This window comes from Andrographis paniculata, unplaced genomic scaffold (genome assembly GCF_009805555.1).
Source record: "Andrographis paniculata isolate CXL003 unplaced genomic scaffold, ASM980555v1 Contig78END, whole genome shotgun sequence".
In the NCBI taxonomy this organism is placed as follows: domain Eukaryota; kingdom Viridiplantae; phylum Streptophyta; class Magnoliopsida; order Lamiales; family Acanthaceae; genus Andrographis; species Andrographis paniculata.
Window position 1 is genome coordinate 851,511 of NW_026137615.1, and position 144,179 is coordinate 995,689.

The 144,179-nt window shown below is 32.6% G+C and overlaps 8 protein-coding genes and 1 long non-coding RNA gene across 16 annotated transcripts; 1 reads left to right on the forward strand and 8 right to left on the reverse strand.

Moving 5' to 3' along the window:
- Positions 1–35,022: 35,022 nt before the first annotated feature.
- On the reverse strand, positions 35,023–43,992 carry LOC127239790 (uncharacterized). The gene is made up of 13 exons (XM_051258109.1): positions 43,833–43,992; positions 43,455–43,581; positions 40,591–40,652; positions 40,384–40,471; positions 40,219–40,280; positions 40,002–40,098; positions 39,440–39,850; positions 38,286–38,777; positions 37,939–38,205; positions 36,789–36,872; positions 36,400–36,490; positions 36,273–36,315; positions 35,023–35,618 (listed from the first exon to the last, which is right to left on the reverse strand). The coding sequence occupies exons 2-13, from the start codon at positions 43,551–43,553 to the stop codon at positions 35,477–35,479; spliced, it is 1,938 nt and encodes a 645-aa protein (XP_051114066.1). The 5' UTR covers positions 43,554–43,581; positions 43,833–43,992; the 3' UTR covers positions 35,023–35,476.
- A 12,976-nt stretch (positions 43,993–56,968) lies between these two features.
- LOC127239935 (protein PXR1-like) lies at positions 56,969–60,212 on the reverse strand. Its single transcript, XM_051258323.1, has 10 exons — positions 60,177–60,212; positions 59,838–59,899; positions 59,597–59,671; positions 59,280–59,381; positions 59,091–59,215; positions 58,966–58,996; positions 58,790–58,822; positions 58,155–58,253; positions 57,951–58,030; positions 56,969–57,283 (listed from the first exon to the last, which is right to left on the reverse strand). The coding sequence occupies exons 5-10, from the start codon at positions 59,150–59,152 to the stop codon at positions 57,250–57,252; spliced, it is 339 nt and encodes a 112-aa protein (XP_051114280.1). The 5' UTR covers positions 59,153–59,215; positions 59,280–59,381; positions 59,597–59,671; positions 59,838–59,899; positions 60,177–60,212; the 3' UTR covers positions 56,969–57,249.
- Positions 60,213–71,647: 11,435 nt separating this feature from the next.
- LOC127239956 (uncharacterized) lies at positions 71,648–72,122 on the reverse strand. The gene is made up of 3 exons (XR_007836265.1): positions 72,106–72,122; positions 71,940–71,998; positions 71,648–71,806 (listed from the first exon to the last, which is right to left on the reverse strand). It is a non-coding gene; the product is annotated as an uncharacterized LOC127239956 (long non-coding RNA).
- An 888-nt stretch (positions 72,123–73,010) lies between these two features.
- LOC127239953 (uncharacterized) lies at positions 73,011–77,053 on the reverse strand. 3 transcript variants are annotated; one of them, XM_051258349.1, is made up of 12 exons: positions 76,667–76,723; positions 76,197–76,514; positions 75,873–76,110; positions 75,531–75,772; positions 75,214–75,420; positions 75,041–75,130; positions 74,833–74,931; positions 74,427–74,723; positions 74,270–74,332; positions 74,075–74,159; positions 73,467–73,606; positions 73,011–73,376 (listed from the first exon to the last, which is right to left on the reverse strand). In XM_051258349.1, the coding sequence occupies exons 1-12, from the start codon at positions 76,715–76,717 to the stop codon at positions 73,359–73,361; spliced, it is 1,848 nt and encodes a 615-aa protein (XP_051114306.1). In that variant the 5' UTR covers positions 76,718–76,723; the 3' UTR covers positions 73,011–73,358. The 3 variants fall into 3 exon arrangements, with proteins under 3 accessions (XP_051114306.1, XP_051114305.1, XP_051114307.1); XM_051258348.1 differs by having other exon boundaries at positions 73,013–73,376; positions 74,427–74,735; XM_051258350.1 differs by lacking the exon at positions 76,667–76,723 and adding an exon at positions 76,814–77,053 and having other exon boundaries at positions 73,014–73,376; positions 74,427–74,735.
- LOC127239560 (uncharacterized) lies at positions 76,991–77,854 on the reverse strand. Its single transcript, XM_051257765.1, has 2 exons — positions 77,798–77,854; positions 76,991–77,698 (listed from the first exon to the last, which is right to left on the reverse strand). The coding sequence occupies exon 2, from the start codon at positions 77,528–77,530 to the stop codon at positions 76,991–76,993; it is 540 nt and encodes a 179-aa protein (XP_051113722.1). The 5' UTR covers positions 77,531–77,698; positions 77,798–77,854.
- A 9-nt stretch (positions 77,855–77,863) lies between these two features.
- Positions 77,864–78,867, reverse strand: LOC127239954 (uncharacterized). Its single transcript, XM_051258351.1, has 2 exons — positions 78,591–78,867; positions 77,864–78,501 (listed from the first exon to the last, which is right to left on the reverse strand). The coding sequence occupies exons 1-2, from the start codon at positions 78,839–78,841 to the stop codon at positions 77,928–77,930; spliced, it is 825 nt and encodes a 274-aa protein (XP_051114308.1). The 5' UTR covers positions 78,842–78,867; the 3' UTR covers positions 77,864–77,927.
- On the reverse strand, positions 78,841–83,035 carry LOC127239561 (uncharacterized). Its single transcript, XM_051257766.1, has 5 exons — positions 83,021–83,035; positions 82,001–82,625; positions 81,823–81,911; positions 78,909–80,599; positions 78,841–78,844 (listed from the first exon to the last, which is right to left on the reverse strand). Exons 4-5 carry the CDS (start codon positions 80,597–80,599, stop codon positions 78,841–78,843), a joined length of 1,695 nt encoding a protein of 564 aa, XP_051113723.1. The 5' UTR covers positions 81,823–81,911; positions 82,001–82,625; positions 83,021–83,035.
- Positions 83,036–94,012: 10,977 nt separating this feature from the next.
- LOC127239562 (uncharacterized) lies at positions 94,013–96,562 on the forward strand. The gene is made up of 6 exons (XM_051257767.1): positions 94,013–94,043; positions 95,167–95,342; positions 95,419–95,844; positions 95,924–96,049; positions 96,124–96,197; positions 96,295–96,562. The coding sequence occupies exons 1-6, from the start codon at positions 94,013–94,015 to the stop codon at positions 96,560–96,562; spliced, it is 1,101 nt and encodes a 366-aa protein (XP_051113724.1).
- A 22,034-nt stretch (positions 96,563–118,596) lies between these two features.
- On the reverse strand, positions 118,597–124,733 carry LOC127239969 (DEAD-box ATP-dependent RNA helicase 28-like). Of its 6 annotated transcripts, none has more exons than XM_051258371.1 (18): positions 124,304–124,731; positions 124,061–124,186; positions 123,878–123,946; positions 123,472–123,578; positions 123,315–123,396; positions 122,921–122,972; positions 122,808–122,833; positions 122,189–122,337; positions 122,003–122,095; positions 120,798–120,900; positions 120,650–120,712; positions 120,311–120,372; positions 120,039–120,144; positions 119,486–119,610; positions 119,358–119,388; positions 119,182–119,214; positions 118,930–119,028; positions 118,597–118,811 (listed from the first exon to the last, which is right to left on the reverse strand). In XM_051258371.1, the coding sequence occupies exons 1-18, from the start codon at positions 124,565–124,567 to the stop codon at positions 118,755–118,757; spliced, it is 1,647 nt and encodes a 548-aa protein (XP_051114328.1). In that variant the 5' UTR covers positions 124,568–124,731; the 3' UTR covers positions 118,597–118,754. The 6 variants fall into 6 exon arrangements, 5 of the variants coding, with proteins under 5 accessions (XP_051114328.1, XP_051114327.1, XP_051114325.1 ...); XM_051258370.1 differs by having other exon boundaries at positions 122,921–122,981; XM_051258368.1 differs by having other exon boundaries at positions 122,808–122,972.
- Positions 124,734–144,179: the final 19,446 nt, after the last annotated feature.

The following is a 144,179-nucleotide window of genomic DNA, read 5'->3' on the forward strand; positions in this document are numbered from 1 at the left end:
TAATAAATGATCAATTAATGTGATAAGAGTAGTTTGTGAAAGTAAGATCATGAATTTGAACTCTTTTACATGTTGTTTCCATAGAAAATATATACATAATTTGCATAATGTGACTTATCCAATTGAGTGGATCTCATATACATTTAAAGAGTAGAAAATATGAATATTTACATTATTGTTGGGTTCAAGAATAAGTTTCGTAGACAAGCCTAAGGGAGTAGCAGCCCATTGTTTAAGGATAGGGCCCAAGGCGAACAAGTCTAGGCAGAAATAGGCTTTGTAGGCCTGTTTGGGTTGCGGAAAAATCCGCTAACTTGCGAAAAAATGGATGATTGCAGTAGCTGTGGATTTATATGTCAAATATTCAATGAGCTAGGAGTTTCAGCTGTTACAAGGTAGGTGAATGATCACTTAATTAAAGATTGGGGTAATAGGCAGTTGTGAGAGAAGCAAACCATTATGAGATAGGAAATTTCGGCCGCTACCAAAAGCTTAGGATTATGATCTTTAAATGCAAGAAGTGGCCTTAAATGAAGAGGTTCAAAACTGTTACGAAGGTTATGTATGTTATGATGATGGAAAAGAGTTTCTACTTCAAAACAAAGCTATAAAAGGGGAGGATTAGTAATGAAGAAAGGGTCCCCGACCAACACAACTTTTCTAACTTTTATCTTTATTTTTTTCAGCATTTTACATTAAAGTATTTTATCTTTTTCACATATTTGTTTATTTTCTTTACTGTTTTCTTTTTTATTCTTCTTGTACTTTCTTTTTGAGTTCAATGAAACTTCATTTTTAAGTTTTTTTCCCTTTCCTTCCTATCGACGGATTTTCCGCTAAGTCACATTTCCGCAGATACAAAATATTACCTAGGGGCTTTCTAGAGTGCACTAAGGAAACCTTGGTCATTATCTGACTGTTTTCATCAAACCGTTGTAAGACGTGGAATATAGAGATTTTTGCATACAATAAATCGGCACGCCTGGTGGGATCATGATTATGTCGTATCTCATATTTCGTTAATGCAATTGTGGAATCGTCAATTGCCACCCATCATGCCGCCAAGAGTCAGCACTGCCAAAAGTGAAGGTCATGATATCATACTTTATGACAATAATCCCATCACTGGAAATACAATCCACTTGGCGGAAATAAGGGTCACCCGACGGTCTTGTCCATGTCCACTAGTAGTATTCAAAAGCAGATCATGGAGGAAGTACAATCATTTCTTCACGATTCTGTCCTTTTACTATTCAAGTATTTGGTGGATGTGATTCAACCGACTATCCAAAACGAAATGGTCTGGTTGAGAGATGAGGACTCTAGAAAGGGTAAAACACCATTGAATGAAACAACCAATGTTGCCTCGTCTGATTAGCCGCCACAGGTAACAAATTCATCTCCTCCCCAGTTTTAATATGGACATATCTCTATCATTCATTGGGATGAAGCCGCAGCAGGCACATCGGCAAGTGTGTTGCCTTTAGAAGAAGTTGGAATTTTCACTGGCTTCACCCATTAGCCCAACCAATCCGCTTGGGAGGCAGGATGGCCGGTTGAGCCAGCGGCGGAGTACTACAACCCAGGAAAAAATGTTCCACGTTGTTTCCATTCAGGCCATGAAGAAACTGAAATTCATGGAATCAACCGCCCTATATGCTTAGAACTTGCTAATTTACTCAGCGGTTGGAGAGCGGAAAACTGTGGAAAACATGGTGACCACGGCAGCTCCATACGCATCCATATGGAGGACAGACATTCCAGGTTTTCCACCTGTGTAGGAGGAACGCTTAGTTGCAGATTTATCTTACCGGATTGCACCGAATCCGGTGGCAAGAAGGAGTGCAACGGAATCCACCAGATCCAGAGGCCTTAGAGAAAGCAATACGCAGAGTTTATGGTGATCCGTTGCTGATGTCAGGTAGGCCACAGTACCAACGGATATTTCTACACTGAGTTGTTAAAGAACATCAATTTCCAAGACACGTCCGGATTCCGAAGTTTACCCTATTTTAAAGGTAGGATTCCAGATCCACTATTGAGCATGTGAGCTGATTCACGGCTCAGTGCGGTGGAGAATATGGTAACAATTACTTGTTCAAATTGCAATTTTTCTCATTTTCATTGACAAGAGCAATGTTCAGTTTGTAATTTTTTTGTGTCCTAACTTGGTTCACAATTGGGCGGAGCTAGAGCCTGCATTCCATAAGCGGTTCTACATTCCGCTACCCAAGGTGAGAATAAGAGACTTGACTGTGCTTACAACATAAGCGGATTAGTCAATCGAACAGTTTCTTGAGCGATTCCAACAAGTGGAGAGTAGATGCGAGGTCCGCATCCCTAAAAATTATATGGTAAATATTGTCATTTGTAATATGCATCCAACCCTCTGGGAGAAGCTAGCTTTACAAGAGTATCAAGATCTAACACAGTTGAAGTCCAAGGCAGTGAAGGAAGAATGAATTCTCAAGGATGTATAGCCTATCAGTAGTAAAAAATACCATGAAGGTGCCCATTGTATACAGGTTCAAGAAGATTCAGATTAGAGGATGACATAGAAAAAATTTTCCTTGTAAAGATCGTACAAGGGAAGTCATATATTTTTCTATCCCTACGGTAATCGAGGCAGAAGGAGACTAATCTGTGGCAATAGTACTTATTCGATATAAAAAGAAATGAACAAATCTTTGAATACTTATAGTGAGACAATCAGATCAGGCTGAAGGAATGGAAAAAGTTTATGCCAGATAAGGAATTGGAGGACAAGACATTTTGCAAGTGGCATGATATTTATGGCCATTAAGTTAGAGAATCCATAGTTTTCCGTAATGTAGTACATTGGGCTCTTAAAGAAGGGCAAATCAAGTTGGCGGATAAACCATATATGAAAGTTGATATTGATCTATTCACAGCTTCTGTTAACATAGTGGGTGTGTGTCTAGACCAATTGCATCCAAATAGGTCTAAACTATGGAAAAAGAGGCAAAAATCATATAAGCACAGTGTCTTCGAGAGGCTTGGGCACGATGTTGGCTCGTTGAGTAGAAATTTTACACAGAATAGAAGGATTTTCATTTGGGATAGACTTTCACCACATAACACATTGGCGGAAGTCAAATTTTATAAAAATGGACGAATTTGGAAAATCACTTATGTGGATCAAGTGGTGATTAATGCGCAACCCACTAGGCACCCAGAGTAACCCCATACAGATGGTAGATGGGTGTTAAATCAAGGAGAAATTGGTAGAAACCCTTTACAAAATTATATGAATGGTAAATGCAATGCCCGCGTCAGGCATAATGGACAGTTGTTTGACAGAAAAAACCTGTGGATCCCGGTGGAAGTCACAGTAAACCACATCAGCAAGAGTTACAAAATCACGGGTAGGTCTGGCAAGAATGGCAGCCCAGACGTATTTTGGAAGAAGGCATCATGTATGGTGAACTCGGAGAACACTTGGCAGAATACTCCTCTAGCAGCAACTTCCCCTAGGATCAATCGGATGATCCATTAAAAGATGCACTATTGGATGAGGATGACGAATCTAAGGCCAACTTCATGGTTTTCATAACTGATGAAGATTTTGAAAGGGCAGTAAAATATAACAAGGATTTCACCATTAACATGATAGAAATTCTGCTAAATGAGTTCATTTCACCTTCGCGCAGTCACAATTTCCATTGAAGACGTCATGGTGGATGATTCTAGCCCGATTTTTTGGGCTGAAAATGTGAAGGAACCAAAAACTTTAAGCAGGAGGACATGGTTTTCAAGAAACTAATTGAGGAATCTACCCGGTATTTGAAGCCGCTTTTCCTCACTATCATTTTGGATGGAAGGACATAAGAAACATTTTAGTGGATAACGGGGCTTCTGACAATATTAGGACATTAGAAACACTAAGGAAGATTGGAAAGACTAAAAATAATTTCATCCCAACAGCCATAGGGACGTCAAATTTCACGGGTAATACCTATAGAGCCACCGAGATTGTGATATCGGATGTCCTTGTCGGGAGCATGAAAGATCGGATGGCATTTTTCATAATCGAAGGGAAACTAACTTATTCTATCATCCTGGGACATGATTGGATACACACTTCCCAATGTGTGCCTTCACTCTTCACTAGAAAGTAATATTCTAGAATAAAGATAATGTGGAAGAGGTGGAATCAGAAGTTGATCCGCTTATGAAGGTGCATGCGTTGGAGGCTATCCATTATTCTCTAAATATGTTCCTTCTATCCATGATGGAGCAAGATTCTGAAAGATGGGAGAAGTGTAATCTTGTCGAAGGATTCATGGTTTGTAGAAAGGCCGATCCACGATCAGACTTTACAGAAGAATCTGATGATTGACGACCATAAGTTCACCAGAGGTGGGATGACCAATTGAGGAAGCTTTCCTACCAGAAAGAGGAACAAGTGGCAGAATCCGCTGGGGAGAAAATAATACTTGAAGAAACAACATCTTCCAAAAACAATCCTGATGATGAAAAATCGTTTCCATCAATTCGAAAGATGTTTCCGCCGTTCAAGGCTCAGGACTTGTTGAAGGATTCAATTTAGGGGCTGAAGAGGAGCCTCAGATGACTAAGATCAAAACCTTGTAGGCCCAGGAGCATAGAAAACAACTAATTGCATTGATTCAGGAGTTTCGGGACTACTTCACATTGAAGTATCACGAGATGCCTAGACGTAATTGGGGTTTCGTGGAACATCGATTGCGCACTAAATTTTCTTACCACCCCAAAAGTAGTCTTGATGATGGTTCAGCCCAACCTTGTTTCCCAGAATCAAGAATGAAGTGGAGAAGCTCCTGAAGGCCAAATTTATTTGCACTTGCAGGTATTTGAAGTGGATATCAAAGTTTGTACCGGTCATTAAGAAAAATAGAAAACTCAAGGGTGTGTATACATTTTGGAAAATTAAATCTAGCTACACATAAAGATGAATATGTGATGCGGGTAGAAAATATGTTGGTTGCTGCTACAACAGGATACCAAACTTTGTCATTTTTAGATGGGTATTATGGGTATAAAATTTCATTGTCCAGGAGCCATTGGCATCTTTGAATGAATTGTGATGCCTTTTGGACTAAAAATGCTAGTGCAACTCACCAACGGGCACTGAATGCCATTTTTTATGACCTGATTAGAAGTTTCATGGAAGTCTACATAGATGAACTTATGGTTATATCCAGGTCTTTTGAGCAGCATTTGGTGGATCTGTGTAAATCCTTCCTACAGATGCGACATCATAAGTTGAAAATGTATACAACCAAATGTGCATTTGGTGTTCAAGAAAACAATTTTCTTGTGTTCCTTGTTCATCATAAAGGAATTGAAGTGGATGCAAACAAAGCTATATCCAGATGCTAAGTCCACCCAAGAACATCAATGAGTTACAAAGCCTCATGGAGAGGATTAATTTCCTCCAATAGGTTTATCGCTAATGTCGTTGGGAAAATGAAGGTATTTTCGGTGTTATTAAGAGAAAATAAAGAAAAATTTGAACATAGAGAATTACAATAGAAATATTTGGATCAAATTAAGGAAGTGCTGACATCCCCACCAGTGTTGATGCCTCTTTTTCTAGAAAAGGAGCTGAAGTTATACAATGTTGTCACCGAAAATACCATCGGATGTTGTTGGCTCAAGATGATGCAAGGGGTAGGAAAGATCAATGTATTATTTGAGTAAACTCTGAATGAGGCAGAATTCAGATATTTTACATCAAGAAGCTATGGTTATCACTGTAATATGCATGTACCAAATTGGAGTATTATCTTATACTGGTAGAAAAGTTCTTTGCAAACTGGAACTGGTAAGACATTTTCTAAGTAGGCCTGTCTTTTGAGGGCGATTGGTGAAATGGACTATGGCATTTTTATCCTTCAGTTTAACGTATGAGCCTTTCCGACCTAGCTGACGGTAATGGATGTTTTGGCAGAACACCCGAGAATGGTTTATTCAATTAAGATTCCATCAACCTACATTTGATTGAAACTGTGGTAGGTGCTATTTAAAAAAATTTAATGCAGGAGGATCCCCTGGTGCTGAAGTACTCATCATCAGTCCTGAAGGATAGGACTAATAGATTTCTTCACAGTTGCCATCAGGATACACCAATAATTAGAAGAAGCATGAAGCTTTGCTAATGACACTGCGGTTTTTGGTTTCAAATGGAGCAAATAATGCAAGAGCTTCTGGAAGAAGTAAAAGTGTTGCTGAGGTAGTTCAACGAGGTAGCATTTCAAAAAATCCCCAAGGAACCAAATTTGAATGAAAATTACTTGGTGTAGGAAGCTTTTGGGTACTTGTATAAGCACCATGTGTATGCATTAGGGATAAATCCAGTGGACTAGCGGAAAGAGTACCTAAAGAGACTGAAAGTTCCAAACACCACGGTTTCCAAGAAATTGAAGGAGCAACTACTTAGATACATTGTATTAGACGAGGAGCTTTTCCGCAAAAGTCCAAATGGAACCCTTGCATGATGTCTAGAGCCTGCAGAGGCAAATAAGGTGATGACAGAAGTACATGATGACATTGGGGAGCTCATAAAAAAGGGAAATCTCTATGAACTGTGTGAAATATACCTGTAGCTGCGAGATATGCAAGTTCCATGGACTAATCCAACGGATTCCAATGGAAAAGTTGCATTTTATTGTAAAGCCATGACCTTTTGAGCTTGTATTTTGGATATAATTAGAAAGATCTACCCGTCATCATAAAAGAGTGATTCATTCATCTTGGTATCCACATATTATTTCACTAAATAGGCAAAAGTAGCGTCATTAATCCAGTTCCACCAGAATCACAAAATCAAGTTTGTGAAGAACAATTTGATTCATCGGTTTGGGATTTTATAGACTATTAATACTGATCAATGAACCATTGTTACTAGAGGATGGGTTAAGGCCTTTGCTATCCAATATGGGATTAAGGTTCTACATTCCACACCTTATTATCCATAGGCCAATCGACATAGAGAAGCCACAAATAAAGTGTTGATTGCTATGGTAAAGAAATCATTAGAATAAAATCCAAGAGCGTGGTATGAGACCTTGGAGGAGGTATAATGGGCTTACTATAATTCAAAGTCAGCAGTGATTGGAAGAACCATTTTCCGGTTAATCTATGGCCATGATGTAATTCTGTACATAGAGATCAAAATGCTATCGTTGCGGGTATTCAGGCAGAACCAACTCTCAATAGAGGAAAATGATGTTGACTTATTGCAAGAGTTGGATTCTTTGCCTGAAGAAAGACTTTAAGTTTTAGAGCATGTATAATTGAAGAAGAAGCTAACTGAGAAGGAATTCAACAAACACCTTCGGCTCATGTCTTTTTAAGAAGATGATTTGGTGCTGAAGATTATTTTGCCAAAATATGCAAAGGATGCAAGACTTTAGAAATGGTCACCCAATTTTGAGGGGTCATATGTAATTTTGGCCAAGTTCTCTAATGGTGCATACAAAATAATGGAACCTAAAGGGAAGGAGTTTGACATTGCGATTAATGGAAAATATTTGAAGAAATTTTACCTTACCGTGTGGGAAGACACAAATTAAAAAGGCAGGCATCATATTCAAATTAGTCAAAACAAAAGGCATCAATGCACAAAATAAAACATTAAATAGGCCGAAAGTCAGTTGAAAAGTTCTATCATTCAGTTGCGGATGGTGGATCTTGAGGGGAAGTTTCGGCAACTGCTGCTTCAAGAGCTTTCATGGATGGATTACTAGTATCGATGGATGATGCAATTGGAGCAGGGGAAGATGTAGCTATTTGTTTGATCTCTACAGCAGAATGATCAACTGGCTTAGCATGGGGGACCTCCGGAAGGGTGGATTACAACTCATTCAGGATTGAGGCAATGAAGTTGGTAGATGCAACTTCCGGGTTTGTGGACCGATCTGCTCGCCGGGAGGGAGGGGATCGATTGTGTCAGTAGTTTGGAGTGACATTCATATAGCATTAAGTTTATCCCAAGCTTTTTGTAGTTGTTCTAGTCCTCGAGCAGCTTTGTGTAGGTTATTCTCAAATAGAATTTTCTTCTGACTCAGTTTAGTGAATAGTGGATCTAGTTTCCTTACCCTGCAAACAAATCCACATGGCAATTGCTCCGGTTAGCCAGGCTTTGATCCAATTGAGTGACATGGACATGGATCTCTTTCAGCCGTTGTTGTATTTTTTCTACTTTAGCACGGAGAAACTCCTGGTCACTTCTGATTTCTCCTCAGCAAACTTCTGGCGTTCTGTGGTGAAAACAAAAACAGGCATGCTATTCTTCTGCTCCAAGGAGGATAATATGTCCATTTTTTATTATCTTCTCGAAGAGTATGAAGGAGCTTGGATTTGTCTGCCATGTCACTGACCCGATCGACTAAGCTTTCTAGAATTTAGAGGCATTCCGAGTTGTTGACCTTGTGCTTCTAGACCATATAGAGGAATGACACTTGAATGAATTCAAAGGTCTGCGGGCTAGATGGTAGGCCAGCAAAATAGGTGTCTAGTGGATTCTCAGGGCCGAATAGGAGTTGCAGAGAATCAACATCAGACGAAGGAGCAAAAATAGTGGAAAATAACTTATCTATATCCGCTAATAGAACTTAAATAGAAGAGCATGAAAGGGGCTCACAACTATGTGCATCAAACGATAAATACGCAAGCTGATTACAAGTATTTATGGACTAATAAAGGATATGGTGAGAAAAAAACCCAGATATAAGCCTTCTTGCATTGAATAAGAAGATTAAGTGAGAAGTCTGTATGAACATGAATCTATATAAATCTACCGCACAAGAAAGTATGCAGTCAAGCTTATCGAAGGCAATACCAATTAGCAGTTTACAAGATTGTATGTCTATTGTGCTACAGTTCATAAGTACAATGAGGGCAGAAAATATTGATTGTGGTAGCAACCCACCGGTGTTAAGAATGATGTATTATTTCTTGGCGGGTTTGAGATATGATTTTTTGGATGGCTACAAGGGAATCATAGGGTTAGATTGTTGTTTTTTAAAGGGTATCTACAAGGGTCAACTTTTTACAGCCACTGGGAGGGACCCTAAAGCAAATATTTATCCAATTGCATTTGTTTTTCTTGATATTAAGAAGTTTAAGACATGAGACTGGTTTCTTGAGCGGCTTATAAGGAATTTGGACGGTCGGAGAGATGAAGAATGGGTTTTTATTTTAGATAGATAGAAAGGACTAGTTGAGGTTATAGGGTTCACACGGTTACACCCCAAAGGCTGAGATTAGGTTTTTTATTTGGTATACGTATAGTAATTCTAAGGCAAAGTTCAAGAGATTGGAATTTAGGAAAACTATTTACAAAAATCAGCCTCCACCTACAATATGAAGGAGCACAGAAAGGTTTTAAGAGAAGTACGAAAGTATGATTCGCTAAATGAGATGGGGGAAACGGCATATGAATTGTTAAATGAAGTGTCACAACACCGTTGGTCGTGAGCTTTCATCTCTACCTATACAAAAAGTGATGTCTTTATCAACATGTGTGACCCCTTTAACCTTTACTTTCTAAAAGCCAGAGACTTGTTGATTATTGAAATGCTTCAGTGGATTCGACGAAATTTGATGGTAAAGATTCAAATGAAGCGGGAAGAAATTGAGAAATTTTCTGATGCAGTTTGCTCGAGTGTTATTAATAAAATCGAGAAGAAACACATTTCAAGCCGCAAATATTTTGCATTTTAGGGAGGAGGCAACAAGTTTGAGGTAATACATTTTCTAAAAAATCATGTTGTGCAACATGATATTTAAGCTGCACTTATGGGATGTTTCAAGTGTGTGGCTATCCTTTTTGTCACGCAATATCAAACTCAATGTCAATAATTACGTTGATGAGTGCTTTAAGACGGAGGCATATAGATGTCTCTACAGTCACATCATCAATCATGTTCTTGGAATGCATGAATTCAAGGAATCTTCTCTCTATCCAGCTGCTCCTACCATGGTCAAAATATGCAGTAGACTAAAGAAAACAAGAAGATATAATGGAAATTATGAGATAGATCAAGAAAAAAGATCACGAAAAGGTTTGACTTCTACATATTCTAAAATATCTTCAACAGGGTCACAACAAACAACATTGCAAAAATGTTGTATTTCCTCCATCGGTATGACAATTTACTTGCATGTGCTATCATTCCCTAATTGATTGTCTTTTAGGATAATAAATATTATAGTGCTGCCAAGGAAACAAGCCTACTTCAAACCCTATTAGGTTAGGGAGAAAAAATCATGTCGTGGGTGAAGGTCTATCCCACCTGAGCTAGGTGTGTCATTTTAGCCTTAAAAATCCATAAAATGTATTGTTTTAGAATCTTTCAAATTGTGCATGTTGTGTGCAACTAATAAGTTGCAATAGAAGAGATGATGTTGTTAAGGGAATAAAACACTCAAGTATGAATTTACTCTGTATTACCTCATTTTTTGATATAATGTGTGATTTTTTTCAATTGAAAAATAACAATCAATTATCAAGGACCTTACAATGCTGAAAAGGCCCTATTGTCGAAGAAGAAGGAAAAAAATCAAATGGCTCCTATGGACGCCCATCGTTAGTCTCGGTGCTATAGATGGCACGATTCTCCTCTACACGACGGATTAGCTTTAAATATATAGAGTTTGCAACTACATTCAACATGATGAAATGAGCCTATAAATTATTTTGAGATCATATATTTATGCCAGACCTTGGTTGTGTCCTGGTTTTGGTTTGTTTTAATGTTTTTTGGTATTGATTATATTATTTTTAATTTTTTATAATTACTTATGACCCACTTGTGATTTCAAAAGTTCGCACTGTTCTTCTTTATGATTTAAAAGTTACATGAGACTCCATTTTGTTTTCAAAATATCACACAAAATCTCTTTCTCAAGAGATTTTTTGCAATATTTTCAAAAATATAAGAGACTCTCATGCAAATTTTAAAAAATTCTATGCGATATTTTCTAAAACGAGATAGAGCCTTTTGCAATTTCTAAATAAATGGGGAGTATGATGTCGACTTTCTAAACCATGGGTGAATTATAATGAAAAATTTTCCTTTTTTTCCTAGTTTTGATTTTTTAAATATTTGCTAGAGTGGGTGATTATCCTTTCTCTAGAACTATAACATTGGCTTACCAATATTTCAATAGCATAAAGTAAAATATAATGCATTCAATCCTTGTTGCACTTGAAGATGAAGAATTGCTAATTCATGATTTATAAAATCTTAAAAATGTACAATGATTACAAAAAACATGAAAAAGGAAAAGCTTGTTCACATAGCAAATACCAGCCTTAGTTGATATCTTATTTGCTAAAAAAGGCTCCAATTTTAAATAAGAACTCAATAGATTAATATAAAACCATCAAGAAGATTGAGTAAAACAAAGGCAACCATACATTGCCAAACTGGGGACTGTAACAAGTAGATACGATTTCCACACATGTAATACACTGAACCAACTAAGGAAAATCCAAACTAGATTTGTTATAGCTTATCCGCCATAATCTCTAGTATATAATCTCTTGCAAATTACATAGTTCAAAATTACAAATGCATATCAGACAACATTTGAGATATTCTACATTATATATTTTACAATTGCAGTTATAAGTACTCCAACCAACACCATTTGCACACACTTCAACCATTAATGTAGTTTCTTCAAGTCTTAAATATTTTCTTTGTTTGCAATCTTCAACTCTTTTTTCATCATAATATTTTTTTTCCTTCGACTTATTACTGCACGATACTACACGATGATATTTACATAAGGTGATCAACATGTCATAGTGAAGCAAAATTGGAATTGACAAAAAAAAAAAAAACAAACTTATGGGTGTCATTAAAATAAGATAAAATTTGGTTATGCCCTCATGAAAAATAGATAAAATAAGGTATTGAATAGGGAGGGGCATAGCTATCAAAAAAACACCAAAAATATGTTCATAATACACAATCATGACGTAGATAGGAATGAGTTTATTGCTCAATATCTAACTAATTGTTTATCCTATGCTAATTAGTTCTCAATGGTGTCGGTGGTGTGCTCGCTAGATAATAAAGTTCTCCGTCACTCTGGTTCATGTTGATTCGGATGTTCGATCGCCGAAATTCTTCCTCCAGTAAACTCGCAGCCTTAAATAACCTCTAACATGTGCCTCTTACTTCCGGAGAACCGCCGCTCCTTGGTTGCCAGAGTTTATGGCCTTTCGCCATCTTTTATCGCCGTAAACCAGCCGGTGATGGCCTCTGATGTAATGTTTTATGGTGCGGGTGATGTTGTGGACCCCGAAAACCCCCAGGTGGATCCCACTATTGAAAACCGTTGTTGTTCCTCTGCCAGCGGCCATCCCCATGATATATCGCTGCCACTTCCATTCCCGGAAGTCTGGTCGAAATTTCATTGAAGCGATGCCACCAATAAACTCCTAGTGCCTGAAAACTTTAGGTTGAAGCTGCCCAACCTGCTCAGCCACCATCCTATTGCCGCCGGTAGAGAGTCAGGCCGAATGAGCCTTTTTCCGTCGCCGGCTAGGCATCCGGCGCCGTCTGCCACCAGTCACCGTCTAGCAGCTGCGGCCGTGGCCCCGATGGGACGTCAGACCGGGGCCCCACCCTCTCTTACAGGTATTTGGGGTGGGAGATCGTTTTCCAACGTTGTCACAAGTGTTTCGTCGGATCCTTGATCAAACGTTAATGGTTCCTTTTCGTTTATGGAAGGACCTCGACCAACTTCCATAAAGACGTGGTATAATTTCGAGAATGGCCCCTGTCTTTGGTTTACTGCGACTGAGACGTCGAGGTATGTGATGGTTTATCTTGCTTGGAAGTATATTTTGATCGGGAGGTTTCCGTTAGGCTATTCTAGTTGGAAAGATGTTATTGATGCATTTTCTAGCTTTGGTTTATTGTGGCAGCATGATGTTTTCAGATAATGTCGTCGTCATCTTGTTCTTCGATTCATGGATAGCCGTGATTTTACTCGTTTGTGGCTCTATGGTCTGTTGATGGTGCGGGGGGCACCGATGCGTGTCTTTAAGTGGAGACCAGGATTTAAGACCACGGGTTATCCTCCACATGTCCCGGTATGGTTTACATTTCCCCAGTTGCCTCTGATATGTACTATAGGGATATGTTATTTGCAGTTTTTTCGAAGGTAGGAAAGCCTTTGATAGTTGATCCGCAGACAGCTCGGGGGGGATAGATGCTTGCATGCCAGAGTTTGTATTGATCTTAATTTATCAGAGCCTTTGGTAGATCGATTTTGTATTGATATGAGGGAGTCCATTATTGAGTAGAGGGTGATTTATGATAGGCTTCCCTGATATTGCATGTCTTGTTGTATTTTTGGCCATGTTGCTACTGATTGTCGCCGGTCAAAAACTTCTCGGGTAGCGATGGAGGCTACAAGGGGTCCTCGGCCGGCGGATGTTGAGCCTCCTATTAAGGAACGGGAGGTTAGGCCTTCTATTGAGGAGTGGGATGTTGAGACGGCTCCTAAATACCGTCGACGTAGACATAGGAGATGTGCCAGATGCAGATAGGGTCAGACTGTAGTTGATAGGGTTCTTTCATCAAGTATTCACATCTCAGCCCTAGTTTTTACATAGGTTGCTCATGATATTGCATTTGAGAGAGTTCTTTCATCTGGGATCCGAGTTACAGCATTGGGGCCTAGATCGGCAGTTTCTGATATTGCAGAGGATAGGGTTCTGGCATCAGGTGTGAGAGTTTCTGCATCGGTTGATCCGGGGTCTGTTGATGAGAGATGGATCTCCTACGGTATTCATGTGACAACCGAAATTCCTTCAGAGATTCTATAGGAGCCGGTGTCTAGTTCCCCGAGGAGACTACCAATTAGTGTGGAGGAGAGAGATATCTTCGTTCTTTCGGAGCTTGTTTCGGAGCATGAGCTATTTGTTTCAGAAGAGCCGCCTCCTTGAGTTGATAGAGGTAAGGCGGTTTTAGTTGAGGATATTCCAGAGTCTTCCCATCGCTCTCTTGAGGTAGGGATATCAGTCTTTCGATGGTGGATTCGAGATTACATAAGTCAAATTATGATTTCTTTGATAGTGAGGACTCGGAGGATTCACTATTGCTTCAGGATGATACTCCCCCTTCCTTGGTTGATACATCAGTGTTTCCCCTTGGGGAAATATAAGTATTTCATCAGAGGTTTCTTCCTTGCGTAGATCGTTGTCAGAGCCACCCCCCTCAGTTGGTAGTTTACCGGAGATATTGTCTACTGAGGATATGGAGTGTGCCCTTAACAGGGCTATTGAGGATCCTCCGGATATTGTTGCTAATTTTTCCTTATGGGAGACTGCTTTAAGACCACGACCTTCTATTGAACCTCATCGAGTCACTTGCAATCTCTATCGATTGCAGGAACGAGTAGCTATCAACCTTTCTCTTGTTCCTAGATGACAGATTTCACAGTATTAATATAGAATGTGCGGGGTATTGGGTATCCCCGTGCACTGAGAAAGGTTCATTGGTTGTTTCGTGAGCATTGTGCTCAGATTCTTGTTTTATTGGAGCCGATGGTGGAGGCAGAGCCGGACAATTTCAGCCAACACTTTGGCTTTGATCGGATGGTTGGCAATGGTGTCAACACTATATGGATTTTCACAGAGAGCTCCTTTTAGGCGCAGGTGATAGCGGATGGCGATTAGATTAGTTGTGTCGATTGTTTCTCTTAACAGGGGTATATGGTCATTACACGACGTTGAGAGGTTTGGAGCTTTTTTAGGGAGACCGTGACCTTAATCGATGGCGGAGGTCAGGACAACACCTCTTGACCTCAATCCTTGGTTGGTTGGTGGCGACTTTAATGCCATCGCGGATATTTTAGAAAGGCGGGGGCCAGGACAGTCTAGGCTGCGATTGATTCAGGATTTTGCTGAGGCAATTACGGATGCCAGCCTTGTGGATGCCGGATTTGAGAGCCAGCTGCACACATGGACTAATGGACATGTGTGGAAGCGCCTCGATAGATTTTTGCATAATGCATCGTGGGAGTAGTCTGCGGATTCGACTAGGGTTCGTCACATTCCGCGATTGCATTCGGATCATGCACCACTTCTTGTGTGTATTTCTCATGAACGTCATAGGGTTTTATCAGCGTTTCGATTCCAGAATATGTAGACTAAACATCATGCCTTCTTGAGTTTTCTGAGACAGTGTTGGAATGCTCCGATTGAGGTTTTGGGATTGTCGCGGCCAACGGGGCTTATGATTTTGAGGCTGAAGCTTGGACGCCTCAAACAGGCATTGAAGTGGTGGAATAAACACGTATTTGGGAACATGTTTCATATGTTGGAGGCGGCCGAGCAGAGTGCCGAGGAGTGTGAGGCTAATTATGATCACAATCCGTCGAAAGCTAACTTGCTTCACCGACAGAAGAGTGCGGCTGAGTTGACATATGCGATAGGAGTGGATGAGGTATTTTGGAAGCAGAGAGTTGTGTGTCGTTGGGTATTTGAGGGGAACGCAACTCTCAGTTCTTCCATTCGATGGTGAGGGAGCGACGTCGACGAGCTTTGATTTTCTTTATGCGTAATGGTGAGCGCACACTTACAAAGCATTCAGAGATCAAGGCGTCGGCATTCTCATACTTTTCTTTGATGTTTGAAGAGCCCGATGAAACGGATACTTCGGGCATGGATGACCTTGCTGATCCGCCGCCACAAGTTCCGTCGGAAGAGAATTTGAGGCTTTTGGAGTTGCCAACATTAGCATAGGTGAAGGAGGTTGTTTTATCGATTGATCCAGAAAGTGTGGCTGGTCCGGATGGTTTTTCAATGGCGTTCTATCGACATTGTTGGGATATTGTTGGCCCAGATGTCCATGCGGCGGTGTTGAATTTCTTTTCGTGGACTTCTCTCCCGAAATTTCATAAGGCGAGATGATTGTCTTGACCCTGAAGAAGGAGGAGCTGGTATCGTGGGCGGATTATAGGCCAATCTGTACCATCTCGGTCGGCTCAAACAGGAATATTACCGCCACATCGAACTAAGGGATAGGTTTTACCGAGTTGGTCCGCCTAGAACGATGCTAAGGCTTATATTATATAAATATAAAATCCAGCATCCAAAATAAATATCTTTTCCTTTTTATATGTGCATTAAAATAAAATACATGTCAATATTTCTACTCGCAGTTAAAATAATTAGATCATTATAAATAAAGAAATAATAAAAAAATTAATTAATTAAGTGCTCTCAACCCCGCATGAATCCCATGATGATGCATATGGTGAGTCTTTCTCACCGAGATTACCTACAAAATATAGAATTAACATAAACAAATTGCTGAGTAAGTAGAAAAAATTACACAAGTAAATACAATTTAAATCATACACATTTATAAATTTGGTGTTACCTGTGTCATGATTACCTCTTTATTTCTCTGTTATATTTATTCCGCTTATAAATAAGAGGAACCATTGAAAGAAAAACTTCATCATACAACAAGTAAGATTTGATTCCACATATATATATTTGTGATATTGAGAATTGCATAAATGCTTTTCTTATTTTTTCAACGTAAATGTTCTATTATTTAATATTCACAGTGAATAAAGACACCCATCAACAATTGGCATTAACCAAAATGCCCATAAATATCATTAACAACATGAGACAAGACAAAACATTCATCGGGAATGCCTCTCAAACAATAATATTAAAAGTCTGATGCAATCAGATAGACATTCAACCCCAACATCAAAGGCATAACTAACAATGAACAAATAATAGAAGTATGTCAATCAATCATATGGATAGCCGACATGTATCGCCATTAACCACAGAACTATCCAAAACTCGTGTTAACGAATATAGACCTATCCAAATATCTATCCCCTGCGTAGTAGTGGGATTCGTGCACCCCAGTAATCACCCAAAGGGAACCCGAAAACTTTATTCCTCCTCGCGGGCCCATTCGGAATCACATTTCTAACAATGATCCTGAACTACCAGTAGACCCCACTAGTGATCAATCTAATGAGTGGGCCGCAACCTGCACGATAATGATTAGATAGGACTATAAATAACCAAATCCAATCCCCGAAGGACTCTGCAACACAAGTCAATCGATTGTCCGACTAAATACTGTTATTGCATAGTGTAACGGTACATCAATATACGTACGTATGATGGTGCCCTTGCCTAGCACTACCGTACACCGCAAATGACATTAGAATCTAAATAGTCCACACATAGCAATCATACTATATATATATAAGATATGAGATCCACGAAATAAAAGCAATGACAAACCAAGTGGATCACATCACTATCAAGCTCCCAAGAAAAAGGTATAATGCGTTCGTATTTGATATTAAATCATGATGATACAATTATTAAGCCATCGAAATTATATTTCAAATAGAACAATTAAGTTGTGATTAAGTCTACATTATTTGCATATAATTACTTATATGTTTCGATAGGCAGATCAAGGTAACGAGCTCGACTAATATGAGACTATTGGTACATTATAGTGATTGGCAGCTAACTACTTTTAGAAGCAAAATACATGTTCTATTCTTTTTCGAGTTAGATTAATGGTTTCATTATCATGAGATATCAATTATAAATTTCTCAATACATCCATTTTTATGAAATTCAAATAAAATCAGATCAAGTTATAATCTTGCAAACATAGTTTGTTAACATATAAAAAGAGCTACCTTGTTATTCAAATGAACTGTTAGTTTGCTCAAATGATAAATTTTTAAACTTATACATTAGCTTCCAAACTTTTTCTTGTATTAGAATATTCTATCATAATCATAAAACTCTTATACCTAATATCATTTTGAACGATAAATTTTAAAATAAAAATATTTAAAGTTATGAATAAGCAAACAGGTTTAAGATACTGCCGAAATAACTTAAATTCGGATTAAGGTGAAATTTTTGAAATATAAAATTGGAGTTATATCTAACATAAGAACTTAAGAATTATAAATTTGGAGTTATATCTAACATAAGAACTTAAGAATTATCGGGATTTAATAATTAAATATTTAATTATCAATTTTCAAAGAATTTTTGTCAAGTATCTTATTTGTAAAATAAATAATTTAAATCGTATTTAAAAATACAATTAAATTATACTTACCTCTAAAATAAATTAACAAAACTAAAATTGAAATCGAATCTTTGTTTCTTCTTTCCTTCCTTCTTCTTTCTTTTCTTCCTCCACGGTTTTCGTCCTTCTGCTTCTTTCTTTTAATTTCCTTATGTGCATTCGTTTATAATTATCATTATCATTCGTTTAATATATATATATATATATATTATAATTATCATCATTATCATCAATATTATTATTATATATTATAATTTAATATTTATCCAACTAAATATATAATAATATAATTATAAATAATAATATATATAAATACTATTAAATATTTATCCTTTATTAATATTTATCTATTAAATAAAATTCATAAATTATATTTAAGATACATAATAATAATATTTTTTCTTTGATATTAATTAATTATTCTCATTAAAATTTTTGAAACACTTATTTGATATATATATATATGCTGATATACGGGATATAACGATCAGTCTATGTAACGTAAGTAATAAAATTTTTACGAAGTTCCTTATGGTTCGATTGGAGTCTCTTTTTCTGCAGCTCTTGTCCCTGCACCAAAGCAGGTTTGTTAAAGGTCGTGCGATAGTCGATAATATCCTTATGGCATCAGAGATGGTGAGTGATTTAAATATTAGGGGACTTTGTATAATGTTTTGCTGAATTTATACTTAAATAAGGCATATGATTGGGTTATTAGAGGTCTTTTAGGCATGCACTTATCCGATTTGGATTTTCGGAGAGATTCGTAGAGCTAGTGATGGGATGCATTGAATCCGTTTGGTATTCGGTGTTGATTAATGAAGATTTGGGGAGATTCTTTAAGTCTTTGCGTGGGGTTCGACAAGGAGATCCGTTTTCACCGACCTTATTTGTTTTGGCGGTGGACTTACTATCGGAGGGGCTTGAGCGTTTATTTGGAAGACACCCGGATCTTTACTATCGATGCCGTGGGGAGTTTCACTTGTCACATTTGGCATATGCGGATGACATGTTGATATTCGCTAATGCCGGGAGCCCAAGGATAAACTCTTTGACGGTGTTTTTGGATGATAATGCGAGGATTACTGGATAAAAGGTGAACCGTCAAAAGATTCATGTGGTTTTTAGCCTCCGGTGCCCGAAGGAGGTGCGCGGTCGGATTCGGGAGGCCACGGCTTTTCGGATGGCCGAGCTCCCGATTACATACCTTGGTCCATCACTCTATGTTGGTAATCAGAGGAATGTTCTATATGAGGGGCTTCTCGGCAAGCTCCAGAGGTACTTAGGGAGATGGGATCAAGTTGTTCTTTCACACGGAGGTTGCCTGCAATTGACCTGGAGTACTTTATAGTCCCTTCCCCTATACTTGTTACAGATTCTTCGACCCCCGCAAGCAGTTCTTCATTCGGTGGAGCAGTTGATGGCGACGTTCTTTTGGGGCTCGTATCATGGTCATTGGCGGCATCATTGGATTTCTTGGGCAGAGCCCGCGAGACTGGTGGAGGAAGGGGGATTAGGCGTTAGGAGATTATCGGATATGGTAGAGCTTTCCTCATACAAGCTTTGGTAAAGGCTTAGGGATGGCACTTTTTTTATGGACTTGTGCAATGAAGCACAAGTACTTTCGCACCACATTCACGGGGAATGCCCCATGTCGGAGCTATGATAGTCCCGTGTGCAAGAGATTGTATGGAGTCCGTGAAGAGGTGCAGTCTCGGTTTTATTGGAGTTTAGGTCTGGGTGATTTCTTCTTTTGGTACGATGTTTGGTGTGGGGAGCAGCCCCTATCGACCTATTGTGATAGTTGACCACCGGCTTGTCTTGTTCGGGATATGCGGAGGGTTAGCTCCTAGGATTTAGATCGATTGTGAGCATGCCTCCTAGAGCCCATTGTTCGTCGGATTTTGAAGATCCTTGTGGATCATCAGTCGGCGGATCGGATGACTTGGAGACCTTCGACATCCGGGTTGTTCACTACTTCTTCGGTTTGGGATCTTTGTAGAGATGTAGGGGTTCAGAGTTGGCTTTCGGAGACTTTATGGTCACGAATCCTTACTTCTACCATGTCAGTCTTCTTATGGAGTTTATTTCGCTGTCGCATCCTGGTAGATGAGATACTTCGACATTATGGTGTTTATATCGTATCAAGATGCCAATGTTGTCGAGCTGAGGAGACAATCATACATTTATTTTCGGAATCGGAGGAGGCTAGGAGAGTATGGAATCATTTTACGGAGCTCTTTCAGGTTACTTTACCGGATATGCGGATGCCACACCTTATGCTATTTTCTTGGCGGCTTTATTCGACTCACTAGAGGAGCATCCGGGCCTTTATCCCCTTGTTGATTATGTGGTTTATGTGGAACGCCCGGAACGACGTAAAACACCGAGGTATTTCTTTTTCGCCGGATAGCATTATTTGGCGCATACATTCTCACTTGCATGTTTTACAGAGTGTCGGTATTCTTAACGGAGATATTGGGATGGTGATCTACATATTGCCGCGAGTCTTGGACTTCGGTATCCTCCACCAACTCCTCAACCACCATCACTTGTGTAGTAGGAGACTCTATCTCCGGGTTGGTTCAAGTTGAATGCATATGGTGCTTCGCTTGGAAACCCAGGCCGGCGAGAGCCGCAAACGTCATTCGAGACACCTTTGGAGCGATAGTGGTAGCATATCAATCGCCGATCCCACACGCGAAAAATACTTTTGCGGAGTTGGAAGCGATATGAAGAGATGTGGACTTAGCGGTGGAGCGCGGCCTTCCTCCCTTATGGATTGAGACTGACTCGATGTGCAGTATAGCGTTGGTTTCTTCTTTATCAAGGGATTGGACCCTACATGCGTGCCTTAGTTGATTGCAGTTGCAACTACGTGATGTCACTTGGCAGATCTTCCATATCTACCGAGAGGGAAACCGGGTGGTGGATGCACTGGCGAGTGCAGCTTGTTCCCTTTGGGGGGATCGAACTTTGGAGTCGGAGGACATTCTTACGCGGATTCGAGGTCTTTTACGAGCAGATGTCGAGGGTCGACCGAGCTTTCGTTTTCATCGATAGATACATTTGGTTTCCCTCACTTAGGCATATTTGATGACATTTTGACTTGGTAGAGTAGTACTTAGTATCCGATGTGGTTAGTACTTAGTAGTTCCGCTTATATTCTTGTTAGTCTTGATAGTTCTAACATTTGCTTACTTTGACCATACTTAGGCTTTTCGCTGATTGATTAATTGTATTGACTATGTTGATTGTACTTGGAAAACTATGTACGATTTAATCTCCATTTGAGATACATAGGCAATCCATTTTTTAATTTAGTTGTTGCTATACAATTTTTTTTTTTTTTAAAATGTATATTAAGTTCAAATCAATTTTTTATATAAAATAATTATCAAATCAATTTATTAAAAATGTATCAAATTTTGAAACTATGAAATAAAATACTAAAAATTTTTATTTAAAAAATGAATTTAAATTTAATATTTTATTAAAAATAATAACTAACATCTAAGTACATATTATTTTGATAATAATTGTATAGTATTATTTAATTTAATTTTTGTTTATATAATATTTAGAGATTTTCCTAGATCCGTTATAATGGGTTGAGTCCATCGGATTGGCCCGTCACACATTATTTTTTTAGGAGGATTGAGTTATGATTTTTTAAGCCCGTTAAAATGCGGGCCTAAACGGGCCAACCCACATAGGCCGTGGGTTGAGAGTGGATTAGCCCACAGTGGGGCGGGTTAGCCTGCGGGCAGTAAATATAATAATTAAACTCATCCGTATCAACTAAATATTTTTATTATTATTATTTTGTACTGTCACATTAACAAATTATAATAAAAGTAACAAATATTAATATCAAAATATATTTTAATTTTATATAAATTACAAATATACCATTATAAATACAATTAATTTATAAATAACTTACAAATAGAAAAAAATATCAAAATTATCTTGTACATTTTATTTAGTAAATAATATATTATTATTTTTAATCTACTGAAAAAAGGATATATTTTCAGTTAAGATAATAAAATTAGCTTAAATAAATTAATCAATATTATCTACACGTTTTTTTTATTTTCTAACTATGTTATCAATGTCACTCTTATTTATTTCGATTTTTCATCATTTGTTTTGTTTGTCTTCCATTTTATTATTTTATAATATTTTTTAGGCAAAACAGCAAAAAAATCCCATGTGGTTTCCGAAAATTGTTGAAAACCCCCCGTGGTTCTAAAACTCCAAAAAACCTACTTGTGGTTTCCAAAATGTTGCAAAAAGTCAGTGATATATTTCTGTATAAAATTACTAAAATACCCTAATGACTACTTTTTACCTTCTTCCTCGTTCTTCTTCTTCTTTATTCTTCTTCTTTCTTATTCTTCCTCATTCATTCTTCTTTTTTATTCTTCTTTCTTCTTCTTCTTCCTCCTTCTTCTTCTTCCTTGTTCTTCTTCTTTCTTACCAAATCCAGAATTACTTTCTTCTGTTTTTATCAAACCCAGAAATCTAAATATTCAATTTGACATCAAAATTTGAAATCAATCTAAGAAGAAAAAAGAACTTGCTGCTCGTTGCAACCGTGTACGAAAGAATTAGGGAGAAAAAATAAAAAAGAAAGAAAATTGGAGAAAAATAGATAGAGAAAAAAAAAATTGGAGAAAAAAAGAAACCTGATGCCTTCATTCTCATCTTCTTCTTTCCCTTCTTTCTTTATTCTCTTTCTTTTCTTCCTTCCTTCTTCTCTGCTCCAGCCGGCTCCGCCTGTCATCTTCTTTCTCTTCTTATTTTTTTCCAATTCTTCATTCTTCAAAGAACAATTGGAGATGAAGAAGAAAAAAAAAATTGGGGGAAAAAGAAGAAAAGAAAGAAGCGGGTAGAACTACTATGGCGTGAAAAAGAATTGGAGAAGAAAAAGAGAAAAATTGAAGAAAAATAAGAAACGAAAGAAGTGGAACTGTTATGGCTTGAAAAGGAATTGGAGAAGAAGAAGAAAAAATTGAGGAAAAAGATGTGTGAAGAAGAATTTGGGAAAGAAAAGAAGATGGAAGAAAGAAGTTGGAGAGAAGAGAAGAAGAAAGAACAGAAGAGAGAGAAATACAGGGCATAACGGTTTGATAAGGTGAAAATTTAACGTAGTCAATGTGATTTAAAGGGAGAGGCGAGTGTGCAATGTTTTACAAACCACGAGTAGGTTTTTTGGAGTTTTAGGACCACAGGGGGATTTTCAGCAGATTCGGTAAACCAGGAGGGAATTTTTTGCTGTTTTGCCATTTTTTAGCTATTTTTAAATATTAATTACAAAAATATTTATAATATTAATATTTTTAAAAAGTCCCTGGGCTAGCACGCTTAGTTCGCTACCCGACGGTGGATTGAGTTGGGTTGATGAAATTTTGATCCGCTCCGCTGCGGATTGGTCCGGAAACAACCCGCTTATTTACGGGTTATAGTGAATTGTGGGCCAATCCACTCAGCTAACTCTGACAGGTCTAATTTTTCCTAAATAAATAAAGATATATATATATATATATTAAAACTACGAAAATGATTAAATTTAAATTTAAATTCTTGCACTAATCATCCAAATTTATGATATATTTATATATAAAAAATGAAATCAATTGAAAATCTGGGTTTATCTGTTTGGATGATTTTTATTTAATTTCTAACTTCATAAATTTTCTTTAAAAAATACTAAATTAAATACTTATTTTTTTTATATTAAACTAATTATCAATTTTAATTAAAAGTATCTATCGATTCATATTTATACTTTATCAAACAATTAATTAAATTCAAAATTTTAAGATTTAAATCAAAAATCAAAATAAAAACCTCAATCAAACTCACCCAAATTATACAACTAAAATTAATAGATGCTTATTATGAATTTATCATAAAATGAAATCTCTATCAAGTACTTCATGATATTTTAAATAACCAGAGCATCGCATCACTTGTAATATCCATTGTAGTCATACCTTCACCCTATTACTTTTATTATTTTACAAAATTCATTTTAATTTATTATATATATATATATTATATTACTTTTGTTCGGATTTAAAAGTTACATTTACTTTGTGCATGCTGATCTTTAAATATTCATTCTTATATAAAACCAAAGTACAAATTAAGAGAAAATGACAAAATACTTCAATAAGTATCTTATAATACCAATATAATGACATTTGCAAAAAAAAATTATACTAATATAAAAATATTTTTAATGTCTAGTACAATCACGCAAAAGGTAAATGTAATCCTCAGAGGCGTACGAAGGGAATATAATATATAAATAAAATTCATTATAAATATTTTATATAATTCCAAGATATTAATATAAATTGTGATAATGATATACTACTTCCGTCCGCCTCTAAGTATATCATTTACTTTTTGCTTGTAGATATTTGAATATTAATTATCCTATTAAAACATAGTAAAAATTGAGGGAAAATGACAAAAATATATTTCTATTAATGTCGTATAATACTATTATAATGATATTTGTGCAAACAATTATACAAATATAACAATATTTTTAATGTTAAGTATAATGACGTAAAAAGTAAATGAGACCCTTAGAACCGGACGAAAGGAGTATAATTCCTATAATAATTTTAAATTATTAAATTATACAAAATTTTGAGATTAGTGGCATTTAAAAAGTAGATTATTAACTTGGATTGATGTATTACCTTTTTTTTTTTTTTTTTTTTTTCATTTACGATAGTTTTGTTTAAAAACTAGTTGAAAAAAATTATATGTTTGTTCATTAGTCATTTCCTTGGAATTGTATATAAAAATATCTAATCGCAAATATCCTAGTTGTTTCTGAACACTATCTCCTTAAAATCAAATGAAACTAAATTATTGAAAAGTATATAAATATATATATATATATATATAATATTTTGAAATAAATTTAAATTGTATTATATAGATAAATTATTTATAAATTTTTAATTTTTAAATTTTTAAAAAATTGAAATTATAGTTAATTAATTAATTTGTTTTTTAAGAGGTAATGAGTCTTTATCAAAGTAATAAATGTATAATAATTATATTTTTTATTATAATAAAAACTGAAAAGATAATCACAAAAGTAACTGAGTAGGTGAGTTGTAACATATGTTTTTAGATAGATTAAATTGTGATTTCCATCAAATAAATTTAAGGTTTGTTTGATTATTATTTGAATAAATTTTTAGATAATATTTTCATTTAATATTTTTTGAAAAAAAAAAAAAATTTGTTTGATTTTTATGTGAATAGACTTTTAAATAATATTTTAATTTAATATTTTTTGAGAAAAAATAAGATTTGTTTGATTTTTATTTGAATAAATATTTAAATATATTTTAATTTAATATTTTTATTAAAAATTATAGAAATTAAATAGGATTTATTCGTATTTGTAATAATCCAAACACACCTTCAAATATCGAATTTGATGTGTTTTATGATTATAAAAATTGAATAATATAATACAAAAATTATTGGACGAATAGAAGAAATGTTCTAGAACTTTACTTGACGAAAGGTTGCGTCGGTGGACTCGCAAGCAGTTGCGGAGACCAAGGGTAATGATGTCATTTCAAACCTAAATTAACTTCCGTGAAAGTCGGCACTAAATTGCGCCGTAATTCGTGCTAAAATACGCTGATTTGTTGCCGTAGTTCAAGTATAAAATTGATGACAAATCGCCACAATGCCCTATACTGATGAAAATGAAACAAAATAAATAAAGGAATTAGTTGTATGCATTAGATACAATCGTAATGAATAATTAATTATCTAGCTAAAAGACTGAATAAAAAATCAAATTAATGATTCTATCGTTTATTTTAAACAATTTTATTATTCAATTAATAAATTGATTATATGCATTAAATCTCAATATCCAATCTTTCTTTATTTTATTAGCGATTATGGTACCACATCCCTAATCAAGTAAGTAATTTAAGTACGACCATAGATTAATTTCTCTAATAAAAAATGACACGAGAAAAAATTAATTCAAATATTCAATTAATTACAAAAAGATTAAATTATTAGATTATACCATTTTTAGACTAAACTTATTAACATGTTGTTACGGAAATTCTCAGGAAATCAAGAAGAGCAAACAAGGATGCAAGAATACAAGAATTTAATAACCCGGTTCGATCACAATGATTTACGTCTAGGGGCACTGTCAAGCCAGAAATTTTACTATAGAGTACACAAGCACATATTAAAGTGAGAATACATTGATATTTACAGCCTAAGCCTGTATCAATAATATCCAAATCATATCCCTAAATTTTTGGATAAAATCATGCTTCATATCCCAACAAATTTCCATTTGAAGACTGATTGTATCTTCCACTTCTCAACATAAACTTTATCGGCAACGACACCTCCAAGCCTCTTTTTTCACTCATTGAGGCCAATTGAGGTTGAACGCAACCTCATTTCATCTAAGGTCACCACCTTAAATTGTTCATAAATCGGCTCACTACTCTTACTGCACATGTTTTTCACCTCTCAAATGTATCAAAAGCATCATATTCACGTTTAAGGAAGTATAATCATACCTCCCTTGCAACGTTGTCAATGAACGCGATATAGTATTTTGAACCTCCAAGGGACGATGCAAGAGCTGGTCCCCACAGGTCCGTATGAACCATTTCTCTGCTTCCCAAAGATACAATCCTCGCATACTCCAATATCGACGAACTTGAGACCTAACAGTCTTCCCTTTGAAACAAGCTCCCTCATCCCTTTCTCGCTCATGTGTCCGAGACGAGAATGTCATAAGTTTGCCTCATTATTTATAGCCACGGAACCAATTCCGTCTCTCATGATGTTTGTCATGTAAAGAGTGCCACCTTTTCTCCCTTGAGCCACCATAATGGATCCCTTGGTTCTTTGAACGATTAAGTTTAAAAAACTATTGAGTAACTTGCCTCATCCAATTGTCCCACGGAAATCAGATTCCGTTTTAGGCCCATGACATGCCTTATGTCATTTAGTCTTCACTAGCCTCCATTTGGTATTCTAATTCGAACCATCCCTTTACCTACAATTTTCCATGGCTCATCATCTGCAAGCTAGACAATACCAAAATTACCTGCAGTATAGGATTTCATGATTCCCGAATCACTGCATTACTGGAATGACGCTCTTGAGTCCAAGATCCGTGACTCCATTGGACTGCTGACGCTCAGAATCAACGCATCAGATATCTCTTCCGCTGCGTTTGCCGAACCCTGATCCTTCTCCGGCGCCCTGCACTGTCGTTTCAAGTGCCCGTTGCAGTTCCAACATAACACCTGACTTGCATCTTCCTTGTCCTTGTTCTTCAGCTTCAACTTTCACCATTCTTGATCTTCACCATTTCCCTTTGCCTCAGATCTACCTCTATTTTCGGCACTAAAGGCAAATCCAAATCCAAACTCACTCGAGACATTCTCCGAAAGGGTTAGTCGAACCACACTCATCGTCTTCATGTCGATCTTCTTATATTCGGCTTCATCCATGTCTTTGGGTTTCTCCTTCAACGTCGTCTCTAGATCTTTACCATAAATGTAATCTTCTATCTGCATCTTCCAAAAACTAAAGTTCATTCCATCAAAAACCTCGATAGCACGACGATTACCCATTTTGACTCCCACAAACAAACCTAAGGTTCACTTGATATGAGAGCACATCAGATATTTCATCCGTTGCGTTTGCCAAAACCCTTATCCTTCACTGGCCACCTTGCACCGCCTATCACAAAGGGACCCGCTACTCGACTTACCACAACTATCGGGACCGACCCAACACTGCCAAGAGACTTTCGACATAAGGCACCTCCGCAGGTTATAAAGGATTTTCAAAACCACAACCAATATCCGATGCTTCCCAATCCACCCTACCAACGAACCAAGCTCTGATACCACTTGTTGCAGAAATTCCAAGAAATCAAGATTAGACGAACAAAGAACAAAAGGACACAAGAATTTGGTAACCCAGTTCGATCATAATGATCTACGTCTGGGGGCGCTGCCAAGCTAGGTTTACTATAGAGTACACAAGCACATGTTAAAGTGAGAATACATTGATATTTATAGCCTAAGTCTATGCCAATAATATCCAAATCATATCTAAATCATATCCAAATCATTTCCATATATTTTAGGATATAATCAGGCTTCATATCTCAATACCCATTTACCACTTTATCAAACAAATGCACAATTACGGATGCAAGTGTTAGATTAGCACACAATTGCTAAACCAATTTGAAATCCGATCGGGATAAAAGATTAAATAAAACAACTGTAGATATGAATCACTGGAATTACATAAATACTAATTTAATAAACAAAATGCAATTCAAATTAAAATATAATCTCATAAATCTAAATCCGAAATCTATATCAAACCTTAGACTAGAACAAAGGAAACTAGTTGTTCATGCTTGAAAATAAATAAAACAATAAATAATAATGATTTTTCAGTGGTTATTTCTCTCCTAACGTCTCGCCCAATCTTCCAAGATATGAATTTGAGTGCAAGTTGTGATGCCCCATCCAATGGCTTGATCCCCCTTATATAGACGAGCAATTATTCAATTAACTCCGTAATTGCTCCGTTCCATCTTCATGCCCAAAACTCACTCAAATTTTTGACCCAAAAATTTGGCAATGGTGCACAGCAGTCCATGAATCACTCCAACCTGCCACAAATCATGACTACCAAAATTAGTAGAAACTATCCAATATATGTATATGAATTAACAAATCACTCATGTCGCATCGTAAAATGATTATTCTATAGGCTTGCATATTGATCATATCTTTTAATTCTTTGAAATCTAATGCAAAAAATCAAAGGGTCTTTAAAATATAGTTGTAACAGGGCTTTAGGTTAGGGTAGAAAATATGACATTATTCGGGTAAATACGGGTAAATAAGTCAAGAAGAAAATATTTCAAGCTCAATTAGTATAGAGAGTCCATGTATAGCAAGGAACATAACTATACGTAAAACTTTTCATTCCTTCATTTATTCCTTCAATCCACTAACATACTCATAAATTTATTCATGCAAACTACGTAGGAAAACTGTTCGCCAAGATAATCCATAGTACACCCAACTCAATCGACAAGTTAAACATCAAAATGCCCATTCTTGCTACAATGCAATAAAAATTCGTGCCAATATTTGTATTATTTTTATTTTTGGCTATTTCTCAATTCTTTTCTTTTTTTCGTTTACATTTTCTCTCATAAGTAATAAACAATAATAAATAGATGCAATTTCTCATTCCATTGGAATCTTTAAGATGACATGAGCTCGAAATATTTTCCTTTGACTATAAGTTCAAATAAATTTTTGGCTATAGAAAGAAAGGTCATAGCTTAATATTCGGCTTATTTAACAATAAAATTGGACATTCAAGCTCAAAGAGGCTCACTAAGTGATAAATTTTAGGTAGAGAATATATTAGGTCAAGTGGTTTACCCTAATGCCTTTATCATATTAATCGCATAGACTCATAGGAAATCAAATTTGGCATGCATTGCTATGCAATTTCTCGAAAATCAAGTCTAGAGAGAAAATTACACACTCCACTCTAGGTACTTGCATGTTCAAATAAAGTTAGGTTCAAATGTTTTTCGACCTCCTCCTTCACTTTCGGCAACAATTCTAGGTTAAAATACCTAGAGGCTGTTTATGCGGCCGAAATAAAGCTTTAGTAGGTAATCGATGCTCCACTAAGCTCCTTGATAGCCTTGGAATCTCATGGTAATCCCATGCGAAACAATCCTTGAATTCTCGGATCAAAGCAATAATTTGCTCATTCTTTTCGACATCCAGCAAGGTACTGACCCGTATCATCTGAGGAACTGTCTCGTCTCCCAGGTTGACCTCCTCCAATGGATCCTAGGCTTCGAAAGGCGGAGCAGCTCTTTGAATTGGTGAGTGGATATCCTCTTCATCTTGATCACAAATCGGCGGCTGGAAAGATGTCCCCGCCTGCTCGTCAAGAGGCTGAGCGGCATGAGTTCCAACCTATATAAATGGACAACCGGACCTGTCTGCTCTTGCCTCTAAATCCTGTAAGATCAGGATGTCAGACATGATAAATACCTGAATTATTAGGCCGTACGTCAGCCTCGACTTTGATTTCGAACCTTTTCATGGTTAGGTTACATTCTTTCTACATTCCAGCGTCCTTTAGCATCATGGACATCGGATATACATTGAAAAAAATAATAAACGGCCTCTACGGAGTGCACCTCCATGGCTGGGTCAGTCTCGGCCTCCACCGCCTTGACTTGATCCCCGTTCCAAAATTTAATTTTTTGGTGCAGAGTCGAAGGGATGCATTGGGTGGTGTGAATCCAATCCCTCCTGAGAATGGCCGAATACGTTAGTTTCCATTCGATGATGAAGAAAGCCACATGATCCGTCCTTGTTCCGACCGTCACCTTGACCACTAAAACGCTTGTTGCCGTATGTGTGTTTCTAGTGAAGTCGGTCATCCGCATGGTTGTCGGTATGAGATTGTTCCTGTTTTTTCCAATCTTCCTTAAGGTAGACAAGGTCATGACATTGACGGGCGCCCCTCAATTGACTAGAACTTTGTTGACCGTCCACCCATCGAGATGAACGGTGAGGAATAGGGATTTCAAATGACGCTTATCCTCATCCATTAAATTTTGGAAGGGCACTGGTTCTGGTCTTTCTTTTTGGATGTCGGAATTTTGGTCCACAAACATAACGAACTAGCTCCTTCCAATAGAACATCTCCCTGGAGATAGTCGGGCTGGGTTGGAGGAGCTTTGAATTCTCGAGATAACACACCTATTGTATTAACCTTGAGGTCATCCTCATAGTGCGAAGGTCGTTCAAGGTCTTGGTCAGAAGCTATGATATCCAAGGTAGCCTTCGACGCTTCATTGCAATCAAGGGCATCGATCATCGACTCAATGGGGTACTCAACCCTTGTGAAATCTCTTTTCGGTCTCCACTCCTTTCGGGCCTCAAGCTAGTGACGAAGGTCCTTCCCGACCAAGCTTCGGTCTTCTGGCGACATCTCCTTCAGAGTTCTGGAGCTGCTGCCCCTCAGCCTGACCTTCATGGTCATCAACCTCTTGCCCCCCAGCCTGGTACTCCTGGGAAAGGCGAGCGGCCAAGCGCTGTCGCTGTATTCTCCTCTTTTGAGTCCTAGTAGGAGGCCGCGTTGCCTGCTCCTTCCAGTTCCTTGTCCAGCTTCCATCGTCGAGCTCTTTTCTAGGAAGACAGGTGTGATGGGGTGTAATCACCACCTGATCTACGGAGGTTACTCGCCACACCTCGCCTCCCTTGTTGAAGCTTACTTCCACGACTGCATTCGTGGGGAAAAATCTGTTCCACACCGAACTCCTCATCAGAGGTTTGATCGATCTTCCAAGTCTCTTAAGCCCTGGTTTTTTAAGCCCTGTTCCTTTACCATCTGCGCCAAACCCCAAATTTGTCTTTCTGGACCTGGCTGGATGCACTCCAACAATGTTTATCAGCGAGGGGAACGGCTCTGTGTCTACCTTAATGTCAGGTTTTTCGGCCAGCTTAAGGCGGCCTTCTTTGATGGCTTTCTGGACTGCATTTCGGAAGGAAATGCAATTCCCGATCTGATACCCATATATTCCATGCCATTTACAAAATGATTTTCCATTCAGCTCCTCTTCGGTCAGCATTTTGTGACCTTCTTTGAGGCGGAACTGGTTGTCTTTTAGCAAGTAGTAAAAAATCTGCTCTATTTTTGCTATGTCAAACGATTAAGATACCTTCAGATTCACCTCTTTCCGTCGGGGCGGCTTACGAGTCGGGCATGTCTATACCTTCCCCTGCAAAATTTCAGCCAAGAAGATCTCTTTCTACTCCTCATCGACCTCGGTAGCCCTTCTTGGGCAAAGACGCAATAATTTCCACTCCAGAACTTCTGATTTCAGGCCGTTTGAGCTTCTTTCAAGGGTTGTTCGGCCTTCACAGATTTGGACATCGGCTGCTGAAAGTCGTGACACTTCTGGAGAATCATCGTGTCACACAGCTGGTGCATTATGTTATTTATTGCCACATTCACCACCTGGTCCTTTGGTACACGAACTTGGCATCTAGTTTATGTGCTCCCAAATTGTTCTAAGAACTGCTCGACCAACTCCTTGCTTCGCCGATCGCCATACATCCTATTAATCACATCTTCGATTACTTGTGGATTTATGATGGGATGTGGCAGCAGCCCCATCTCTGCCTACCCCCCAAGCTATTTGGAAGCTGTCTGAACGGACGGCGGATTGTGTAATGCGGGCTGCAGGAAGGCTTGATGAGTAGGTCCCCGTTGTGGGAAACGAACTCGGGGGCCTTCCGTAGGTTCTCGAAGGACTGAAACATGTTGCAATGGTGTATTTTCGAGGGCTGGTTGGGCAGGATATTCATAGGTTTGTTGCCGCCTGAAACCAGCAGCAAATCGACCTTCCTCAGCCGCTTCCTAAAATATTTTATATAAAAATTAAATTATGTTAAGCTAATAATTAGGAGGCGGGTATGTTGACAAATTCGGAACCGTTCATCATAATAGATGAAAATTGGATGTTTTAGCTTGAAAAAGTGATAAGATCATCTTTTTTAGTTTAAAATTTATTGGATTTTGTGAATTTGTGAAGTCTGCATATATTTAATGTTGAAGTATGTCAAACAATATGCTTAATGTTTCATTATAAAACATTTTCTCATGTTGAGTTCTTTAAGCTCATAAAATATAGTGTTGTACAACATAATATTTTATATTGGTAAAATTGAAAGAGATGTTAATTTATTTTATTTAATAATAATTTTGATATTGTAATTTAAATATGATTGCTAATATAGTTTTATCATATTCTTAACACATCATACGAGATTTTAATAATTTTGTTAATATCTAAATGTTGAAAAATTATAAAAATAATTAGATTAACAAAATTATATAAATTATTATCTAAATTTGATTAAAAAGTCATAACCCAAACCAATCAATTGAATCCAGGGCATCAATCCAATATGTCGCATAAGGACATAACGTATTTACTTTGGTTTTGTAAATTACATGTGAATCTATGAAATTTGCATAAATTCAATGTTGAAATAGGTCAACCATTATATTGGATATTTTATTATAATATATTTTTCTATAAGGTGTTGAGTTCTATATTTAAACATTTGAGTTCTTTTGAATTATGTTGAAAGATTCTGAATTTTATTTTTTTTAATAAATGCTGCATCAAAAGAAAAAATTGCATGTTATAAAATTGGGAGTTCTTTTTTTAACGATGGAGCGAGGAAGGAGAATGAATAATTAAAATAGTTATATAAATTAGGATAATTGAAAAATTACTATTAATGCCGAATTTTATTTTCAAAATATAATCCAAGCGCTAATATAATAATTAACTTATTTTGGTGTTCATTACTAACTAATTTTCGACATCAACAATTAGTAATTTAATATTGTCTTAATGAAGAATATTTTATACTATAATAATTCATGGAAGTAAACATCACATTAATTTATTTATTTATGTTGTGATTAAGAGGATGTATGATAAACAATTTTTTCAAGAGTTTTAAGCTTTTAGCTATTTGACAGGTAATATCAACATTTTATAATAGCTTTTTTATTTTGATTTTTCTTATTTAGCCTTAAAATTAATTAATTATTTCACATATATTAATATATTTTTATTACACTATTTATTTATTATTTGAATATATTTTCTTCTAATAACTTATAAATTTATTTTTATAAATTTAAAATAACTCTTTTTAATATATCAATTATTTTATTTATAAAATATTTAAATTTTAAAAATAAAGATAAAATATAAATATTAATATTATTAATTCATTTATATATGTTTTATCACATATTTTTTTTTATTAAAAATAATATATTTATTTAAAATTATAAGTTTAATGAATATATTTTTATTAGATAAAAAATAATCAAATAAAAATACATATACTAACGATTTTTATTCTTTTATATCTATACTGTTTATAATGGAAAAAAATATTCTACAATAAAATTACATCAATATTTTACAAAACATTTGAAAATTAATAAAAATAAATATTTTAATAAATATGTCCTAATTTTTTAATAATTGATAATAAAATCCTAAAAAAATCTACCCAACGAAAAAAAAAATTCAACTAAATATTTTTAAAATAAAAAAAATATGATACCCTTAATTATCATTTTACGTATAAACAGTTAATACGAAACTACTATTTTACCAAAACCTTAGCACGAACACCTAAAATATTCAGCAGCTGATCAAAGCTGATCAAATCAAATAATAGTTATCAGTTAATTACCGGCCACCCCATAATATGAACTAAAGTAAACAAGATAAGACAAAACAAATTATTATTACTCCCTCCGTCCCATTAAAAGGTTACTATTTTCCATTTTCGTCCGTCCCAAAACAAGGTTACCATTTCCAAATTTAGTAATTGTACTATCTACTTAACATAATAAATACCCTTTCAACTTACAAAATATTACATAAATGTCATTACTTTTATATTACACCATACTAATAGGGATATTTTTATCTTTTTTACTGCAATCCAATATAATACTATTATTCAAAAATCTACGTGCAAAAATCAAACGTCACCCTTCCAACGGGGCGGAGGGAGTATAATAATTTGAATCTCTCTCTCTCTCTCTCTCAAATGTGTCTCAGGCAACTAACTGACTGCTGAATTACAGTTAGAGGAGGAACCAATTACCATCACCATTACCATTACCAAACACGCAAGGGAATGAAAGAAAGTAAGAAGGAAGCACTTATAGTAGTAAATTTAGTTTAACAAACACATTACCAAATTTTATTCAAAACTTGCAGTGCGGACAAAAAGAATTAGCAAAATATTGATTGATATCCTTATCAACTATATTATATCAACTTGGACCGGAGAAACAACACTCACTACTACTACTACACCAACATCACAATTAATAGAAGCCTAGAAAAAAGCATATTAATGACTATGATATATATATGATACATAAAAGTTGGAAACCCAATCAACTCAAACATACAAACCTTCATCATTCGCTTTCGCATTCCGGCCGGCCAGCTTCTCCGTAAAAATGAATTTTCACCCATCTGGTTCTGATTGCACCAGACTCCACTCTCTACCACTCTCCTGTGCTGCAGTAACAATTACGGTATCATCTACAAAATAAAAGGAAGAAAAAAAAGCAACAGGTAAGTGCTTTGCTCGTTGCTTATGCTCTTCGGTTTCTTGGCTTTAGCCAAACGGGTTTCCGGTGGCAGAAGTGAAGCTGCTGGAAGTGGAGGGGGCTGGATGGAATCCGCTTAGTTGGGCATTTGGGTTTTGAGGGGTGAACATCGACTGATCAGCCATGCTGAAGCCATATGATCCTTGTGGCCTACAAAAGTTCCAAAATTTCAATTGAGTTTGAGTTATTTGTTGATGCCAAAATTACCCATAACTTTCTTGTGGTTTCAAAACTCAGCGTAAATTTTTTATTTACTTTAAAAATTGCATAACGTCCCCTTATACTTTAAAAAGGATTGCATGAAACTCAGCGTAAATTCCCACTTTACTTTAAAAAATTGAATGACACCCCCTTATATTTTCAATAATATTGCATGAAACCCCCCGCCATGCAAAATATTCAGATAGAAAATCATCTTTCATCATACAAGAGTGTTTTCATAGTGGTGGGGTTCCATGCAACGTTTTTTAAAATATAAGTGGGTGTCATACAATTTTTAAAGTACAAGGAGATTGCATGGCACTACCTTAAACTTTCAAAAATATTGCATGAAATCTCCCGTCATGTTAAACATACAGATAGGAAATTATCTCTCATCATACAAGAGAATTTTCATAGTGGTGGAGTTTCATTCAACGATTTTTAAAGTAAAAGTGAGTGTCATACAATTTTTAAAGTACAAAAAGATTTTACGTAAATACCACGCGAGAATTATGAGCAATTTTACCTTTGTTTATTAATATTGTACCCAAGTATATTGAGATTGTGAGACTGGACTTGATCTAAAGGCTATATATTTATTACCTTGGAGTTACCCCGTGGGCCATTTCTTGTCCCATGAATGGACCTGGTTAGACGTAAACACAAGTCATAATATTATACCATAGCAACATTCCAACAAACAAAAACTTATAGTAATATGATCTCATACTCTGTTGAACTGCAGCTGGATATGATGGCATTTGAGCAGATGCGGTTGCAGGTCTTGGCATCACGCCTTGTAACGGTACCATCAAAGGAAACTGCATTGTACAAAAAAAGGCAATTTAACACGAAACCAGCCAAAGACTGCGTATAATGATGCTCAGATTTGCTGCAGTACTGTAAATCCAAATTGCCAAACAAAAAAGAGGTTTTTTCTAATAGTTCTGAACATCCCATCAATAAAGAATCACGAAAAGATAACTCCACTGTGATATATAAAGGAAAAAACATTTCTGCAAGAGCAATAGAATTAACTAGATGGAAACAACCAGCAAAAAATTAAGAAAAGACAACGCAATCAAGAGTGATGAAATTCTCCTAGAGAAAAGAGCATACCGCAGATTGTTGGACTGAAGAAGGTGCATGCCCAACATCAAAAGGGTTCATGGATCTTGGTACTGGCTGGGAACTAGGTATAGGCTGTAAAATGAAGACAATTATTGTTTGGAAATTAATGAAGTTTCTAACTAGGTTAAAAATGCATAGTCCCATCCCTAAAATAGAACTATTTAAGTTTCTAATAATAAACTATACCCAAGGGATGATACCAGATAAAGCTATTCCAGTAAAAGTGAAGGACAAGCTATTAAAATTGAGGCACAAATTCACCACCTTTACCTGCCCTGCTGCAGCAGGTACTATTTCATTATTTAGTACACCCTCCGTTCCATTTTAGTTGGCACTTTTTCTATTTTTGTTTGTCCATACCAATTTACGTCTTTCTAGTTTAGGTATAACTTACTAAATCAAAACATATTTAACAAATATAAATCAACTTAATTGACTACATAACATATAACATCACTCAAAAGCCCTTTATTTTTTACTACATTTAAAACTCACTTCTTATAAAAAAAAAATAGTTCATGTTAATTATAAATAAATAATCATATTTTTTTATTTACTTGTATTATAGAAAATTTTATTCTTTGCAAAATGATATCCATATTGCATATATTTTTTTAATTGCGATATAATTTTTAAAATATTTAAATACATATTTTATCTTTTTTAATTATATATGTTAAATTTATTTTAAAACTACCAATATTATTAATTATATAAAAAATAATAAAATAATATTATAACTCATTATTATTAACTAATTAAACATTATTATCTTTTATATCATGTCACTAATTAAAGAGTTTAATTCAACCATGACAGAGGGAGTATATTTTACTTTAATTTGTGAATGTCGATGTGCTTATGCATTCAGTAAAAGGGATTAAACTAACATTTATTTGCTTGAAGCAACAACAGGCATCATACTCCAATGATTGTCAGCAAATTATGATGCTTATTTATCCATGTTTTCAGTATTGCCCTAGGTAGCCACTCCATATATTTATCACATTCAAGTTATGTGACAAAATGCTATGTCAAAATAAAAAATAAAAAAATATTTTTTCACTGTAAAACATGCTAATGCAAAAGAAAATCATGGAGACAAAAGAAGGAAAAAGATTAAAGTATTTTCAAATACCATTGATATGTCCTGACGCATTGGATACCAAGCAACGTAAGGAGAACCAGAATACCAGCCAGGAACAGGTTGACGGTATGGGTAATTCATTGTAAATAAATCCTCTGGAAGTGCCTTCCTCCCACCAGATTTTGCATCTGAGGAAGATTCTGTTGAAACTCCAATCGAGGTTCCCATGGAAAAAGTGTTTTCAGTTTGACCCACTTTTGCAACAGAAGATGTATCAACTTGGGGTCTGTGGGCATTTGGTGCATGCGTATTCCATGCCTAATAATTTCAGGTAAGAGATTCGTTACTTGCTATAGATACGAAACATTGAATAGAGGAGATGATACTCTTATACATACCGTGCTAGTCAAGGATCCACCAATAATTGGAGTAACAACTTGTTGAGGAGACAAAGCAGACCACGGTCCAGTGGTAGTAGGAGCATTAGTATTTTGCAGCGTATATCCCTCAGTATGTAATATTTGTTGTGGAGGTTGACCAGAGGATACCATTGCAGCACCACCAGGAGGAGCCCCTGACGATGAAGAATTACTTCCAAGGGCAGCATGGCCAGGAGTGTGCGTTGTAATTGACAACTCAGAAAGTACAGATTCCACAGAGTTCGAGGCTGCAGCATATGCTTTGACCTGAGGCGCTGAATCAAAATTTGCCCAGTCATTACCACTAGATGCCGTCTGTTGCACAGATGAAGTAGCAACAGGCACTTGCTTGTTCACAGGAGCTGTTATCGGGGGTTCTGGAACTGAATCAAAATCAATAAAAGAAGCTTCAACTTTGATCTCAGCAGGGTTCACATCAGATGATGCCATGCTACTTGAGGATGCAGTTCTCTGCAAAGGAATGTGCAAACAATCATGTACCTCAGAGATTAGTAGTTAAGTCTAGAAAAAATAGGCAAAGGGAATTCTATATATGCTATACAAAGACAGATAGTATCAATACCTATCCAACTTGAGAAAGTTAAAAGTAAAATGCGACATAAAAAAGAAAGTTATAATAATGCAACAACACTTGTAACAGGAAGGAACAACACAGCAACAAAACGATGTTCTGCACGTTTCGTCCTACAAATCCGGCTAGTTTGGTTTGCTCAGAAAAATGCAAAATAATATGAATAAAAATAAATACTCCCTCCATCCCAAACAAGGTGCAACATTTCCTTTTGGCACGGATTTTTAGGTGGGGAGTATTAAGTAGGATTATTTAAAAATTAGGTGATGTGATGGAGAGAGAAATATATATTTTATTTTTTTATTTGGATGATGTGAGGGAATAAAGTGTAAGGTAGAGATTAAGTATAATTAATTATTTTTTATTTTGGAAATGTTGCAGGGTATTTGGGACGGAGGGAGTATTAAATAAAACCAATCACTTTATTAGCCTTCTAAGTAATATGAAAATAGTTATAATTCACTGGACTGCACATTATGATATAAGTTTTTTAAAAAATAATAATAATAAATCCATAATAGAGTAGAGAAAAAAATTTTACTTGTGTGTGGGACCCATCAGTTGACTTGCCTCCAACAGCAGGCTTTGGAGGTTCAATCACTCGAAGGGGAGATACATTCTCTCCTAAGATATCTCTTACAGGACGAACCACTGGAGGGCTTTGACTATCAGGAGATCCACCTTCAAATTTCGAACCACCATCAGAACTTCTGCCTTCTGATCGCCTCCCATTTCCAAACCTGTCCTCCCGTCTCCAGTCATTAACAACTTCAGTACGGTTAGGACTTCTGTAAGTACTGTTTTGACGATTTTCTTCATCATATCCAGGACTTCTTCCACCAGGACTGGGCCTATCACTGTGGCGACGCTCAAAGGAATCATTATGAGGGCTTCGTAAACCCCCTTGGTAGGTGTCTGTCCTCCTATTGCTATTGAAATCTTCAGTTTCAGCCTGCAAAAGGCAAGTGAAAAACTAAGATAAACCAAAGTGCTCTGCAAGAAAGGCACAGTTGTTTTGAATGTCATAAGTTTACTGTATATTTTCCTCCAGTGTATTCTATTAAAACTGTATTAAGTTTAATTAAAAGGAACCCCATGCATACCATCTTCATCTTTAATGGTTTTTCCATGTTCCTCTCCCCAGTATATCGTCTATCCACATAGACATGCCTGATGAAGTCACGTAGTCTCTCAACATTGCTGAGAGAGCAAATACATAACATGCACATGTGAGAACGCAAGAGTATATGCATTACAAAATAAATGAAAAACATAACATTGAGAAAAAATAATAAGGTAAAATGACAAATTTTCACATACCTTCCATCAGGTAGAGAATTACGTTGAGGATCCCATTCCTTTAGATAAATTTCTCGGGCACTCTTATCAATAGGAAACAATGTATAGATGAGTATCTTTATTAAAAGATGCTTGTATGGACGAGAAATTTGAAAACAGTGTTCAAATCAAATAAATGAGACATACCGCATTCCCGCCTCCCTGAAGGGCGCTGACTTCTTGTGGAGTAAATTTAGCCATAGATACAGACTTAACTCTGTGTGTGAACTCACGACTGCCACAAAAAGAGAACATTCCATGTAAAGGGAAATTACAAAGCTACAGCATTTGAGAATCCTTCTGGAAGATTGTTAGAAAACAAAAGACAAAAAACTCGAACTAATCATTACTTACTGTATTCCACCACAGGTTGTGCAGACAAAAGTCGAGAAATTCGTGCAAACGTATTGAGGTCCCTAATGGAACAAAGGCAACAATAAACATCCCAATCAATTAGAAATTTAAAAGATATACTAATAAGCTTTAAAAGAGCAATCTAGAACATATAACAGCTTATGTTGAAATCGTATATTATTAACTTGTTTGGTGCAAAATTAAAGAACAATTTTCTGTTCTACAGACACTTCAAGTACTAAGTTTCCTAATTTCTATATATACCTGAACTACATTAAGATTGTGATCCATTGTCTTACAAGAAACTCATTCAATAAGCTGTAGCTGAACATTCTCACGGATCATTTAATTACACTGTCATTCACTGACTCCCAAGTACCCAGACCTCATTTTCAAGCATTGCTTCACATGTATATGTACCACCAAGCTCATGGTAATGGGGTGGGGGTAGCGTTGACTGCTCAGCACAGCACCATGTGGAGATAATATATAATAAAAACCATATTAGTTCGCCACAATCATGAGTTTTAAGCATACATGAGCTGAGACTGATAGCTTATCCCACCAAACATTGTGTGGCGCTTCACTGCCCAGACTTTCCAATCTATTATGACATGTTTTATCCATATAATCAAGTTACTTAACTATGGCAGGCTAAAAAATATGAAAGCTTCTTGAGAAACAAACCCAGTGCTCTCTTTCACCATCTTCAGCAATCTCATCTTATAGGCATCCCAAAAACTAACACCTCTGAGTAAGTAGCCAACTCAAAACAGTCTACAGCCAATTATTATCATGTTATTGGGGACCACTAATAGGCAAAATTACTTAAGGCCCACAGTACCAATCACATCTAGAAATCAAACAGCAGTTGAACTAACAGCACGGATTTGAACAGTCATTGTTCATTGTGCACAGCTCCCAGGCAAATGCGGGCCATACCAAAGTTCCATCTCAAGGCAATGAATAAGCATATCCTCACTATTTGCAAATTTAAAAAAGTAAAATATTTTCAAGGATTACACAATTCAGCAGTTGGAATGGAAGTTTCTCCGTCTGGTCGATCAGCTTCTTGTAGACTGAACTTGATTCTCTTTAGGCTCCGAGTTCTTTTTGGGTGGGATAGTTAACATTATCATTTTCAACTAATATATTTCCAAAAAGAAATAGGTAACAGATCACTACAACATTAAAATCAAGATCATAATAAAAACTTTTTTTTTGTTTTTTGGGGAGTTGGGTGCTGGGGAAAGGGGAGAGAGAGAGAGATTTGTCCATAAGGTAAAGAAAAGAAGTGAAAGAGCATTATCTAAATAATGGTGTCGCAGGTGCTCCAGACAAATTTCCTAATTCTGCTTACTTGACGACGAGCACCGCAAAATAAAATTACATCTGGCGCACACTTTATGGTGCTATATTGACATTATGGCATGCAACCACACATGCCATAGACAACTATGGTTAAAGTCTCAATACGGTTGTTTGTCCTATCTCCATTAGAGATAAAAAGCTAAGAGTTTAAATGATATATCTATATTCTAAAGAGCAATCCAAACAACTGAAATATGACCCCTCTTAAAAGTAACACATAAATTTCTCAACATCAACCAAAAAGAGCATCCATTCATTACCATTAATGAGAAGATACAGAGAAGGCAGCACTTGTATCTCATCTTATATTTCAAATTATCTTATTTTATTATATTTATGTATAGTTTCTTCCCAAGACAAAGTATAATATTCAACCACATGGATACATAGTAAATTAAGATATAATTCTCATCATAATTATTGAAGCATATTAACTGGATAATCAAATGTCCGATCATATCAAGCTCCATGCTACACAATGCACACAAAGCTGGAAAGTCACGGTTCTTCATTAAGAGGCTGACTCTTGATTCCAATAATCTCATGCTCTACTAGTTTCAGAGCGTCTGGGTTTATCATAGCGGGGAAAATTGCTAGTTTTCAAGGATCGATGTCACTATGAGAAATCACTGTGCTTTATTCCAGTCCTTTGACAGTTTAAGCGAAATTAATCAGCATAGTACATCACCAAAGTAAAATCTTTTTGTAACACTTTTTCAAGAAACATACATTTAAAATCAAGGTTCTTCTATAATACAAAAAATATGTCATTTCAAGGAATATAAAGTATCAACAATACCATACAATTTTCTTTAATTTTGTTTTAATTAAACAGCTTATGGGATACTTTTCAATTACACTATCAAGAATATATTTTAATTTTTGAATGGTGAATGCTCGCTAGCTTCCTAATGTAAATTTCGAGCAGTACAGTATGTGAGGTCAAGTCTAAAGTGAGACAGTATCAGCTCAAGTACATGTAGTAGGATTAAAGAAAATAAGTAACATAATATATGAAACATACTAAACAAGACATAGTAAATCACACAAGCAGGTTCATGGAGTGATTTAAATCCTGAGATTCATCGGGCTTGCTGATATAAAGATTCAAAACTGATCTTGATTGCAACCATTCAGACAGATGTTGAAATTCCCAAAAGGAGCAGCAGACACAAATCATCATGCAAATCAAAATCAGCCCAGCCTAACAATGCACCATGCGTTGCTTTCCTTCAGAAGGTAACTCAAAAGTAACCCCGTACTTGGGAGCTATGATCAAAACCTCGGGCGACTCAAGGAACACGTAGAATTTTTCGAAACAAATAATCTCAGATTTCGGCAAACCAGTAGAACATCAAAATGAAGACAATTCATAAAGGTTATGTTGCCCTAAAGTGACCGTGGCATTCAGATATGATTCGAGATATGAAAAGTGAAAGGGCATGGCATCAAACGGAGACGATCCTCGAACACAAGTAAAATCAGATACTTACCAAACTGTTGCAGTTAATACACCGTCGATTCTCTGGAAGCTTAAGAAGATTCCGTATAACTCTCTCATTCTTTTCATCCTCCTTCATCCGATTCGCCATCACTTCACAACTTTCTCTTCACAATTCACTGCGCCGATCAAACGAACGATCAGGCCCAACGACAGGTCTCACCAAAACACATACCGCGAAAAAAGAAATCAGAGAGATCAAGAACTTGGACGGAATCAGATCTGGTAAACAAGTCACCAAAGCTGACTTGCCTTTATAGCAACCAAAAGACAAGACTTGAGCACCACAAACTTGAAGAATAGCACGCTATTTGACCGCCTTTCTAGAATCAAAAGCTCAATTCAACTGAGTAACAAATCGAAATCTCACCTGATAGGCGAAGTAGAGTATGATTGATGAAAAACCGATCCTACTTGGGGATGACAGATCTATGATTATCCCCGCACAGCTCAACTCTTGGAGAGACTGCATAAAGAAAAAAAAGGAGGACAGCCACTTTTTGCTGTTGAAATCGTACGGAATAGAAATGAGTGAAACGACGACGTAGCGTGAGAATAATCTCCTTGTTTTCATTTTTTGCTTTTCCGTATATATAAAACGGGAAATGACATTGCGGGTTACGAAAATATAGAGAAAAGAGAGGGGATTATAGTACAAATAAGGATGTATTGTTTTGGAATTTTAATTTTAAAATGTTATTTTAATAGTAATTCAAATATTGAATAATTGGAATTAAATTTTTGTGTTTTATTTTGAATTTAAAATTAATTAATTTTTAAAATCAATTTATTTTTCACTATTCATTTATTGTTCAATTTTTATTTATTCTTTTTATTCATTTCATTCGTAAGTTAATTTTGAATTGAAAATAACTTTATTTTTCTTTCTTTCCTTTTATTTTCTTTTTTCAGACATCAAGAGCAAGATTTCATCACTTCAAAAAAAAATTTTTAAAAAAAAATCAGTCTATTTTGAAGAATAAAATCATGTGTTCAATAAGTCATTTCAAAATTTAGTTATTACTTTCAAAATTTTGTAGTATCACTTTTGATTTGTGCGGAACAAGAAAAAAATGTACAGAAGGTAGATCAAGAACTCGACCATATAAGTACAGAAACTTGATTTAGATCATCTTCAACCCACAAGTTCATTTTTACATGGTATACAATATATTTTTTTATTTTCTAGGGTTTTTTTAAGTAATTTATGTGTAAGCATACTTTTTATTTCTACAAAATCAAATAATCTTCTTTATATTCTATTCTATATATTATTTTATAAAATTTTTCAAATTTACAAAATAACATCAAGTATTTGATATAAATATTAATTATAAAATTAAAATATTAATACAAAAATAAATTCTTTAATAAATAATACTCTCTCCGTCCAACATACCATGTCCATGTTGTCATTTTTATCCGTCCCACATATCATGTCACTTTTTTTTTTGGTAAATGATTACACACTTTAATCTTATTTTAAACTTTTTAATTTTTTTTAAAAATTTTAATTAAACTAATTAGATATCTTAATCTTAATTTATAATTATTTATATTATACAATAATTATTTTCACTAATGCATTCTTAATTATCTACTAATTACACTCTTCCTAAAATACCGTGTCTACAGTGTAACAGACACGATATATGGGACGGAAGTAGTAAAAAATAGTTAAAAAAAAAACAATAGAAAAATATAATATATGCATATATTTAAATAATTAATTAATTAATTAAAACAAAAAATAATAGTAATAGGAAAAACCACTCACTCAATTGAGAGGGTATGTTGAATCCTACCAAGGGGAATTATGTCCCACCCCTCTTAACATGTTTTGCAAAAATAACAATTTTGCTATTTTTACATAGTAGATTGAATATAGTCTTAAGCTCTAAAATTGATTTATACTATAATTTTCAAATTATTTGATGATGGTAAGTAGTCATTGAAATTCACTGTGGTATATATCACAAATCATTCATCCAAATTATTTCTAAAATTTATTTATACTATAATTTTCAAATTACATGATGATGGTAAGTGGTCATTCAAGTTCACCGTGGTATATATCACAAATCATCCACCCAAATTATTTATTTAGAACAACTTTAATTTGTTTTACATAATTGTCCTAATATAGTTATTATATTATATGGATAATGTTTTTTTTTTTTTACTTCTAGAAATTTTGCAACTAGATTAGTGGTTGTTGAAGTCAACGTATCAAACTAAGAGGTGTTTGGGAAAGAGATTTTTTAAAGCTTTTAGTCTATTAAACAGTTTTTAGGTAATTGATCACTCAAAAAACTAATTTACGTGTTTGGTAAATTAGTTTTTTCAAAAAAATATTTTGGACCCAAAAAGCTAATCTATCAAGTGTTTTGAAACAACTTTTTCACTTTAATTATACTTATTCTTTATTTACCCTAAAAATAATTTATTTATTTCATACACATATAATAAGTATATTTTTATTGCAGTATTTATTAATTAATTTTAATATATTTTATTTACTAAATTATAATTTTATTTGTATAAATGTAAAATAATTACTATTATTAATTATTGCATATAAATTATTTTATTTGTAAAATATATAAATTTATCAAAATTAAATTAAATAGAAAAGACAAATATTATTAATTTATTTATATGTATTTTTATCATATAAAATTTACATTAAAAATAAATAAAATGGAATAAATTATTAAACAATAATTAACATAATAAAAATATATACTAAAGATTTATTCACTTATATATTATACAATTTTAATAAAAAATTATTATTATTTTTTAATAAAAAATATTTTCTTAAATCTAAAAAATAAAAATAAATATTTTATAATATTTTTATAATTTTCAATAATTAATAAAAAAAAATTAAAAAGTTTTAAACCAAAATGAATAAAATAAATATTTTAAAACATACCATATAAATATCATTAATTGTCATTTTATAGATAAACAACTAATGTTAAACAGTTGTTTTACCAAACATTTTAATATAAACCGCTAATTGAATCAGCTAGTCAAACCAACTAATTGAATCAGCTAACAACTAAAAACTACCAATTAATTGTCAAACGCATCCTAAACATCTCAAATTGATACAAACGTCACGGTTGAAATTGATTAATACTTAGAAGCCATTAAAGAGAAGATATGTTGAGACTCGACAAAATTGTAAGTCGTCTATAAATTTAGGCGGGAAAATGATGAACCAACTTCACCCATTTCATTTCGTTGAGTTGTTATTATCCTCCGGCAGCAACAACAAGATAAGAACGCCAATTTCAGTAAAAGGAAATTGTATACTTTCGTATTAGTCCTTTTCGTAGAAACTTATATTTTAAACAATAAGTACCAAGGTGGAAGTTTGCCCCCCAAAAAAATTTGCTCTTAATCTTTCTAATTATGTTTAAAGGCGACTTAGTATTTTAAAAATAACAAATATGTTTATTTGGATGATAAAAGGTTCAATAAGTGAATGAACATACTTATTTTGTTTGTATGAATAAATTGAGATTCAAATTTAGAGATATTACATTGATGTAACTTTCTATGAACTATAGTATTTGTGGCATCATTTACGAAAAATAAATTGACCATGAAACAGATGTTTTTTGGTTGAGAATAATTTGTATCAATTTCTATTGGACACCAATATTTTTGTCTTTTGAATTGAGGTAAAAATTGAGTTTATGGCATGATTTTATTTATTTTAGAATTTGATATTTAGTAGGAATTGTTTGTTTCCAAAGTTAAATTAATTGTTTGTAGCTTTCTTTCTCCATCACCATCCTTTACCATAATTGAAGACAGTCATGAAGAAGATTATTGTTGAGGACATTCGACTGAAGATGTTCAAAGCTCCTATTCTTGATTATTGCCCTGGTTTCTTCCTCCTCTATTTATCCTCGTAGGGATTTTGCCACCTTTGATTCAGCTTGCAGGGATGCCCGACCACCACCATCTGACAGTGTCATCGCTGCTTGAATATTGATCATTGTTACACTCGTTGCCCTAACATTGAGTGTCACTACTATCATCGCAGGGGACACATGATTCGGAATTATCCTAAGAGAAATAATATTGTCTTTTCCATATGGCTCATCCTCTTCAATAGTTGCTGCAACTAATGTGAATTAGTAGCCTCACTCCGCACCTCCCACATTCGAGCCTTTCACCATATCTTCACTCAAATTTTATTTTTCAATTTTTCCTTGGCCCCGACCTTAGGTAACAAATCTTGGTAAAGTCTTTGCTTGTTGCAGTCATATGAACATTCAGTCTTTTGCACTCTTCAACCCCCAGCGATCAAGTAGCGACCAATCAGTGCAAAAAAAGTGAAAAAATAGCTGACTCGCTCCCATCCCTCACGACAAGCTCGAAGAAGTAAAATGCCTGGTCGGACCTTTTTCGGTTTTTGATTTTGTTGATATAGTATTTTATATCATAGTTTGTTCGATTTTTTGGGGTGTAAGCTTTTGTCTCGTGTTTTTATGCATCGGTTCAGTGTTGACGAGCCCTGGGTGATCGGTGTAGTTGTGTTTGTTAAATGGGTTTGAAATCGTCCGTATGTTTTCCCATGTGAACCGGGTTGAATGTTTTATTTTGGCACCGATTTTGGGTGATTTTATTTGTTTAATTTGTAATTTTTGTTAATTTTGTAGATGTACATTTTATTTAGTTACCCGAAGTTGCATATTTGAGTTTTTATTTGATTGTTCGGTAATTAATCATGTTTGTGGGTTGACAAAAGTAGTGTTGTTAAGTACCCCGAATTGCATTTTTTAGGTCTAGTTCTTAAGTAATAGAATTTTAGGGGACTACTATATACTTGAAATGTGTTGTTACGTATTCCTGATAGATTCTGATGAACTTTTAAATACATTTGGGATGTAAGTAATGTGGATTGATGATATTTATTTACAGACCAATGAAGGAATACAAATCGGTTATCATTTGGTTTGCAGTATGATTTTTCCACAATGAGGTAAACATAGTTATTACTCCCTCTGTCATACAAATGTGTGTTCATTTGATCGGATACGGATTTTAATAAAAGTGAGTAATAATTTTTACTTTTTCTTTTTATAGTAAAAAAAGTACAAAAGTATAATAATTTTTTTATGACAACCCAAAAAGAAAAGTGAGCATATATTTGAATAACGGAAAGAATGTTTATTATGATATATCTCATTACTATAATAATGTTAATTGTTAGTGAGAAACAATATTTATCTTTTAATTAGTTACATATTATTAACTAGCATGGTTATTATTGACGTGAGAAGTTAATATTATGTTATAGTTTGTTTATTATGTTATATCTCATTAGCAATGAGAGTGAGAGACTAATTTCAGATAGTCTTTTTGCAAAGACCATGTCGAGAGAATGACAAATGATCATTTCTTCTGTCATGTCAATGTCAATGCCAAACTCTTGTAGTTTGCTTTAAGCCAAACATTGTATAGAGCCTTATTGATGCTTGGTTGGCAAAGCTCCTTCAACAACGTTTGTTTTTTTTGTCTCATATGTCTTCTTTTGTTGCTCTTGGGCCAAAAAGATACTTAAAAATTGTGCCAAAGTGAAATTCAATAGATCATTTGTGTTTTTTAAGGAGTGTATTTTTTTTTATTATACAATTCTAGAATCAACCTAACCTAGTCTAACCTTGTTAAGGATGTCAAGAAATATGTCTGTGTAGTCATTTATTGACCGTCTCATACTCTTTCATTTTTTGCATCTCATCTCAAACCCCCTTTCTTGTATTTGATTTAGGATCTTCATTCCATATGCATATTATTCCAAAGATCTTTTGTTGAGTTAGAGACATGATACGAGTGAAGAAATTACAACAATAGACACATTTTAGCTCTGGTCTTCTTTGTTTTTTTTTTTCTTTCCTTTGGTGCTGACATGATGGAGTTTTTTGAAAATTCGGTGATTTCAAATTCGGTCTCCATTATATCTTAGAGATTTGCTTTCATAAGTAATTCGGTGGAACAAATGCTAGAAGTATTCAAATAGTAATAAATAATGACTTAAAAAAGTACTAAATGTCTGTTACTATTCTATCACCAAAAGAAATATGCAAATATATAAAAATAGAGCAATAAAAAATATCTCTAAAATTCTACTTATTACTCCCTCCGTCCCATTGAAAGGTTGTCATTTTTCATTTTCTTCCGTCCCAAAACAAAGTTACAATTTCCTAATTTAGTAATTGTACTACTTACCTAATATAATAAATACCGTTCCAACTTACAATATATTACACAAATATCATTACTTTTATATTACACTATACTAATAGGGGTATTTTTGCCTTTTTTACTACAATTCAATACAATACTAATATTCAAAAATCTACGTGCAAAAAGAAAACGTCACTCTTTCACCGGGACGGAGGGAGTATAAGACATTAAATCCATTGTCAGTAATGAACTGGTGAAAAATAAAACAGAAGTGGACTTGGTAAAATTCCTAAAAATAATAATTGAAAAAAAAATACTTGCTAGAATTTATTTGCCGCAAATTGAATATTATTTTATTTATTTATAGATATGATTTCCTTTTATTATTAGTATGTTATTGTTCAATTAATTTTTCTATTTGAAAAAATAAATAAAAACAATAATAGTAATTGTTTTAAATCTTAATGCTTGTCTACCATATATATATAATATGATAATCATTGCTTTCGGTAATGCAAATATCATTGAACGACCCAAAGAAAAGAAAAGTATAGAATAATAAACAAACAAATAGACATACTCACTCACTAATCTCATGACCATTTAGTCACTTGAATACTAACAAGAATATATTGAAACGAGGTCGAGAAATAAAGTAACAAACATCAGAATATTTTGAATATTGGTATTGATGTTTTATATAACTTAATTATTACACATGCATACAATTTTATGTTTCATTCTATTGTCAGTTTAAGAAATCATGTAAAGATATTAACATTGTTTGAACACTTTCACTTTAAAGTTGCCAAGTGCGCTAGGAGATGGTCTTATATTGATCTCTATAGACTATTTTGTTGTTCATATATGATTACACATGTGCATGTGCAAAACAAATATGCACAATTTGACATTTCATTTATTGAGTACTCTTTCGAAAGATTTAGATGGGCAAAACTCCACATCTTAATTGACCTTATTGTTTGAATGTTATTTTCAGGTATGTCTATCATCAGAAATAACCACCATGATATATTTTTTTTTTTTTTTATGGTGGTTTACCTTTAAGCGGTAAGCAATATGAACTCTTGTGATATTTTTCCATTTTTATTAATGATCATTTTGATTTTTCTTATTCTTAACTGTATTTGTATGAATTGAATGAAATGGAGGTGTTTCTTATGTGCATTTCATGCATTCTATCATTTTTAGTGCAATAATTAATGCATTATTTTAAACTTACTTATGTGCATTGCACGCAATCTATCGTATCGCCCAATACTATCATAAAATTATTCGTCACTTTCCCTTTATCTCAAGAAAATGAACAGTTCATTGGTGTCGTAGTTGAATGGCGCCGCCACCGTTAAAGCCAAAAGGGCAGAAACATTTTCAACGTACAACCACATCAAAATTTGTATTCATTTATCTCTATATATTTTTTCTCCTTTTATCATATTCTAAAAAAGAAAATGTGAAATGTTTTTATTTTTCTTCTTTGAACTATTATCAAATTTCAAGAAAACTTAAATCAAAGAAAAAAAAACTTATGCCCCTCTATTCACAAGAATGAGAAGACGAAAAGAGGCATCCATGCATATTCATTTTGATTATATTTTGTATGCGTATTTTGCTTATTAATAGGATCAGCACCCTAATTTTATCTTACCAACAAATTATGTATGATTATAAAATGTTGAGATTTGTTATAAGGATTAAAATATAATGCAAATAATTTAATATTTACGGTAATAATTAATTTAGGCAATTTCTATAGTTTGTAAATTTAGTAATTATTCTATGTCAATTTATATAAGGAAACTTAAATAAGTGTATTTATTTCAAGTTAATCATAAGAATTGTATGTAATAATTTTTATAAAATTTTACATAACATCTCAAACAACATATTATTATGTATTATATAACATATTCTTAAGTATCTAAAATTATATATAAAATTTATCTAAAGTACAACCTAAAGAATAATTTTTAAAATTTGTTTTGTTATGAAATTTCAATTTTTATTTAGTTATAATTTCTAAAGTTACATCTAAAAGCATATATAATGTATGTCTAAATCACAATAAAAAGTACTATGTACATTCTTTTTCTTGTTAATGTAAAATTTAAAAAATTTTATTTATAAATGATAAATTAAATATTACGAAATGATTAAAAAAATTAAATGTCATTACTTGAAAAGTTATACGAGAATTTTTGAAAAATAAAAGTAAATAAAATACTAATACTCCTATATTTAATTAATATATAAATAATTATATATTTATAGTATAAATTCATTATATTTTACGTATATTTTGAATGGTGTAATTTGATTAACACAAATCTTTTAGTTTTAAATACATGATAAAATATCTAAAATAATAAAAATATTTATAGCATAATTTTCTCATTTCCTTTCATTGGAAAAAGCATATATATGTTTATTCTAGGGAAAGCATACTTATATACATTATTGTTGAAATTGATATTGACGAATAACAAAAATGAATAAATTAGAAAGCATAATAAAAATATAACAAAAGTCTGTTGGTAACATAATATAAGTCTACTTGTGTGTTTGTTCGGGAGGTTGGATTTTTAGTTTGAGATTTGAATAGTAAGAATTTTAAATTGGAATAGTTATATGATACGATAGAATTAGATGTTGATATAATATTTTGAATATAAAATTATTTTTATATATAATATGAAAAATAAATATACGTATTTGATTTTATATTTTAAAATTTTTTTAAAAATAAATAATAAAATTTGAGCAAAATCTTAAGAAAGAACATCAATTTAAAACCTATTATTAACAAAAAAAAAAAAAAAACTAATTTCTTTACATATGAAGTTAACTCATTTTATAAAAAGCACTAGCTAACAATTTCAATATATATTTTATTTCTCTTTAACTCTTACATTAACTTTTCGTTTATTAAATTTAATACAAAAATATTTCAAATTTTATTTCTCTTTAACTCTTACATTAACTTTTCGTTTATTAAATTTAATACAAAAATATTTCAAATTTTATTCCTCTAAGTTAACCATTGCTTAATAATTATATATAATTTCCTTAAATGATACTCCCTCCGTCTCAGATACCGTGTCTGCTACACTGTAGACACGGTATTTTAGAAGGGATGTAATTAGCAGATAATTAAGAATGTATTAGTGAAAATAGTTATTCTATAATATAAATAATTATAAATTAAGATTAAGATAACTAATTATTTTAATTAAAAATAAAAATAAAAATAAAATTAAAAAATTTAAAATGAGATTAAAGTGTGTAATCATTTTCCAAAAAAGAAAATGACATTGTATGTGGGACGCACAGAAACAGCAACGTGGACATAGTATATGGGACGGAGGGAGTATTTTTTAATGAATAAATTATATAGCATATAATATAATATATATATATATATATATATATATAAGAAAAACATATCATTGAAATCTATATAGCATATGTGTATTCAATCAAAAGCATAACTTAACAAATATAAAATAACAACAAGATTTACTTCCACAAATTATGGAATTTAAATAAGAATGCTAACATTGTTAATTAATGCATTATTTGAAACTTACTTATATTATATTTCGTACAAAAGAAATAATAAAATTAAATTTATAAATTTAATCTTTTTTAATTACAACCGTTAGATCATCTATTAAAAACAATTTGATGGCTTTGAATAAATCAGCAGGGTACTAATATATTTTCAATATCAGCACTCTAAGAACAGCCTATTATGTTTTATTTCATTAGCACTTAATAGTTAATATAATAAATGTTTATTGAGCGAGAAGAAAAGTTTATCTCATGATGACTTAATTATTGCTTAATTGACATATTTATTAAGTTAGATTTTAATTGTTAGTGAAAAACACTGATTATCTTTTAGTAACGTTGATTATTGTTACTTAGCATTGTTATTGTTTATTATGTTATAACACATTGGCACTGAATATAATGATGTTTATTGTTAATCAGAAGCATTGCTTATTTTTTATTGAGTTTGATTATTGTTAGCTAGCATAGTTATTATTTATTATGATATATCTCATTAGCACTTAATATAATGATGTTCATTGTTAGTGAGAAATAGTGTTTATCTTTTAGTTAGTTACATTATTATTAGCTAGCATAATTATTATTGACGTGGGATTGTTACATTATGTTACTAGTTTGTTTATTATTTTATATCTCATTAGCACTTATAGTGGAAGACTAAATTCAAATAGTCATTTTGCAAACATTATGTTGAGAAAATAACAAATGATTATTATTTCTACCATGTCATGCCAATGTCAAGCTCTTGTAGCTTGCTTCAAACCAAATTGTTGCATTTTTTATGCTTGGTTAGCAGAGCTCCTACAACAATGTTTGTTTTCTTGTCTTATATGCTTCTTTCGTTGCTCTTTAGCCAAAAAGGCACTTAAAAACTATACAAAAGTGATTTTCAATATCCCATTAAAAAAAAAAAAAAGTGACTTTCAATAAGTTCTTTGTGTTTTTCAAGGTGATGTAATTTTATTTTATTTTTTAATACAATTGTTGAATCAACCTAACCTAGTCTCACCTTGTTAAGGATGCCGAAGAAACTGTCTGTGTATTCATTCTTGATCGACTCATACTCTTTCTTTTTTTGCATTTCATATCAAACCCCTTTTTTGTATTTGATTTACGATTTTCACTCCATATGCATATTATTTTATTTCTCTTTTGCTGATGTTAGAGACATGATACGAGTAAAGAAACTACAAACAATAGACACATTTTAGCTTTGGCCTTCTTTACTCTTCTATTTCCTTTTCTTTTGAGCCACCAGGATGGGGTTTTTTTGAAACTTAAGTGGTTTTAGAATCTGCCTCCATGGTAGGGATGAATAAACCTACCGAAAATACAAAAATACTGATTTACTGTACTGTATTATACCGAAAATATCAAAAAATTCTGTATACCAACAATTCGGTATACATGGGGTTATGGACCGGGCTATATATATATATATATAAACATAAATATGTATATACAATATATATAAACAATTTTGATGAACTTTCAATTTTAATTATTGATGAAGTTGATTGGCTTCTAGATACAGAATTTAACAAGACATTTAAGTACTGGTATGTATCTAAAATTTCATATTTAGTTATCATGTTCTTTGTTACAACGAACACACGAATTATAAATTTTAGGAGTCTAGTTTTTCTTAAATCAAAGGATTTTTTCTGTGAAAATGAGATTGTGAAGCTGAATTAGCATATCTATTTATTTTTTGTGCATTATTCTTGAATCATAGTTTTTTGTGATTAGTCGCTGGAGTCAACAACGGAAAAGAAGTTGTTTTGCTTATCAAAGTTGCATGGAAATTATTTGTTTGGTTGAAAATCTCCAATAAGTAAAATCGATTGGTGCAATAAAGCTATTAAGCATAAGCAATACTAAAATAGATAAGATTAGTGAAAAAAGTTTCTACTTTTTAAGTACCGCTTCTTTTATTTTAAATAATTTTTACTTTGACACTTGTAATTATTAATGAGAATAATTTATTTCTAAACTTGTATATGTTACTATTCAACTTTGGGTGAATACGTGCTCTAGAAAGAAACAAATCATGTTATTTTCAGCAACCATATGACTATAAATATTGATAAGCTTATCAATCTCTCTTAAATAAAACAACGCATTTGTCAATCACGAATCAAGTAACTTGTCAATATTATTAACTTAGAATCGGTAATTTACCTATGGATTCTAGAATAATTTTATGTTAATATGATCTTGGTTATATAAAACCATCCAAGGAAACTTTGCATGTTATGCACATGTTGGTGCATATTTGAAAGCATAATACAATTCTTCTTGCATTATGCTCCAAGATCTTTACGTCTAAAGTGATCATTTTCAAGTATTTTTTTTTTAACAGCTTATTATTATTTTTACTTAATACTGAGTATTTTGAATTTTTTTGTATTGTTGAATATGTTCCTTAAATTTCTAAATTGCAATGTCTGTAGTGATACAATTGAAACCTCACCATAATCTATTTAAAATATATTTCAAAATGTATTTATGTATAACTATAAGTTGAATCATGAAATCATTATTGGATCCTCTTAAAGTAATACTCCTTCCGTTCCATTTATCGTGTTTTTCCATTTTCGTTTGTTTTATTTATTCTGTCACTTTCCTTTTTTGAAAAAGTATTATACACTTTAATCTCATTTTAAATATTTTAATTTATAACTTTTTTAATTTTAATTATACTATTTAGTTATCTTAATTTTAATTTAAAATTCTCTTTATTAAATAATAATTATTTTCACTAATACATTTTTAATTAATTACTAATTATACCACACCTAAGTTCTCGTGTCTACAGGAAAAAAAACACCATATCCTAGACGGAGGGAGTATCTTCTTTCATTGGAATAAAATTTGCCGGTGACCCATCAAACCTCTATTGAATTGGGGGTGCGGGTGGGGTTAGAAATCCATTCCATGTGATTAACTTTTTTTTATTCATTTTCTAATTTAATATTGCATTTTTAAGTTGCTCTTTCTTATTACTAATCATACACAATGAAGATTTTACAAAGTGGGCGGCAGTGCATTATTTCTTAAGGTATTTTTAAAAATTCATACATTTATTGTTGGGTGAAAATGCATTCCACATTATTAACTTCTTGATTTTTTTTAATTTAATATTGCATAAAAATTATTCCTCTTAGTACCGTTCATACCAAAAATGATAGATTTTACAATGTGCCAATGCATTATTTCTTAAAGTATTTTTGAAACTCCATACATTTATCGCCTAGGAGGTGGAAATCAATTCCATATAGTTAACTCCTTGATTCCTTTTTTTAATTTAATATTGCATTTTGAGCTCTTTTTTTCTTTTTTTTTTTTTTTTTTACCAACCATACAAATAATGATGATTTTACGATGTGATGATTTCTTAAGGCATTTTTTAAACTTCTTCCAATATAATAAATGCATCATATAAATTCTACCAGATTTATATATTTTCACATATTTTGTAACTTGGGCATTTCTTCGTAGATCTTTCTTGAACAATTAAGCGTACAAAAATTAAGGCGTAGTTGGCCTAGAAGTGATGGTGACCAAGAAAAAGCTAAATTCACCATATGATCCTTCCTTCACACAAACACACATTACTCCAAAATAATATCCAACTAATACCACGAATCAAACAACCTAGCTACTTGGACAACGATAATAATAGTAACAATATATGATGCCCTCGAATCAAAAGCAAATATTAATAATAAACCACAACGAATTGAAACAAACCAACCAACCATTAATTATATCTAACAAGTCTATCTAAACTAATTAACATTAGCAGCTTCAAAATTGCATTTATAGATGATATTGTGGTTATGAGATGTGATTTTCTTTCTAATTAATTTCTTGCACCATCACCATCACCATCACCATCCATTTCTTCCTCCTTTTCGCTTATATATGTATATATATACACATACGTATTCATGTGGCACACGCAGCGAGTCCTCCCTCTTTCATTTGATATGCTGATATGATGCCTTTGGCTCCCTGCCCAGCTCATTTGAGAACCGATGAATCAATGGATTAATGTTAGAGCTGGGAAAAACTAACTCGACATGAAATAATTGAATTTTGGTCAAAAATTTCAACCCGATTATGTATAAGAGTTGACACGAACTCGACACGATAATAAACGAGTCGGGTTATGGTTGAAGCTCTCAACTCGAACCAGACACGACAACCCAATTATAATATATTAATATTGATTAATATTTTTATTATATATGTAAAATAAATCATAATTTAATAATCTTCTCATAAATTAATTTAAACTAAGTTCAATTTTAAATAATTCAATTTACCTCAAACCAATAAAAATTAACATAACACGACAAAAAATTATTTAATTTGAATCAAGAATTTTGACTTAATTATGTACGGGTCAACACAAGTCAACCCGAAGCCGAAACGATAATAAACGGGTCAACACAAATCTGACATGGTAATAAACATGTTGGGTTAGGGTTAAGTAATTTAACCCGTTCAAAGTATTCAACCTGATACGAATCCAACGCGAATTGACACATTGCTAGCTCTAATTAATGCACATAAATAAATAGATAAATAAAGCTATAACAAAACAGTAACAAAAATAATTAATGGGAATAGGAATGAGACGAAGATACAAACAAACAAGATTAAACAAACTTGTTACCTTAAAAGGGAATTCCCAATTCTAATCTCTCTCTCTTTTCTTGCCTCCAACTTCCTTCGTTTCCTCCTCGTCAATTTTTTCTTCAAAAAACACACACATACATACATTAACCATCATACATATCTCACTCAATACATGAAAAAAAAATAAAATAAAATCTACAAATTAAGATGTACAAGAAAGAGCTGCTAGTACAATTAGTACCTCCTCCTCTTGTTTCTTCTTCTTCTCTTCCTTCTTTACTTTCTTCTTTTCTTCTTTTTCCTTTGCGTTAATCAACTTCATATTGGCAATAGCTTCTTCCTAGAAAAAATATATATATTCTTTATAAATATATTATAATATATGCCACTAGTAACTTGTCTGCATGTATGTATGTATGTTTTGTGTGCGTTTGAAGGATTTACAAAAATTTATACTGTTCACACAATTTTTTCCTACAAAAATAAATCAAATCAAACGTTTATTTTTTATTTTCTATATTATATTAAAAAATAATTTTACATTAAAATCTCACATCAATACTTATTTATATCTCATCAAACCACCATTTCAGTTTGTTTGGAGCTTTGGATTTTAAATTGGGATTTGAATAAAAAAAATCTGAATTTGAATAGTTATATGATGTGATATAAATATGTATTAATATGATGCTTTGAATGTAAACTTAATTTTTAGTATAATATAAAAAATTAAAAATAGGTGTTTGATTTGATGTTTTTGGGGAGAAATTTATGTAAATAGTATAAATCCACACAAATCCTTTAAACAAACACACCCAACTAAAAACACCAACACCAATTAGACAAATAAGACAAATCAAGAAAACTTGAAATTACCTTTGCTGCCGCAGCTACATGCTTCTTTTTCTCCTAAACAATTCAACCATATATCCCAAGAAACTAGTTAGAAACAATAAGTAGAACATCCTTCCACGATAATAAAACATCCATAATATTCTATATTGTACAGCTAAATATTTTGAAAAGTAATTTAAATGCAGATAAACAAATACCTTAATCCTTTTCTCACGTTCACATTCTTCTCTGCCATAATAAAACAACGAAAAGAACAAAAAACAACATTATTAGTTTGTGCTAACAATCAGATACCTATATAAGAGATGTCAAACTAAGTTACCGTTCTTTTTTCCTTATCCATCCTACTGCCTTTTTCATTTGCTCAATTGTTTCAGACCACATTTCTATTTATTCCGAAGCGACAACTCGCTTCTTCAGCCCCCTTCCAAAGCAAACACTTTTAACCTGCCATATTCTTCCAAGATATAAGTAACAAGATTCCACTTAATACACATCAAAGATTACGAACATTATTCATATCAACAATATGCATATCTATTCCGTAGCCCAATTGATAAAACTCCAGAGTTAAGAAGATGGGTGACCTCTTGAGAATTTTAGCTTACTAAAACTGCATGTTGACAAATGAGAACAAAATAGTCATCTCAAATAGATTTAACATGTGGTACTTCACCGGTTGCATAGTACTACTGAGTACAAAAATATTTTAGGAAAAAGGAAATGCAGTTGAAACCCAAATAAGTCCTCAATCAAATGATAAAACAACAATAATATTGCAAAATAAAACAAAACTAAATATTTTAATAATAAAGGATATATACTTACAAATTTATTGATTTTTTTGTAGCTGGACGCCCTTTTCTCCCTGCTCTAGCGGTGCGACCCACTCTATGAATATAACTGCAAAGCATATTATATCACAAAATAATTTTTTCGTGAATAATTTCAGGAATACTACTGAACAATTATTGTATCAAGAACAAATGTGGTAAACATTAATAATTAGGCAAGACACTTGTACAATAAAATTCTGACAAATCAGAAGGGATTAGCGTTCATGTTTTACCTTTCAATATTTTGTGGGCACACAAAATTGATGACTGTTTCAACACTTGATATATCCAGACCCTGAAATAAAAATTACAAGAAGATAGAACCGCCAGAGGTCCTTCAATCAATACTAAACAAAGATTTTACTAAGTTGAACCGCAAAAATACATCATATAAAAATTGAGAAGCAACACAAATTATAAGGGTCTGTGAGTAGTTCACTATTAACATCTTTCAATCGATCTCTATATACAACTTGCGTTCAATACAATTTTATGTATTGCTTTAACGTGTATATTGACCATGCTAGAGGATGGTTAGCATACCGCACTCAAAATGAAAAAACTAAACTTACTCGTGCAGCAAGATCTGTTGTAATTAGAAAATCCACTTTCTGCTTTTTGAAAAGCTCAAATTCCTATCCAATAAATTGTGCATAAGACTTCTAAATAATAATAATTATTATTATAATAATAATAAACAATGTTGAGTGAACTAACATCTAGACGCTGAGCCTCAATTAAGTTTCTATGATTATTTAAAAGAGCCAATAATTTCAACATCCTTGCACATAATCTAACTTGTGCTATCTTTTTTGCATCCTTCAATCTAGAAAATTAGTACACATGCAAATTATTGTACCTCCAAATAGCAAGAAGTTTTAATAGTAATTAGAAGGGGATGAAACAAGATAATCAGATAAATATTTAAGGACTACAAATAAATAAGTTTATGAGCATACCTTCATTGGCAGCCCGCCAATCACCAAACAACATGTAATACCAGTCACATATTTAGTGAGTTTTGTAGTCATATTATGTATCATATAGAAGAAAATTAGTAAATTAGTAAATACTACAAATATCTCATGCTTTATTTTATTAAAATACAAAACTTATTGAATAGCTAACTCTCTCGCAGGGGTAAGAATAAAAACCCTAATAGCAGGTCTATATTTTGGCTTGTATAACAATCTCTACAATATTGGAAGTACAAAAGCATTCGTCTGCCAATTATAAACAACAGTGTAGTGCTTAAAAGGAAGAGAATTAATAAAAAATTGAAGCATACCATATCCATCATTATCATTATAATAATAACCAGAAGTTAGAAGCATATCATGTTAAGTGTTAATAATAGCAATAAGAATAATAACTACAAGTTCTAACCATATCATGTTAAGTGCTCACCTAAAGCCGAAGGTGGGCTTGGCCTTCGCTTTCTCCCGGAATGGAACGAAACTCTCCTCACTAAATATATTTGGCGACTTTCCTCCGATAAGGAGTCTATGTGGGTAAAGTGGATGCACAACAAATACTTCCAGGGGCGCAATATTTGGACTCGACAAGCTCGGGATTCTTACTTTCTCAAATCTCTGTTGCTGATTCGCGATAAGATTTTGTCTCATTTCGGGGATGTTAGCCGCGCACAAGCTGGTATTTCGCACTGGTACTTCCCTACTAAAAACTCCATGGATGTATACTACTGCTTTAAGATTCCAGGCCCTTCTTGTGACTACGCTAGTTCTATCTGGAATGGATCAGCGCTGCCAAAGCACAAGTTCATTCTATGGCTTGCCGTCCGGGGTCGATTGAAAACTAAAAATCGATTGTCATTCCTCGACATTGATCCCCTTTGTGTTATATACAAGGATTGTGTTATTATCGAAATTTCCTAATGGCAAGCACCTTTGTGGCGAGAAGGAGAGGACCAGATCCATAATCCCTCTGCACTAGATTACTTCAGAATATTTTCATTGTAATTATTAGTTTATGTTGGGTTGGATTGTAATTATTTATTCGGTTAGTGGACACGTGTGGCTACAATTGAGGTAGTACCTCATTTTTGGTTAGTTTTTTTTATTCGCCAGGGATGTCCGGCGTATTTGTATATATCTCTATATTTTATATCTATAAAATCCTTGATAATGATAATAATAATAATAATAATAATAATAATAATAATAATAATCTATGCTCTGTTCATTTGTCTTTACTCTTATTGTGAATAAAGTAACATATTATTTCCCCTTTATGACCTTTCACTACAGAGCTTGTTCTGTTCTCACAAGTATAAACACACAAATACCTTCCCCGAGCCGGTGGCAGCACTAGCACATATATATTGTCCAGTTAATCCCAATGGTATAAAAGCAGCCTGTCAAATCCAAAAACAAATTGCATATATATAGAGAAGAGAGAATCGATTCACACCTTACTAGCAGTAGTAGTAGCAATAGATAGAGATTTTATGATTATGATTACAATAAACCTGAATAGGAGTGGGTGTAGTATAACCCAAAGCTTTACAAGCCTGAAGAAATGGCCTCGAAAGATGAACATCAGAAAAGGAAAAGGAAAAGGAGGAGTTCGCATCATAATGTTCGACAAGCTCCGGTGAGCCACGCGGACGTCTCTAGCGCTGAAGGACTAAAACAGCAAAAAAATTTCACTTGTGGGACTAGTTTGCGACAGGCTCCATTTACGGGAATAAAATGATAAGGGGGTCCAGTTACGGGACTAAAAATACAGTTTACTCTATATTATTATACTACTATGTACAGAAGAAGTACTCACACCGAGTTCTTGAATTGGCCCCTCCATAAGAAGATCAACTGCAGTCAAGCACATTCATGGAAACTTGCTACTACATAGATAATACCTAAGCAACCATTATTTATACCTTGAATGTCGGTGTTTGTACCTAGAGCACATACTAGCATACCTGCATCAAATACCGATATGCCCTAGCTCAGATCTTACGTACCGATAATGTTGGTATCACATGCTTCAATATCAGGTATATATATCTTGGTAACTTGTGCTTAGGTAACCGACCATTTTCAGTTCAAAATATTCACTTATTGTCGGTAATTAGGGATAAATTCATCGTGATAGTATTTCCATAACACCCTAAATTATATAAAGAGATAAACAACATATTTACTATAGATGTCTAAACAAGTAAAAAATGACTTAATAATATCGTATGATATATGTGGAATTATACTCTAACCTCCACTTGTAGATGGCTAAACAAGTTATAAATGACTAAGTTAAATTATATTATTTGTTAGAATACATGATTGCTGTCACGAATTGAAAATCTTTAGACTTATTACATAGTAATCTACACCATAGCACACACACAACATTCAAGTGAAAACGCTAGTTGTAATCTACTATTAGAACTTCAAGTGTTTTTTGCGTAATAGGGCAAACACATCTTGTCTATAATATTTTGACCCATGACATAATAATCCAAACTACTGCACACTTATAAACTCAATATCAATTAGCCAAAAAAATTTCAAAATATAACTTGGTTGAGCATGTAAGTACTTCAGTATGGCTCCGATGTACCCCCTATTGATTTTAATGTATCAATTCTTATCAAATTATGTACCCGGACTCTGATTTCATGTAAAATAAATAATATAACATTATGACATAGGTGGGCAATTGTGTACCTGCATACTTTAAATGAATACTCGTTTCAATGTACTCAAGGACATAAAGTGAGCTCGATGATTAGAACAAGAATTCATAACCTTTTTAGTATGGGTCTAACGAATGCAACACAATATACTACCTACTTTTTGTCATTTAGAAAATTAATTAACATAAATTTACTATAATTTTAAAATGGGTAATACGGTAAAGACCCATGTGTTTCGTGACATCAACTATATATTCTTCAAAATAAACAAAATACTTACCCACAATTTGTGTACATGCGTTACATTTTAAGAAACCTCTATCATCAACGAGTCATATATAAAAGAGCTCATCACATACCCATAATTCTCATTCATCTACCACATTACATCAAATTTACAAAATAGCATCAATGCAACACTCTTATTGTTGTATATTTACATACAATATTGCATTATGTCTAGCACATAAAAAATAATTACAATGAAAGGATTGACGAACATCCTATAAAAATATAAAATTACACCTCTACAACAATCGCGCCTGGCTTTAACCAATTTCCAGTGGGGCTAATAGAGAAAATCACTAATCTGGTAATTGTTTTCTCTATCAGGGGATTGACTGAAATCGACCACACTGGATATCTACTACTACACAAATAATACCTAAGCAACCATCATTTATACCTTGAATGTCGGTGTTTGTACCCAGGGCACCTACTTACATACCTACATCAAATACCGACATACACTAACGCAGATCTTACAAACTTATAATAATAGTGTCATATGTTTCTATAAAGTGTACATATGCCCTGGTAACCTGTGCTTGGGAAACCGACCATTTTTTATTCAAAATATTCACTTGTTGTCAATAACCATAGATGAATTCATCATGATAGTGTTACCGAGATGATCATATATGTTACAATGATAGAGCTTATCTACAATGTTACAATTACGAATCATATATTCATAGCAAAATAGGGTCTTTCTTGGCCAATGATGATCAACTAACAATTGAAAAAAACAAATGTCTATATATAAAACAAAAGTAAAGGCATGGATTTATGTGTGCAATCAAAGCTTACACCAATTGTGTCGTCTTTTAGTAACATCTCTTACATTGTATAAAACATATAACATACCTAGTACATATTCTGAATGTTCATATTTTCAAATAAGCTGGACCCATACTACACAAAGCAGCACTCTCCAATTCAACCAATAACTCAAGTTAGTAAGATCTTTATCTGCGAACAGCTGCATTCTGTTACGAATATTGCACTCTAATTCCAAATCTAATCATTAAAAATTATGGCTAAAAATAGAAGAAAAGAGCGTGGCGGTGCGCCATCGCCTCCCTACTTCAAGTTAAAACAACCACCGCCATCACAACAACAACAAGTAGAAGCTAAATAAACAAAAAAACAACGGTTAAATACACATTGACAAAACATCTGGCAGGCATCGATCAAATCACACTTGCTACAATCGAACGCAAGAATTAAATATCCAAGCCCAAACCACTTGAGACACATAGTAGAAGATAACAACTTACTTAATCGAAACAAAGAAGTTCAACTACAAAGTAAATAAGCAAAGCCTGCAAGACCGGAAGTAGAATTGGATTCTTCTTTGGCAATAGAGATTGAAACTCGGGAATGGTGGAGGATAAATTTGCGCTGCATTTTTGTTTCTCTCGTTGGTGACGGTGATCCGTAGAGAAAGAACAAAATCAAAATGAATTTAGTGTAACACGTGCACCAAAACAAGTGGCCACCAATACTTTTAGAAAAAATTTAAGATTAATAAAAATACATAGTATATGTTAATAAACTTTTATTACAGGTAATGAGCTCGAATAAAATTGAGTTTTGTTTTAGGGAGAGTTGGTCTACATCAATTCGACATATAACTACTCAATACAAAATGATGGAGTAACTTCAATCGACTTTAACCAATTGCATCAAAAGCCCGATGGAAGCTCCACGGTTTTATATAAAAAACAAAGGAAAACAGAAAGATAATAGAAGAAAACCTTGTTGGAGGCGCTGCTGGAGCTACAATCTGTAAGATCGGATTTTGCGTTGTTTAAATCCCGACAATATCCTAACATAGAACATGATTTTTTATCGCAAAATCAAATAGCTTACTCATTTCCACCCGTTTTCTTTTTCTTCAAAATTTGAGCGTGCTTCTCTGTTAACAATAGGACTGAGATATCCGCATCAGTACAACACATTCCGGATATATTACTAACCTTAGAAAACTCTAAGGTGTGTCGATTCTTGCCAGATACATAGTGCAACCGACTGGATAGTGATATCGATTTCGAAGGGAAGAGAGAGATCTGCAACCGGAGAATGGGTGGGTCTTCAAGATCGGAAAATCGTGGGCAAGCAAATGGCCCGTTAGATTTTGCAGTTGTCGATTTTTTCTTCTCCGATTTTGCGCGAAGAAAACGATAAATTTTGAGAGATTGCAGCAGATGAAAGAGGGAGGAGAAAGTAAACAATACGATAAAGAAAGGAGTGTAGTGCAAGAGATTTAAAATAGAGACTGAATTTAAATATTATTATGCACGAGGGAATTTAAATCTAATTATCCGTTTAAAATAATTATTATTATTAATTATTATATAAAAATTATTTTATTTGTAAATTATATAAATCTACTAAAATTAAATCAAATGAAAAAGACAAATATTATTAATTGATTTATCTATATTTTTATGATATAAATTTTACATTAAAAATCAATAAACAATAATTATCATAATAAATATTATAGTGTTTACTTGTAAAATTTTACTCATGATTTTATTATTCCAACCTTTTTTTTTTCTCACAAAACATCAAATCAAACAATCAATTTTTATTTATTTTATTATACTAAAATCTAATTTTATATTCAAAACATCACATCAATACATATTTATATTAAATCAAACAACTATTTCAATTTAAAATTTTACTAATATTCAAAATAAAAAATCAAAATCAAAACCTCACAAGTAAACACAGTATAAAAATTATACAAATAAGAATATTTTTAATGTTAATTATAATAACATAATCAATTTTTCTTTTTTTGTATTCCATCAAATAAAATAATTATATTTTTAATAATAAACAGTACATTTATATTTTGTATTATTGTACTTAATATTAAAAATATTTTTATATTTGTATAATTTTTTGTACAAATATTTTTCTCTTAGTATTATAAGACATTAATGAAAGTATTTTTTTCAATTTTTTCTTAATTTGTACTAAATTTTGATATAATAATTAATATTTAAATATCAATACTAAAAAAATAAATAAACCCTTAGGTGCAATTTGGTATTTATTATTAATGTGTCAATATTATATCATGACAACAAATGCAATTTAATGACTAATTACTTTCATTAGAATCAATAAATAAATATTAGCTTTGTATCGAAACATATAACAAAATTTTCACTTTCATTTTTTATTAATTTCTTTTTTTTTTCTCTGAAATTTTAAAAATATTATATCTATATCTATACATCTATATATATTTTGCATTACATATGTTATATATTATTATTATTATTATTATTATTATTATTATTATTATTATTAAGTTGTATATATTATATTATTTTACCTAAAAAAAAACTCATATATTTTTTTTATTATTATTAAAACTAGGGTTTGTTCATTTTTATAAAATACCACACAAAACTTTAAGCATTTTTTCAATAATATATATATTACTTTTGGCGGATTATCTATTGAGATTATCTATCGTGTCTACATGTCGTTTCTTTCTATCTCATATTTCATGTTATTTTTTTAAGAAAAAAGAATTATACGCATTATCTTATTTTAAATTTTAAATTTATAACTTTTTAAGTTTTAACTAGTCTAATTAGTTATTTTAATTTTATCTATAAATATCTATATTATAAAATAATTATTTTTACAAATATATTTTTAATTACTTATTAATTATATTTTTTTCTAAATTCCCATAACTACGGTAACTCCGGACACAATAGTTGAAACATAGAGAATACTATTTATCACACAATTTTTTTAAAAAATAACCAAAATAAATATTTTAATAACATTTTCATATTTTAACTAACTATAGAAACCTCAAAACTTTTAAACTTGCATGTGTTTTATTTTTATTTTAAATAAAAAATTTAGTATTTAGTCCACATGATTTAAAATAAATATATATTACTCTCCCCGTCTCAATACAATAACCCTATTTACTATTTTTGTCCGTTCCAAAATAACAGTCTTATTTTCATAAATAACCATATCATTATAAAAGTACTCTTACTTTTTTATTATTATTACACAATTGCTACTACTTTTTACACTAATACTCTCACAAGGACAAAAAAGTCTTTTATCCATATTTTTAACTCACTATCAATATAATATCAATATTATTTAAATTTCGTGTCCAACACAACCAAGACTATAATTTTGAAACAGATAGAGTATTATATATCATAAAATATTTTATTAAAATATTATTTAAACGAAAATAATTTCAAATCAAAACCAAACCAATCCATATAAACTAGATTTGACAAAGGGCCAAATAAATGGATTGGGTTAAATAAATGAAGTGACCATTTTGTCGATTGAATTAGGGTGCGTTTGTTTGGGAATTAGATTTTAAATACACTATTTATCCTTTTTTTTTTTTCAAAAATATCAAATCAAACATCTATTTTTTATTTTTTATATTATACTTAAAAATAAATTTTATATTCAAAACATCACATCAACACCTATTTATATCACATCTACAGCTATTCAAATTAAAAAATTTTACTATTCAAATCCCAAATCAAAATTCAAATCCCTAAACAAACACACCCTTAGACAATCCGCAATGGCGCATCTCCTCCTACACGCCACGTCACAATTTAAGAAAAAAAAAATTAAAAATGGATGGATGCTTGACGCTGAGAAGATATTGTTAAAATGCCATATATGATACATGGCATATATGTATATATATATATATGATATGTATTATATATGTTTTATTTTTTGTAATTTATATTGAATTTATTGTTATATTTAAAATTTTGTAATATTTTTATAATTTATAATATTTTGTATTCTACAAAATGATACCAATATTAAATATATTTTATCAATTTAAATTTTAAAGTATATAAATAAAAATATTATATAATTTTATTAAACAAATAAATATTAATAAATTTAATTACTGAATAAAATATAATTATAAATTTTAAAGTAATTAAATAATATAAAATTATATTAAATAATAAATATATTTAGTTTATAGTTAAAAATAATATATATATAATATAATAATAAAAATTTATTAAAAAATTAGGATGAGTATTTTTGTTGCGAATATAAAATAGAAGAGAGCATCTCAACTGACGTGACAGAGAGATGAAGTGATGTGAATAATAAAAAGTAGTAGAGATACCAAAAAGTGGGTATCTCCATTGCGGATGGTCTTAGGGCACCCGCAATGGATTTCTTCTCATTCTCTTTCTTGCGTCACGTCACCTTCTCTCTCCTCCACGTCACAAAGAACTCTAATCATATTTCATATCCATATCAAATAACCTTTTAAAATCTCTATTTTTTCAACCTCATTAAATATTTTATATATTTATAAAATAAAATTATATTTTTTAATCATATTTTATTCTTATAATATTTAATAAAAATAAAATAATTATTTAGTATATAAATAAAATAAATAATAATAATAATTTCACACTTGCATAATAATTAAAGTTCAAACTCAAATTTAATAAAAAAATACATAATATTACATATATTTTTCTAATAAATTAAATAGTCGATTGACCAAACTTATCTTAAATATGTTCAATTAAATCCGCTTTGAATTAATGGTGTGTTTCCTTAGCTCGAAGTCGCATTCTATTCTGTAGGCAGGGACGGATATAGTATTAGGCAAGGTGGATCAATTGATCCACCAAAAAAAATTAAAAATAATACTAATTATCACTAAATTACAAATATATCCTTAAATATTAGTTCTATTTTTATTAATGAATCAATTTTGATATTCGACAAGATCCATCAAAAGAATTATTGATGTCTTACTTTTTTTCCCTCCAATCGACTTTCCTCTTTTAATAAAAAGATATTACAACTACTTACATAATTATATTCTACAGAATTGTCAGAAACAAAATTGATGATTTTCTAATTATTATTAGGTAATTTCATTATTGATGTTTAATGTGATGAAATATTTTGGAATTTCGAGCATTTAAATAAACTTTCTATGAAACTTGTTGAGACAAATAAAAATAGCAACTGCAAACGTGGAAAGACTATTTTCAACTATAACTATCATAAAAAAAAATTACGGAATAGCATGGAAAAGTAATTATTAAATGATTGTTTCGTTACTTTTTTAGAAAAAGATGTGTTTACAAAAAAGTTAGTATAGATGTTATTGTCAGCTGATACCAAAATATAAGATCTCTTCGTGAACACTTATAACTATTTTGATGTATAAGTGATTGTTAATTTCAAATTTCGTATATTTCTAATGTAAATTTTTGTTAATATATTTATTTATTTTAATTTTAATTTAATTATATTAATTTATCGACCCACTAAATTCAAAATCTATATCCGCCACTGTCTGTAGGTATTGCTCCATAGTTGCATGTCTTGTATTGTTATATGACCAATTCGAGTTAGCACTTGTCTCCACTTGATCATATTGAGATATATCGTAATAATGCATGTAAGTGTCTCTTTCATCTTGTACAATCATATTATGCAATATGATGCATGCTTTCATTATTTTACCTAGTAAATTGATATCCCAAATAAGTGATGAAGTTTTGATGAAGGCAAACCAAGCTTGTAATACACCAAAGACACGCTCCATATTTTTTCGAACCGCTTGTTGATGTTGCGCAAATAGTTGTGCTTTATAACATTGAGCCAGACGAATTGATTAAGCAAAAGTAAGAATATATTTAAATTTATGAATGTTTTCATGTATTTTTATTTTATTTTTGTTTGTATTATGTGTAATTTTAATTAAGTTATATATTTAATAAAAATATATATTTTTAATCAATAATTATAATTAAATTAATAGTAGATACTCCCTCGGTCCCACCAGAATTGACATTATTTTCATTTTTGTATGTTCCAATTGACACATTTCTATTTTTGGTAAAAATTATTAAATCAAAACATATTTAATAAATATAAATAATTTAATTAACTACATAACATACAACATCAATAAATGATATAGGACACTCAAAACCCCTTAATTTCTGCATCTCTCATTAAAAAAATAAATATTTTTATTTATAGTTAAAACTACATATCTTTTATAAAATTGGTTTATATTAATTATAAATAAACAAAAATATTTTTTTATTTACTTGTATTATAAAAAATTTTATTCTCTACAAAATGATATTCATATTGCATATATTTTTTAATTGCTATATAATTTTTAAATATTTAAACATATATTTTAATTTTTTTAATCATATATGTTAAATTTACTTTAAAAATATAAATATTATTAATTATACAAAAAAAAATATAATAATATCATAACTAATTATTATTAACTAATTAAACATCCCACCTTAAATACCAGTGTTCTAATCAAATGGTTCAATACCGATGGGACGGAGGGAGTGTTAGATTAAATGTTTTATAAAATATTCATTAAAAACTTTTTAAAATAAAAATAAGAAAAAATTTAAATTTTCTATTATTACAAATATTAAATAAAATTTATATAATAAATTTAAATATAATCTTTAAATCAAATAAATTAATAAAAATATGATATATATATATATATATTTAAATATAATATTTTAAAATAGGAGGCACTAAGTTGGAAGCGCCTCCCTCCCATTGCGGATGGTCTCAGTGGATTGCCAAACTGAATTTGGATTGACCAATTTCAACCCTAGAATCCTTAAAAACGAATTAGTACCACTAATTTATTATTCTTAAAAATTCAGGTAATGTAGTCCTACAAAAATTCATTTCACATTATATGGTATATCATTTTTCGATATGTCAATACCATACTTAAAAGTAATAATATACCAAATTTTATATCAATACAATACAAGCAATTTCCGCATTCTTTTGCCACATAATTCTGAAAATCAAATTTTATGAACAAAAGTGATGTGATTCGAATGCAAGTAAGTACAGGAAATTGGTGATTTCTTTTAAAAAGAAGAAAAAAAAAACATCACAGAATTCATCACATAAGTCGTAATTCTAATATTGTCGTTTAGTGAGTGGTGTATGTATATATATATATATAAAAGCTTTATTATGCAGCAAATTCTTTTATGATTATTCATTCACTAGATTTATACTGTAGTAAAAAAGCCAAACAACTTCAGATGTATATACGTATGCATGCATGTATATCTCATATGATATATTCTCAGTAACTAACTGCAGAATCTGCATCAGTCTTTGTTTCTGCCTTTCTAGACCAAAATTTGATCATCATGACTCACTTACCTTGCTCAATGAATTTTTACATGCATTGAAATCAAGAAATTAGTTAATTAACTACCGTCCTAATAATAATAATAATAATAATCAGTAATTAATTCAATGTAAAACACCGTACAAGTTTTTATATAATTAGTACCTCCTTCCGGCTCTTCTAGCCATCCAAATATTCCAAAGCCACTTGCTCGTTGGAATACCCTTATAAAGGATATAAGGATTCTATTAAATCAAATATAAAATAATTTGATCAAATTTATTATATACATACAATCATAATCATAATGATATCACATGCATATCAATACCTGCGCTACCCAGTTTCTATTAAGCAGCCATACCTATTTCTTCCTGCAAATTAAAATCATTTAACTTTCTTCTCTTTTTTCCGTGTGTTTTTTAAGAACAATGAAGTCTATTACCATAAATAAGAAATACCTTTTGGCTTTTATTTGCTTTATACTTTTTTTCCAAGAGTCCACCTCCTTCAAGTCATCATCGTCCACTCGTAGCCTCCTCTTTAGATGACCTGCACGATGCAACTGCAACAATCCAATTGTTATTTTATTGTAATTCTAAGGTACCTAGGAAAATAAGGTAAAGTAAATTAAACGAACACTACCAAAAAAACTGTTTTCTATTACGGCCGGAAAATCGTAACAAAAAGCCATATTTCGTGCAATTTGCGTATTTGCTACGCCTTTGTTACGACTTTTTTCCGTAATGTGTACTCGCGTAACGAATGTTTTTTGCCACGCCACTTTTCGTAACTATTACGATCGGTCAACGCTCCCTGAAGTATGGTATTTGTTACGATGTTTGTTACGAATTTTCTCTCGTAACGAAAGGTAGATCCTTCCGCGCGTGTGGCAGGACTTTTAGTTACGGTATTTGTTACGGAAGTTCCTCGCGTTACAAGTGTTTTCCATTGACCGGTTGTCAGAACTTGGTTTTTGTTACGACTATTTGTAACGGCATTGAACCCCGTAAAAAAAATATTACCTACTTATAGTCACGAAACCGTCTGTAACAACAAATATCCAAAGACCACTTTTTGTAACGATTTTCTGGCCTTTTGTTACGGAAAAATAGCGTATTGTGAAAAACAGGGGGTACGCTGCAATTGAAATTGTTCGTAACAAATGGACCTGCTGTGATGCGTATGATACGAAAATAAATTACGAATACAAAGATTGCTATAAACATCATCATCATTACGCCCCGCGCAAACATTAATTCATATTAAAATCTGAATTCCATACCTACAAACAAAGTAAAGCAACCCATAGAACAAGCCTACTAGTATCTACACATCAACAACCTGTTCCGCAAAACGTGCTTAACAGTTCAAACACAAGTAAACAACGCAATAAGCAAATACGGTTATCCATCAATCCCATTAGGCACATTTTTCACCATACGAATTCAAACCACAAAGGTCTACGCATCAATTCCAGACATAGTTCAACAAAAACTCAAGACAATCCATCCAAAGACAGGTTCGACATTCAATCCATATGACAAACGGGGCAATTAACATGGGTGTATCGGTACCAACATTTCAAGCCCGGCGCATGAGCTGCAATTGCCAACACAGAGATTACTTTAAGTCATACTTCTTATAAATTTCGGAAGGCAATACAAGAAAGGTATTAAAGTAGATCCTTACGTCCTTGTAGCTCCACTCAATAGGATCTTCGCCGACGACATCGCGAAGGGTAGTCGCCCCAGAAATGGTCGGCAAAATAAGGGGTGTGTCCGGGACTGACGCGGATGTCACGAAGACCTTGACCAAGGAAAGTGTGTCACCTACAGCATTCACAAGAGCAATTTTTGATTACATTCAAGCATATATATCAACAGACGTTCGAACTGTATATATAACATGTCATAACACAGACATTATAAGTGTAATACTTTGGAACTAGAACAAGAGGAGTACGTACATTCAGACATGTCGTACAGTACATGGTATTACATTCATGAGTTAGGTAGCGAAGCACATTATACCCTAATTTCCTATGTAATTGCAGCTTGATCTTTAAACCAAACATCCTTCAATAAACATAGGTCGTCATAATAGCAGTTATTTTACCACCCCTACATTAACAGTCTACATCGCTTTGGAAATCCACGGATCGTATCATTGTATACTTCTACACTTAGTGAATCCATGCTAATACGCAATATGAGGCCTGAACAGTCACGAAAACCTACGATATCTCGCTGAGGCATATTAAAAGTTTAATTAAACATCCTCAAAGATACCGGACCAACCTGGCCCAGGGGGGCAGAGCAGAAGTCCCTCTGCAACAACTTTTTTCTCACCGGTGCGGGATAATAGAAGCACATGTGTGCCGACCTACAACAGACAGGGCATATGAGTTGGATAAGGTAGTACGCAGTCAAGAGTAGCCTAAATTAGACACTGCACTGATTTCTAAGAAACTCCAGGGCGTCACGGAATCATACCGTCATGCTTGGCTCGGACACAGGCCTGGGAATCTCAGGGACTGAATCAATACGAGATGTGCCCTATCATATAACATGCCGAGGATGGTAAATTCCTTCGCCATCCAAATCTCATGTGATACTCATACCAAACAGGTCAGGGATTATGAATACTTACTGCCTGGCCAGTAACCGCTCCGGAGTTTCTGTGCATGAATGCATACACATCAGCCTTGATGGTTTTGAACTCATCCATCATTGCCTTCAGCTCCTCCATTCCATTCTGTAGTTGTTCCCACCCATGCTGGAATGCTACACTGTCTGTTAAACCAGTTGACTCGCTGCGGGGATGAGCTGAACTTGCCGCACTGTCGACCTTTGACCGCTTCTTAATCTTTCCCCCAAGGGCCCGTCGGTACAGAGTCTCCCGAACAGAGGGAGTCCGCCCTTCAGGGGGAACCTTGTTTAGCTCATTCTGTAAATAAGTCTACAAGAAAGATTTAAGTGAGGCCGAACTTGCTCTTGTTGTTAGAGATGTAAATACTGACTGAATTGTAACTAAGTTGGGAACGAATTTATTCTACCAATATCTCCTCGGTTTCTTGGTCATCCTTTCCCTTGCCTTGTGTGCGACTGGAAATCCAAATCTCCAGATTGTCGGGGTCCTTCCCCTTTGCCTTGATCTGCAGCAATACAAGGCCTTCTGTCATCGAAAACATAATGAAATACAGGAGAGGAAAATATGGGGATGGAGCATGACATGACTAATTACTTAATTGTAATAAAAGGTACCTCCTCTGCCAGAGTCGTGAATGACTTCCGCCCAGTACGATGTGGAAAGCTTCTTTTCGCTACGTTCGACGCATTTTTCTTGGATTGAAGCTACGTCAATCAAAGTTATTTAGTTCTCAGTCCATGCCCGTGCAGATTTAACGTATATTAATTTGGCATGTTCCTATGCGTACCTTCACCTTCTCGTCGCGCCAATACTCAACCAACTTCGGCCACTGATCGGGCACAATCCTGCTTGAGGGAACCTTCTTCAGTGCTTCTTCATCGTCCTCGATCGGATTGAAGTAAGTTGATTTGATGCTGTATTTCCAGTGCCTCCAAACTTCCCTTAGGTCAGCCAAGACCACTTTCTCCGCTGAGTCTGGTAATCCGCTGTTACTCTGGAATGCCGTTTCACACGGTTTCCACCAGGTCCGGAGAAGATGGTAGGGCCATATATAAGAATCTATATGAAATAAAAGAACTTTCAATTTAATGAAGTTTGCATCACCTGAACCTCCATCCATGCACCCTGTCTCTTCGTCTCCGGTATCTCAGCGAACGTGGGGTAATGTAGAGGAAGTCGAGCTCCGTTGCGTGCAATGACCCCAATGGCTGTCTTGTACTCGTTTACGTCGGGTCCGACGATGCTTTTACCATCCGGCGATGTGAATACAAGCATCCTGTGATCTTTTCCCCATCCACGCGGCATTCGTGCCGCCCCTCTCCCCTGCTTTTTCTTTGACGAACCAGCTGACACAAACAGGAGATTACATGTTCTAATAAGGATATTACATGCAAAATATGAAGTCACTAAATGTAATCGGTAATCTTTGAAGGCTAATTTCCAAACCGTCGTGCGATGTCATCTCGTCCAATGGTGCCATATTGCCCGCCTCTGTTCCTGTCATCAGAGTGGGGTCGGAGCCTGGCCCTTCATCCAAGAGTGGCATATCACTCTCTGCAGTCTCCATGTCCTGCGTCGGCGGAAGTGTCTCGTCATCTGCTTGTGTGGGGGGGATTGTATCATCGTCATCCTGTGTCAGTGCCGTCGGATCATAAAGTGATGGAACATCCCTATCATCATGTTCCTGTTGGGGTTAACAGTGTCAGCCTATTGTAGTGTTATACTGAGAGTTCAAATAAGGACATGCTTTCGGCAAAGGAACCACATTACCTCCAAAGGGCCCTCTGAATCCTGAAGCACTGCCCTTCGAGTGGAAGATGTTGGCTTCATGCTTTGACCACGAGCATCGCGCTCTTTCTCCCACTCTGATGTGATGGACCGGAGTCGCTGGAGCAGTGGCGAGACCCGAGATCCCTTCCGTTTTGTCACTTTCTTTGTGGGATTGCGGATGGGCGATGGATTCCTGCTTGCGGGATGAGTTGCCTCTAGGGGGCTGTTACGTGCGGATGCCCGGGTAAAACGTCTTGCGGGAGAGACTGCCGGATCCTGTGACCCTCCAACGGCAGCACGTTGAGATTTGCCCATAACCTGCAAGACAGCAGTGTTAGTTGGCAGTATGAAAACGTATATTAGGAGAAAATCAAAACACACTTATCACAACAAAGCTTATGAAGTGACATATTACGAGAAATTCACATAATAGTTACTGCAATTAATCAGGGTAAATTGCTTCAGCATACGCAAACGGGGGTAAAGAGCTTATCCGCGTTGACATATTCGGAAAAAATCATAACATCCTGCGCGCGCATAATGGATGCAAAGTGCTTCAGCAAATCAAGCGAAAACAGGGCCTATGAACGATGGCATGCATGTCCGAAAGTGGTTACCTATTACGTACTTCAATCACCGACCCCCCCTCCCCACATAGATGACCATCTGTTGAGATGTGTAATTTATTCTGAACTGCGAACTCAAAAAGGTTGCGTGGTTGCCAAACCATCAAAAATGGGCCAATTAGGCTATATTCGCATACTACCAAAAATGCCCGCTTATTTGATTCTGCGCTAAGCACCATCATCTTCGGAGGATTCCTCCGAATCCGAAGGCGAAGTATCGGCATGGTCCATCTGCCCTGCATCTTCTACTACTTGCCCCTCAATACCTTCCCTTAGCCAGTAATCGGCTGCTCCTCTAACATTGCCTCCGTCATCTAAAGGTAACCCTGTGCTGAATCTATGATCGATCGTACTATACACGTCATACGTGTCTCGCCGTGACACCGGAACGACAACGCTCCAACCTTCATCAACCGGGTCTGCAATGTACCACACCTGAGAGGCTTGGGTCGCTAAGATGAAAGGCTCATCCGTGGGCAAGTTCTTGGGGTACATCAAATACTTAAAGTTCACACATTTATATTTGAACTCATCCTCTTTAACGCCCCTCTCCAGATCCACCCAGTCACATTTTAAAAGGAGATACTTCTGTTGATTGCTATAGTACACTTCCACAATGTCCGTAAGAATCCCGTAATATGCCACGGAACCTTCTCGTGGGTTATGGTCCCTAGCTGAGGCATAACTCACTGTATCTGCCGTAACCATAACACCTGCACACTGTGTCCTCTTCCTTGCATCCCGGTCTTGAACACGATAGCGTATTCCTGACACAATGCACGAAGAGTACCGTGTTGCATTGCATAATGGTCCACCCGCCAATGCACGGATCTCCGCTGAGATTGGGCACTCATCATTATTCGTCGGATCATCTACCTACATTTGATGTAAAGTAGTTCATGAACACTCGTGATTTCAATGTTTTTTGGGAGTGTAGTCAAGATACCACGTACGGACGATGTAGGCGGTACTCACATATGATTGAAACCAAGACGCAAATTGTTCGTTGTGCTGCTGGTGCACCTCACGTGGGGGTGCGCGAGTTCGACATGACCTAATAGTATCAAGGTGAATCCTACAGTGCAAAAATAAAAGTCGAAGATATTCAACACAGGTCGGATACGCATACAAGTATTGTTAAATTGATGTGAAAAAACCTTCGCAACGGACTGATTTCATCTATATTTCCTAGGATGTAGCAATGAATTTGGTGCATCGTATTGTAATCAAGATTGAACCTAGAACCAAACAATCCTTTCCCGTGTTGTGTCCCGTCCTCCTCCCCTCGAGCAGCCCGGTTCTCTTTGGTCTCTATGTCTCCGAGATATCTTGAGCAGAAAGTCACGCATTCTTCCATGAGGTATCCACGTGCAATCGAACCCTCAGGTTGTGCCCTGTTCCGTACGTACCTCTTCAGAGTACCCAAGTACCGCTCAATGGGATACATCCACCGGTACTGCACCGGACCGGCCACCATAGCCTCCTCAGCCAAATGGATAGGCAGATGCTCCATTACATCAAAGAATGAAGGTGGGAATAGCTTTTCAAGATGGCATAGCGTCAAAGAAATTCTTTCTTGGATTCGCTCCAGTTCACGAACTGTGTTATGAGCTGAGCACATCGAATTGAAGAAGTTACAAAGTTCAATCAACACGAGCACAACATTTTTGGGAAGACACCTACAGGAAGTGTTGAATCAGCACCTTCAGTTATATTTAGAGGAGGCATATATCATGTTAATTAAAATAATTGCGTTTCAAGGGTATACCGTCGGGCAGCAATAGGTAGAATTCGTTGCATAAGAACATGGCAATCGTGGCTCTTAAGTCCCCATATTAGTTGTTGTTCTACCTTCACACGACGCGATAAGTTTGAACTGAACCCATGAGGTGGTCGGAGGTCCTTCAACACAGATAGGAATATCCGTTTTTCGGGGTTACTCATGGTGTACGTAGCTGCCGGCAAATATATAGCGCCCCTAGGACCCGATACCGGGTGTAAAGAACTACGTATTTGCATCAACTGTAAGTCTTTCCTCGTGTTCAGATTGTCCTTTGTTTTCCCCTTAGTTCCCAACAATGTATACAGTACATTCTCACACACATTCTTTTCAATGTGCATCAAGTCGAGGTTGTGACGTACCTCATTCTCAGACCAATAAGGGAGCTGAAAGAATATGCTCTTTTTTTTCCACACCTGTTGCTGCCCGTCCACCCCCCGGCGACGCTTGCGAGACCCCTGTGCAATGCGTTTCTCAATCAAGTCAACCGTACGATACTCAGTAGGCATATCCTGAAGCTGCTGCAGAAGTTCAGCGCCGGTCAAGCGAGAAGGCTTTCCATCAAAGCTCATCGAACCGTCAAATGCATGTTTATCAAAGCGCATTCTATGCCCAGCCGGCAGGAACCGTCGATGCCCGCAATAGCTATACTTATGTCCATTTTTCAGGTATCTGGAATGAGTTTTTAAACCACAAACAGGGCATGCATTCGCCCCACGAGTCGGCCACCCTGACAACATACCGTAACCGGGAAAATCACTAATAGTCCACAGCAATGCAGCTCGCATCTGGAAATCCTCCTTAGTACTCGCATCGTACGTCCGAACACCATCATACCAAAGCTCCTTAAGCTCATCGATCAAAGGTTGAAGGAAGACATCAATCCGATCCCCCGGGCCATGCGGGCCGTCTATAATCGTAGAGAGGATGAACGATGGTTGCTTCATGCACAGCCACGGAGGTAGGTTATATATCACAAGTACGACGGGCCAAATACTATAACTCACACTCATATTCCCAAAAGGGTTGAAACCGTCAGTGGCCAGACCGAGGCGTACGTTGCGAATCTCCTCAGAGAACGTCGGGTACCGATGATCGAAACTCTTCCACGCAGGACTATCTGCTGGATGACGCATCTTGCCATCGTCTACACGCCCTTCGGCATGCCATCTCATAGAAGATGCAGTTTTGGAAGATACGTACCATCGCTGCAATCGCGGAATTAATGGAAAGTACCTTAACTTCTTCACTGGAGATCTATCTTTACCCTGTGTAAATCGCTTTTCCCCACACACAACACAAACCTCACGGTCAACATCTTCCCCGGTAAACAACATGCAATTGTTGATGCACGCATGGATAGTCTTGCATGTGAACCCCAAGTCCTTGGTCAGCTTATTAGCCTCATAGAAGTTCTTCGGAAGGACAACATCGTCTGGAAGTGCATCCCGTAACAGCTCTAACAGCAAATCAATAGAATTATTAGACCAGTGGCACAAAACCTTCAAGTGCAAAAGCCGTGCGATAAACGAGAGTCTACTCATCTTCTTGCACCCTGGTATGAGCTCTTTCTCTACATCTTCTAACATCTTTCTATACCCCTTACTGCCATGATGTATATGTTCATTTTCGTCATCCCTATGAGGTTCATTTCCACTGGGCCCCGGATCGGTGTGCTCTGTATATGCACACTCTCGCAATAGAAGTTCTAGTTCCTCCTCCCAACGCATTGGCATATTGTCGTTTGCAACAGCAGGGTTCACCTCTCCTTCTCCGTGGCAAGTCCAAACCTTGTAGGTTTGGTCGAATCCATAACGAATACAATGGAGCAAGACATCTCTACGAGATTTTGTTAAGCGATTTCCGCAAGATGTACAGGGGCAATAGATGCAAGATTCAGAGCTACGATCTTTAAATGCGAAATCTAAGAAAGCCCTGACCCCGTCCAAATATTGAGCGGAGATATGGTTCGCATCGTCTATCCAACTCCTATCCATCTAGCAATATAATATACATGCGATTCCATCAACAAAACATGCAACCAAAAACATATAAGTACAACATAACCTTCACCGATATAATAGGAAACATGGATGCTCTTCATGACGCTAGCATTATAATTTATCACAACATTAACGCACATGGACCAAAATCAGCAGCCCTCACCACTTAAAAATCTTCCATAGATGCAATGTAAATAGTATTATATGGATATATTTCCCGTCACAAATGCTGGGCCGTCACAAATAGACACATCAGCAGCAAGAGAGAGTGAGAAAGAAGTGAAAAAGTTTCTGAAATTGACAAGACATGGGGAGTATGGGGGGGACATCCGTGTGTATGCTGCAACCACTATATCTATCTATCTATCTATCTATATGGGACTGGAAGATGGAGATTGAGATGGAAGACGTGTACTATAAGAATTTTGAGATAGATATACATATATATATATATAGAGGTACAGAAATGGCTCTCTACCCCAATTAGAGGGATACAAATAGGAATAGTACACAGCACCAAAGCCACAAGATTCACTGTATCTGTTTCCACCAAAACTGCATTTGCATCATCTTCTTCTCACATTACTACTCTCGCCCTCATCCTTTACTCTCTACTCTCTACTCCCTACTCTCAATGCAAAGTGTAAATAAGCCCTGGATTTTATCCTTAATTTATAGAAATGCTATAATGAATATATGTATGGGTGACTGTATGTGTATACGCATACTACAAATGCAGGATAACGAAATCTGATAGTAAATTACCTACGATCAGAAAACTGAACTGCAGTTCAAGAAGCATGCAACTTGAGGTATTTCGCAATTCATAAATCTTGTTAAATGCTTCCCAACAGCCGAATTAAGTTTCCTGACGTAATGTATTACTTTGTATTCTGAACAAATTAGCAAGAGGATTGAGCTAATATGTTTTAATCTAACATTTAAGCTACCAGAACAAAGAAATACCTCATAAATTTAACATACAGTAAAGCATTGCACTTGGTGTTTAACTATAAATTAAAGATAAATATCAAAAAAATAAATTCAACCAAAAAAACTCTCCTTCTGGACAAAGGAATACAAATTCACCTCAAATGTTACACACGATAAAGCCCAAACAAATGGAGTTAAAATGTAAGACTATATCCATACCGAGAAAGAGGCGAAGAACTTTGGAGTAATACCAAATCTTTCGGGAGAAAACTTAAAAACCTTACCTAGATGCCGGAGTAGATCCCTCGTTTCCGTTGATTTCACAATGCTCGTCGTCCTGCAGGTTCAGAGGAAGGAAACTCGATCGAGTTTTCTACAAGGGAGAAATGAGATTATGCCCTAATTTGTCGAAGATACCTCGCGTAATACAAAATCTTTTTCGAGCTACCTTCAAAACCTTACCTGGGTGAGGTGCGCCGGAGTAGATCCCAGGGACGGATCGATTTCACCTCGCGCGTCGTCGTCGGCAGCTACAGGAAATCGGATCGCGGGCGACTGTGAGAAGCGAACGAGGGAAATGAACCAGATGCCCTAATTTGTCTAAGTGTGGGATGATATAGCGTTTTTGTCCATTTTGATCGTTTCTGGAATGAAAGCGTCAATCCAGTATTTTACTTTTTTTTTTTTTTTTTTTTAATTTAACTTTTCCAAAAATAAAAAATTAAATACCAGTAGTTACGAACACTTTACGTAACTAATGTTATTTTGACCAAATTCTACCATCTCATTATTTGTTACGATATTTTTTGCGTAACGACAGAACCTAAAACGTTGACCGGGTTTTTTTTTTTCGTCACGGATTTTGTCGTAACTAATATATCTATTTGTTACGATTTTATTGTTACGGACTCTCAACCCGTGGTGAATAGCCCTTTTTTTGGTAGTGGAATGAGCTATTCAAGATTACAAAAACATTACAATTTTAAAATAATGACGTCGCAGATCCTTCTTAAAGAAAATGTACGTTTTTGGCCACTCCACAAACTCCTCCATTTCATTAAATCCAGCATCAGACCAAAACGTGTACCTATAAAATTCATTGACATCATATAACGACTGTTGGACGCTAGAAAAAGCAAAACAGTCATTAATAAAACTGAAAAAATATCACAAGAGTTCATATTGCTTACCGCTTATAGGTGAACCACCCTGAAAAATAAGGTAAAGTAAATTAAACGAATGAGCTATTCAAGATTACAAAAACATTACAATTTTAAAATAATGACGTCGCAGATCCTTCTTAAAGAAAAATGTACGTTTTTGGCCACTCCACAAACTCCTCCATTTCATTAAATCCAGCATCAGACCAAAACGTGTACCTATAAAATTCATTGACATCATATAACGACTGTTGGACGCTAGAAAAAGCAAAACAGTCATTAATAAAACTGAAAAAATATCACAAGAGTTCATATTGCTTACCGCTTATAGGTGAACCACCCTGAAAAATATATCATCGTGGTCACTTCTGCTGACAGGCATACCTGAAATATAACATTTAAACCTCAATAACCAATAAGCAATGATTTAAAATAAAAAGTTCTAAATCATACCCCAATCGTATCACCATAGGTGCCAATCAAGATTTGGACTTCTCCCCATTTAAATCTTTCGAAAGACTGCTCAATAAATAAACCATCAAATTGTGCATATATATTTATTTTGTATGTGCGCGTGTGCAACCATATATGAACAATAAAATAGTCTATAGAGACAATTACGGGATCCTTGGCGACTTTGAAGCGAAAGTGTTCAAACAATCTCATTAATGTCCTTACATGTTTCCTTAAACTGACAAGAGAATAAAACATAAAATTGTAAGCATGTGTAACGATTAAGTTATATAAAACTTCAATGACAATATTCAAAATATATAATGTTTGTTACTTTTAATTCTCAACTTCATTTCAATATATTTTGTTGGTATTCAAGTGACTAACTGACCATGACATTAGCGAGTGAGTGTGTCTGTTTTTTGTTGTTATTCTATACTTTTCGGTCGTTCACTTGTAATTGCATTACAGAAATCAATGATTATCATGTGATATATATGGCAGACAAAGTTAAGAGTTGAAACAATTTCTATTATTGTTTTTATTTATTTTTTCTTTCAAATAGAGAAAGTTTATTAGAATGATAACATACTAATAACAAAAGGAATGCAGATCTATAAAATAAAATAAAATAATATTCAATTTTGCTCAACAATGAACATCATAATAAACAATAATTGAACTCACTAACAATAAACATCATTATAAATATGACCTGAAAAACAATATCAATGCTATCGCTAAAAGATATGCAGTGCTTCTTACTAAAAATACAATCTAACCTATTCATTATATTAAGTGCTAATGAGATATAACAAGATCAAAACAAATATGCATTCTAACTCACTGCTTACCTACAGTAATCTAACTCAACTCACGTACCAGAATATAAGAACTCTTTCTTCTTTTTCTTCGCTAAGAAGTTTTGAGCAGAGAGAGAGGAGAATCTCTTCCAACAAGTTTTCCAGAGATTTGGTAATAGCTGAAACAAAGAAAGCAAATAAAAACATTTCACAATCCAGAACTTGATACCAAGAGGAAAAATGTATAAAGAGAAAAAAACGAATAAAAACTTTATTCTAATTGTATTTTTGAAGCGCTTCTGCCGTAACGGCGGCGGCGGAGGAGCGATTCCAGCTGCTGCGTTTGCGTTCATCATGGTGAAGAGAGAATTTCTCTCATGAAAATTTTATGTTGGGAAAATGACAGAATGTGAAATGATTTTACTTTCTATAGACTTGTTTCGAAACCAAACCGCCCGCCGGTTCGCGGATTCTAACCTGAACCGGCCGTCGAACCGCCGGTTCATATATTTTTTTATTTTATCTTTTTTTGAAAAAAGAAAATATTACAGACTTACCGGTGAAGATCGCGGCCGGAAGAGAAGGAAAGTACAAAGAAGAGACGGAGAAAGTGGAAGGAAAAAATAAAATAAAATAAAAAATTTGGATAATGCCTCACTTCCGGCGACGGGCGGCGGGGAGAAGAAAAACGTCGGCGGACATGGAGAAGAATAATGCCTCACTTCCGGCGACGGGCGGCGGGGAGAAGAAGAACGTCGGCGGACATGGAGAAGAAGGGAGAAGAAATACTATGCAGAAGAGAAGAGAGAAGAGAGAAGAAGGGGAGGGCGCCTGGTCGTGGTGGACTGGTGGTTAGGGTTTTTCTTTCATTTTACTGTATTTATAAATAAATATATATTATAATAATAAAATTAATATACTTCTATTTATTTTAACTTTTAGCTATGAAATTAAAATTTGGGGTAAAATTGTTTTTTTCTTTCTATTATAACCTTATTAATATAGTATAATATAAACATAACGAGATTTGTGTAATGAAGTATATTGCAAATTGTAAATATATTTCAATATTAAGTAGGAAGTACAGTTAGTCAAAAAAAAAATAAATATTTTATTATAAAATAAACTAAAATAAAAAAATAATAATAATTAATTAGAGGATGAAGGGAATACTATTTTTGTATTTTTTTTTACCCTAAAGGTACAATATTAAAAATAAATAAAATAAAAATAAAAATAGACCTATATTAAAACTCATGTAAAAAATTTAAGATATTTTTATTTCACCAGATAATATTATTTTTAATATTAATTGAAAACTTTACATATGAAATGAACAAAACCAAAAAAATATTAAAAAAATATATACTTTTTTCGTTATTAAAAAATAGATTTATTTATTTTTGGCATAGATTTTAATACAATATTTATTTATTTATTTTTACTTTTTATAATAAGTGAAGTGATAAAAATATACATATATGAATGTATTTTCTAAAATATAGCTTTTTTTATGATAGATAATAAATAATTTTATTTTTATGCTATATGGAATAATAAATATTTTCTACATTCGATATAATTATGTTATTTTATTTGACTATGGTACTAAGAAATAATAATATATTTATGCAAAAGTGTGATCGGTGAAAAATAAAGTGACACTATTATATAGAAAATTTATTAAAAAATAAATAATGTGATTAATAGAAAAACCAATCACAAATAACTTATTTTTTAAAAAAATAATTGAATAATAAATTGTGAGTTAGTAAAATTGCTAATTATAAAAAAATTGTATATAAATTTAACGAAAATTTTAAAAAATAATATAAATATAATTAACAAAAAGAGTATATTTTTAACAATATTTCATTAAACAAATATTAAAAAATATCAATACTTGAATCGGTATACTCGAGAAAGAATTGAAAGAACTTTCATTATAACTAATAAATAATAAATTGTAACATAATGTTTGTAATAAATAAATAAATATATAGATAAATATAACAAATCATATACAAGCTATCAAATTTTATTCACCTAAATAATTTTTTTATTAATATAATTTTCAGTATATATAATATACTCCTACCGTCCCATATCTATGTATTCGTTTAATTTTTGTAAGGAATTTTAGAAATATTAGTATTTTTTCCGTCACATAAAAAGAATACCATTTTCTACTTTTGTCCATCCCAAAACAACGGTACCATTTCCTAATTTAGTAATTGTACTACGTACCTAACATAATAAATACTTTTACAACTTACAATATATTACACAAATACCATCACTTTTATAACACACCATAGTAATAGGGACATTTTTGTCTTTTTTACTATAAACTAATATAATACTAATAAACTTTACGTGTAAAAAGCAAACGGTGCTCTTCTTGCGGGACGGATGGAGTATTATATTGAAATATAGTAGGAATAAAGTACAAATGACTAAAATGACTTTATTAGTATTGTGTGATATAAATGTACCGACATTTGTTTAATATATTCAAAGTTGTAAGGGTATTTGTAATGTTAGGTAGATAATATAGTTATTAAAAAAATGAATATTTTGTTACGAGACAGACCAAAATGAAAAAATGGATAATTTGTTAAGTGACAGAAGAAGTATATTATTTTTATCTCAATTAAAAGTATTATTTTATTATTTTCGTCTATCTAATAAAAAAATATTTATTTTTTATTATAATAAAAGTAATTAAATGATAATACATACAATTAATTTATATATAAAGTACAAATAAAAATATATTAAAATTATTTTATACATTTCTTTTAAATAAAAAATATTATTATTTTTTTAATATACTATAAAATTCCGAATAATATAGAAGAGTATATTTTATTCTTTTATAGAAAAACTATAATTGAATACAAGAGTATTATAATATAAAATAATCATTAAAAAAAATAGTAGTACTAAATAAACAAATTCTATATAAATTTAATAACAAATTTAATTTAAAATATTAAATAAATTATTAAAAATATATGGAGAGAGAAAGCAAGAGAGAGTACGTGCATACTTGTTCCAACGGCCCCAACCCCACTCCTTTACTATTAAAAATATATATATATGCTAAAATTTTATATGTTTGTTTGAGTTTTGAATTTTGAAATTAAATTTTAAATACTCTTTATGTGCTACTTTTTTTTTTTTTTAGTTGTCCAAGTGATGAAGGAATTTAGTGAATTTATCGAATCGTGTCGAAATTACTTAAAATGATGGTAAGAGTGTATTGGCTTAATCATGGTAGTGTTTCTCATCAACCCTATAATCTTGAATGGCGTGTTTTAGGCCACAGATAAAACTTACATCGCTTACCCGTTAATTGAATTAGAACACAATAGAATAGACACAATAATATAACCACAATATAGTTGTGTGGCAAGTGGAAGTCTAGTACTTAGTTGTGTGCTAAATTTTAATCAATACTATGCCTCCAAGTTATTACACGGTAATACAATTTAAATACCATAGAAACAAAATGAGATATGGTTTGTACTCGGACCGCAACCCTATATGTTGGAATCATTAATGCATATACCCTCCGTAAGCTACTGCGTACTTACAACAACCGTGACATTATACTTCAGTTGCAATTATGTATGCCCTGGTTACCTGTGGCTGGGGAAACGGTCTTTTTTTTTACTTCAAATAGCATGTATTTACTACTGATGGTTAAAGAAGACATCAACAAATACTTAAGTTGTATGACATATGCAGTTGGTTAGTATGACGAGTTTAATACAACAACTATAACTCCTAGTAATAACCAAAAAATAGGATAGCATGTACCTTCAAAACAATTAGATATTACATTAACCATCCGTCCCTACAGAGCTATATCATCAAATGCCTCAGTACATGAAAAATATACCTGCAGAATATAACTATGAACCTCCACAACTTCATCATATACCTGCGTGAAAGGGCTACATACCACTTACTACTGCAAATAAGTCGGTGGATCCAACCGGTTACATCCTAGAGACACAAAAAAAATTACAATATAGCTATTGAATACATACCTACTGTCTTAATATATACTCCTGAAAGACAAAAAGATGTACAATGAAAAAAAGGTTCGCTAATCCATTTGTTGCTTGCAACTTCTTCTATTATGTCCAAGACGCCCACAACGACCACATTTTCGTGGATTTTTTACCTGCTGGGATTCGAACCTTCGCTTCTTTGGCCGGCCTGGTTGGACAGACGACGGAGGAGGGTGAATTTGGTCCGCCTGAATGTCAACAATCACGTCCATATCATGCGTCGGTACGAGATTTATTGGTTCCTGATACGTTTTTCTGTAGCATTCAATGCTATAGTAAAGATCGCAAAAATCACAAATTGACATACTGCATTTTTCAATGCAAGCGCAGGCATGCTTGCAGGGCAATCTGAACATTTGCCATTCTCAACAAGAGCATTTGCGCGCCTCCAAATCGACTGCGTATCTTTCATTACAATCTGTTACCTTGAATACAATTCTAGAGGATGAACTGCACTGTAGCCGTCGAGACGCCATGTATGACAGTGCCAACTTGCTCTCCTGTTTTGGACAAAGCCTTCCATGCATTATCTCCGACTTTTCGCGGCGTTCATTCATCATTACCATCACTTGCCTTCTAATGGTATCCAACATCCCAACGAATGGCATTGACCTCGCGGATCTCTCCCAACTATTCCATGACTCAGCAATGTTATTATTTATTATTCCCCAACAAGTGCCTCTGAATAGTGAATTTGCCCAACATTCTGGGTGTGATTGGATAATGAAGTCACGGGCCAACAAATAAGAACACAAATAACTACAAATGTTTCCAACGTATAACAGATCGCATGGAAAACAACACACACGAACAACTATACCCAACATTCTAACAAAATGACAACCGTAGCTAATATCAAATTATGTACCACAAAATGCTAAAGTAAACATCCCATCATCCCCATCCACTGCAATTGTACTTAGCAGACACCCTTTGTGTTTGTTTTTTATATGTGTCCCATCAAGAAAGAGTAGGGGCCTGCAACCCCTCAAAAACCCCAGCCGGCATGCACCTAAACAAACAAAAAGATGCTGGAAACGTTTGGTTGCCTACTCAACTTCGCAGTCTATAATACTTCCCGGATTTGACTCCCGAAGTGCATGACAGTAACACGGAAGTTGTGAGAAACTGTCTCTACCTCAACCATTAACTGCCCTTATCGCATTCTCCTTGCCACGCCATGCTTTATGATATTTCACGTCAATCCCATAATCTGTTTGGATATGCTCCCGGATGTTGGATGCCTTATACGCTGGCATAGAGAGTATCTTATCTTTGTAGACTTCAGAAATCTAGTTCGCATCGGCTGCTGGATGATATCTTGATTGCAATAGACTCAGAGTACATATGTGATGTAAATTGCACTTACGAATGCTGAATGACGCATCACGAGCATGGAAGGATGCATAAATACGCCAACCATAGCCTTTGTCGATGCACAATAATTTTGCTCGAATCATTCTTTTGGTACTTGAAGTGTTTATGAGTGGCAATAGAATAATTCTTCAATAACTTTCTAAACTCCTGCGGTCCCTTGAATGTCTGACCTTCCCCGACAATCCATCTCTACATTGCAATTAGACTAGTACTTTCATTGGGAATAAAGATACCACTTGCGCCATCTTCTTTCAATCCCGAACATTCGGCCTCACCCCTGCATTACAAATACAATAATAAGAATAAAAATTCTGTCATATGTAAGTAGTTCTAATTTTATATGGTAATAGATCTTTTCTTCGTAAATAAAAAAACATGGGTACCCATCTTACTCAACAGAGTATGTCCATGGTTTCTACGGTTACCTACCGTGTCATCCAGGGTATTTAAAAGAACAACTGCATCTATTCACCGCAGTAGGCTACGTGATGCAGTAAATGCCACGGGCTACGCGAAATTTCAACGCATCGATCATGGTACACCTACCTAAACCGGATTGCTAGAGGATATTGACAGTGACGTGTAAAGAATGAGTGAAAATCGTTAAATACCTTCAAGACGTTATATCCCCACTACATATCTTTACAATCTCTTCGTGGTTCGTTCTGCACCGCGCTACTACACAATCGCGGAGGTGGATACTTACTACCTACAAACAACATCGCAACGATATACCACGGTATTGTTGTATGCCAATATCATGAAAGAATTATTACTAACGTAACCTATAAACATGTTTTTAGATGTGTTGAACATGACATTATAAGTGCTTACAGACTGCATTATAAGTGCTTACAGACTGCATTCTTTCATAAGGCACAATTGTGTGAGCATTCTATAACAAAGTTGAATAAAGACTACTTAATTACAAATGATGAGTAACGTACATGCGTCCAACCGTGCTTCGGAGAGGCATGCTCCGGTGCTCGCTTCTACACCGTGCAATCATATCCACAAACATTACCTTTAACAAGATATGCATTCTCCACATATTGGCGACATCATCGTCACATAATAACGTCATGTAGCTTTTCTGAATAAGTGCAATATATTGGAGTTTTACCGCCTCAACACTCACCTTATTCCATCTTTTTGATAGATTCCGGTAAAGATCCTCGAGCGTGGTGCCCTCTTCTAAACCAATTACATGATGCTCACCTTCGTACGAACATATAATTAATAATTTCAAACTACTTTTTCTCTGTGTCCATCGGAACCTAACGATCAAACCAATGTATGTATGAATTATATTATGTCATATCGGCGATTCGACAATCTTACACATAATAGACTAAAATCATATGTTAACCTAGAATTCTAGTGATTACTGATTCTCAAATAACAATAAATTACCCAATTCACAAATATAACATTTACAAACTAGTTACCAACAAAATTTTCTATCAAAATCACCAAAAAAATTAATTATCAAAATCACCAAAAAATTACCCACTACACAAATCTCATACTTCATGTATAAATTTCTACTAGTTCAACAAGCATCAACATTTTCCACAAAACCCTAAAAATAACAATTTTCTTACTAATCCAAATGTTATTGAAGTGCGCAACCTTGGATGACGGTCCTTGAAAATTCTCCCACCGAAGCGTGACCTCGGACGACGGTCTGAGAAGCTTCTCCCACCAAAGCGCGCGACCTCACACGACATCAAACTGGGTGTACAGAGGGAGGACGGATAGCTAAGTAGACGGAATATCGGAGAAAGAACAGCGAACCGTCCGTGGGAAGAAGGGGAGAGAGTTTTTCACACCGGAAACTGGGCGAAGAAAAGTTGATTCCGACCATATGAGAGAGGATTCAACGGACGAGAAAATTTTCAGTGCGAATAAAACTGTCTGGAAGGAAAGGAGAAGAAGAATCGAGGAAATAGGGGAAGAAAGAAAGAAAAATAATAACCGGGGAGTGCATACAAAGAATTTATCCATAGGGACTGAATCTCAATTGATAAATGGACAGAGAGATTTATCCCCAATTGTCCGTTTTAAAAATCCAATAAAATACCCCTATAAAATAAATGTGAAATAACACGTCTATCATATTATACATGCAGGTAATCATGAAACAGCGCACAGTGAGAAAACAGCACCATGATATGACTGCAGTTGCTGTCACCACAATTACTCTCCTTTCTCTCCCTCTCCGAGTAAAAACAACCTAATTTTTTAATTTTTTCCAAATTTAATATATTAAATAAAATTACTATTTTTTAGATTATATTAAAAAATAATTTTACATTAAACTTATGACGTTAATATATATTTATATAATATAAATAAATAATTTAAATTTTAAAAAATATTAATATTCAAATTTTAAACATTCAACCAAACATTTTGTTAGTATTAATTTGCATAATTTTCTTCTTAAAAATATCAAATTAAATTTTTTTATATTTTTATATTATATTAAAAAAATATTTTTATATCAAAATATCATATCAATGCATATTCATGTTAATAATTATTCAAATTGAAAAATTCTACTATCAATACTCAAACTAAAATTCTAACCCCAACCAAACACATTGTTAAGTTTATTTACTGTATTTTTTCTTCAAAATTATCAAATCAAATTCTTATTTTTTTATTTATTATATCATGTTACTAAAAATCAATTTTGTATAAAAAAATATCACATAAATAGCTATTTATATAATATAAAAAATATATTTAAATTTACTATTCAAAATTCAAATTCAAAACTTAAATATTCAACACACCATTTGATTTTATTTTATTTATTTATTTTAAAAAATATCAAATTAAACTCTTATTTTTTTTATTTTTATATTTGTTGATGCAATTTTTCAACAAAACAAAGTATAATTCGACAATAATATCGAACTTGAATAAAACTTTATTTGTAGCATAAAGCAGTAAAATACATGAAAAATAGAAGATGACCCCCAAAAGAAATTTGCAAACAAGTTGAGTTTTTCTGAGATTTGAAGATAATTTCTAAAATAAACCTAAATCCTTAAATACTCATTAAAGAAAATGGTTGAAACCGTTATCTGAACGGTTACAGCGACCATTCTCAATCGCCCACCAATTCCTCCTCCAATGATACGTGTTTTAAATGTTTCACCAACCGCTCCCACCAAAAGAACTCAACTGACTCGATCGACCACCTCTGGGCACTTTACCTCTTTAAATGGACGGCTAGTCTTGAACGACTACTCAATTGCCCATTCGAGCAACCACCATTTAGTCCCCTCTAATGGCTGAACAACCATCCGTTCAGACGATTCATCGGTCGCCCCATTTTCTCTTGTCTGACCTCCGTATCACCCGTCTTACTTCGCCCGACCTCATTTGGCCCGACCTCCGTATCGGCCGTCTTACTTCGCCCGACCTCATTTGGCCCGACCCCCGTATCGGCCGTCTTACTTCGCTTGACCTCATTTGGCCCGACCTCCATATCGGCCGTCTTACTTCGCCCGACCTCTATATTGGCCGTATTCCTTTGCCCGACCTCGTTTGGCCCGACCTCTGTATCGGCCGTCTTCTTTTGCCCGACCTCATTTGGTCCGACTACGGGCCAACCGATCGGATCAAGTGACCGCCTCTTGGTCGCCTTATCTTCTTAGATGGACGGCTAGTCCAACCGACTACCCTGAGAAACCCCTTAATCAACTGTCGGGCCCAACGACGGGCCTACATCTCCTCCTATCTTGGGACTTCCAACTTGCCCGCCGCCATCGGACTTCCAAACGCCACTCCTTGATCGCCGCATGACAAGAAGTTTGGAAGTTCGCAACCTATGTTGAAATCATGACCCCACTCTTAAAAACCTCTCCTTCAACTTTGCTAAATTCACGTATCCATTAACGCACAATTTCTTCCACAAAACCTCTCATCTTCTTTACTGGTTTTTCTCTGTTTCTCTGCAACTCAAGGTCATGGCGAACCAATACGTCCCTGCACTCCCTTTTGACGGAACCGTCCCAGAAGTATCATTTGTTGCTACGAAAGTACTAACTCCTACCATCCACCCATACTGTACGACCCCTGAAGACTCCAACCGGATGAGGGAGGTATTGGAAGCAGGAAATCCCCTCGCTGTCAATAATCCCAACTACAATGTCATCCATCTCCATGACAGTATCAAAACACATCTGACGGACCCTAAAGACCCCTTCCGCACCTGGTATAATAGGGTGGCGGAGCATTTTCAAGACCAGTGGAAACGCCAACAAATCGACCATGCGATATTCCTATTGACTTTCCCATTTCACTTGCACAAAAAAGTGCTTCTGGCGATGTTGGTGTTTTGGCACTCAGAGATGGGTATCTTCTTCCTGCTGACGGGCCCCATTGGCCCAATTCTCATGGATGTGGCCATGATTGCCCATCTTCCCATCATGGGTGAGGACCCTGTGATGGGAGCCCTAGATAGGCAAAAGCCAGATGCGGCCTGTTTGGGCTGGTCTTTAGCCGGCGTTAAAGAATGGGGCTGAACCAAATTTTCGACCGACCAACAAGGGGCAGCCGGGACTCCTGTGACCGACCGCGAACATGTCGCCTTCCTTCTCTTCTGGCTCTGTAGGTATGTCATAGTCTCCCCTTCCAAATGTGTCATTCCTTCCCATCTCGACCTAGCTATCCATATAGCTTCAGGTCGTTTCTTTTCTCTTGGCACTCTCTTCCTTGCCAATCTTTTTGAAGGTCTATCTAGGTTTAGTACCCGCCTTATAGATAGTGATAGCAAAAAATTAGATACCGCTGCGTCGGGCCCTTTTTGGTTTCTGGAACTTTGGTTCTGTCTCTATTTCCCCGGCGTGTACCAACTTGGCCGTCCTCTTATTACTCCAACCCTCGAAAAATCCTTAGGATTAGCCCTCAACCGACTTTGTTTAGGTCACAACAACCTCCAATCATCCGACCCCATCATTACTGCTATCTTAACCGACAACTGCAGCAACTCTTGTTTTTACGTATATAGGAAATATGCTTGCTACGCGTCTGGTCTTTTTTGGCCTTTTCCTGTGTCTTCACCCATAGCTGAACCTGACCCTCTTCCTCATCCAACTTACTCTTTCTCCTGGGATTCTGCCCTTGAACCCAGGTCTTTATTTGTTAGTAAGAAATTTGATAAGAAGGGCCATAAATCATTCTATACTTTCAGTTATCAGCCTCAATTTTTGGCATGCCAATTCGGTTGCCACCAAGGCTTACCTGGCCCCATCGCCCGTCCTCACCTAATACCTCAAAGCCCGGACGGGCGGGTCATCCCTGAGTTGATTTCTCCTTATATTCCCAACTTACCAACTACATAAGTTCCAATTCTTACATTCCCTTCCATTCTTCTCCCGACTCTGTCGAGTCCTTCCGTGAATGGTGGTCGGTCACTTGAGCCCTAATTGCCCCTGAAAAAGATCAGTTGTTGGGTGTTCTCCTGCCCCAGCCTGCCTTGGTGTCAGGGGCGGCTCAATCGATTAGCACCCGAAGAAAAGTAGCCGCCCCGAGTACCAGGTCAAGCGCCCCAAAAAGAAAAAGGAAAGCTTCCCAGATCTAGACAGTCCCGACCCCTGGAACAGACCAACAGGCTTCAAAAGACTTCTCATCAGGTCGGGTGCCAGTAAAGACCCAACCCCGTTTAGGTACGTTCCATAAGTCCTGACTTATTCTAATATTTCCGTAACTTTCTAACTTATCACTCTTACTATCAGGCCCGACCTCGGCAAAACCGACTGTCCAACCTACTCCAACCTCGGCCAAACCACCACCAATGATTAGTCAGGAGGTAGACCCGACTAAGAGGCAGTCCCCTCCTTCTCAGCCGATGATTGGTCGGAAAGAGGCCCCAACCAAGAGACAATCCTTGCCAACATCGCTAAAAGACCCGGTAAGCTTCCTTAACAGCCGATTTTCACCACTTCAAAACTCATATTGGAAATAAATATTTAACATATTTATTGCAGAAGCCTTCAACATCTAAACCAGCGGCAGCAAGGGTCTCATCTGATAATGAGGCGACTGCTTCGCAAATGGGCAGATTGCCATATGTGGCTTCAGACTCGTCTATCCTTAACGAGGAGCCAATTGCACCGCCTGCATCCGCCTCTGCTGCGGTCGCCTCTGTTGCAATCGCTTCTGCTGCGGCCGCCTCTATTGCAGCCGCCCCCAACGCGGCCGCTCCAATTGACAGAGATGTCTTAGGTGCGGCCGTCCAAGTTGCACCCGATGTACCAACTGCGGCCGCCCCAGGTGCAGCCGACCCGAGAGCAGCAGACCCTGTTCCAGAAGCGGCCAGACGGGAAGAAGAACCTGCAGCCGCCCAACCAAGAGGTCTCTTGCACGAACTAGAAGAGATTTCTTCTTCTGATTCGGAGACCTCTGTCAACCTGGTAAAATCTTCAAACTCCCTTTTCCTTACTAAGAGCCAACTTTCAACCCATATTAAATACTTTATATCTCAACTTATAGGGACCCAGGTCAGCACCGCAGCGACCATTCGCAGCAGCCGAAGAGTCAGCCGTTGCGGCACCAGCTGCCCGTGTTCCCCGACCAACGACACTCCTTTCACCCTCCGTGACCATGGTCCACCCGGAAGTAAGTAAAGTTCCCACAAATAATTCTTAATATTTTTCTCCATGAGACCTAATTAATAAAATTACTCATTTCAGGGACATCTTGATCTAGCCCCTCTGTCGGCCATTCCGATTTTCCGGCGGACATTCAGGCCATATTCGCTCAGGCTGTCAACCGACCTTTCCCCGACTTAGGGTCAGACTTCTTAGACAGTCTCCTCCAGGCGATTGGTGGCCTTCTATTTCAAATTCATTCATAATCGGCAGCCGCCCCATTCTGCATCGGCTGATGGAGAGATTAGCCGAACTCCGAAACGACATCTTACTCGCCCGACTCCTGTCAGCCGAACCATCCCAACCCAGTTCGGATCAAATAAGTCCGGAGGCTTCCTTGGCTAAAACCAGGGAATCACTTCAACAAGCTGCTGGAAGGCTGGACGAACTCCTCAGTGCCAGAAGAAAGAGGCAAAATGGAGGGCGCTTCGTCAAGAACAATCTGTCCTTGAGGGCCACGTGGCCTACGAACAGCGCCTAATTAAGCGATATAAGAAAAATGAGTCCAGCTTGGACCAAGAATTAAAGATTCAAACCCGATCTCAATTTATCAGACAATATCATGCGGCTGTTAATAACCGACGGCTGTCCGTGACCGAAGACAAATGGTCCCAGATTAAAATTGCCTTGGGGGCCTTTCTGTAAAATAATGGTACATTCACCCCTGCTGTAGCATTTGATGCCTGTCTCGGTTCGGTTAGCAAAGCATTCTATTCTAAAAGCTTGTTTCTCCTATCTACAAGGATCACTTTCCAAACTCCGAATCTCCATGGAACAAATAAAACTCATTTCTTTTATAAACATCCTTGTCCCCTTGTAAAAAAATAAGCACCCGTCCAGAAACAATTTGAACTTTGAGCATACCTGAAGTATTTATTAAAATGTCATACAAACGTCCCCATGTTTCTGCGAGCAATTGGGAAGGTGCTATCCAACCCTTCTTTGTGGGTAATCATCCTGTTGGAGGCCATGCTGAAGACTTGTTACACATACTCAAACAACTGGATTTCAAATTCAGATTCTCCCACCGAGGCAGAAAAACCATTCATCGTGTTATTCACTGATGGAAAACGTGCTTGAAGGATATGAGACTCTTCATGATATCCTAAGTCACCTTCCTGATATCGATCACCATATGGATTTGATAGAACACCATGTAGCAGCCATACTTCCAGACCTTGGCTGGGATAACATATTTTCCAATCAGCGCACAATCTTTTCGAGACTACGCACTCTTGTTGATCGTGAGCTTAAAGCCATAACAGATATGAAGGCTCGTACAAATCATGATTTAGAGAAGATGCAAGATCAATGGGAAATGTACCGACCTGATTTAGAAGACCTCATCGATGAAGAACCATAATTAATTTCTAATCATTGGGATGAAGATTATGACTCAGAGGAAAGAAGTCCTCTGCACGCACTAATATCTGATAATGAGTGAACCCTTTTTGGGTCCGAACCCCCTCTGTTTGGGTTCTGAATAAAACTTCTTATTCATGCATTTCGTTTATCTGAAAAGGCAGGATAATACCTTTTCAAATATCTAGCATTAATACAATCATGTACCCTTTTACCTTCTTGATTTATTATAATAAAGACACCATTTCCAATCTCCCTTTGAATAATAAATGGCTCTTCCCAATTTGGGGACCACTTCCCTAATTGATCAATCTTCTTGTATGTAGGAATGATAGTTTTCCAAATCAAATCTTCTTCTTGCAAAGTCTTATAAAGGACTCTCTTTCCACAAGTCTTTGCCCTGATTTCACTATGTTTCACAATTTGATCGATTGCATGGAGTCGGTTAACATCCAAACTTTCCAACTGCTGCAACATAACTTGTTGATATTCTTCAGTAAACTCATCAATAGTAAAACTTGTACATCCAGATGATACTTGAATTTCGGCTGGTAACACAACATCTTGTCCAAAAGTGAGTTGATACGATGAGAACCCCGTGGCAGAACTTCTGCTATTTCTGTGTGCCCATAAAGCCTGATGTAGCAACAAATGCCACCTTCTTGGGTTCCCCTCAACCATCTTCTTTACAATTCCAATAATAATCTTATTGGCTGCCTCTCCTTGTCCATTAGCTTGGGGGTAATAAGGCGAAGAATGGTTTAGCCGAATACCAAACTCTACCAAGAAGCTTAGAAATTTCTCCCCAGTAAAAACCAAACCTTGGTCGGTGGTTATAGAATGAGGAATACCATACCTATAAATGATCTGATTCAGCACAAAATCTATCACCTCCTTTTGATCCACATTTTTCAAAGCAACCGCCTCGACCCATTTGGTGAAATAGTCTGTTGCAACCAAGATAAAACAATGATGTTTGGATGAAGGAGGATGTATTTTACCAATGATGTCCATAGCCCAAGACTTGAAAGGCCATGGTTTTACCATAGCTTGCAATACAGTGACTGGCAAGTGATTCAACTGTCCATGCTTCTGACATTCTTGGCAGCCTTTGGCGAATTGTATACAATCTTCGAAAATCTTTGGCCAAAAGAAACCCAAACGATGAATAGCCCATCTCATATTCAAACCTGCTCGATAAGCTCCGCAAATCCCACTGTGTACTTCTGTCATGACTTCCAAAGCCTGTTTAGACCCTAAACATTTTAAAAGCAATCATTCAAAAGTCCTTTTATATAAGACTCTTTCTATCAACTGGAATCGTAGAGCCTTTAACCGTATTCCTATCAGCACATTAGCTCCTGAATTTTTTTATAGCAACCGACACACAATATCCCTGCATCTGCGTAGATGAGGATAATTGCAAACATATTGCTTGGTCACATGATTGATTACCAATTGAGAATCTCCCCTTATAATCACCGACTGAACATTCCTGGCTATTAAGGCTTTCAATCCCAAGATTAAAGCCTCATATTCTGTCAAATTATGGGTCATGGCTTCTAATTGCAGCTGTAATATTATCTTTTGGCCATCTGGTCCTTTCAATAAAACCCTTGCACCTGATCTGTTTTCAGAAGTAGAACTATAAAAAAACATTAACCAATTTCGGGTACTTACATAAGATATGCATACGGTCTGCTCCTGATTATACCCCGAAAAGTCTGCCAAAAAATATGCTATTGCTTGGCCTTTGACCGTCTTCAAAGGAGAATGTCGTAAATCAAAAGGAGCCAATTTAATGGCTTATTTTATAAGTCTGCCTTGCATGGTAGGTCTTTGCAAAATTAATTTGATAAGATCTACCTTTGAGATAACCTCTATTCTCCTATGCAGCATATAGTGCTCCAGTTTGGTGCATGCAAAACACCAATGCGTAACATATTTTTTCTGGCATAGTGTAATTTAATTCTGGTCATGTGAGGGTCTTACTCAAATAATAAATTACCCTTTCCTTTCCATCATCACCATCGTGTGCTAATAAGCAACTGACCACTTCATGTGTATTTGCCAAATAAAGTTTGAGGGGCCGACCTTCTTTGGGGGGCATTAACACAGGCGGTTGAGTCAAAGCTTGCTTTATAGCTTCTAAAGCTGTCTGCTGATCTGGCCCCCAATCGAAAGTATTCCCTCCAGATGACCTTTCTTGCAGCATTATAAATGAACCTCCTTAGATAATTCACCTTGCCCAAAAGACTTTGTACTTCCTTAACCGTTTTGAGAGGTTGGGTGGAAAGAATTGCTTTGGCTTTATTGACATCGATCTCAATCCCCCTTTCATGTACTAAAAATCCTAAGAAACTTCCAGCTGATATACCGAAAGCACATTTAGTTGGATTCATTTTCAACGTGTACCTCTTCATTCGTTCGAAGGCATCTTTCAAGTCTTTCAAATGTTCCTCGAAACTGGAAGATTTGACAATAACATCATCAATATATATCTCCATAGACTTGCCAATAAGATCATGAAAAATTGAATTCATGGCTCTTTGATAAGTTGCCTCTGCATTCTTTAAACCGAATGGCATGACTGTCCATTCGTAAATACCCAAAGCCCCTGGACACCTGGATGTTGTCTTATGAATGTCTTCTTCTGCCAAAAAGATTTGGTTTTTATCATGCATAACCATCCATCAGCCTGAGGATTTTATGTCCTGCTGCGGAATCATTCAGCATGTCGGCCATAGGCATCACATATTCGTCTTTAGGGGTGGCTATATTAAGGTCCCTGAAATCAATACATATCCTGATCTTACCATTCTTTTTAACCACTAGTACAATATTTGCCAACCATTCTGCATATCGGCAAGGCCGAATGAAACCCACTTTGAGAAGTTTCTGGATTTCCTTTTTGATTTGAGGCATCAAATCAGGACTCATACGCCTTGGGGGTTGTTTGTAAGGTTTAAAACCTTCTCTAATAGGCAACAAATGCTCTATCAGACTTCATTCCAGACCAGGCATTTCTGAATAATCCCAAGCTAAACAATCAATATTATTTTTGATAACTTCAAGCATCTTTACCTGCTGCTCCTCAGACAAATAACCACTTATCTTTATTATTTTTGGAACCAAGTCGGTTCCTAAATTAAATTCCAACAAATGGTCTTGTGCTGAAAAGACTGGTTCTGTCTTCTCCAATAAGTCGGGCCAACGAAATTGTTCATCTTTTTGGAAATGAACATCATAAATCTTTTTAAATTTTTCTGCTTTTTCCAAAAGCTAATTTAAATAAAACTGATTAATAAGTAAACTACAATCTTCTAAATTTGTACTATCCATAAAAGATATATTATAAAATAGGTTTGGCTTTCTCATGAGCCATACAATAAAGTTGTTCTTTTTAGAAGAACATTGAATTCTGGCTAGTGAATCTATAACCCTTCTTTGGGTATTCACTAGCCATAAACACCTGAGACATTGGGGGTAAGTGACTAGAATAAAAAATTGATTCTTCAACTTTCTCTGATGCACCGAAAGGGTTGTCATTCTTTTCCATTTGTAAACCTGATTGCCCTCCCAGAACATTAATTGTTGATGTAGTGTTAATGGTACACATTGAGATGCATGAATCCAGTCTCGCCCAAGTAGGACTGAATATGTAGTGTCTGAGTCCACTACAAAGAACACGGAAGAAATCTTCTTTGGTCAGACTTCAATTGGAGCGACCATCATACCTTATGGTCTGGTCGGCTGCCCTGTAAAACTTGTCATCTCAAAGTCCACTGGAGATAAATCGTGAATTCCTTTCCCTAACTTCTTGAGAGTCTTTAATGGCATAACATTGATGACGGCTCCATTGTCTATAAAAACCTTTGTGATTGGTTTCCCGCAAATGTGCGCATTAACATACAGAGGTTTTAAGTGGGATGCCGTGCCTTCTGGAATGGGAGGGAAGACTATCGGAGGAACCTCTGATTGAAAATCAGGATTTGAAATCTTTGCCCATTCTGGTTCTTCTATAATATCATCCACCAGACTTGCCCATAGGGGTTCTTCTTCAATTCAATGAATTCCTGTCATTTGGCAGGGGACCCGTGGACCCAACCGAGATTTGACAGATCTTGAATCTGTTTCAGTTGTAAGAATTTCTTTTCCCGCGTCGATTCCAGGTTGAGCTATTAGTGATTCCAAACGAAATTCCTCAAAGATGGATTTATGTTGATTCAGTCGCAATACTAACATCTGAAGCCTTCAACCCTCTCGTCTGATGCTTCTTTACCCTTATTCTGTAAGGACCGACTTCTTGTTTGTTCATCATAAACGATTTGGAAGTCGCTTGTTTGCCTTTTTGAAGGGACTCCATTCCTGTCGTCTGATGCTCCTTTACCGCTCTTCTGTAAGGACCGACTTTTTGTCTGTTCATCAGAAAAGATTTGGAAGTCGTTTGTTTGTCTTTTTGAAGGGACTCTATTCCTGTACCTCGCAGCATACCTGCGTTTAGCATTACGAATCTGGGTACGATTCATACCCGGAAATCGAGGATCTATATCAACTGGTAAAGGTTTTTTATTTCGGGCCCAATTACTCCCGACCAAACCTGTCCTTCTAGTCGGGTGGTCCCGGACCAGTACTTGTTCCTTCAACTCCACATCAAAAGAACCGTCTTGATTATCCCATTTTTCTGCCACTGGTTTTTCATAAACCTTGAGTCTTTCTTTTTGTCGGCCACTGTTTGACTGATTTCCTCTTCTCGGTCTGGGACTTGCTTGTATGTCAACCATTGCTGTGGTTACTTTTGGAAAAGGTTGTTGTTCTACACCCAGAGTAATATATTTGAGCCGTCCTGCCTTGATGGCCTTTTGAATCTCCTTTCGGAAATAAGTGCATTGAATCTCCTTACAATATGGCCTTCATTTGATTTCTTCTTTAGTAGCCAATCTTTTCCCTTTTGGAATTCGGATCTGGCCATCAGTCAGCAGAATATTAAAGATTTCGCCAGCCTTTGAACTGTCAAATGTGGGTTGGTTTCTTCCTTCAGTTTCTGGAAATGGCTTTAGTTTGGAGCACACATAAGGCTTTCCAGAGATGATTTCCGCTGCCATTTCTTCTGTTTGATCAAAATCAAAACCGTATGTTTCTGTTTCCATACTAGCCATATGTTGAGCTTTATTACACCTGAAATTCTGATCTTTTTCTCTGAAAAGAGATTCTAAACGTCCAGCCTTGGATGCGAGACTTGCCAAATCTTCTACGTCATGTGCAGTGAGTGTCACTCTTAGGCGACCATGCATATTTCGGACCACTAAATTGGTCATCTCTTTTTCATTGATTATGTTAGGACATCGTCCTTTTATCAACCGTACCCTCTCGATAAACTGTGAGGCTGACTCTTCTGAATATTGTTTCATTTCCAATAAGTCGGTAAGAGAAACAGTTGGTAAAGGATTAAAAAATCTAGCATGAAACGCCATCTCTAAACCTTCCCAAGTTTGTATTTGCCCAAGTGGCAAATTTACAAACCATGAAAAAGCTGTCCTGGTAAGAGACAAAACAAATAGTTGCAGTTTATAAAAGGGTTATTACCGATTTCCCCTAACTGCGCTGTAAAACGACCCACATGCTCTATGGTGGAGGATCCATCTTCTCCAGAGAAAGCATGAAAGTCGGGTGGTCGATAATTCCTTGGGAGAGGATAATCGTTAATGACCCTTTCTGGAAAAGGTCTTTGATAGGCGGGACGGTTGGCCATCTGAGGATTCAAACCGAAATGAACCCTCAACACGTGCGCAATTTCTTCAGGATTCAAACGAAGGTGTTGATGATCAGGGATATGGATGAGATCCTGCACATGCCCTCCTTGCCTTTCTTCCCTTACAATGTTTGGTTGAACGTTGTCAACTCTTGGTCCCAAATAAACATTATTTGGGAAAGTTAGAGGAGTCTTTTCCCTATCTGTTCGGTTGAAAGTTGTGGCGCTTGGAAATGTACTATCAACGTATGATGGCCCTGCAAACGTTGATCCTGGAAAATTCGCCTGAAAACGAGAAGGTGACAAGGCTGGAGGCGTATTCGAATGTAGTGTGACTTTGGACAACGCCTGATCCAACATGTTCTGCATCAAATTCCGTTGATCTTGCAGCATTGTTTGTATGGTAGTCATCTGTTGATTGTTCAATTGTTGAACATAAGTTAACCATTCAAGTTGCACTTGAGATGTCCCTCATGTAGTCGGAACAACTGTGGTCGGATTTGATGTCGTTGCAGATACTCCAACACCGGTGGTGTTGTTCTGAGATTGAGTGCCTGCCATTGTGTTTCTACTGATAATCCGCCTAAAACGTAAACGTATGAAATCGTTATTGGAAGTAGGATTAGCTATCTTGTTTTCTCTCCCACTGTGGTCGCCAATTTGTTGATGCAATTTTTCAACAAAATAAAGTAAAATTCGACAATAATATCAAACTTGAATAAAACTTTATTCGTAGCAGCAGTAAAATACATGAAAAATAAAAGATGACCCCCAAAAGAAATTTGCAAACAAGTTGACTTTTTCTGAGATTTGAAGATAATTTCTAGAATAAACCTAAATCCTTAAATACTCCTTAAAGAAAATGCTTGGAACCGTTGTCTGAACGGTTACAGCGACCATTCTCAATCGCCCACCAATTCCTCCTCCAATGACACGTATTTTAACTGTTTCACCAACCACTCCCACCAAAAGAACTCAACTGACTCGACCGACCGCCTCTGGGCACTTTACCTCTTTAAATGGACGGCTAGTCCCGAACGACTACTCAGTTGCCCATTCGAGCGACCACCATTTAGTCCCCTCCAATGGCTGAACAACCATCCGTTCAGACGATTCATCGGTCGCCCCATCTTCTCTTGTCCGACCTCTGTATCAGCCGTCTTACTTCGCCCGACCTCATTTGGCCCGACCTCCGTACTGGCCGTCTTACTTCGCCCGACCTCACTTAGCCCGACCTCCGTATCGGCCGTCTTACTTCGCCCGACCTCATTTGGCCCGACCTCCGTATCGGTCGTCTTCCTTTGTCCGACTTCATTTGGCCCGACCTCTGTATCGGCCGTCCTTCTTCGCCCGACCTCATTTGGTCCGACTGCGAGCCAACCGACCGGATCAACTGACCGCCTCTTGGTCGCCTTATCTCCTTAGATGGATGACTGGTCCAACCGACTACCCTGAGAAACTCCTTAATCAACTGTCGGGCCCAACGACGGGCCTACATCTCCTCCAATCTTGAGCCTTTTACCCTAATTATAAAATTCGTACGTAACAATATTATATTAAAATTTAATTTTATATTCAAAATATCATTCAGTGCATATTTATATTATATCAAGAAACCTATTTGAAAAGTATATATATATTATTCAAAATCCAGATCCTAACCAAATGCATTAGAGTCTGTTTTTTACAAATTTTTTCTTCTAAAAATATCTAAATTAAACTATTATTTATCATTTTTATATTATATCAAACATTAATTTATATTCAAAATATCGTATTAATACATATATATATATTAAATCAAAAAATTATTCCAATTAATTTTTTTTATTATTTACACAAATTCAAATTTCGAAATCCAGTATATTGGAATTTTCGATATGATACCGATATATACCGTTTATACTGAAATTTTCGATTTCGGTGTAACATCGGTATATAATGGTTATACCGAAAATACAATTTTAAATTAAAAAAATTAATAAATTTCATCATTCTCTACTACAAAAATATTGTAAAAAAAAAAAAAAAAATCAAACTTCCAGTTCCCAAAATTCAAGTTTATTATATTTAAAAGGGGAGTGTCAAAACCCGCTGCCACCTCCCTCGACCAACATACTACAGCCGGTAGCGGCTGGTCATTGGATCGCCGGCGACATTACCGGAAGTTCAAAAAAAAAAAAAAATAGAAAAAACAGTCAGAGTGGGTTGAAAGTTACCTAGATCTACAAAGTCGAGTAAAGGAAATCGGTCATCAGCTAACGTCATAAGGGTAGAAAGTTGGACTCACGAGAGGGTTAGCTTCGTTGAGTATTGACTGCGGATTGTATTGGCGGCGTATTATGTATCGTGATGTGAAAAGTATTAAAAAAATTAATAATTATTAGTATTATTTATGCTAATAATTAAATTATTTAATAAAAATAAAATAGGTACGGTATCGAACCAAAAAATACAAAATTTAAAAAAAATTTATATCGATATTATATTAAAAATTTCGATACGATATTTATACCGTACCAAAAATTTAAGTAATTTCGACACGATTCGATAAATTCACTAAATTCCTTCATCACTTGGACAACTAAAAAAAAAAAAAAGTAGCACATAAAGAGTATTTAAAATTTAATTTCAAAATTCAAAACTCAAACAAACATATAAAATTTTAGCATATATATATTTTTTTAATAGTAAAGGAGTGGGGTTGGGGCCGTTGGAACAAGTATGCACGTACTCTCTCTTGCTTTCTCTCTCCATATATTTTTAATAATTTATTTAATATTTTAAATTAAATTTGTTATTAAATTTATATAGAATTTGTTTATTTAGTACTACTATTTTTTTTAATGATTATTTTATATTATAATACTCTTGTATTCAATTATAGTTTTTCTATAAAAGAATAAAATATACTCTTCTATATTATTCGGAATTTTATAGTATATTAAAAAAATAATAATATTTTTTATTTAAAAGAAATGTATAAAATAATTTTAATATATTTTTATTTGTACTTTATATATAAATTAATTGTATGTATTATCATTTAATTACTTTTATTATAATAAAAAATAAATATTTTTTTATTAGATAGACGAAAATAATAAAATAATACTTTTAATTGAGATAAAAATAATATACTTCTTCTGTCACTTAACAAATTATCCATTTTTTCATTTTGGTCTGTCTCGTAACAAAATATTCATTTTTTTAATAACTATATTATCTACCTAACATTACAAATACCCTTACAACTTTGAATATATTAAACAAATGTCGGTACATTTATATCACACAATACTAATAAAGTCATTTTAGTCATTTGTACTTTATTCCTACTATATTTCAATATAATACTCCATCCGTCCCGCAAGAAGAGCACCGTTTGCTTTTTACACGTAAAGTTTATTAGTATTATATTAGTTTATAGTAAAAAAGACAAAAATGTCCCTATTACTATGGTGTGTTATAAAAGTGATGGTATTTGTGTAATATATTGTAAGTTGTAAAAGTATTTATTATGTTAGGTACGTAGTACAATTACTAAATTAGGAAATGGTACCGTTGTTTTGGGATGGACAAAAGTAGAAAATGGTATTCTTTTTATGTGACGGAAAAAATACTAATATTTCTAAAATTCCTTACAAAAATTAAACGAATACATAGATATGGGACGGTAGGAGTATATTATATATACTGAAAATTATATTAATAAAAAAATTATTTAGGTGAATAAAATTTGATAGCTTGTATATGATTTGTTATATTTATCTATATATTTATTTATTTATTACAAACATTATGTTACAATTTATTATTTATTAGTTATAATGAAAGTTCTTTCAATTCTTTCTCGAGTATACCGATTCAAGTATTGATATTTTTTAATATTTGTTTAATGAAATATTGTTAAAAATATACTCTTTTTGTTAATTATATTTATATTATTTTTTAAAATTTTCGTTAAATTTATATACAATTTTTTTATAATTAGCAATTTTACTAACTCACAATTTATTATTCAATTATTTTTTTAAAAAATAAGTTATTTGTGATTGGTTTTTCTATTAATCACATTATTTATTTTTTAATAAATTTTCTATATAATAGTGTCACTTTATTTTTCACCGATCACACTTTTGCATAAATATATTATTATTTCTTAGTACCATAGTCAAATAAAATAACATAATTATATCGAATGTAGAAAATATTTATTATTCCATATAGCATAAAAATAAAATTATTTATTATCTATCATAAAAAAAGCTATATTTTAGAAAATACATTCATATATGTATATTTTTATCACTTCACTTATTATAAAAAGTAAAAATAAATAAATAAATATTGTATTAAAATCTATGCCAAAAATAAATAAATCTATTTTTTAATAACGAAAAAAGTATATATTTTTTTAATATTTTTTTGGTTTTGTTCATTTCATATGTAAAGTTTTCAATTAATATTAAAAATAATATTATCTGGTGAAATAAAAATATCTTAAATTTTTTACATGAGTTTTAATATAGGTCTATTTTTATTTTTATTTTATTTATTTTTAATATTGTACCTTTAGGGTAAAAAAAAATACAAAAATAGTATTCCCTTCATCCTCTAATTAATTATTATTATTTTTTTATTTTAGTTTATTTTATAATAAAATATTTATTTTTTTTTTGACTAACTGTACTTCCTACTTAATATTGAAATATATTTACAATTTGCAATATACTTCATTACACAAATCTCGTTATGTTTATATTATACTATATTAATAAGGTTATAATAGAAAGAAAAAAACAATTTTACCCCAAATTTTAATTTCATAGCTAAAAGTTAAAATAAATAGAAGTATATTAATTTTATTATTATAATATATATTTATTTATAAATACAGTAAAATGAAAGAAAAACCCTAACCACCAGTCCACCACGACCAGGCGCCCTCCCCTTCTTCTCTCTTCTCTCTTCTCTTCTGCATAGTATTTCTTCTCCCTTCTTCTCCATGTCCGCCGACGTTCTTCTTCTCCCCGCCGCCCGTCGCCGGAAGTGAGGCATTATTCTTCTCCATGTCCGCCGACGTTTTTCTTCTCCCCGCCGCCCGTCGCCGGAAGTGAGGCATTATCCAAATTTTTTATTTTATTTTATTTTTTCCTTCCACTTTCTCCGTCTCTTCTTTGTACTTTCCTTCTCTTCCGGCCGCGATCTTCACCGGTAAGTCTGTAATATTTTCTTTTTTCAAAAAAAGATAAAATAAAAAAATATATGAACCGGCGGTTCGACGGCCGGTTCAGGTTAGAATCCGCGAACCGGCGGGCGGTTTGGTTTCGAAACAAGTCTATAGAAAGTAAAATCATTTCACATTCTGTCATTTTCCCAACATAAAATTTTCATGAGAGAAATTCTCTCTTCACCATGATGAACGCAAACGCAGCAGCTGGAATCGCTCCTCCGCCGCCGCCGTTACGGCAGAAGCGCTTCAAAAATACAATTAGAATAAAGTTTTTATTCGTTTTTTTCTCTTTATACATTTTTCCTCTTGGTATCAAGTTCTGGATTGTGAAATGTTTTTATTTGCTTTCTTTGTTTCAGCTATTACCAAATCTCTGGAAAACTTGTTGGAAGAGATTCTCCTCTCTCTCTGCTCAAAACTTCTTAGCGAAGAAAAAGAAGAAAGAGTTCTTATATTCTGGTACGTGAGTTGAGTTAGATTACTGTAGGTAAGCAGTGAGTTAGAATGCATATTTGTTTTGATCTTGTTATATCTCATTAGCACTTAATATAATGAATAGGTTAGATTGTATTTTTAGTAAGAAGCACTGCATATCTTTTAGCGATAGCATTGATATTGTTTTTCAGGTCATATTTATAATGATGTTTATTGTTAGTGAGTTCAATTATTGTTTATTATGATGTTCATTGTTGAGCAAAATTGAATATTATTTTATTTTATTTTATAGATCTGCATTCCTTTTGTTATTAGTATGTTATCATTCTAATAAACTTTCTCTATTTGAAAGAAAAAATAAATAAAAACAATAATAGAAATTGTTTCAACTCTTAACTTTGTCTGCCATATATATCACATGATAATCATTGATTTCTGTAATGCAATTACAAGTGAACGACCGAAAAGTATAGAATAACAACAAAAAACAGACACACTCACTCGCTAATGTCATGGTCAGTTAGTCACTTGAATACCAACAAAATATATTGAAATGAAGTTGAGAATTAAAAGTAACAAACATTATATATTTTGAATATTGTCATTGAAGTTTTATATAACTTAATCGTTACACATGCTTACAATTTTATGTTTTATTCTCTTGTCAGTTTAAGGAAACATGTAAGGACATTAATGAGATTGTTTGAACACTTTCGCTTCAAAGTCGCCAAGGATCCCGTAATTGTCTCTATAGACTATTTTATTGTTCATATATGGTTGCACACGCGCACATACAAAATAAATATATATGCACAATTTGATGGTTTATTTATTGAGCAGTCTTTCGAAAGATTTAAATGGGGAGAAGTCCAAATCTTGATTGGCACCTATGGTGATACGATTGGGGTATGATTTAGAACTTTTTATTTTAAATCATTGCTTATTGGTTATTGAGGTTTAAATGTTATATTTCAGGTATGCCTGTCAGCAGAAGTGACCACGATGATATATTTTTCAGGGTGGTTCACCTATAAGCGGTAAGCAATATGAACTCTTGTGATATTTTTTCAGTTTTATTAATGACTGTTTTGCTTTTTCTAGCGTCCAACAGTCGTTATATGATGTCAATGAATTTTATAGGTACACGTTTTGGTCTGATGCTGGATTTAATGAAATGGAGGAGTTTGTGGAGTGGCCAAAAACGTACATTTTTCTTTAAGAAGGATCTGCGACGTCATTATTTTAAAATTGTAATGTTTTTGTAATCTTGAATAGCTCATTCGTTTAATTTACTTTACCTTATTTTCCTAGGTACCTTAGAATTACAATAAAATAACAATTGGATTGTTGCAGTTGCATCGTGCAGGTCATCTAAAGAGGAGGCTACGAGTGGACGATGATGACTTGAAGGAGGTGGACTCTTGGAAAAAAAGTATAAAGCAAATAAAAGCCAAAAGGTATTTCTTATTTATGGTAATAGACTTCATTGTTCTTAAAAAACACACGGAAAAAAGAGAAGAAAGTTAAATGATTTTAATTTGCAGGAAGAAATAGGTATGGCTGCTTAATAGAAACTGGGTAGCGCAGGTATTGATATGCATGTGATATCATTATGATTATGATTGTATGTATATAATAAATTTGATCAAATTATTTTATATTTGATTTAATAGAATCCTTATATCCTTTATAAGGGTATTCCAACGAGCAAGTGGCTTTGGAATATTTGGATGGCTAGAAGAGCCGGAAGGAGGTACTAATTATATAAAAACTTGTACGGTGTTTTACATTGAATTAATTACTGATTATTATTATTATTATTATTAGGACGGTAGTTAATTAACTAATTTCTTGATTTCAATGCATGTAAAAATTCATTGAGCAAGGTAAGTGAGTCATGATGATCAAATTTTGGTCTAGAAAGGCAGAAACAAAGACTGATGCAGATTCTGCAGTTAGTTACTGAGAATATATCATATGAGATATACATGCATGCATACGTATATACATCTGAAGTTGTTTGGCTTTTTTACTACAGTATAAATCTAGTGAATGAATAATCATAAAAGAATTTGCTGCATAATAAAGCTTTTATATATATATATATACATACACCACTCACTAAACGACAATATTAGAATTACGACTTATGTGATGAATTCTGTGATGTTTTTTTTTTCTTCTTTTTAAAAGAAATCACCAATTTCCTGTACTTACTTGCATTCGAATCACATCACTTTTGTTCATAAAATTTGATTTTCAGAATTATGTGGCAAAAGAATGCGGAAATTGCTTGTATTGTATTGATATAAAATTTGGTATATTATTACTTTTAAGTATGGTATTGACATATCGAAAAATGATATACCATATAATGTGAAATGAATTTTTGTAGGACTACATTACCTGAATTTTTAAGAATAATAAATTAGTGGTACTAATTCGTTTTTAAGGATTCTAGGGTTGAAATTGGTCAATCCAAATTCAGTTTGGCAATCCACTGAGACCATCCGCAATGGGAGGGAGGCGCTTCCAACTTAGTGCCTCCTATTTTAAAATATTATATTTAAATATATATATATATATCATATTTTTATTAATTTATTTGATTTAAAGATTATATTTAAATTTATTATATAAATTTTATTTAATATTTGTAATAATAGAAAATTTAAATTTTTTCTTATTTTTATTTTAAAAAGTTTTTAATGAATATTTTATAAAATATTTAATCTAATACTTCCTCCGTCCCATCGGAATTGAACCATTTGATTAGGACATGGTATTTAAGGTGGGATGTTTAATTAGTTAATAATAATTAGTTATGATATTTTTATATTATTTTTTGTATAATTAATAATATTTATATATTTTAAGTAAATTTAATATATATGATTAAAAAAATTAAAATATATAATGACGTAAATAGTGTGTGGCTGGACTTCTTGTTATTTTCGGAACCTCACAATCATTCATTTTGTTACATATATATATGTGTATGGTTTATATAAATAAAAATTCACCCATCTTTTATTCTCTCAAATCTATGTGCTCCTATGTATACTTACATACATATATTAATATTATTGCATATATATAAGACGTATACATATATATTTATATACTTACGAAATAATATTATACTTCCTCCTTCTCATAACAAAGTATTAATTATTTTTCATACGTAATTTTAGAAATATTAGTATTATATTGGGATATAGTTGGAATAAAGTAGAAATGACTAAAATAACCTTATTAGTATGTATGATATAAAGGTAATGACATTTGTGTAATATATTGTAAGTTGTAAAGGTATTTGTAATGTTAGGTAGATAGTACAGTTACTAAAAAAGGAAATGGATACTTTGTTATGGGACGGACTAAAGTTAAAAAATAGACACTTTGTTATTAGACGGAGGGAGTATTATTATTATATTACATTTTTCACATTATGTATATTAAATAAAAAATAATATTATTTAAATTATTTTAAAAATAGATAATTTAATGATGTGGCAGAAAAAAAAAATATGATATTTAAGAAATGAAAGAGAAGAGAAAAATTCATACTCCATCCGTCATGCAAATTTGTGTTCATTTGACCGGGTACGAGTTTTAATAAAAGTAAGTAATAATTGTTAATTTTTCATTTTATAGTAAAAAATAGGACAAAAATGGAATAATTTTTAACTTAAAAATAAAATGAGAATATTTTTCAATGACAACCCACAAAAAAGTGAGCATAAATTTGAACGACAGATAAAGTATTAAATTTCTTCGATACAAATGCTCTAAAATTTCTCCTCCTCTTGTTCTTCTGTGTCTATCAAATAGGAAAGAATTCTCTAAATTATAGAACTATAATGAAATATACCTTCAACCAACATCCCACTTCCTATTTATTTATTTGAATTCTTTCCGGTTTGGCTACTTTATTCACAGTAAGGGTACGTAGTACAAATGAACATAGCTTAGATTATTATTATTATTATTATTCCCTCCATCCCATTGGAAATGTGACATTTATTTTTTGCAAATAAATTTTTTAATATTCGTATTATATTAGATTATAGTAAAAATGACAAAAAATCCCTATTAGTATTCTGTAATATAAAAGTAATGACATTTGTGTAATATATTGTAAGTTGGGATGATATTTATTATGTTAAGTAGATAGTACAATTACGGAAATAATAACCTTATTTTGGAACGGACTAAAATAAAAAATAACGACATTTCAATCGGACAACTGGAGTATTATGAATGAAACTTCTAGTTATTATTCTTATTGTTATTATTAACATCTAACACATAATCTTCTAACTTATTCTTGTTGTTAGTAATAATATTATTATTATTATTTTATGTGATTGGTATTACATGTTATTTTGTGATTGGCGGTTTGCCAATGAAGGTATGCTCATAAACATAAACTTATTTGTTTATTGCCCTTAAATATCCACCTAATTATCTTATTCAATTCCCTTATAATTGCTATTAAAACTTAATTTTAATTACTATATGTGGAGATACAATAATTTGCATGTGCATTTATTTTATAAATTGAAGGATGCAAAAAAGATAGCACAATTATGTGCAAGGATGTTGAAATTATGAACTTCTTCAAATAATTGTGTATGAAGATGTATATTTGAATAATAATGGTTGGTGGAATTATTTTGAAATGGAAATATCTCGACTAGAATTCAATGTGTTTCTATTTTATTTTGTATCTATTGATATAAGATCAAAAGTTAGCTTTCTGCGTATCTCTAGATATATCGTTTGGTACTCATGGACGCTTGCTTGAGTACATTATATACATAAGAGGCTATTTCATCTTGATGAACTTTTAGTTTTAATTATTGAAGCTAATCGGCTTCTAGATACAGAATTTCACAAGACATTTAAGTACCTGGTATGTATCTAATTTTTATATTTAGTTATCATGTTCTTTGTTACAACGAACACACGAATTATAAACTTTAGGAGTCTAGTTTTTCTTGAATAAAAGGAATTTTCCCGTGAAAATGAGATTGTGAAGCTGAATTAGTATATCATTTTTTTTTTTGTGCGTTGTTCTTGAATCACAGTTTTTTGTGATTAGTTGCTTAAGTCAACAACTGAAAGGAAACTGTTTTGCTTATCGAAGTTGCATGGAAATTATTTGCCTGGTTGAAAATCTCTAATAATAAAATCGATTGGTGCAATAAAGCTATTAAGTATAAGCAATACTAAAATAGATAAGATCAGTAGAAAAGTTTCTACTTTTTAAGTACGGCTTCTTTTATTTTAAATAATTTTTTCTTTGACATTTATAATTATTAATTAGAATAATTTATTTCTAAACTTGTATATTACTATTCAACTTTGGGTGAATACGTGCTCAAAAAAGAAGCAAATCATGTTATTTGTAGCAACCATATGACTACAAATGTTGATAAGTTTATCAATCTCTCTTAAATAAGACAATGTATTTGTCAATCAACAAATCAAGTAACTTGTCAATATTATTAACTTAGAATCGGTTATTTACCTATTAATTCTAGAATAATTTTATGTTAATATGATCTTGGTTATATAAAACCATCCACAAAAACTTTGCATGTTACGTACAGGTTGGTGCATATTTGAAAGCATAATACAATTCTTTTTGCATTATGCTCCAAGATCTTTACATCTAAAGTGATCATTTTCACGTATTTTCTTTAACGGCTTATTTTTATCTTTTACTTAATGTTAAGTATTTTGAATTTTTTTTTTTTTTTGTATAGTTGAATATGTTCTTTAAGATCCTAATAATTGCAATGTCTGTAGTGAAACAATTGAAACCTCACCATGATCTATTTAGGGGGTGTTTGACAATTAGCTGATAACGGTTAGCTGTTAGCTTATTCAATTAACTGATAGTTGTTAACTCATTCAATTAGCTGGTTTGACTAGTGAATTCAATTAGCTAGGTAAAATAACTAATTGATTTTAGCTATTTATACGTAAAATGACGATTGAAGACATTTCTATTTTATTTTTTCTAATATATTCAATTGTGTTATTTTGAGTTTAGAATTTTTGAAATTTTTGTTATTAGTTATTGAAAATTGTAAAAGTGTCCTAAAATAGTATTTATTTTTATTATAGTTAGATTTTAAAAATAATATATTTTTATTAAAAAATATAAATATTTTTTTCTATTGAAAATGATATAAAATATAAAATAATAATTTTTTATGTATATTTATTATGTTAAGTAACGATTTCATTATTTTTATAATTTTCAATAAATTTAATTTATTTTTAGTATAAAATTTATATAATGTAATTTTAATATAAAAATAAATTATTAATATTTATATTTTCTATTTTGTGTTAATTTTAATAAATTTATAAATAAAAATTAATTATTTTAAATTTTTAAAAGTAAAACTATAATATAATAAAATATTCTGATATAATTAATAAATAATAAAAATATATTTATTTGTGTAAAATGTATAATAAATTTGTAAGGGAAAATAAGGAATAAAAAATTTTAAACGGAAAATTAGATATTTGACTAGTCAAATATCTATCGTGGGTTTGACAATTAGCTGATAACTGATTCAATTAGCTGTTAGTTGTTAGCTGATTGAATTAGCTGTTAGCTGATTGAATTAGCTGTTAGTTGTTAGCTGATTCAATTAGCTGTTAGCTGATTCAATTAGAGGGTTTGACTAGCCGATTTGATTATGTTTATATTAAAGTGTTTGGAAATAATAGCGGTTTGATATTAGCTGTTTATACGTAAAATGACAATTAAGGACATTTTATATTTTATTTTCAAAATATTTAATTGAGTATTTTTGGTGGGTAGACTTTTTTATAATTTTATTATTAATTTTAAAAATTAGAAAAAAATTAGTAAGATATTATTTTTTTTGAAAATCTTTTGTAAAGAATTAATGCAAGTTTATTGAAAAATATATTTTTTTCATTAGAAATAGTATAAATATAAAAGAGCAAAAATTGTTAACATATATATTTTTATTAGATTAATTTTTAATTAATATATATTTACATTAAATTTATAATTTTAAATAAATATATTTATTTTTAATAAAAATATTATGTGATAAAAAATGCTATATAATTGATTCAACAATATTAATATTATTATATTATCTTTATTTTAAAAAAAAATTTTAAAAATTATAAATAAAATAATTGACATATAAAAAAATAATTATTTAAAAGTTATAAATATGAATTTATAAGTTTTTAAAAGAAAATATATTTATATAATTAATAAAATAGTGTAATAAAAAAATATATTAATATATGTGAAAGAATTAATTAATTTTACGGACAAATAAGGAATAATAAAAATTAAAATGAAAAAGCTAATCTGAAACGTTGGTATATAGCTTTTTCAAAATTAACTTTTTGGACTCAATAAGCTAATTGAAAATGCTAATTTACCAAACACCCAAAATTAGCTGATTTAATGTCAAACAGCTAAAAGCTCTTAAAAAAGTGGTTTACTAAACACCCTCCTAAAAGTTATTCAATAAGCTAAAAACTATTTAAAAAATTCATTACCAAACACCCTCTTAATATATTTCAAAATGTATATATGTATAACTATAAGTTGAATCATCAAATCATTATTGGAACCTCTTAAAGTAATACTCCTTCCATCTCATTTACTGTGTTCATTTTCGTTTGTCTCATTTCTTCTGTCTCTTTCATTTCTCGGAAAAGAATTATACACTTTAATCCTATTTAAAAATTTTTAATTTATAACTTTTTAAATTTTAATTATACTAATTAGTTATCTTAATTTTAATTTAAAATTATTTTATTAAATAATTATTATTTTTATTAATACATTTTTAATTAATTACTAATTATACTCCTCATAAATTCTCGTGAATAAAATATTCCGTATTGAATTTGGGGTGCGAGTGGGGTTAGAAATCCATTCAATATGATTACTTTATATATATATATATATTCATTTTCTAATTTAATATTGTATTTTTAAATTGTTCTTTCTTATTACTAATTATAAAAAAAATAAAATGATGATTTTACAAGATGAGTGGCAGTGCATTATTTGTTAAGGTATTTTCAAAATTTCATACATTTATTGTTGGGTAAAAATGCATTCCACATTATTAACTTCTTGATTTTTTTTTTAAAAAATTAATATTACATAAAAATTATTCATCTTACTATCATTCATACCAAAAATGATGATTTTACAATGTGAGTGTCAATGCATTATTTTTTAAAGTATATTTAAAACTCCATACATTTATGGCTTAGGAGGTGGAAATCAATTTCACATGGTCAAACTTCTTGATTCTTTTTTTTTTTTTTAATTTAATATTGCATTTTAAATTATTTTTTTGTTACCAACCTGACAAATAATGATGATTGTAGAATGTGTCTGTCAGTGCATTATTTCTTAAGGTATTTTTTGTAATCTAGGGGTGAAAATCTATTCAATATGGTTAACTTCTTAATTTATTTTTTTTAAAATTTAATATTGCATTTTGAAATACTTTTTTTTATTACCGACTATTGCATTTGTAGCCTAAAGGTGAAAATCTATTCAATATGGTTAACTTCTTAATTATTATTCTTATATTTTTTTAATTTAGCATTGCATTTTGATATATTCTTCTTATTACCAACCATACAAATAATGTTAACTTCTTTTATTTAAAAAGAAAAATAAATTAATATTGCTATTCTTCTTACTATCGTCCAATACAAATAATAACAATTTTACAATATAAATAACAATTTTACAATATAAGTGGCAGCACATTATTTTAACTTATAGAATATAAAATTTTAAATTTAGATAAAAATATTTATTTATTGAAGAGAAATAGAAGTTTGGAATATATCATATATGATGTACTCTCTACCTTTACTTTTATTGTTGAGTTTAAGAAATAATAGTATTTTAATTATATTTGATAATTAAAAATAATGTAAAGACAAATTAATCATTAGCTTTTGTTATAAAAATAATGATATGAAAATAAAGTATAAATATTTATCAAAAAAATAAAATATTTAATAAAATTATTATTTTGTAATTGATCAATCCAAACATATCTATAAATAGCTACTAAAAGTATGTTACTGCTTGGGTTTTTCTTCAGAAAATCGTATTAAGATAGTGTTAAAGTCAAAACTCAAAACCCTCGGCCCACCCCAAAAAACAACCCAATTATTTTCTACTACTTTAATAACCTTATTTCTCAATATAACAAACGCATTTTATAAATTCTACCAGATTTATATATTTTCATATACTACTTCCGTCCGATTTTAGTAATAGTATTATAACATAGAAGTAGAACTATTTTTACCATTTTTTTTAATAATTAATATTCAAATATAAGACGCAAAATTATTCAAAGATCAAAACGAAAAAAGAAAAAAAAAAAAAAAGACAAGCCTGACGGAGATATATTTTGTAACTTGGCATTTCTTTTTAGATCTTTCTTGAACAATTAAGCGTACAAAAATTAATTAGCCTAGTTGGCCTAGAACTGATGGTGACCAACAAAAAGCTAAATTGGCCATATGATCCTTCACACAAACACACTTTACTCGAAAATAATATTCAACTAATCCTACGAATCAAACCTAGCTACTCGGATAACGATAATAATAATACCAATATATGATGCCGTCGAATCAAAAGCAAATATTAATAATAAACCACAACGAATTGAAACAAACCAACCAACCCTTAATTATATCTAACAAGTCTGTTAGTCTAAACTAATTAACATTAGCAGCTTCAAAATTCCAAATTTATAGGAATGGGACAAAAATAGAAACAAACATTATTATACAAACTTGTTACCTTAAAGGGAATTCCCAATTCTAATCTCTCTCTTTTTTGGCCTCCAACTTCCTTCGTTTCCTCCTCGTCAATTTTTTCTTCACAAAACACACACGTACATACATTAATCATCATACATATCTCACTCAATACATGCAAAAAAAATAAATCTACAAATTAAGATGTACAAGAAAGAGCTGCCAGTACAGTAAGTACCTCCTCCGCTTGTTTCCTCTTCTTCTCTTCCTTCTTTGCTTTCTTCCTTTCTTCTTTTTCCTTTGCTTTAATCAACTTCATATTGGCAATAGCTTCTTCCTAGAAAAAATATATAAATTCTTTATAGATATATTATAATATATGTCACTAGTAACTTGTCTGCATCTATGTATATATGTATGTATTTATACTAATTGAAAATACTAACACCAATTAGACAAACAAGACAAATCAAAGAAAACTTGAAATTACCATTGCTGCCGCAGCTGCATTCTTCTTTTTCTCCTAAACAATTCAACCATATATCCCAAGAAACTAGTTAGAAACAATAAGTACAGCATCCTTCTACAATATTACAACATCCATATTATTCTATATTGCACAACTAAATATTCTGAAAAATAATTTAAATGCAGATAAACAAATACCTTAATCCTTTTCCTAATTAAACATTCTTCCCTGCCATAATTAAACAACGAAAAGAACAAAAAAAAAAAACATTAATAGTTTGTGCTAACAATCATATACTTGTATAAGAGATGTCAAACTAAGTTACCGTTCTTTTTTCCTAATCCATCCTACGGCCTTTTTCATTTGCTCAATTGTTTCAGACCACCTTTCTATTGATTCCGAAGAGACAACTCGCTTCGTCAGCCCCCTTCCGGAGCAAACACTTTTAACCTGCCATATTCTTCCAAGATATTAGTAACAAGATTCCACTTAATACACATCAAAGTATCCATCCATGAAAAGACTATTGTGATACACAGACTTTGATGAAGATTACGAAGATTATTTATATCAACAATATGCATATCTATTCCGTAGCCAAATTGATAAAACTCCAGAGTTAAGAAGACGGGTGACCTCTTTGACAATTTTAGCTTACTAAAACCGCATGTTGACAAATGATAACAAATTAGTCATCTCAAATAAATTTAACACGTGGTACTTCACCGGTTGCATAGTACTACCAAGTACAAAAATATTTTAGGAAAAGGGAAATGTGGCTGAAACCCAAAGAAGTCCTCAATCAAATGATAAAACAACAATAATATTGCAAAATAAAACAAAACTAGATATTTTACTAATAAAGGATATATACTTACAAATTTATTGATTTTTTTGTAGTAGGATCGATCTTCACTGTCAACGAATGTGACAGCATGTCCTTTTCTCCCTGCTCTAGCGGTGCGACCCACTCTATGAATATAACTGCTAAGCATATTATATTACAAAATCAATTTTTAGTGAATAATTTCAGGAATACTGCTGAACAACTATTATATCAAGAACAAATGTGGTAAACATTAATAATTAGGCAAGACACTTGTACAATAAAATTCTGAAAAACCAGGAGGGATTAGCGTTCATGCTTTACCTTTCAATATTTTGTGGGCACACAAAATTGATGACTGTTTCAACACTTGATATATCCAAACCCTGAAATAAAAATTACAAGAAGATAGAACCGGCAGAGGTCCTTCAATTAACACTAAACAAAGATTTTACTAAGTTGAACCGCAAAAATACATCATATAAAAATTGAGAAGCAACACAAATTATAAGGGTCTGTGAGTGGTTCACTATTAACATCTTTCAATCAATCTCGATATACAACTTGCCTTCATTACAGTTTTATGTATTGCTTTAACCTGTATATTGACCATGCTAGAGGATGGTTAGCATACCACACTCAAAATAAAAAAATAAAACTTACTCGTGCAGCAAGATCTGTTGTAATTAGAAAATCCACTTCCCGCTTTTTGAAAAGCTCCAATGCCTATCAAATGAATTGTGCATAAGATATGTAAATCATAATAATAATAATTATTATAATAATAATAAACAATGTTGAGTGAACTAACTTCTAGACGCTGAGCCTCAGTTAGGTTTCCATGATACTCCATTGCTTTAAAGCGAGCTAACCCAAATAAAATCTTCAATTGATGAGTCATTGCCTTGGTTCCACTGAAAAAAACAATATAAAATTAATAAGTTTTTTAAAGCATAGTTCAGCCCAAAAAGTGCATTAGTTGGTTTCAATCAATTTATAAAAGAAAATAAATTAGCATGACATCGTGTCTTAAATAAGTATCCCCGAACATTCAAAGAAACAAAAAACGTATCCACAAACATAAGTTGCTAGTTTAAAACAAACACAAGGCTATAAACATATTATGTTTCAAATATTGACTTAAGATATAATACAATGCTACTCACATTGTAAAATAATCATTATTTTGTATGGTTGGTAGCAAGAAGAATAGCTCAAAATGCAATATTAATTATTAAATTAAAAGAAAATCAAGTTAACCATGTGGAATAGATTTCCACCCCTAGGCTACAAATGTATGAAGTTCCACTAATGCCTTAAAGATATAATATGCTGCTACACACATCGTAAAATCAATGGTTGGTAGTAGAAAGAATAGCTTAAAATGCAATATTAAATTAAAAAGTGAATCCAGAAGTTAAACATGCGGATTGATTTCCACGTCCCAGATGATTAAAGAAGCCTTAAGAAATAATGCACTCGTACTCAAATCTTAAAATCATCATTTTTTGTATGGTTGGTAACAAGAAGAATAGCTTTTAGTGAACTGCCACTCACATCCTAAAATCATCATTTTGTATCATTTTGTATAGTTGCTAGTAAGAAGAACAACTTAAAATGCAATATTAAATTAAAAAAGGGATCAAAAAGTTAATAATGTGGAATGATTACTATCTCCACCCCTCCTCCCAATTCAATAGAGGTTTGCTGGGCCACCCACAGATTCCATCCAATGAAATGAGATACTCCTTTTAATGTTATGTACAATGACAAAAAATAAATGTAAATCTTAGAGCTGGACGGAGAGAGTATTATTTTAAGAGGATCCAATAATGGCTTGATTATTCAACTTATAAATTTACACCTTGAAATACATTAAATAGAACATAGTGAGATTTCAACTATTTCACTACAAGCATTAGTAACTTGAGGAACACATTCAACAATGCAATAAAACTCATAATACTCAACATTAAGTAAACATAATAATAAGCTGGTAGACGAAAAAAAGAAAACCTGAAAATGATCACTTTGGACGTAAAGATCTTGGAGCATAATGCAAGAAGAATTGCTCTTTTATCTGTATTATGCTTTCGAATATCCACCACCCTGCACATAACGGGCAAAGTTTCCTTAGATGGTTTTTCATAACCAAGGCCAAATTAAACTAGCAAGAAAAGGTAAAATAAGTAAATAACCTACTCTGCAGTTAATGATGTGGGCATGTTACTTGACTTGTTGGTTGACAAATGCACCGGCTTATTTAAAGAGAGATTGATAACCTTATCAAGATTTGTAGTCATGGTTGCTGAAAATAGCATGGTTTGCTTCCTTTTAGAGCACATATTCACCTAAATTTTAATAGCAACATGTACATGTTTAGAAATAAAAATATCCTCGTTAACAACTACAAGTGTTAAGAAACAATATTTGAAATAAAAGGAAAAGTACTTAAATGGTAGAAACTTTTCCACCGTATTCTTATCTACTTTACTGTTGCTTATGCTTAATAGCTTTATTTGCACTATCAATTTTATTTTTTGAAGAGTTTCAACCAAGCATAATTTTTATGCAACTCCGATATGCAAAACACCATCCTTTCCTGTCTGTAGGCTCAAGCAACTAATCACAAAAACTATGGAAATAGTCATTGCACAATGCACACAAAGATGAAATGATATGCTACTTCAACTTCACAATCCCATTTTCACAGAGACAATTTCCTTTGATTCAAGAAAAACTAGACTCCTAAAATTTGTTATTAGTGTGCTCGTTGTAACAAAAAGCAAGATTACTAAATATCAAATATTTGGATGCATACCAGGTATTGAACCGCCTCAACAAATCCTGTATCCAGGAGCCGATCAGCTTCATCAAGAATTAAAACTGAAAGCTCATCAAGATGAATCAGCCTTTTACATTTAATGTACTCACGCAAACGTCCAGGAGTGCCAACAACAATATCCGGAGATGCGCGCAAGGCTAACTTTTGATCCTAAAATGATCTTATATCAATAAATACAACATAAAATAGAAATCCACATAATTCTAGGTGAGATATTCCCATTTCAAAATACTAACACCAATTACTATTATTCAAGTATACATCTCCATACACAATTGTTTAAAGGAGCCTATAATTTCAACATCCTTGCACAGAATCTAACTTGTGCTATCTTTTTTGCATCCTTCAATCTAGAAAATTAATACACATGCAAACTATTGTATCTCCAAATAGCAAGAAGTTTTAATAGTACTTAGAAGGGGATGAAACAAGATAATCAGATGAATATTTAAAGGCTACAAATAAATAAGTTTATGAGCATACCTTCATTGGCAGGCCGCCAATCACCAAACAACATGTAATACCAGTCACATATTTAGTGAGTTTGGTAATCATATTATGTATCCTATAGAAGAAAATTAGTAAATTAGTAAATACTACAAATATCTCATGCTTTATTTTATTAAAATACAAAACTTACTGAACAGCTAACTCTCTCGCGGGGGAAAGAATAAGAACCCTAGTAGCAGGTCTATATTTTGGCTTGTATAACAATCTCTCCAATATTGGAAGTACAAAAGCAGCCGTCTGTCAATCATAAAAAACAGTGTAGTTCTTAAAAGGAAGAGAATTGATAAAAAAATTGAAGCATACCATATCCATCATCATCATAATAATAATAACAAGAAGCTAGAAGCATATCATGTTAAGTGTTAATAATAGCAATAAGAATAAGAACTACAAGTTCCAACCATAAAAATAATAATAATCTAAGCTTTGTTCATTTGTCTTTACTCTTATTGTGAATAAAGTAACAAATTATTTCCCCTTTATGACCTTTCACTACAGACCTTGTTCTGTTCTCACAAGTATAAACACACAAATACCTTCCCCGAGCCGGTGGCAGCACTAGCACATATATCTTGTCCAGTTAATGCCAATGGTATACAAGCAGCCTGTCAAATCCAAAAACAAATTGCATATATATAGAGAAGAGGGAATTGATTCACACCTTACTAGCAGTAGCAGTAGCAGTAGATAGAGATTTTATGATTATGATTACAATAAACCTGAATAGGAGTGGGTGTAGTGTAACCCAAAGCTTTACAAGCCTGAAGCAACGGCCTCGAAAGATGAAGATCAGAAAAGGAAAACGAGGGGTTCGCATCGTGCTCTAACCCGTCATCCTCCTCCTCCTGCACAATGTATATTATATATTAATCAAGACCAACACGAAATTACTACTAGAATTAGAATTATATGTCTCTCTCTCTTTCTCATAGAGAATACAAATCAATCAATTGCGTACGTACCTGGCTGTCGGATTCGGATTCAGAATCATAATGTTCGTCGTCATCAGAGTCGTTGTCTTGAGGGATAGCGATAGGGTATCTCTGAAGAGCTTCGGATATTTTGTGGTCAAGTGAAGTGGTGACACGGCAGCGCAAGTGCTGATCGGAGACGGATTCAGCAGAGTAGGAGGAGAAAGCCCACGGCGTGTGTGTTGTTGACTTCTCGTCGTCTACCGGAGGGTCGATTTCGTCGTCGCTAGCTGGCTCGAACACGAATTTGGCCATTAGGAATCGGACGGGAAGGGAAAAGGAGGAAACAAAAACTTGAAACAGTGAAAATAAATCAATTATAGGAGGGGAGGCACTGAAGAAGAAGAGGAGGGTGAGAATTTTTAGGCGAAGATGTTGATGCCAAAGAGAGAGAGAGAGGGAGAATCTTCTGGATTTGATTTGATAAAGATTATAGTGAATCCGTTATTTATTTTATTTTATTTACTTATTTATTTTATTTTCTTATTTATCATTTTATTTATACTTTTATTTTATTATGGGAATGTTTTTTAGGAAGATTTTGGAAATTTTGATTTTGGGTTTGATTTTTATTTGAATTTTGGGATGAGTTTGAATTTTGTTGTTTTTTTGTATTTAGGTTTGGTTGAGGTTTGAGAGTTTTGACGTGTATTGATTCAATAAATAATTAATAAAATAATATAAATATATATTAAATTTAATTGATAAAATTTATATAATATTATTTGATTATAAATTTATATTATACTTGAATATATTTTTTTCCGTTATAATTATAATAAATATTAAATTATATTTTAATTAAAAGAAACAGCTTAACCTACAGATTATTTGCCCGAAGACAAACATTGAAAACTCGAAATTTGGGGCCGAAGAAATACACCCTATATCTTTATAATTTAATCCAATATTATTATTATATCTATTTATTACTGTTAAAATATTAATATATTTTAATTTATTAAAAAAATAAATATAAATATTAGAATTTAACGAAAGAAATATATATTTTTTTTATTTATTACTTAAAAATATAATTATTTTATTTGATGAGAACAAGAGAAAAATTGAAGTACTAGAGGATAGGATACGCTAGAAAATATTTATTTTTATGTATTATTATTAAAAATATTAATATTTTTAATTTACAGAAAAATAATTAAATATTAGAATTGAATCGAAATTTTTTTGTTTTTTCATTTATTACTTAAAAATGTTAGTATTATTTTGTTTGATGAAAGTAAATGAAAAATTGAAGCCTTAGGTTAGGAAAAAAAATAATATACTTCTTCAATTCATTTTAAAAGTTTATTTTGTTGTCGATTCCACAAAAAGATAATCTTTTATTTTTAATAAATTTATTAATTTTAAATTTATTTAACAAATATAAATCACTTTCTAATACATTTACTCAAAATATTTTTATTTTTTTCACTCTTTAATTATCTTTAAAAATTTTTATTTTTTTTTATAAAACTAATTTATAGTAACGATAAATAAATTAGTCGAAGACGTTGATGAGAGAGAGAGAGAGAAACTGAGAGGGTAAGAATCTTCTTGATTTGATTTGATAAGATTATACTGGATTTTACCATTATTTATTTTATCTTTTTTTTTTCCTTTTCTAATTTATCATTTTATTCATACTTTTATTTTATTATGGGTGTGTTTTTTAGGACGGTTTTGGAAAATTTGGATTTGAATTTGATTTTTATTTGAATTTTGAGATGAGTTTGAATTTTGTTATTTTTTTGTGTTTAAATTTGATTGGGGTTTGAGAGTTTGAACGTATATTGATTTGATAAATAGTGAATAAAATAATATAAATATATACGCATTAAATTTAATTGATAAAATTTATATTATATGATTAATTATATATTTATACTATACCTAAGATATATATATTTTGAAAATTTTTATTTATTTATATTATAGAAAATATTCACAACAATATATATCTTTTTCTCCTCTAACTATAATAAATATTAAATTATATTTTAATGTTAAAAAAAGAAAGTACAATCGGCATGTTGCCGATTGGACGGTGAACAATCTAGTGTTTCCACAGTAAAAACTTTAAATTTGGGGTTAAAGAAACACACCCTATATATTTATAATTTAATCCTATATTATTATTATATCTATTTATTACTGTTAAAATATTAATATATCTTAATTTATTTAAAAAAATAAATAAATGATAGAATTTAACAAAAGAAATATTTTTATTTTTATTTATTTATTACTTTAAACAAATAGTAATTATTTTATTTGATGTGAACAAGAGAAAAATTGAAGCACTAAGGAAGGATAGGATATGCTAGAAAATATTTATTTTATTTACATTATTTATTATTATTAAAAATATTAATAATTTTTAATTTACAAAAACAATTAAATATTAGAATTGAATAGAAATTTTTTTTTCTTTATTTACTCCCTCCGTCCAGAAAGTATATATATTTCTATTTTGGGACGTCCAATTACAAAATAACCATTTTATTAAATACCCCATTTTTTCTACAAATACTCCTACTTTACATCACATCATTACTTTTATACCAAAAAAGTAAGGGCAAATGTCATTTTACTACTTTTACCTACCCACTATAATTAAAATACTATTATTCATTAATCTCCGCGCCAAAAGTAATTGTATACTTTTAGCTTGGACGGAGGGAGTATTACTTAAAAATGTTATTATTATTTTGAGAAAAAAATATTTTTGTCTCATTCAATATTCAATATGATAATTATCAATTTTGGTCCAATTCAATTTTTTTTTTTATTAATTTTGGTCTCACTCAAACAAAAATTTATAAATTTTAGTCCCAAAATAGTTGATTGAGACTGAACACACACGATCGTGTTGGGTGACTAAGAAGGTAACTGGACGTCCCAAGCAGTCAACACAGCCGTGTTGATTACCCTACACTTTTAAACACGACCGTGTTCTTGCCCGTGTTCTAAATACAACCATGTTTCTGCCCATGTTTTAGGCCATGTTTACGACCCTGTTATCAACACAGCCATGTTTTAAGCTATATTAACGACTATGTTTTCAATATAATTATATTGTAGGTCATGGGCAGAAATATGATTGTGTTCAGAATATGGGTAAGAACACGGCCATTTTCATAAGTGCAAGGTAATCAACACAGCCATATTGCCGTGTTGACAGCCTGGAACGCCCAGTCACCTTCTGAATCATCCAACACAGCGTGTTCAAGCCAATATGGCTGTGTTCAGTCCCAATCAACCATCTTGGACTAAAATTGATAAATTTTCGTTTAAATGAGACCAAAATTGATATAAAAAAATTTTAAATTAAACAAATATTGATAATTATGATATTGAACTGGAGTAAAAATGATAAAAATGATTTTTGCTCTATTATTTTATTTGACGGAGACAAAAGAAAAATTGAAGCATTACGGAAAAAAAAAAAAAAAACCTCCTTTAATCCATTTTAAAAGTTTATTTTGTTGTGGGTCCCATAAAAGATAATCTTTTTTATTTATAAGGGGAAATCCTCCAAAATATAAATCACTTTAATTAAATTTGTAATACAATCACTCAAAACTTATTTATTTTTTTGGCTCCTTTAATTACCTTTAAAATTTTTAATTTTTTTTATAAAATTAATTTATAGTAATGATAAATAAATTAATATATTTTTATTTATTTGTATTATATAAAATTTAATTTTTTATAAAGTAATATTTATATTGTATATATGTTATTGAAATATAATATTAAAAATATTTAAATAAATAATTTAATTTTTTTAATAAATAAATAGCTAATTCGCACTACCTAAACAATTACTCTATACAACTTAAATTTTCGTGCCTAAACAAAAGGTTTTATTTTTACGGGGACGGAGAAAGTAGTATGTTAATTATAATAAATAATTAAAAGTAATGTAAAAATAATTTTATCTTTATTTTTTATATAAAAGTAATGATGTAATAATAAAATATATGTATTTCTAGAAAAAATATGATCTATAGTTCTTAAAAAAATGAATGATTATTTTGTAATTGGATTAATTCAAAATAAAAGTATGTATACTTGATGGACGGAATATAAAATAGCATAATGAAAAAAAAACAAAAACAAAAACATGTTTATTTTTTTAAAGTTTAAAACCAAAACAAAAAGATAAAATTTCTTGTTGTAAAATAATATATCAAAATGCTATTTAAATAATAGGTGAAATAAACATCTTATTTTTCAATCAATTTAAAATAACAACAAAAAAAAAGCTTGTTGAATATATATTCCAAAAAATACATATTCTTTTTATTCTTACCAATAAAATAATACTCCCTCCGTTAAAAAGTATACATATTTCTATTTTGGGACATCCAATTACAAAGTAAACATTTCATTAAATACCTTACATTTTTCCACAAATACCCTTACTTTACATCACATCATTACTTTTACATTAAAAAGCAAAGGCAAAAATGTTATTACACTACTTTTAACTACCCACTATAATTAAAATACTATTATTTTTTAAACACCGCGCCAAAAGTAATTGTATACTTTTTTTGTGAACAGAGGGAGTATATATTGCCGGAAAAGAAAGAACGAGTAATATTCATATTCTTTTTATTCTTTCATTTTTTTTAAAAAATAAGATAGTGATTATATTCCATTTCAATTTTATTCAATTTTTATCATATTATTTTATAATTTTAGAAATATATAGGTCTAGTCGCTCATTATTTTTAAATGAATTTATTTTTAATGTGTGATATCAAAAATTGTATTAAAAATATAAAATATATTATTTTAAATTTAATATTTAATTTTTTTTTACTCTTTGTAATAAATATTTGAATTTTATTTTAGAATTTTTTACTTTCGTAAAAAAATATTTTATTTATTTATTTTTTATTATGAATTTCTTGTATATCACGTCATTAGTCTCGATTTCCTTGATTTCTTACTGTTTTATCGGTTTTGTTCATTGCTTATATATTTTCAGCTTGTTTATTTATGATGAGGCTTTTTAATTTTAATCATATTCTATCTTCAGTGTGTGGTACTCTTGAATATATTCTTTTTATTCTGATGGAAGTGCTGATGATCGTACTATCACTATAAGAAAATATCATTTTTGTAACGAGATTTTTTCGTCTTTAAATTCACTTTTTCCGTTACTAATGATATTAGAGACGGAATTAATTATGAAATTACGTTAGCTACGTGATCTTTAGCGACGGAATTCCGTTACAAATATATTTATTTATTTATTTATTTTTTTAGTGTATGAGCTACATGTTACAAGTATATTTTTTTTCTTACATGAATGTGGTCATGCCTCATTTGTTTCAATCTGGTTAGCTGAAGCTTGATGTGACAATGATATTTGCTGATTCAAATGTTGAAATTGATGATACAGACTCTAAAGGTTTTGTCATTATTCTTTTATTTTCTCCATAAAATTTCTTATTGTTTCAATATTTTTTGATTGGATTAAAGTGTAATTACATATACTGCTAGCCACTGACTTGATGAAAAGCTGCTTTTGAATCTTTTTTTATCGTGAAAAAAGTAATTAAATGTGGTCTTGGATATTTTCCTTACCTATGATACGGTAGTAGAATTTAGGATATTATCCCTGTAGTCGAAAGTAAAGTTGGCCATTTTCTGATTTCTTCTGTTTCCATACACGGTTTTATGTATTCTCATTTAGCACTTGTTACATTACAAAAAAAAAAAAAAAAAAAAGTATATTTGTAACGGAATTCCGTTCCTAAAGTTCACGTAGCTAACGTAATTCCATCTCTAATTCCGTCTTTAATATCATTAGTAACGGAAAAAATGAATTTAAGAACAAAAAAAACCTCGTTACAAAATTGATAATTTCTTGTAGTATTACTTGATTGATAAGTATGCTGCATATATATATTCTGCTGCAATAACCAATGCGGCCTCTAATTTATCTCAAATAGATATTTGAATGTCTTTTGGATTCTGTTAGTCCTACGTTTCATAATTTTGCATGTTTGCTGAATTTTTATGGCATTATGATTTGTGAAGGCATGCTATATATATATATATATATTTTTTTTTATTTTCTAATTTTCTAAAAGTTCTTTTGTATTATTAATGACTTGCTATTTTCTTACATATCTGCACTAAACCTTGTTTATTGTTTGGTAATAGCTTGACATGAATTCCATGTATGCAAGAATATGGAGCCCTATGTGTTCATGTTTTTATTATTATATGGATGGGCGTCGGGTTATGGAATAATTGTTATCTTTACCTTTGCACATTTTTAATTGATGCTTTTTGTGCATATGACTTATATTATTGCATGATCCTTGAAGTAGAAGAAAACCAGAAAAAAAAATTTCTTTCTTTATTGAATTATGAATGTATTTCTACTGTGCTGCAACATGGAAACCATCACTCATGGTGATAAAACGATTGGGATTAAAACCAGTTTTCTTGTAGAAAAGATCACTACATGCATGCAACATGCTATGCCGGTGAGCTGAAGGAAGGTTTCTACCCGTGGATTGATCAGGTTGATAGAAAGACATTAACGTTTCTTTCTACTTTCGATTGTTGGTTGTCTCGATTCTTTCATGATTGAAATTAGTGTAGGTTGCCTCAATACTAGTTCCCCTTTTGAAATTTTAATTCCATGAAGAAGTGAGGAGTGTTGTTGTTTTAGATAATATATGTCTTGTTTTCGTACTTGTATAAATTTTATGCAAGCATCGCAGTTGGTTAATTTTGATGAAATATTCAGTTTGTTCACTCAACGTTTTTAGATAAATTTATTTTTTGTGTGTAGTACGGGGATCTGCATTGGTAATATAAAAAATAATATTTTGTATTGAATGATTGACTTTTATGAGTGGATAATGTATATATTATATTAATATGTGTATATATTTGTATTTTTTTAATAATAATTATGGAGAATTGTTCCATTGAGAAATGCCGAGTGAACTGACTGATTATTATTCTCAATATGAATAATAAATTTTGATCGTATCAACTACTCCCCGATTGTAATTAGAAATAGGAAGTTCTGCAATATTTTTTGTAATTTTGTATGCTGAAAGGTCTTGAGATTCACCCATAACAATAGTGGAGGCTTTTAGATGCTAGAGTTTTCTGATAATAGGATAGTTGATTGCAAATAAAATGATTGTTTACTTTACTTTGTTATTGTTTGGGGTTTATTTTCTGCATTGATGGGGAGGATTTTGGATGGATAGCTACTCCTTTATATGTAACCGTTCATTCTAGAAACCCTTGCATCCGAGAAAGAAATCTACCTAGTATGATAAATGATTTTTTTTTTTTTTTTTTTTTTTTTTTTTGTCTTTTCTTAACTTTGAACTAAAATTATTTGACTTTTCTCCCCCAAAGAATTTCCATGATAGATAAGTCTGTCTTGTTTTTCTCAAGTCATCTCAGGGCTATGGCGGTTTGCAAAATTGATTGTGGAGAAATAGATTGCTCAGGGACGAAATGAGACATACATTAAGCAGTGTTCCGACTATGTTGTTCCTGCTTTAGTAGAAGCTTTACACAATGTGTGAATTTCAGATAAAAATATCTCAGATAAATTATATAACATTTCCTTGTGATTTAGTAAAACATACATAAAGACTATATATTTTATTCATTGCATGAAACTCTTTCTATTAATATAGAGTTTGCAAAAAATACATCTTCGTTTAAAGCTGATGTTTACTTGTATATACAAACCTAATTATCCAAATTTTATACACGTAAAAGAGATAAATATATTAAATAGTCTTTTTTGATATAATAAATAAATAAATAATTAATCATTCCATTTATAATTTTTTTGGAGATCTGATTTTTACAAAAACTAAATAAATGAATGATTGACCAAATTATTTATTTATTTATTTTATTCAAAAAATATTTAAGATATTTTACATCTTTAATTTGTATAAAACTTACATAATTTAGGTCCGTATTTACAACCAAACACCAGTTTTGAACGAAAATGGTATTTTGTGCAAATTTTACATTAACACAAAAAAATTTTACGCAATAAATAAAATACAAAATATCTTGTGTATTTTTATTAAAACACGTGGATGTGTTTTATAATTTATCCAAATATCCCACATAATGTAGTTTTGATTTAATTGCTTTGCACTTAGACAATTTATTGATATTGAGATAATTGGAGGTATGTTGGATGCACTTAATGAATGTTTGCGCGTAAGTAATTTTTCTTTTAAAACGAAATATAACTTCGGACTGTTGTTCAATACTGTTAGGAACAAAGGTTAACATAAAAGAATGAACCGACAAAAGAAAATTGATTTTTAATTACTCCCCAAAAGTCCATCTCTCTCTAAAAATAAAGATAATTGTTGAATTATATACAAACACAAAAAATATTGTTAAATAAGTACACTTCAAAATTACATTATGCAAAATCCAAGAGTCATCAATAAAATATCCATTAATTCACATAAATTATTTTTTATTATTTTATGATGTCCACTTATTAGAACTCTTCGTCCATTCATCCAATTTTGATTTGATTTTACTTGATAAAGAGTTTCAAAATAAAGAGTTTCAAAATATAACTCAGTCACTTGATAAACAAACCTTTACTTTTACGAATATCTCAATTGCAATTTCTCAATCCTCCTTACTTGGAATACTATTTTAATTTCTCTCCCAATATTTAACTCGTGCAAACATATTTTTTTTATATATATATTATATCAAACTCTAACATCAAATAGGTAGAATTTCAATGAGTTTTGCAATAAAGTATTAACCTTCTATTATAAATTATATGCAACTAGCGAGCCGCTTCCACAAAATTTTTAATTCTAGAAGGTGAAGCATGTTGGAATTTTAGTGTATACTTGGGATGACTTGTGATATTTTATGTGTGTTTAAAATTTATTATGTAGATCTAATATGAAATGATAATGAGAGTGTATACAGAGGAGGACTTAAGTGTCCAATTGCCAATATACGCGAGTTCAAGTCATTAATTCAAGATTGTCTATTATTTTAAATTTTTAAAATGATAGAGATATTTTAGTCACTATCATGACTAAATTATGAATCAAGAATTGAAATTTCAGCATGACATTAATCTGGAACTCTCTTCCAATTTAAAATACAATTTAATATTATTTTGAGATTTAGATTCAAAACTAGACAAATTATAATTTTAAATGAAAAAATTTCTTTTCAAATCGTATCATTTTTTAAAAAGTGTCCGTATTTCTATAAATACATAAAATAATTTAGATTGAAATATAAGACAACAGACAATATACAAGTCAATTTTCCTGCACAATACATCAAAATACATCTATGTAGATTTATAGTTTTTCATTCTATTCATTTATGTTTATCTATTATCTTAATTTTATTGTTTGAAATCAAGAATCAAATGTTAATTTGTATTATTCCAATAAAAATTTCATGTAACCCGAGGTAAGTAAGGGTCAAAATATTGTATTCGGAAAAATAACTTTATAAGATACAAAAATCTATTCGGCTATATTCTTTGAAGACCTTGTTTCTTGTATCTAGTATCAACAATCGAATACAATAGTTCCAAGTAGGGTGCAATGACTCGCAATAGGATTATTACTCGGTCTTACAATAAGATGTTGGACAATTAAAATATGCTTCAAGAATGGAAGCAGACTGTAAGGATGAAGGAAAAGTTTCCCAAAAATCCTAATTGAAAAGTCACAAGAAAATAAGCTCAAATCGAAGGACGTTGGTGAAGACATCATTGAAACAACTTCCGTTGGCAACAATAAAACTCTTATAAAGGAAATGAAGGAGGTCGTGGAAAATCCAGAAATGCTATACTTTCTGCAGATGTATGGAACTCACTGATGAGTTGTATAAATCTAATGATTTATGTCTTGATGACTAAGACATGTGTATATTATTGATATTAACTACTACATGTAATTAGTATGCAATGTCCTAAATGATTAGGATATGTTTGTGTATAATTAATGTATGATCGACATTGACATTCTGTGTAATAATTTCAAACATATGTTAATGTAAGTTAATTTACTTACATTGTGTTCATATACTTGATTGGTTTTATGGCTAAAATTTATGAATTAGATGTTTAAAATCCATAAAATTGATGCAATTTAAATTGTATGAATTGAAACATTTGGAATTTTACACAAATTAATTTTCTAATAATATTGTTCAGATTATCTATAATATGAGTTTATAACCTTACGAAATTTTTTAAAATGGATATGATTATTTTCCATGGATTATTTTCGGCTACTAGATCTAGTGACTATTATCAATCTTAACGTAGATCGACAATATTTCAAATGCCGAAAAAAGTACAGACTGTTTGGCAAAAATAATTTGGACGCTTTACTGCAATAAGAGATATTCCTAAAATTGTGTGGAGGAATAAATTATCAAAAGACTACATTTGAAAAAGTTTTTAATTTGCAAGACATTCTTAATCAAGTATTTACAGTCAATTGTTAACTATGGTTTGTCATACTATGGATTTCTTATGGTATTAAAAGGATATTCGGATGTTAGCTGGATAAACCATGAGGAAGATCACTTTTCCACATTTGGATGCGTATTCTTGCTTGGGGAATGTGCCATTTGTTGGGCCTCTAAGAAGCAAACTTGTATTACTCATTCTATAATTGTTTGAATTCATAGCTTTAGCCACGACTGGTAAAGAAGTATAGAATGACTTCACGATTTGGTTTATGAGATTTCATTATGGACGAACACCTATTTATATTCAATGTGAGTGCATCAACTATGACTAAGACATATAGCCAAATTTATAATGGAAAGTCTAGACACTTGGGTGTTAGACATAGTATGATTCGTGAATTAATCATGAATGGGATGACCTTAGTGGAATTTGTTCGGTCATAGCATAATCTAGCTGATAATTTGATGAAAGGGTTGACTAAGGACTTAGTCACAAGTCATCAATTGCGATGGTATTAAAGTCCATCTAAATTTACTATGGGTATTTTTATTTGGGAGATTTTCCTCCAAATCTACTATTCATCCAATTTTTTTTTCTTAAAAATATAAAATCAAACACCTACTTTTTATTTTTTTTATATTATACTAAAAATTAATTTTATATTCAAAATATCACATCAACGCCTATTTATATCATATCATACAACTATTCCAATTCAAAATTTTTACCATAAAATCCTAACTCAAAATCCAAACCCCCAAACAAACACACCCTAAGTGTGAGACACCGAATTCCCTTCTAATACTATAATAGAAACTGAATTCAATGTGGAAAGCTCACATTCTGAATATTAGAAATGCATATTGTAATCATCCCAAGTTTGCGTTCGGACCTGCAAGAAGGTAGGGTGAGATCTATTCTCTTAATAACTTATTTGAAAATTTTATGATGTAAGGGCAAGATTGAAAGAAGTTAGTTACCTATGCAAGCATGAAGTTTTGCCACTTCAAGAAAGTTTGGACTTGTTTTCGATATATTTGTGAATAGATAGAAACACATGACTTGTAACGTGTCAGGTACGAACTAAAATGAATGGTAGATTCGTGTATACAAATGATTTGAAATGCTCAATCCTATCGAAACCTTGATTCTCAAATATTTTAAACGTGTGATGTACTAAGATGAAAAATCAGTCTTCGAGATATTTTAATTTATGCATGATTATATGGTGTATGACAATATTGTCTGTGATTTAGGAATCAACCTAAAAGGGGGAGGATTGTTGGAATTTTAGCATATTCTTGGGATGATCAACCTACCGCATCCGCAGTTCTACGGAAAACTTGTGGCGGTTGCAGAAGATTAAATGGTTGAAAAATCCAAATGAGTGGTGGTCCAAATCCAATGATACCCACGCAATGAAGAAGACATTAGCCTGCGACCAATGAGGAAGGCCCAAGTTGATTAAGTCCAGCGGACATTTGGTTTGGGAGGGCCATTTCGCTACGGAAAATCCGCAGCCTTGTGGAAAATAAGCAACAAGAATAACAACTGTGGAAATCATAATGGCCATAAAAAAAAAAAAAAAAAAAAAAAAAAAGAAAAAAAGAGTTGATTAAGGAGTAGCTTGGAGGTTACTTAATAAAATTTAGTATCACACAATTAAAATTAAAGTTATCTCTATTAATGAGCTGGAAGGGGAATAATGATGAGTAAACGTGAGATCTCAAAGAAGTTAGCCATTAATGAAGCAAGTTACACATGGTTAATGAAGGAAAGTTTCAAAACCCAAGAGAGGTTATAAAATGAGAAAACCAGTGATGAAAAAAAAGCTCCCCGACCAACACAAACTTGTTGCTTTTATCTTTGCTTTCTAGTATTTTTACATTTTAGAATGTTATTTTTTCTATACATTTATCAGTTTTTTTTACAAATTTTCTTTCGATTCAGCTTGTATTTTCTTTCCAATTTTTAATAAAATTTCATTTTTAAGCTTTATTGTTTTCATTTTCATTGGCGGATTTTCTGTTAAGTCATATTTCCACAAATATGAAATATCACTTAGGAGCTTTCTGGAGAATCCTTCGGACCGGTTTCATCAAGCCGTCGTGAGACTCGAATATACAGATTTCCGTATACAACACACATACTGGAACTCCTCAACCATTCATCCACTTTTGATTTGATCTCACATATATGTGCAAAGTAAAAATTCAATATCAGATAAAGAGTTCTAGAAAATAATTCAGTCACTTGATTTAAAAAAAAAAAAAAACCCTCAATTTTACAAATATTTCTATTGTAATTTCTCAATCCTCCTTACTTAGTTCACTATTTTAATTTCTCTCCCGACATTTAACTTGTGAAAATATATCTTTATATATTATATCTATCTCTAACATCAAATAAGTAGAGCTCCAATGTGTTTTTCAATCAAGAAATAACCTTATACTATAATTAATACGCAGCTAGCATACGGATTTCTCAAAAATTTCAATTCTAAAAACGAAACAATCCAATAAATAACATTATCACAAATTTTTTCAATTGCACCACTAATTATTTAAATTCATCTGTGGCAATCAAATTTAATATGTGTGTAGAACAGCACATCTGAAGCACATTTCCATTTATCAACATATCCCTCGGTGACAACTTCCACAAAATGTTGAATTGAGAATCATTGGTAGTAAAATTATCAACAATAATAGTTGATATTTTTCTACAATATTTCAATCTATCAAATACTCAACAAGGACATTTGATAAGATTTCGGTGGTATGAGGAGCTTGTACGTAAATAAACCTTCAAAAAAATTATTTTGTTAGTAACTTTCAATTATATACAAACATCATAAATATCTTTAAATAAATATACCTCAAAAATATATTCTACAAAATCCAAGAGTCATCAATAAAGTTTCCAACAATTGACATAAATCATTGCTTATTATTGTTTGATGTCCACATGTTTAGTGTAATTGCAATTCGACTATTAATCTTACCAATACATTGTAAAATTTCACCTTTTAAAATTCATAAATCTTGAAAATATCACATTTCAAAGTATTTTTTGTAATCATGTTAAAGTATAGCTAAAGAGCATAGCTAAAGATTACGAACAAATCTTTGAAATCCAATGTGATCCATCCTTGATAGCTTATAATCATGCAAAATAACCATTGTTGCAAAGTCATGCCATGAATTTTCTTGATTAAATACTTGAGTTTCAAGTGTTTGACCAGCACCAAGTATTTTTGTTCCCATCATCATAACATTTTGCCGAATATCCATCTTTCTCGTTCTTTTTTTACATAGTTATTCAAAGTACTTTTTTAAATTTGTTGTTCTATAACCACTTGATGCTTTCAGATGGACTTTGCAGCAGTTGCATTTAGTATATATCACATCATTAATTAGTTTTTTTGCAAAATAATCCTACCATTCCAACATTTTTTTTGTTTTACAATCTGTGAAGTTATTAGTTCCTAAGGTTGTCGTTGTTAATATGTTCTTCTGAAGTTATATTCATATTCATATTCATATTCATACTTTTCTGACTAATCGATGGAATAGAATTATCAGCCCCTTCAAAATCTATCTAAAAAAAAAACATATTAAAATAATTAAGCGCCGTATTCTTCTCCAATTTGAGTTTTACTCACATCTCGAATGAATTCAAGAACATATTCGAAAAAATTCTGACTCGGTATAGTAGATGCTATCACACATACAATCATACTCAATTCGTTTTTATTATCTAAGCATATATTTAAATGACTGATAAATAAAGTGAAAATTCAACAACAAAAATATTAATAAATCAACAATGTCAATCATCAACAACAATAATAACAATAAATTAACAATAACAAATTTGGATACTCACTATTGTTATTAACTGCAATGTCTTTTAGATTTCACATATAATAGTCAGAGCCTATAAACGACTTCCTGAGCATTCAGGTTATAAAACCATAAATCCTACTAATTTTGGCGGTATCAATCTCTTATAAACCTTTATAACAATCAAGATTCAAGAACTCCAGTTTCTCAAGAAAAATATTAATTTCAAAGCAATGCATTGTGAAGAACTATCAAACCAAGTTCACACGTGTACAACATATAACTGACAGAGTCTAATTATGATTTTAAATATTCAAAAAAATTCCAAATTATTTTAACCAACTTTTAATTTCAGTAGGTATTGAAACAAAATTAAGAATAAAATTTAATTTTGTGCAGACACATAATCGATAAAACACACAACAATGTGGACAAGTATAGTTAAACACCTGATTATCAAAAAAATAGGCAATCTAACCAAGAACAAAAACGAAAATTAATAGATCGAGTTATCGCTTCCAACCCACACGTTCTTCAATAAAAGTAACAATAAAAATAAATATATAAATAAAAGAATGGCGAAAAGAATACAATAATCTTTACCTCCACACACTTTAATTTCCAAACACTTGGATGAATAAAATGGAGTTAAATTGTTAGAAATTCAAGTCTACGTGCAATCAAATAAGGTGAAGGAACCAACGATGGTGAACAAAAATAATGATGGTGGCGAAAAATGATGCAATCTCCGGCAACAAGCAAGCAACGATGATTAGTGTTGCAGAGATCAACAGTGCGGCGCTAGGGTTAGCTCTACTTTGCGTTAGATGTTTAGGTTTAAAATTGTAAATTGGATTGAAAATAGAAAAAAATAATGAAATTTTATTATTTTAATTAATCGCGTCCTGGTCCGGGTCGAATAGAATCTACTATTGAACTCTGGAACCGACCCGGCCCTAAACAATTATTAAAGACACGACTCATATATGATTTGATATCCAAATAATTGGATTCGACCCCAAAAAAATGGGTTGGGTCTCGATCGGGTCTTACGTCTATGCATTTTCACCCCTAGATGTCCACAAGAATATGCCCTCTACGTGAAGGCACATGAATGTGAAAAGATTGCATATGTGTGTCTGTACATTGATGATTCAATTTTTAAAGGATGTAATTAACAAAATATTAGGGAACTTAAAGAGAACATGGTTGAAGAATTTGAGATAGTGTTTTAAACTTGAAGTCATATTATATGGACATAAAAAATTCTAGAGACAATCTTATGCAGAGACAATTTTAAAAGAATTTAAGATGGATAAAACAATACAGTAACTACCGGTAGAATGTGTCAAAATATGATAATGGTGAAAGAGTTGATGCAATTCTACTTTGAAGATTGGTTGGAAGGTTGCGAATTTTAACTTATACAAGACTTGCTATTTTATACACCGTTTGAGTAATTAGCATACGCATGAAGCTCCGACCATTTATCACGTGAAGGTTGCCTAAATAATCATTCGATATATTAAATGATGAGTTCAAGCTTCGGACTTTATTTTGTAGGTAATGAATTTTAGTTGGTTGACTATAGTGATATTAATTGAAGTGGTGATATATGTTGATGATTAAAAAAAAAGTTTTGTATTATTTCTTAATGATACGTCATTTTCTTGAATTTTAAAGAAATAACCAATTGTCACTCACACTTTCATTTTGTGATGTTGAATACGTGGTTTTTGCAACATGTGATTGTCATGCTATTTGGTTGAGAAAATTAATGTAGATTCTGAATATTTAGCAAACTAAAAATATTAAAATCTACATTGACAACAAATTAACAATAACACTTTAGACTAATGCAATCTTTTATAAAATGAGCAAACATATTAATACAAAATATCTCTATATGCGCGAGAATGTTCTAACAACAAAGAAATTTTGTTGGATTATGTGAAATTCAAGAGTCAAGCGACTTACATATCCACCAAGGCATTGAAGAATGAAGATTTTTTAAGATTAAAAAGTCCTCTTAGATTACTAAAAGGTGAAAATTACAAATTTAAAAGGGGTGCAATAAATAAACTTGCTTTTGCATAACTATCACTACAAAAAAATATCAATTTTGTAACAAAATTTTTTCGTTGTTAAATCCACTTTTTCTGTTACTAATGATATTAGAAACGGAATTAAAGATGGAATTAGGTTAGCTACGTGAACTTTAGGAACGGAATTCCGTTACAAATATACTATTTTTTTGTAGTGTATTTTGTTTTTTTTTTTTGGGAATAATATATGTTTTGCTTGTTTAGAAAACAAAATTTGGTGGAAAGGCTTCCTTGGATTTATATTTACTAAAAAAAATAGTATATTTGCAACGGAATTCTGTTTCTAAAGTTCACGTAGCTAACATAATTCCATCACTAATTCCGTCTCTAATATCATTAGTAACAAAAAAAATGGATTTAAGAACGAAAAAATCTCGTTACAAATTTGATATTTTTTGTAGTGTTATGTGTTCAAGGTATGCAATTCAATATGTTTAAGCATTTCGTATTATGGATCGAAGCAATTGAATTTTATTTTTTTTTCACTCCAGAAGACATCGCTAAAAAGATTATCCAAACTTATTCCAAACACTATAATTAATAAAAGGCCGTAAAAATTCTCTCCCAGCACAGTTGTTGTAAGAGAACAACATCCACCATTCGTTGATGATCGGATTTGGGGTGCTTATAATTTGTTTGTTTAATGTCCAATTTTTTGTATTGTTGTTAAATTTAAAATATACTCCATTATATTTAATCATTTGATTTTAATATCCAAGTCTACTTCAATTTCAATTCAGTCTATTGAATTTATTGGATTTACTTTTGTTGATTAACTTATATTCCTTCCGTTCCAACTCAACGTACTCTTTTTACTATTTTCGTTCGTTCCACTCCAAAGTATCTATTTCATATTTTAGCAAAAATGATCATACTAAAATACCTTTAACTTTTACCTAAATTACAAATCTACATTACACATACAATTAATTTTTTTTACATAAAGTCAGAAAACAAAAATATCAAAACCTCTTACATACTCACGCTAACTAATAAAATATTATTATTTCTTAATCTACTACAAAATTTCAAAGAACCCTTTTATACCAGGGCGGGGTTGACATATAGATTAGCCCAAAACTCCTTATAATCCCCAAATAAATTAATTATTTACGGGTCAACCTACGTTTGGAACGAAATAAAATTTAGTTGCGCAACCTAACCTAACATAATCTAACCCCCTTCTAATGGATGGCAAATTAAACAGACTAATCCACAGACTCTTCAATAATAATAATAAATATTAAAATAATTAATATTTTTATAATTAATATATAGTTAAATAATTAAGTATTGTATTGTAGAATTTAAATAATAAATACTTCATTCATCTCACTCGAATATATTCTTTCGAGAGTTTGTAATAAATTAAAAAATAATAGTATTTTATTGGTTAATGTAAGTGTGTAACAAATTTTAAAATTTTGTTATTTGACTTTTAGTATATGTAATGATATACTTTTAACTTAAATAAAAATTAAAAATATTTTGATATTAGTGTATGATTACTTTTAGTAAAATAAGAAAAAAAAAATATTTTCAAATGAGACAAAAATGATAAAAAAAAATACTTTAAGTTGAAATATAAGAAATATTTCAAATAAATAACTAATGTAAAACAATTTAAAATTCTAAATATTATTGGTCGGTACATTTTAAAATTTAATTAAAATAACAAATATTAAAAAATTCAATTATAATTAATTTATAAACCTGAAATTTATAAAATAATAAAATATGAAAGATGAACTCGAAACAAATGAGAGAATAATACGGACAAGAGAATTAGGAAGAAGAGCTGCAACTTAGACAATATTAATTAATTGGTTTAATCTCATATGAATTGATTTAATAAATTAATTATTTGATTTGATTTAAAATAAATTATTCTCATAAACTATTACAAAATATATTGAAAATATACAATGTTGGAATAGCTCACCCATTCACCCGCCTTTTTAGATAAAATAATTTTTGGTATATAATGTAAAAAATTATACTAAAAATATAAAATATATTTAATTTTTGACTTTTTTTAAATAATTTTTTCACTTTTTATAATGAGTATTTAAAATTTATCTATTTTTTTACTTTTGTATAAAAAAATTTATGACCCACTTTTTTCTTTTTTTATTTTTTTCAAATATACCAACCAAAAAAAACAAAAAAAAAACTCCACTACGAAAGTAAGAAAAAATAACAAGTGAACAGTGCTCAATTTAATACTTCAGCACTCGCAAAGTACACAACTAGAACCGACAATAGTCGATTCGTGTCGAATTGAATACTTTAAACAGATTAAATTACTTAATTCTAACTTGATCCGTTTATTATCGTGTCGAATTTGTGTTGACTTGTTTATTATCGTGTCGGATTCGGATTAACTCGTGTTGACCCGTATACATAATTAAGTCAAAATTCTTGATTCAAATTAAATTATTTTTTGTTGGATTGTCATATTAATGTTAATTTTTATTGATTTGAGCTTAAATTAGGTTAATTATTTAAAATTAAACCTGGTTTAAATTAATTTTTGAGAAAATTATTAAATTATAATTATTTTTTATTTCTAGTAAATATATTAATCAATATTAATATATATTATAGTCGGATTGTCGTATTTGATTCGAATTGAAAGTCTCAACCCTAACCCGACCCGTTTATTATCATATCGAATTCGTGTCAACCTACGTACATAATTGGATTGAAATCTTTGACCCAAACCCAATTAATTCGTATCGAATTATCATGTCGTCGTGTCGGATCAATTTTTGCATATAACAATGAATGCCCCATAATACCCCTAGTACATATATATATATATATATATCTCTTTTTCCTCTCTCTCAACAGACAAAGACACACTGTATGAAATATATATATATATATATTAAACCCTGGGAGCAGGGGGTTTTGGATCATGATTATTGTTTGCTCCTGTGCCTGGATAATCTGCAACTTCTTCTATGTTCATTCTTCCTTCCATTTTCACCACCAATACTCCATCCTTTTTCATCTATATTTTATTTTATTTTATTTAACCACCATATCAAATAGCAAAATAAAGAAAATAATTAATAATAATAATAATAATAATAATAATATATTCTCATAAGTCATAAATAAAAATTGGACAAGTACAAGCAGGATTCACAATTATCGCATTTTTCCACCATTATCCAAACTGCACGTAAGTGGACGTACACCTGCGTTCCACTGAGAATTTAATATGTATTTATTTGGGATTTTGGATTTTGAGTTAGAATTTAAATAGTAAAAATTTTAAATTATATGATATGATATAAATAGGTATTGATGTGATGTTTTGAATATAAAATTTATTGGTAGTATAATATAGAAAATAAAAAATAGGTGTTTGATTTGATGTTTTTCGGAGAAAAAATTGAATAAAAAGT

Coding starts and splice junctions, on each gene's coding strand:
- LOC127239790 (XM_051258109.1), bottom strand. CDS start 43,553: ATGGCGAATCGGATGAAGGAGGATGAAAAGAATGAGAGAGTTATACGG. Junction 40,099..40,218: donor AATTCTCTACCTGATGGAAG/GTATGTGAAAAT, acceptor TTGCTCTCTCAG/CAATGTTGAGAGACTACGTG. Junction 36,316..36,399: donor TCCAGCTGCAGTTCAACAGA/GTATGAGATCAT, acceptor ACGTCTAACCAG/GTCCATTCATGGGACAAGAA.
- LOC127239935 (XM_051258323.1), bottom strand. CDS start 59,152: ATGTGGTCTGAAACAATTGAGCAAATGAAAAAGGCAGTAGGATGGATA. Junction 58,997..59,090: donor TGGATAAGGAAAAAAGAACG/GTAACTTAGTTT, acceptor TTATTATGGCAG/AGAAGAATGTGAACGTGAGA. Junction 57,284..57,950: donor ATTGGGAATTCCCTTTTAAG/GTAACAAGTTTG, acceptor TGAGCTGGGCAG/GGAGCCAAAGGCATCATATC.
- LOC127239953 (XM_051258348.1), bottom strand. CDS start 76,717: ATGATTTTTTCCGAATATGTCAACGCGGATAAGCTCTTTACCCCCGTT. Junction 74,736..74,832: donor AAGAAACCGAGGAGATATTG/GTAGAATAAATT, acceptor TCTTTCTTGTAG/ACTTATTTACAGAATGAGCT. Junction 74,160..74,269: donor TGTCCGAGCCAAGCATGACG/GTATGATTCCGT, acceptor TGTCTGTTGTAG/GTCGGCACACATGTGCTTCT.
- LOC127239560 (XM_051257765.1), bottom strand. CDS start 77,530: ATGGTTACGGCAGATACAGTGAGTTATGCCTCAGCTAGGGACCATAAC.
- LOC127239954 (XM_051258351.1), bottom strand. CDS start 78,841: ATGCAAATACGTAGTTCTTTACACCCGGTATCGGGTCCTAGGGGCGCT. Junction 78,502..78,590: donor CTACCTATTGCTGCCCGACG/GTATACCCTTGA, acceptor CACTTCCTGTAG/GTGTCTTCCCAAAAATGTTG.
- LOC127239561 (XM_051257766.1), bottom strand. CDS start 80,599: ATGGATAGGAGTTGGATAGACGATGCGAACCATATCTCCGCTCAATAT.
- LOC127239562 (XM_051257767.1), top strand. CDS start 94,013: ATGTCGCCTTCCTTCTCTTCTGGCTCTGTAG. Junction 94,044..95,166: donor CTTCTCTTCTGGCTCTGTAG/GTATGTCATAGT, acceptor TCTTACTATCAG/GCCCGACCTCGGCAAAACCG. Junction 96,050..96,123: donor TGACCATGGTCCACCCGGAA/GTAAGTAAAGTT, acceptor TACTCATTTCAG/GGACATCTTGATCTAGCCCC.
- LOC127239969 (XM_051258367.1), bottom strand. CDS start 124,567: ATGGCCAAATTCGTGTTCGAGCCAGCTAGCGACGACGAAATCGACCCT. Junction 124,187..124,303: donor AATCCGAATCCGACAGCCAG/GTACGTACGCAA, acceptor TACATTGTGCAG/GAGGAGGAGGATGACGGGTT. Junction 123,947..124,060: donor CTACACCCACTCCTATTCAG/GTTTATTGTAAT, acceptor TGGATTTGACAG/GCTGCTTGTATACCATTGGC.